This window comes from Adiantum capillus-veneris, chromosome 18 (assembly GCF_014529385.1).
Source record: "Adiantum capillus-veneris isolate H3 chromosome 18, ASM1452938v2, whole genome shotgun sequence".
NCBI lineage: Eukaryota > Viridiplantae > Streptophyta > Polypodiopsida > Polypodiales > Pteridaceae > Adiantum > Adiantum capillus-veneris.
The window spans coordinates 145,608,921-145,745,177 of record NC_140948.1 but is presented as its reverse complement, the minus strand read 5'-3'; the positions used below and the strand labels follow the sequence as shown (position 1 = coordinate 145,745,177).

Below are 136,257 nucleotides of genomic sequence, written 5' to 3'. Positions count from 1 at the left end.
GGTGTTTCTGATATTGTTGCCTATATCCTTGCCTCAAGACATATAGAACTTTTTTGAGCTTACACACAAGCTCTGACTTAACAAACTCTTCAAGCTATTGCATGTACATATCCTCTTGGAGATCACCATGAAGAAACACCATCTTCACATCCATTTGGACTAATTCCAAGTCCTCAATAATGATTAGTCCAAGCACCATGGTCATCTTGACCACAGGTGAGAAGCTTGATTCATGATCTTTTGATTATTGGAGAAGGATAGGAAGCAAATCAAAACAAACAAGATAAAGCAGTGGAAGTAGCACTAGCTATGGTACATGTTGTAAAGGCTATTTTTGATGGGTATGATGCAAAAGGACTTTTTGCATGCCACAGGTGAGAGATGAAATTCAAAGGTGTACAATGTCTAGATTTGAAAATAGAGCAGTCTCTTTCTCACAATGAAGATGGTCTAGCAGAACTAGATAATGGAGTACTAAAGTAGACACCAAGTTATGCAAGTGTTCAAAAATATCTTAGTGGCAAGATAAACAATCAATTCGTGCAAAAAATGAAGACATAGTTGAAGCGGTTTATACTAACTTGGGTATGTCACACTTTTTACCAAAGGGTAATGCTATTTGGGATGTTATATATGCTACAAGTCCATCTGAGGCTAAAATTCAAGGTGATGATTTTTTTTTTGGAGATATTTTGTGCTACAAAAGTTGTTGCTATTCCATGTGATAATGTAGATAAACATGTATTCCCTATAATGACTAATGTACAAGATACCATGCTTATGGATTGTTTGCATTTATGTAATCACTATCTGAACCAACCATTGAATATCAACATGGTGTTGTAGGAAACTGATAAGAAGGTGCATGATGACTTAGATCATGATATGGATATTGTTATAATGCAAAAATCAGGTTTATGTGATGAAATTGATGTTCCTATTTGTGGTGCATGTAACTGTTACCATATACATGTCGTAGTGATGTGTATGAACACACTAGGACTGTCGGGGCATTTTTTCCCTCTTTAGGAGGTTTTTTCCCCCGTGCATTGTATATACGCCCATCACTCTAGGGATATCTATCTTTCCATTGTACACTAAGTAAAACACTCTCTATTGTGTGCCTTGAGCTTCCTTCGTCTTCTCCAAGTTGTGTGCGTTTCTCTGCAACCCTAATTCCAACAATTGGTATCAGAGCAGGTCACGTCCTCCCGGGCTTAGTCGCTAGCTGCTGCAGCACACGCCTGCTCACTTTCTCCGATTTCAGTGAGCTTTGGTGAGTGTTCGCAGGTCGACAAATATTTTGGGTGAACTCGTAGAGCTGGGTCTGCTCAGAATTTTGATTTGGGCTCATTTCTGTCTCCGTTTCCACTATAGGCAGTACTGCACAGGCTATTTCGTCATTTTGTGAAGAATTTTTGTCAGTGTCGTTTTCTGCATAACAGGTGCCTTATAGTCTTCTACGGTTTGTGCTATATAGCACAGGTTGTTCACGCTCCATTTCTCCTATATTCGGGCAGTTTTCACATCAGGTGCAGCATTTACCATGGCTGTAAACAACAGCATAGATGTGTTCAAGATGTTTGCCTGCTGAGGATAGGTTGGATGGGGACAACTACCCTATGTGGGCTTATATGATGCAACATGTTCTTGTGTCAAAGGGTGTCTGGAACATTGTGCAGGGCATTGATGTATGTCCTGGTTCTGAGGATGTAGGCGATGTTGAGGATGTTGCAGGTCTTGCTGCAAGGATTGCAACGGTTAGAGTTGTTTTACCTATTGCAGAACAAGCTCGTTGGGATGTTAAGGATGTGCAGGCTCATGCATTGATTGCGTTGTCTGTGAAGCGCACCATTGTTCCTCACATCTGTTCAGCAAAATCTGCAAAACAGGCTTAGGATATTCTAGCAGGTCTTTATACAAGCCGCAATGAGGCTAAAATTGCTTTGCTGCGTAGAGAGCTGGAGTCGAAGATTATGCATGACGAAGATGATATGGACACTTTCCTTGCTAGTGTCAAGGATATCAATGAGCAACTTATTTTTGCAGGCGAAGTTATTTCAGACAGTTCCCTTGTGCAGACTGTTCTTGATGCCTTACCAGATTCTTACCAGACTTTTGCTAGTACTTGGAGACTTATGACCCAAGGAAATCCAGAAGTTGTCAAGTGTGATGCATTATGCACATTGCTGTTGCAAGAGTCACTTTCCAGAAAAACCAGGACTAGACAGCGTGCAGTTGAACAGGCTTTTATTGCTTCTCAAAGAAAGGGTGGTAACAGCAATGCAGCCACTTCTTATGGTTCTGTTGCGAGTGGCAAAATTTCTGTTCCTAATGCTTCTGCTTGCAGCCATTCGTCTGGAAATTTTGGTGATAAGGGCAAAAAGAAGATGCGTTACCATTATTGTAAAGCCAATGATCACTTGATCAAGTCGTGTCCTAAGTTGAAGGCCAAAGAGGCTAAGAAGAAAGAGGGTGGTTCCACTGCAAATGCTGGTTCCACTACAAATGCATCCATTGTTGAATCTTCTGTGAAAGGAGACTGTGTTGCTGATGTTGATGCAGAATGGGCTTTTAGCGCAGAGTGCACTTACCATCATGATGTCCATGATGCATGCTTGTCAGTTACTGCAGATTCACATGTGTGGTATTTCGATAGTGGTGCTACAAAGCACATTACCTCACATCGTTAATTGTTTACCTCTCTCGAGTCTGTCCCTCATGGGAATTCAGTCACTTGTGCCAACAACGCCTCTTATCCAGTTCAGGGAGTTGGAAAGATTGTGCTCACTGCTGCTAATGGCAGTTCCTTCACACTTGTTGATGCACTTTATGTACCTGGGATCAAGAAGAATCTCTTGTCTGTATCCGCACTTGCTAGACTTGGACTTGTAGTCAAATTTGTGGATGACAGATGTACAGTTCATGATCTCAGTTTTGGTGATGAAATTGTTGTATCTGGCCTTTTGTGCCGTGGGCTGTATAAGCTCACTTTGTATGACAAGTGTGGACAAAATTTTGCAAATGTTGTTGCAGATTCAAGGGCTATTTCAGATGCAAAACTTTGGCATGCATGTTTTGGTCATCTGAATTTTGCCAGTTTGTTGCGTTTACAGAAATTTGATATGGTTGCTTCTTTGCGGCCTCTTGAAGCACTTGTCAAACATGTTTGTGAGGGCTGTATTTTGGGTAAGATGCAGCGTTCTAAATTTCCAAAGGATGGTTCAGTTCGGGCCACATGCAGGTTGCAGCTTGTGCATAGTGATGTTTGTGGGCCCATGCAAACTCCGTCCTTGGGCAATTACCTGTACTTCGTGACTTTCATTGATGATTACTCCAGGCATCCATGGGTATTTCCGCTTAAAGCGAAGTCTGAAGTTTTTATGTGCTTCAAACAATTTCTGGCTATGGCTGAAAATGTCTCGAAATGTACTATGGGCACCCTCCGATCCGAGCGAGGGGGGGAGTATATGTCTCATGAATTTAATGCATTTTTGGCTAGTCGTGGGATAAAACACCAATGTACAGTGCCGTATACACCTCAGCAAAATGGTGTTGCTGAGAGGAAAAACAGGTCACTGACGGAAATGGCACGATGTATGGTCAAAAGTCAAGCTTTGCCGCATTCTTTTTGGCTTGAGGCCATCATATGTGCCACTTATGTACTGAACAGCTGTCCTACGAAAGCTTTACAGTCTATTACTCCATATGAAGCATGGCATGATAGAAAGCCTTCTATTGAGCACATGCGTGTTTTTGGCTGTTTGGCATATGCTTTGGTGCCACAAGTGCAGCGTAGAAAATTGGATGATAAGGCTATCAAATGTATTTTTGTTGGGTATAGTGCTGAAAGCAAAGGTTACAGGTTGTATCATTCGCAAACAAAACATATTCTGGTTTCTTGGGATGTAGTGTTTGTGGAAGATTATGTTCAGCCGTTGTTGTCATGTACTAGAGATAGTAATGTAAGCTCACAGGACATTTATGACACTTTGTTGCCTCTTTTCAGTGGTGGAAATACGAATGTAAGTTCCAATGAGGCAAATGTACAGCCTATGGGGGTTTCTGAAAATGTTCTAGATCAGCCTATCACTGATGCAGATGTACATGATGTACTTGATGAGGAAAGGGCTGAAAATGAGCAGGCTAGAGGTATGTCAAAATGGCTGGTGCACACTTTTCTTGACAGTAAATTGGATGCAACTTTTTCTAGTCGTACTCGTTCAGGCTCTCGCCATGCATCCTATGCATCAGATTGTTATGCTTTGGCTGTGTCTAGCTTACATGATGTTGAGGAGCCTCTGTCTTTTGATGAAGCACAGAATTCAGAAAATTGGATGGCTGCCATGCAATCAGAATATGATGCACTCATAGAAAATGACACATGGACTTTATGTGATTTGCCTCCTGGCAAAAAGGCCATTGGTACGAAGTGGGTTTACAAGTTGAAACGCAAGCCGGATGGTGAGATTGATCGCCATAAGGCTCGACTTGTTGCAAAGGGTTATGCACAGCAAAAGGCATAGATTATGAAGAGACTTTTGCTCCCACTTGTCGTATGACTACTGTGCGTTTTCTATGTGCATTGACAGCTCACTTTGGTTGGGATGTACATCAATCAGACATTGTTACTACTTTCTTGAATGGTGACATATTTGAGGAAGTTTATGTAACGCAGCCTCGTGGTTTTGTCGTAAAAGGACAAGAGGACAAAGTGCGCAGATGTAAGAAGGCTTTGTATGGGTTAAAGCAATCTCCTTGTGCTTGGTATGAGAAAGCTGACATTCATTTGGTTAAACAATGCTTTCATAACAGTCCAACAGAAAGCATATTGTATGTAAAGCGTGAGGGTGATGTACTTCTAATTGTGGTTCTTTATGTTGATGATTTGGTGATCATTGGACCAAATGAGAGACATATTGTTGAATTTAAGGCTGATTTGAATGCTACTTTCAAGATGAAAGATTTGGGGCTGTTGCATCATTACTTGGGTATACAATTTAAGCAGTGTGATGGTGGTATTGCCTTGTGTCAGAAAAGTTACATAGAGACATTGCTATGTAAGTTTGGACTTGAGGATTGCAAACCTATTGCCACTCCCATGGAAACAGGTTTGAAGTTGAGTCTACATGATGCTGGCGATCCTGCTGATGTCACTCTTTAACAAACTGCTGTTGGCTGCCTCATTTATGTATGCAACACGAGGCCAGATATTCAGTTTGCAGTCTCACAGGTCAGCAGATTTATGCATAGCCCAGGGTCTAAGCATTGGCAGGCTGTCAAGAGGATTTTTTGCTACCTTAGTTGCACTTTACATCTTGGCTTGTTTTATCCCCAGGGGGGATCATTGCCGCCAGACTTACATGCTTTTTCGGACTCAGAGTGGGCTGGTTGTTTTGACACACGAGTGTCCACAAGTGGTTTTTTTTTCATGCTTGGCAGTTCATGTATATCATGGTTGAGCAAGAAGCAACCTACTGTGGCCACTTCGAGTTGTCAGGCTGAGTACATGGCAATCTTCACAGCTACGGTTGAGTGTGTATGGCTCAGACGCCTTATGGCTGATTTGGGTGTTGGACAGGACATTGCCAACACTATCTACACTGACAGTCAGAGCGCATTGGCAGTTGCGAGGAACCCAATTTTTCATGCTCGCACAAAGCACATTGAGCTGCATTACCACTAGGTCAGGGAGAAGCTCTCAACAGGAGAGATAGGCTTGGCTTATGTGCCAACACACGACGACCTGTGTTGGAGTATGTGCCAACACAGGACAACCTTGTAGATCTTTTCACAAAGGCATTGTCTCGTGAGAAGCTTGAAGCTTTCCGCAAAGCTTTGGGCTTACTCCCCTTTGTGGACTGATCATGTCCTCAGGGCATGGCACTTCCCTTTACTCATGTGCTAGCTCTCGTTCATCGCATCACTCCAATGGGGATTTGTTACCATATACATGTGGTAGTGATGTGTGTGAACACACTAGGACCGCCGGGGCATTTTTTCCCTCTTTAGGAGGTTTTTTCCCCCGTGCACTGTATATACGCCCATCACTCTAGGGCTATCTATCTTTCCATTGCACACTAAGTAAAACACTCTCTATTGTGTGCCTTGAGCTTCCTTCGTCTTCTCCAAGCTGTGTGCGTTTCTCTGCAACCCTAATTGCAACAGTAACTTGGTATCGGGGGATATTTCTAGGCGAGCACTTTTTGGCGAGCGCTTTTTAGGAATCAGGTGAGCAGATTCCTAAAAAGATTCTCTCTTCCTCTTTGTGGACTATCTCTATCTCTCTCTTTGAGAGAGAGAGAGAGAGAGAGAGAGAGAGAGAGAGAGAGAGAGAGAGAGAGAGAGAGAGAGTTGAGACACAGTCAAAGATATGGAAGCTAGACAAATTGTTTCAAAAACAATATAGACAAGGGTACTTAAAACAAGAACTCCCATTAATAATAAAAAAGTTACATTTTATTAAACTTGCATTACATAAACAAGAAGTGTTCATCTTCTGGAAGGCCCGGTTTTAGTAGTTGATGTGCTCCCTTCGATTGGCATATTAAGATTCACCACGTTGCTTAGCTGCTGCCTCATTTGCTCCTCATCCTCCTCTGTGATGAGCCCAATCTTCCTCCAGCAAGAGAAAGCTAATTGTCCCGTCTCGTTCAAATTGATTAAGCTCCGCATATTGAGTTCCTTGCGGCATTGATAGAGGCGATACACGTTGATAGTTGCCTTGAGAGCCTGACAAAACCAGTTGGCTCCATACAATGCCTCTCCGTTTGGAATGGCTTCCATGGCATCCCACGCAAACTTTATTTTGCTCTCAAGATCGTCGGACATCGTGAAAGAAGGAGAGGCTTTCTAGGAAGCTAGTGGACGCTTTCACAAAAATAACTCAAGCTATGGCAATTTATAGCCACTGTGGTAATATTATATTATTTTATACACGATTTGACACATAAACAACCAGTACTCAAATATGAAAAAAAGTTGCAAATGAATGTATCCAAATGTGACCATCCTAAGATAAAATTAGAAAGTAGTACAATTGTTCAGGTAAAGCATACTAAGAAAAAGTGAGCATTGTCAAATGCTATGCATTCATGCCTGGATAAGTCTGGCTTCGACTCAGTGCCCTGAAGATATCAACATCTGCCAGGATTGGTTGATGGATAAACATGTTCTCATTTTGGCTTAGCCCTAGCACACGCAGATAAATAAGATACAAATGTTTACATGCAAGATATGGTTTTTGCTTTGACACTCGTTCCATGAAGTCTAGGCATTTTCACGATGGCTGGTTGCTAATACAAACTTTGTACATCCCGACATGACTATCTTCACTTTTCATCTCTAGTTTGAAGACCTCACTAACACCATCTGCTGCACATATCTCTTCTATGACCTTGGCTCTCAGGGCTAGTGCTAGACTGATCTTGCGAGCAGCATCCTCGAAAATGGAAGTCCGATACCGTACACGCACACCATCTCGCACTGTGGCTCTTGCACTGCCTTCAGGAGTGGATGTATCTTTTGACTTGAAAGGAGAGTTTGTCATATTTTGTTCTTGAGCAACTGGCGCTACATTAGATACTCCTTCTTTGCTTAGCTCCACTTGATACCCCCCTTCATGCAATATTTGCACCTCATCCTCCGATAGGTTGGTGCCCACATGCACGGGCCAAGTGTGTGGTGGATGCAGAGGCTGCGGCTCAATGTTCTGGTCTACTATATGACAATGCAAGACATGATCCGGACAAAACCAAAACCATTGCGCACCACACCATTTGGATGTTTTCAATATCCCTCAAACGATGGGGCTGGTATACCAAGGCTAGAACCTGCTATACTGCATCCACACTTGCATCCGCCTCTTGGTGTGCTGCTACATGTGACCCTACTACCTTGTGGAGTTCGACGTATGGCCCACATTGCCTCATTGACCTTGCGCTCAACTACATATTGCCCACCAAAACCTATACTTCGTTTTGGGGTTTGTGATATCCCCTCTTCTACAAAGTTGATCTTACGTGGTCTTCCACACTTCTTGCGATCTTTGGTGACCGAGTTGTACTCAGGCCTATGTGATGCATCATATTCCACGTTGATAACCTCATTTGGCTTCCGTTTTTGCCTTGATGTCTCCTTATCTCCTGTTAATGGAGTTGGTTGTTTATACATTGGAGTGCCCTCAGTAGCCGCATTCACTGCTCTTATCACTTGGCTAGGACGTTTTTCATGGCGTTCCGTAAGCTTTTGTATTGATGGACCCTTCCCAATGTGTTTTCCATGGCTGTATGAAACGGCCTTTGTGCTCTGTAAGATGGAATTTGCAAGGTCGGTTGTACATGCATCATATAATGATATGCGTTTACGGAAACCCTCCCCTGCTAGCCAGCTGCCATGCTTGCTCTCCGCAAGGTTAGTACGTGGAGTGTTTGGTCCATCAGAGCTACTTTCTACGCATGTCATAATGCCACCCCAATGTGCAATACGAATTTCCCACCAACTAAGCCATGAATCCATATATGGAATGTTACGGTCTATGCAATGACCGTTACGCCACAGAAAAGCCTCTGCTGCTGCTGCCTCTTTTGTTGGTGCTTGCCTCCACTTCTCACACATTTCTTTGTGTGTGTGTTGAGAAGCTTGCACCACATACTTCATTGTGTGTTATTCAAGCTTTGCTTCCAATGGAAAAGACAAGAACGCTCTCGGCCGCTCATTGTATTGGTCTTGTCACTGAAGGGGTTCGGAGAGCACCATAGACGGAGAGTGAGAGAGAGAAGGAGACACACGACACACAGATATGGGTGGGGAGACTCAAAGAGTGAGCAGCCCCCTATACACTTATGCTATGTATAAGGTATACAAGTCAGTGGGCGCCCAGACTCTGGGCGGTCGGGCAAGGCACAGGCACCTATACCCCAACAACCTCCCACTTAAAGGCGATTGTGCCTTTAAGCAAGGGAACCTAGTCTAAAGACTACAAAAGGTGAGAGAAAACCACTCTCAACCGATGCCCACTGGCTGGCTGTGATCGTGTGCATTCGGCTGTCCTGCTCCCGTGTAAGTCCATACACCACCAGACGTACCGCACACGTACTGCAAGTATGTACGCAATACCTGCATATCTCCCTCGTGCACTATGCCATCATCAGTCAACAAACGACTGACAATCCCAACCGCAAATGCTCCAACTGCAGCTGCGATATCCGGTCTCAAGATCAGCATCTCATACATGAGACCACCGAATGCCGATGCAATGCTAGCGGGCCCTGCTAGCTCTACGGAGCATGCATCAACATATATATCCCTGGGAATAGGCATCTCTGATTGGCAAGGTGTGTCAGCCACATGCATCTCCTGACTGTCCGCAAAAGACGCATCAACCTGTCGTGGAACCTCAGAGCAAACCAGCTGCTCTAGGTGTCTGTTGGAAGACATATCTTGCACAACTATATCCCCATGCTCACTGTCGAGCATAGAAAGGAATGACTACATAATCGCTGACATCTCAGCCTCCTCTGCAATCATCCACTGCAAACATGACCACTCAATCTGCTGTGACTCACTAGAGCTCTCATGCTCTAACTCCGTATGCATAGACTCTTGCACAACGTCCTCCTGTCGTGACTCACTAGAGCAAGACCTCTCTACCTGTCTATCCTGCATAGAAGTATCTCGCACAACTAACTCTCTGCTTTGCTCAGTCACCAGCAAAGCATGCATGTCTGACTCTGTCACCTCTCTGTGTGACTGCTCAAGTCCTGCCCCAACAGTGTGTACAACGAGCTCACTACTCTGCACTCCATGCAAAGTACCCTGCAACCCGTGAGCAAAAGAGACTGTCCGGGTCTCTCACTCTCTGCATGGCTGTAACAAGATCTCGACCATCTCGCACCAGTACTACTTGCAATGGGTACCATGTGCCAACTCTAGCACCTCTCGCAATCACTAGCGACCCCAAATGCAACGCAAAAGATCTCTCAAGCAACGATACTCGACATCCACTATCCCGTAACTGTCTGATTGAGATCAAATCCCGTCTCAAATCTGGCACATAACGCACATGACGCAGGGTAAATCTCATACCACTGGGCAAGGACAAACATACGTCTCATGCACCCTCAATGTCATACACAACACCATCAACCATGTGCACACAACCAAGTCTCCCACTAGAAAACGTGCTAAACCACTCACGATGTGACGTGACATGGAAAGTAGCATCTGAATCTAGTAACCAATGTGAAGACAATGTGTAATCCGATATGCAATCCGTAGACATAAGATCGTCTGAAGACAAGCTAGATGTAAATGTGACATCGCCGTCACAAGCATACTCAGTAACCACCGTACTGATCTCACTAGCATCTGTCATGCCCAAATTTGCATCACGCATTTGTCGCCTCCGTTGTCTTAAACGCCTAAAACATCGACGCCTAATGTGCCCTCTATGTTCACAATGCCAACATGTCAAGTCTCTATGCCATCGAGACTTAGTCTCTATGCCGTCGAGACTTGCGTGTGGGACCAATCTCTCCCATGGACATAGAAGTGGGACTAGACTCCCCTGTAGACATGGATGTCGCGTAACTCTGCCATAAAGCATGAGTTGTAGTCTCCCTCGAGACCTGCCAGTAAACAGACTCAACCAGATGCAAACGAATCGTAGACATGGTTGCCAATCATCATCACACATAGACTTGGGCTTCGCCAATAAACCACGCAAGCGTTTATCCTGTCCCAAATCCACCAATGCAACAAGCATATGCTCCTTCCAAGCAACAAAATCTACACCATCAAACTGTGTCAGACCATAACGCTGGAACTCAAATGAAAAATCAACCATAATGCTTGCAAAAGAGCAACCAACAATGAGTAGCAAATGTCAACCAAATCAGCCCTAAACTGGCTCGAATCGCATCAACAAAAGTCTGCAAATATGGCTCAAAACCTGATGCAAAATTGCACCAATAACCGTGCAAAACCTTGCACAAAATCACAAGTCAATATGACTCGAATCCGGCTACCTAGCTCGTAGCCACACAAGCATACATCACAATATTCACTCCTGTGAGTGTGCCAAGATAACTGTACGCCTGTCAAACCATGAGCTAATCACGAAGCCCACATTGTGCGTATCGATGCATACACATGCACAAATCTCCCACCTACAGAGAACACCGCACGTAATCACTGAGTGCAATCGCAATTACAACCTGGATCGCATCAACTTATGCGCATAAAACTTCTGGGAAAATTTCGCCAGAGTTTCGACCCACAATGGCTATCAACACAAAGTAACCATTGTCCTGCAAGCTCAATACAATGAGCAATCAATGCGCATCAAACTACACTCAACATACATGCATAAGCTCTGCAAGCCTGTGTCCAACAAATGCTCACAAAGAGTACCACAGGTGACCATACATGTCATCGACAACCAACCTCTGCACTTGCTCACAAGATCTACTGCTCACCACATAAGCATACATAGAGCATTACCCGCTCAAAGACCATGTATGCAAGCCACAACAATGCAGAAGAACCACTCAATTGCAACTGGCAACACCTATGGGAGTACTAGACTCAACCTGTACCTGGGAGTCAAACCCGATCTTGTAACACCTCATATGTGCCTGCTACCTGCAACGTGCACGGGTAAGCTGTCTGCAACAAAGAAAACAACAGAGCCCAAAAAATGTCGTGAAAAACAGTCTTTGTGTTTTTAATTTCAGACCCACCTGCACTCCGAATCAGAAAACAATTCCTTCTACAAAGTCGTAGAGCTTGAAGCCAACTCCATTTTGAACCAAAAAGTTTTGGAATCGGAGCTTTGTAGCTCAAGTTATGAGCAAAATAGTAGACTGCTTTCAAACTGCCAAAAACTGAACGACTTTCTTCTGTGCTTCTTTGAGCTGATAGAAACGCTCAAACTCACTTCTCAACTCGATGTGTGAGCTGAATGTATCAATCTCACAATGCTTCCATGTCTATAGAAGCTCCAAGCTCCAATCTGTCGCCGATGTAGCCGTTGCAAAGCTTGCAGAGAAGAGGGAAAATGTTGTACACAGTGGGCTGATCTATAGAGGAACTGTGGACTGATCTGTGAGCACTAGGAAGCTCCTGAGAGCTCTCCTGCAAGCCTCTGTATGGCTGTCCACAAGCCTCCTCTATTTCTTTGCTCAGATCTGTGACCACTCCGTCATAGCCGACGAGTTCATCGCGAAGCCGTCCGTCTACGCTCTCACACTTGTCGCTCTAATACCAATCGAAGGGGATCGGAGTGTTAAGTATGGAGCCTGATTTACCTTGTAATCTTCTCTGGTAAAAGTGCACATTTGTAAGGCCCCCATTATGAGGAGAAGCCATCGTGTGTGAAGGAAAATCACTCGTCGGAAACCAAAATTTTCGTGACCAAAAATCACGGGCAACTTTAGGGGCCTCGGGGGCGGAAGCCCCCGAGACCTTTTTTCCCCTCGCCGGAATATGATGGCCGGACGGCAGCCGAAAAGTGGTCGGAAAACAACTGGTCGGTTGGCCGGTGGCCGGTGGTCGGAAGTCAATGGCCGGTGGCCGAATTCAAAAGCGGACTTGTCTTCTCAAGGGCGGCCACACATGGGCGGATTGAAGGGTCCGATTTGGACTTATCTATACAAGGGCGGCTATGCATGGCTGCCTCTCATGAGAGAGAACAGCCCTTTTGGCCTATAAAAGGAGGCCATTTCTACACACATTTGATAGCATGAAGTTGATGCAACAAGGTGAGTGTGAGGTAGTGAGAGTGAAGCAAGGCGGGAGCTCCATTAAGGGTATAATCCCTTTGGAAACTACTTCTTGTTTTGAAGTACTAAAGCCATTGAGTGACTGCTTTCCCGTGGACGTAGCCCACATTGGGTGAACCACGTATATCGTGTGTACTCTCTCTCATTCTCTACTCTACAATCTCGTGTATGTTAATTTGTCTCTCTCCATTAAGGAATCTACTCAATTATCTATTTAGCTACGTCTTATTTCCTAACAACTGGTATCAGAGCAAGGTTTGCTCGTAGCTAAATTATCTCAAGGAAAGGATTCCTTGAATTGAGTGGGAGTTATGGAGGAGGAAGGGAAGCTCAAGATTGAGAAGTTCAGCGGCAAAAACTACCAACATTGGAAGATGCAGATTGAAGACTATCTCTACTAGAAGGACCTCTATTTTCCACTAGGCGGTCTTGCAAAGAAGCCCGCAACGATGGCAGATGAAGCATGGATTGTCCTTGATCGAAAGGCACTGGGAACAACCCGGTTAAGCTTAGCGTCAACGGTGGCCTTCAATGTTTCGGAGATGAAGACCACGAAGGACTTGATGAAGTCACTTGACGACTTCTACGAGAAACCATCGGCATCCAATAAGGTATTTCTTATGAAGCGCGTATTCAATCTAAAGATGACAGAGAATGGTTCAGTTGCAGAACACCTAAATGACTTTAACACGAACATAAGTCAACTTCGATCGGTGAAAACAATTTCGATGACGAAGTGCGAGCTCTCCTTATACTATCATCTCTACCGGATAGTTGGGACAGCCTTGTGATGGCTGTAAGTAATTCTATTCCTGGCACAAATACTCTTAAGTTTGATGATGTTGTGGGTGTTCTCCTAAGCGAGGAAATACGAAGGAGAAGCACAGGAGAATCATCAAGTGCTGCACTGTCAGTAGAAACAAGGAAGGCCTAAGGAGAGGTTCAAAAACCAAAAGGGTCGTGATCGCTCAAGGCGGAGCAAGTCACGCACAAATTCAGTTCTTGAATGTTGGAACTGCGGCAAGAAGGGCCACGTCAAGAAGGATTGCTGGTCCAAGAAGAAGAAGGAGACAGAGTCTCAAGACAACAAGCCAACATTGGAGGCCAATGTGGCAGGTAAAGTAGAGCAAGATGCTCTAATTCTCTCATTAGACAATGTGTCTAATTCTTGGATAGTAGATTCCAGGGATTCATTCCATGCGACACCACACAAGCAACATTTCCAAGACTACACCAAAGGTAATTTTGGGTATGTATACTTGGGAGATGATGAAGCTTGTGAGATTGTCGGCAAAGGTACAATTTCTGTCAAAACTGCTAACGGAAATGAATGGAAGCTTAAAGATGTTAGGCATGTTCCTTCTCTTCGCAAAAATTTGATCTCTACAGGACAATTGGACGATGAAGGTCACAACATTGTATTTGGAAACAAACGGTGGAAGATCTCAAAGGGATCTTTGGTGGTTGATAAAGGAGAAAAGGTCGATACACTTTAATTGTGTACTGTTAGCACGTAACCTTTAGCTTGTGCAGCAACTATAGAAGTTGACAGTGCGGTGTGGCACTACTGGCTTGGGCATATGAGTGCCAAAGGAATGCAAATCCTTCAAACAAAGAAGCTTCTACCAGGTTTGAAAGAAGTGGACTTAGAGTTCTGTGAAAATTGTGTTTATGGTAAACAAAAGAGGGTAAATTTTCAAAAATCAAGAAATGAAAGAAAAAATAAAAAACTTGAGTTGGTTCATTCTGATGTTTGGGGTCCTGCAAGTACACCATCACTTGGTGGCTCATTGTACTATGTAACATTCATAGACGATGAGACTAGAAAAACATGGGTTTATGTCATGAAGAATAAATCCGATGTATTTTCCATATTTCAAAGGTGGATTGCCTTTGTGAAGAATGAAATAGGTACCAAGGTTAAATGCCTCAGATCCGACAATGGAGGCGAATATTGCAGCCAAGCTTTTGAAAGCTTTTGTGCTAGCAATGGAATTCGGAGGCAAAGGACAACCCCAAGGACACCTCAACAAAATGGGATTTCGGAAAGGATGAACAGGACAATCATGGAGCGAGCACGAAGCATGCGGCTACATGCAGGCTTACCGCTTGAGCTTTGGGCGGAAGCTGTAAGTACGTTTGTGTACTTAATCAATCGGTCACCCTCAACGGCATTGGATGGGGGAGTTCCAGAAGAGGCATGGACAGGTAAACCGGTGAATTATGCATTTCTCAAAGTGTTTGGGTGTGAGGCTTTCATGCACATAGATAGAAGCCTAAGATCAAAGCTAGATGCAAAGTCCAAAAAGTGTTTCTTCATTGGCTATGGAGAAGGTGACTTTGGGTATCGCCTATGGAATCCTGAAGATGGTAAAATCTTAAGGAGTAGGGATGTAATTTTTAACGAACAAAATATGTACAAAGATTACTTGGAAAGAAAACAAACAAAAGAAACAGGTGATGAGTACATGGAGCTTGAGGACGGTGAAGACTCAAGGACTGCAAACGGTGACAATGTGCAACAACGTCAACCAAATGAGGAGCCTCAACCTATTCCCCGAAGATCTACAAGAGCAAGTAGACCTCCAGAAAGGTTTGTTCCTTCCTTCAACCATCTCTTGATCTCAGATTCTGGAGAGCCGGAATCATACGAAGAAGCTATGCAACATGAATCCAAAGAAGAATGGACGAAGAGCATGCAAGTGGAGATGGACTCACTACATCGCAACCAAACATGGGAGTTGGTTGAGTTGCCTAAAAGTAAGCGGGCACTTTAAAACAAATGGGTGTACAAGGTGAAGGAAGAAGAAGGTGGGAAGAAAAGGTACAATTCTAGGCTTGTGGTAAAAGGGTTTTTTCAAAAGAAAGGTATTGACTTCAATGAAATATTTTCTCCTGTTGTAAAAATGAACTCAATTAGGCTTGTCTTAAGCCTTGTGGCTTCTCATGATCTAAATCTCGAGCAAATGGATGTAAATACGGCATTCCCTCACGGTGACTTAGAGGAGGAAATCTACATGCTTCAACCAAAGGGATATGAAGTAAAAGGTAAGGAGAAAATGGTTTGGAGATTAAAGAAGAGCTTGTATGGTTTAAAGCAAGCATAAAGACAATTGTACTTGAAGTTTGATCGATGGATGTTGGATCATGGATTCACAAGATGCAACTCGGATCACTGCGTCTACATGAAGAATTTGGGAGATGGAAAATTCATCATCCTAATGTTATATGTTGATGACATGTTGATTGCAAGTGCTAACATGCAGGACATCAAATACTTAAAAGAGGAGTTGTCTAAATCTTTTTCAATGAAAGATTTAGGTGCTGCAAAGAGGATACTTGGTATGAAAATATCAAGGGACAGGACGAAGAAGACAATAAAGCTATCTCAAGAAGATTACATCAAGAAGGTACTAGAAAGGTTTGCAATGCAAAATGCAAAACCAGTTTCTACACCTTTGGCTGGTCACTTTAAACTAACGAAGGATATGTGTCCAAAGACACAAGAGGAGATAGCCTATATGTCTAAAGGTCCATATGCTGTAGCGGTAGGTTCTCTAATGTATGCTATGGTCTGGACAAGGCCAGACATTGCACATGCAGTGGGAGTTGTGAGTAGGTTCATGGACAACCCAGGTAAAGAGCATTGGCAAGCTGTGAAGTGGATACTTAGGTATCTAAAAGGGACAACAAAAAATGCTTTGTATTTTGGAGGAACTGATATTTTTCTAGAAGGGTATGCTGATGCAGATATGGCAGGTGACAAAGATACTGGAAGGAGCACTACTGGCTATGTGTTCGCGGTTGGAGGCACATTAGTAAGCTGGGCTTCAAAGCTGCAGAAAGTGGTTTCACTTTCTACCACGGAAGCAGAGTATGTAGCAATGACGGAGGCAAGCAAAGAAATTATGTGGCTTCACAGATTCTTAGAAGAGCTTGGATTCAAACAAGACAATTGTGTCTTGTACAGTGATAGCCAAAGTGCTATCCATCTTGCGAAGAACTCAGCCTTTCATTCAAGGACAAAGCACATTCAGGTGAGATATCACTTCATACGCACTCTTTTGGAAGAGGGACAGCTAAAGCTAGGAAAGGTGCATACAAGTGAAAATCCTGCAGACATGTTTACAAAGGTGGTCAACAAGGAGAAGTTGAGCTTTTTGTCATCTTCAATCGGCATTCAAAGATAAGAAGCCAGGATGGAAAGCAGTCACAGGTTTGGTTTTGAGATCAGTCTCCAAGTGGGAGATTGTTAAGTATGGAGCCTGATTTACCTTGTAATCTTCTGTGGTAAAAGTGCACATTTATAAGGCCCCCATTATAAGGAGAAGCCATCGTGCGTGAAGGAAAATCACTCGCCGGAAACCAAAATTTTCGTGGCAAAAAATCAAGGGCAACTTTAGGGGCCTTGGGGACGGAAGTCCCCGAGACTTTTTTCCCCTCGTCGGAATATTCCTTTTTGCCGGAATATTATGGCCGGACAGCGGCTAGAAAGTGGTCGGAAAACAACCGGTCGGTTGGCCGGTGGTCGGAAGTCAATGGCCGGTGGGTGGCCGAATTCAAAGGTCGGTGTCCGAATTCAAAAGCGGACTTGTGTTCTCAAGGGCGGCCACACATGGGCGGATTGAAGGGTCCGATTTGGACTTATCTACACAAGGGCGGCTACGCATGACTGCCTCTCATGATAGAGGGCAGCCCTTTTGGCCTATAAAAGGAGGCCATTTCTACACACATTTGATAGTGTGAAGTTGATGCAACAAGGTGAGTGTGAGGTAGTGAGAGTGAAGCAAGGTGGGAGCTCCATTAAGGGTATAATCCCTTTGTAAACTACTTCTTGTTTTGAAGTACTAAAGTCATTGAGTGGTTGCTTTCCCGTGGACGTAGCCCACATTGGGTGAACCACGTATATCGTGTGTACTCTCTCTCTTTCTCTACTCTACAATCTCGTGTATGTTAATTTGTCTCTCTCCATTAAGGAATCTACTCAATTATCTATTTAGCTACGTCTTATTTCCTAACACGGAGAGCACCATAGACGGAGAGTGAGAGAGAGAAGGAGACACACGACACACAGATATGGGTGGGGAGACTTAAAGAGTGAGCAGCCCCCTATACACTTATGCTATGTATAAGGTATACAAGTAGTGGGCGCCCAGACTCTGGGCGGCTGGGCAAGGCACAGGTGCCTATACCCCAACAGTCACCACCATTGAAAACAATTCGAACTGCATTCCAATTTGCTTGAGCTTCATCAGCCATGTAGCCAAATAAATTTGCTTTGTCACACCCGCATGATATCATTACATCATTAAGGCACTCCCAAAATAAACATTGCGTTTCCATGTCTTCCTGTTTCATTTCACAAGTTGCAATAGTCAAAAGGTCCTGCATGCTGCAAACAAATTGTTTTAGAAAGAGTAAATGGAAAGCCACAAAGCTCTTAAGGTGCGCCATGTACCTTGGATCATAGACATGACAGGCCATAGTCACCCAATCGTTAACACGTCTGGTGTGATCAAACTGGATCCACGCACGTCGAAGATCACCATCCCGATCTTGTCTCATTCAGTTGACTAGGTCCACACCGGATGCTGGACCAATTGTGGACATTTTGAAGACATAACATTTCTCCCCCTCCATACCTTGACCAGGAAACCGGCTTCCATGGAAAAACTCATGTGTGCAGTCTCGCTTCAGTTTTAGGAGTGCATCAATGCCAAAAGATTCTTTGTCAACCCCTCTACGTAAAATAGATACTGACCTCCGAAACCTGTCAATGTTAAAAGTGTTTAGATAAAAAAATAATTTAGCATAGAGTTTTGCATTGAAATAAGAATCTAGGAAATGCTCATACCAGTTATCTTGCACCAATGGCCCCAACTCCTCAACGATTGCAAATAGCTGTTGCTCGCCTAAAATACCTTCGTTGGTGTTGTTGCAAAGAATCTTTTGCCAAACACATTTGAACCTTCCTGGCTCCTGCATGTGGGTCAACAGCCAAAATCCTTTGCACCATCAGCTTGGTGTTGTCCGTTAGTGTTTTGGATGTGCCGCTGCGCACATCGTGTCGATGTGTGCCACGATGAATCATGACTCTAGTGGCAGTCTCATCGGATGGCATGACATAGTATACTACACAATCACATGTTGCAATACAGAAAGCAATTGCCTTACAAAAATGGCATGTAAGGCTCTTATCTCCAATCTTACAATATTCCCCAGGTCCAGTTGCCTTTTGTATGTACCCGTTGAAAAGACTAGTATTGGGAATATGGTAATTAACCAAGCGGACACATTGTTCATTCGTGCACTTGAGAGATCCTATGCAATGACTAAGACGCACTACACCTGCAAATACAATATTGGATGTAGTAGGCTTTGACCACAAATGAGGATCATACTTATGCTCCATCACATCCATATAGTGCAACTTTCCCATGATAGGTGGAAATTCTAGAACGAGATCTCCATTGTAAGACCTTGGAATCTCTGTAACTTGTTCCACTACTTTTATTTGCATTAACATCTTTGTCAATTTGCCCTTCTTCTCGGCCTGTAAGAGTTTTCGTCTCGTACTCCTTTTGAAGCTGTTTGAGGGAAAAACTCGAGGGGGGGTACATAGATCTATTAACTCCTTTGGACCGAATTGCATCTTTGACGGACTATCCACAATGGAAATGGGAATCATGCTAAGTGAGCCGGCATATTGTGTTTGATGAGATACGTTGACTTTGTATTTACGTGAAAGCTGCTCATCCAATACATAGATGAATTCACCCAAATTGTTGAGAGTCCTCTCAAGAGGCAAATTCATTTCAATATCACCTACTTCGATAACAGCATCTAAAGTTGTAAATTGCATTGGAGAAATTAATTCTAAAAGAAATGATTCAGATATTATGAATTTACCATTGTAAAAAGGATAAGAAAACTCTTTACCCAAGAAAAATAAAGAGCAAGCCATAATAATATGCTAAGCAAATAATTAAGCACAGGATCACATTGTATAAGCTAAAACAAAATGATTATATACTCACGTCTAATAAGTAGCCCTTTTAAATTTAAAATTAATATTATTTTATTAATTTAAAAATTAATGTTAAAAAATATGAAATATTTTTTTTTAAAAATTGTTACAAAATATTTGTTTGTGACTGTGTGTGTGATCACGTGAATTTAGTCATTTTAAATTTTTTTTTAAATGTTTGTGTAAAAGAGATGTGTGAATAATCGAATGTATTAAGGATAGAGAAACGCTATCTAGAGGGAGAGGGGGACAAGGGGCACCAATGCGAGCGGTTGGACCGGGCTGGAGCGTTTTGCATGGACGGAAGCAAGGCACTAACGCAAGGGGGGCGGAGCGGGAGAGACCAGGGCAATGGGTGGCCGGGTTTTGCGTGCAGGGCCGCCGGTAGGGGCGGAGGCGGAGGTTGGGTGGGGGCGGAGGTTTGGGGGGGGGGGGGGGGGGAAGGGGGCGCAGGAGCGGACGGGGCAAGGGGCAAGGGGACAACAGAGGCGGGGGCAGGCGGGCGGGGCAAGGGGCAAGAGGCAATGGGGGCGTAGGAGCAGAGGCGGAGGTTGTGTGGGGGCGGAGGTTTGCCGGGGGGGGGGGGGGGCAAGGCGGCGCAGGAGCGGGCGGGGCAAGGGGACAGCGGAGGCGGGGGCAGGCGGGCGGGGCAAGGCGGCGCATGAAGGGCAAGGGGGGCATAGGAGCGGAGCGAAGGCGGGGGCGGGCGGGCGGGCGGACGGAGGAGGGGGAGGAGCGGAGCGGGATGGGCGGGCACACGCTCCACACGGGAGCGGGCACACGTGTGCCCGCCCATGGCCAACGCGCTAGCCATGGGCGCGTGGGCGCCTGTGTGTACTCTGCCTCTGGCCACGCGTTGGCCAGAGGCAGACACACGCCCGCCTCTGGCCAACGTGTGGCCAGAGGCAGAGTGCGCCCACGCGTCCACAGCAGTCCACGTGGACACGGCGACGCGTGTCCACGTGGACTGGCCACGTGTATCATCGCTCGACGACAGTACACGTGGCCGGCCACGTGTCCTTTTGCACTGCCACACAAGCAGTGTCATGGCCACGTGGCCTGCCAAGTGTACTGCCGCTGGGCGACAGTACACGTGGCACGACACGTGGCGCCAAAAATGGCACCAAGCACAGTGCCACGTGTACTATCGCCCAACGATAGTACACGTGGTAGGACACGTGGCCAGCTCCCTGCCTGCGTGGCAGTGCGCGTGGCCACGTGGCCGCCCACGTGTATTGTCGGTTGGCGAAAGTACACGTGGCATGTCCACGTCGACACGCGACGGGCACCTACGCCAGCGTGTCCACGTGGCTTGCCACGTGTGTGTCCACACACACACACACACACACACGCAAAAAGCGTGCGTGTGTGTGTGAACACACACAAAAACACAAACGCACACACACACGGGCGTGTGTGTGTGTGTACACACACACACGTTGGCGTGTGTGTGTGCACCACACACACGCGCGTCCGTGCAGCGTGTGTGTGTGTGTGTGTGCACACACACACACACACAAACGGCATCGTGTGTGCGCACACACACACACACATACACATGCACGTGCACGCGCACACACACACGGACGCGTACGCGTCCACACACACACGCCACCACACACACACACACACACACACTCCTTTCTCTCTCACACACACAGTCACCAAAAAAAAAAAAAAAAGCTTTATAAAGTGACCTTCTCTTCTTCATTTTCTTCTTCTCTATTCTCTTTTGCTACACAAATCTCTCTCTTTCTCTCTGTCAAGTTTCTTTTTGTTCACATCTCAAACTCCAACCTACAAATTCTCATAAATCATCCTATATCTATTTCTTATAAATTATCCTTCTTTATCGCAAGCATGAGAACAAGAAACCAAACAAAAAATAATGGTGCAGTTGATGAGGTTGATGTTACTACCTCACAAGAAGTACCTCTGTTAGGCACACAGGATACCCAACAATCTCAGGCGTTGAGTTCTTTGGTTCGCATTGTATCCATTGTAACTGGAGTGGCTGGAACATCACAATCAAGCACCGGACCCAATCATCGTGTGGAAACACGTACCGCTATTGAGGATGTCAAAGACAAAGCATTTGGAAACGTTGTCGACAAACACATTTCTTTGGGTTGGGTGGATTCTCATAGAGTACCATACGATGGGAAACTTCCGTGATTGCCTCTATGTCGACTTCTCTCAAACCCCGCCATCCGCACGCATGATGACCATGTGGCCGATTTGCAACTCTCTATTGCAAACAAAAGCTACCAACCAACCATGGCAAGATTTATTGTTAGTGAACGAATTCCTGGGGAGGATCACAAACAATTCACTCGTCGTGGTCATGCTGCGAGGGATCTTGCAATGTCATATGATATGGATGAAGAGCTTCGCCAAATCCTCGAGCTTAGTCACATGGTCGAGAGGTACTTTGTGGTTTGGGATGGTAATCACCGATTGTAGGCATGGATGCGGTGGATGAACGAGAATGACATTCCAATTGAGAAAGCGCCAAAGGTGGAGTGCGTTCTAGTTGACTTTTAGTCCCATGAGGCAGCTGAGTTTCTATTGGTTTTGGGTATGATCAATAGGTGAGCCCTTTTTTTTTTTGCTAATGTAAATGCATCTTATTTGTAAACTATATAAATTACAATCGATTGTTAAACAGGGCCACGAGGGTTTCCGTGCCTCACACAACTGCTCATGATATTTTCATGATGAGAAAGCTAGGGTTGGCAGACCCTACATCACTTTTGCAAAAATTCCCCGAAAGAGCGCGTTTGGCAGCAGAAAGGGCTTTGAATTTTAGAGGTCCAAATAAGTCAAAGTGTCTAAAATTGCCAATGGTTGTCCTTGCGCAACTACTTTGGAAGGTATGCTTCAAACCAATTGTATATGAGAATATGTTTTGATTACGAAATCTTATTATGTGTATTTTGATCGAGTCTTTGGAAAATGATAGGAAGAGTTCGATCATATGTTTAGTAGTAAAACGGAAGGGCTGCCATCAAAAGATAGTTTTGACTACGAGTTGGCACCTGACACATACGAGGAAAGCATCAATCTAGCGCTATCTCAAATGGAGCAATACTTTACCTGCAAAGGGCTTGAGATAGCCACCATTGCAAATCCAAAGAATGGCAGTGATTTTTTCCAAAAATGTATTTCATTTACAGGTTCGGGCGAGAAGACCACGAAAATGACACCCTCGAGAGTGGTAGAGGTTGCACGTGCACGCATTAGCCCAACAGAGTAAGTAATAGTCGTTTAAATCATTGGATATATTTCTCTTTTTATTATGTAGCAATAAAAAATAAGTCTCGCTTTTCCTTTGATAGGAAGTGCCGATTGCTTGATTTGCTCCAAGGCGGTGATGCATCCTTGAAGGAGAAGGGCACCGGTTTGACGGAGAAGGCCTGGATCCAGTGGCTTCGATATCATGTGTACTGGTGGTAGTTGGAAAGGTTAGATTTAGTGAACATTTGCACCAGCTAGCAATTTGTTATGTAACTTGTGACTTATTATTTGCTGCTGCAGGAGAGTGCTTGAGATGGCCGAGAAAATGGCGGCCGAGAATCATGATGTTGCTATCCAACATGAGAAGGCTGAAGGTAGGCATGGTTGCACACTTTCCCACACGTTATTGACATACAGACGCAAGCACTTTGAGAAGGCCTTCAAGAAGTGTAGTGCTAGGATCAAGTCCACACATGAACCCGAAGAGCAACCCCATTTTGCTTGTACGGCACGACGCTTGTTGTACAGGTTTGACATCTTTAATTGACAAATTAAGAATGTAGTAGGATACACTAATCTTGTTCTATGCAAATGAAAACATTGTGGTCTGTCTTGTAGATGGTGGAGAGATGCTCTTGTCTGTCCCATTCCCGAGCACCCCAGTGATGCATGGTGCAGGTCGGAGAGAGAGGAGACGAGCTTATATCCTGACGAGTGGATAGATGACTTGCGGCCAAAGGGAGTGTGGCTCAAGTGTCCTTGGTGGCTGGACTACCTGGACAAGGAGTACCCACCCGAAGAGAAAGAGCTATACATATATATGCCTCTATATAGTTTTTACCTTTGCCATGAAGCAATAGAATATGGGCTCAATAACTCTTCTTCTTTTAGTTAATAGCGGAGCATAGTGCGTCACGGAAGAAAGCAGTTGTGATAGAGGATTCTCTATTTCCAAACACATCAAAGAAACCAGAGAAGAAGAAACATACCTCAAGGAAAGACTCGCAAGCACAACCGGCTGACAAGCAATGTGGGAAGAGAAAGAAGAGGGCTGTAGTTTCCAGCAACGGTGAGAGCGAGCATGTGGTTGCGGAGTATTTTGTAGAAGTCAGCGATAGTGCTCATAGCCTTGGTGCTATGAGTCACACTGTACCGACGCTATCCTTCACTCCCAGACTAGTGGGGGGCATCCAGGAGTCCCCTCCATGTTCACCATCACATGGTAGGGCTGCAGAGGACCTATCAGACATGGCCAGAGTTGTGGGAGATAACCATCCAGGTACGTGAAAATGCTTAATGTTGTGTTGTTCTCTTTAGCATTGCTTGAAAGATATATTTGATCTTATGTTGCTACATACAGATATGCATGTAGAGCCACGCCACCTTGTAGTGCATGCTAGTGCCAAAGAGTTTGCAAATGCTATTCCAAATGTGTTGTGCAATGATAGGTAAGCCACGCTTATCTACAATCATAGTTATGTGCACACTTATAGTGCTAACAAAGTTTGCATGCAGTTCTATGCAGTCACTACGTAGATTCTTGGGCTCTCTATCAGGAATAGGGCAGATGAACCCCAGTTTGAGATTGGGTGGCGTACGTTTGGTGTACATGGCCTTTCCCTTACACACTAAGCCACATGCAGCTACCACGGGTGGGGTTCCTTTATGGAACCAATGGGATAGTGACCTTGTGGATGTTGCATTCCTTCTGGCATCCGAGTTTCTTTTGGTGGATGGCATGATTGTGGCGACATGTCGTGCAGAACATCTTTCCATCGTCACTTCGAAGGCAAAGGGAGCTGGTTTCCAGCTGTTGAGGATATTGTACATACGGCTACCGGAGGCTAGTTGTACGACTGTTCAAGACTATTTAGAGGGGGTATGTTATTTTTTTGCTTTGATAATGAATAGTAACTTCGATGTTCGCGGGTCAAAAAATAATGTTTTACTTGCTCCCCGTAGGTTGGTACTTTGTTGCTAGCCATTTTTTCACCCCCTAGAACTGGTGGGTGTCGGCTTCCGAGGTACGATCGAGCGGATGGAGAGATTGCAGCAAATGTATGTGGCTTCTCTGCATATGACGACATGTTGTGGGAGAAGCCACCAAGATCAGACGCTTGATCGTATGGGCCGGCCTTATCGTAGAGGTGTTGAGAGGAGTCCAGCGTTTGCCAGGTGGTAGAATTTTTTTGGTAGTTTTTTTTATTGTTCCTATAAATTTATAGGTATAATAAATCTAAAGGTAACTTTTTTTTTGTAGATGGCTACTAGGTACCTTCATAGACATGGGAGATGCTGTGTTGGATTGTTTTGCAGGAGTTGGGACATTGGCAGCACAATGTTTACTACTACGTAGACATTGCATCAGTTGTGAGAAGGATTGGGCAGTTTTCAGTTCTTGTTTGGAGCCAACTCAACGCCTACCTTCCGATTTAGGCTCGACATTGATGTTTCATAGGAGTGTCAGAGCTCAGGCAACTGAGCAACTGCAGCAGGTGTCCGAGCAGCTTCATCCGCTTGACCCACCATTCCTGACACCACTCAGCAGTCAGGGCGGGGCAGTAGCAACACCATATCCCACTTTCACAGCCCCATTTTTGGCATGGCGTGCAACTGGACCGTCTCCCAGTGCATTCATTGCCTCCACATCTGAGGCCCCGCCCGAGGTTGATCCATTGCCCCTTTCACTACCTGCAGCCCCCCCCACATATAGTTCAGGCCCGTTGCCATTTGGAGTAGTTCCCCCACCATTTGGTGCACTGCCCTCGTTGGCATGACCTTTGTTTCCTCCCAGAGGATATGGCCCCCCACCGCCCTTCTTTCCTCCACGTCACCCATGATGTATCACCCCCCATATGTATTTACTTTGGATGCAATGAAACTCATAGATTTGGGTTTTGCTATTTGAAATAGACCGTAATTGTGTGTAAGGAACTTCTATTTCTCTTATTAATAGTGTATTGAATGATTCGCCGGTGTTTTTTGTTTGAATGTAAGTTGGTCGTGAAATGAAAATCAAATTTTACTTGGAGAGAGAGAGAGAGAGAGAGAGAGAGAGAGCAAGAGAGAGGGAGGGGGAGAGAGAGAGAGAGAGAGAGAGAGAGAGAGAGAGAGAGAGAGAGAGAGAGAGAGAGAGATGGGTAGATTGTCCCTTCTTTTGAGAATCCGCTCGCCCGATTCTTAAAAAGCGCTCGCCAGAAACTGCTCGCCCAAAAATCGCGTCCCTTGGTATCGGGGGATATTTCTAGTGAGAAAGCACCTATTTAGAGTGGTTGATGGATGATGTGGATTGAGACATAGATCTTATGGCTCTACAAAATAATAGTTTGGAAGGGTTTCATGTTCCATATGACAAGGGTAACCCACAACATGATGTGAAGTGTTCTCTCTAGCAATGAGGTGATGATAATGATATAGAGCTTATCTAAATGCTAGATAATGTGTTGGGGTTAAGGCCTATGTGCCTTGACCGGTCGCCCAAGTCATGGGCGCCCGCCCACTGTTACCCTATACTTAGAGTGAGTATACTGTATAGGGGGAGCTGCCACTCTTTGAGTCTCCCCATCCATATCTGCGTGTCGTGTGTCTCCTTATCTCACTCTCACTCTCCGTCTGTGGTGCTTCCCGATCCCCTTCAATTGGTATCAGAGCTATGGTGACCGCGGAGAGCACGACGGCTTTGAGAGCTTCGAGGCGATAGCTCGCTCGCTCTCGACGGTAGAGAGATTAAGAAATCTTGGAAGCTTTGTGAGAATGCAATGGGAGCTTGTGAGCTCAGTTGAGAGTGATGTATGCTCTTGTGGAAGCTTAGAAAGGAGTGTGGAAGACTGTGTGTAAGTGAAGGTGTTGCCCTAAAAACTGTGTGCGCAGCAGCACTGTTTTCAGATTCGTTTTTCTCCTTGTAGAATGCAGATCTGAGAATTCTATCCCCCTATCCTATGCATTTCGACGTGGTCTACAACTTTGCAGAAGAAACTTTTTGCAAATTCCTCACCGTTTTGTTGATATTCAGCTCAAACTGACTGTATACAGAAATTCCAGATTTTCTGTTGTCGCATTGTGTGCGAGTTTGATGCACTTTTGGAAGCACGAGAGATGCTTGAAGTTGAGTGCATAAATTCTGAGCTGAAGATGCAATTGCAGCTTGTGTTAAGCTTGTGGTTTGAGGGGTTTTTGGTAGACTTGGGCAACGAAGTACGGAGGCGTTTACACACCATCGAGGCGGTCTCTTGAGAGATGCAGTTTTTTTGGAGCACATAGGTGGAGCTTTCTTTCACTGGTTTTCACAGGATACTTTGGCAGTGATTTTGTGCTTGGATTCATGGTCTTTGCGGATGGTTTGCATATGGTTATGGCGCATGGTTGATGCCCATTATACATGCATTTTGGCGAGCACTTTCAAGTGCCGGTGAGCTCTCTTGAGAGCATTGTTTTCGCATTGATCAAGTTCTCGGATTGCAAATCTTTTGGTGCTTGCTTATGCGCGGTCACTCCGTTTATGTACGTTGAGTGCGGATTGTCATTGTATGTGAAAATGTGGAGCCATTTTGGCATTTCTACTCATTGGCATTGAGTAGTGTTATGGTTTATGGTAGAGATTGTACTTGAGTTTTTTGCTCAGTTTTCAAGGGAAATTCTGTCGGATTTTCCCCAGATTCTCGCCATAGTTTGTGATCGAGTGTTTACTCTCACTTTGACAGGTTTTGTCAGTTTGGACACAGTTTTGTGTTTTTGTATCCACTCTTGCAAGAGTGAGGAGTTGTGTATCTTTCTTTGCTTGAGACAGTGGTTTGCTCTCGGGTGATGCGCATTGATTGCTCATTGTATTGAGCTTGCAGGACAATGGTTATTTTGTGTTGATAGCCATTGTGCGTCGAAAATTTGGCAAAATTTTCCCAGGAGTTTTATGCGTATCATTTATGCGATCTAGGTAGAGATTGCGGGTTGCACTCAGCATTTGCGTGTGGTGTTCTCTGCAGGTGGGAGATTTGTGCAAGTGTATGCATCGATACCGCATAGTGTGGTCTTGGTGATTAGCTCACAGATTGCAGTGTGATACTAGAGCAGGCGAGGCTTGTATTGACATTGCGGGAGCTCTCTTTTGGAGTGTGTCTCACAGGTTTTACATTGTGTTTCTGGCCATATTTGTAGACAGTTTCCAGGTGTTGTTGGTGAAGTGGTTTTGTTTTCTAGTTTGCTACATTGTGCTCATGGCAGAGACAGGTGATCGCTCAGATTATGATCTCTCCAAAATGTGCATGTTTGATGGGTCAGACTTTGCAGCATGGAGAGAGTGTATGCTTGATGCATTGACACAGCGAGGGTTGCATCGACCATTGAGTGGTGATGCAGGTAGACCTTCAAACATGTCTGACAATCAGTGGATGGAGCTAGAGGACATGGCACTATCTACACTCTCTTTGCACCTTGCGGAATCTGTATATGCTCTTGTTATGTATGAGACTACTTCGAGAGCACTTTGGCGCAGATTACATGATATGTATGATAGATCTGAGTCATCAAGGACTCATGTGAGACATGTACATTCACGAGTACGCCGACAGGTGATATGTTGGTATTGTGGTCATTCTGGACACTTTAGACGGCGCTGTTTTCGTCGTATGCGACATCGTAGGAGACATGGCAGTCTCAGAGATGTCTGTAGTGATGCCATGGACTCAGTTGCTTTGACAGTTGAGGCAGATGTAGTGTCGGAGTATACTAGTGACGGGGATGTCACTTTTACCTCGAGCTATGCACGAGATGCTATACATGTGCATAGTGCACTCCCTTCGCAGTGGTTGCTAGACGCAGATGCTATGTTTCATGTCACGCCGCATCGTGAATGGTTTTGTAGCTATTCTAGCAAGATGCTTGGCAGTGTACGTTTGACCGATGGATTGGTGCATGCCATAGCAGGTGTAGGAGATGTGAGACTGTCATTACCGAGTGGTGCATCTTACTTGTTACGACATGTGCTCTATGTACTAGATTTGATAGTGAGTTTGATCTCGATTGGTCAGCTTAGAGATTGTGGATGTCAGATTTCGCTACGAGAGCGAGATTTTGTGATGCATTTGTGTTCGCTAGTGATTGCGAGAGGTGCCAGGAGTGGTACAGGTTACCCATTGCATGTGGATCACGGGAGAGACGGTGTTGTCTCTGTGATCATGCAGCCAGGTAGAGAGAGAGAGAGAGAGAGAGAGAGAGAGAGAGAGAGAGAGAGAGAGAGAGAGAGAGAGAGAGAGAGAGAGAGAGAGAGAGAGAGAGAGAGAGAGAGAGCAGGCGAGTCTCTTTTGCTTGTGGGTTGTAGGATGCTTTGCATGGAGTGCAGAGTAGTGACCTTGTTTTATAGGTTGCGTCTACGGATGCACAGGTAGAGCGGGACAGCTCTAGTGAGTCACAGTAGGATGAGTCATCAGAGGTGATGACAGAGATGACTCACATGGATGCTGAGATGTCAGCTATTGTGGAGTCATTTCTTGATATGCTTATGCCAGAGCTTGATGCAGATTCAGGAGAGATGGATACTCTTGGTACACATGTGATATGCGGTGGGCACGAGGAGTCACTCCAGAGCTCGGAGTCAGAGTGCCATGGTCTCTATGACAGGGGACAGGATTGCCATGAGTTAAGTTCTAAGTTGGAGGTGGCAGAGGTTGCCAGGGTTGCATCAACGTTCGGTGTGCTCATGTACGAGATGCTGATCTCGAGGCCCAACATAGCAGCTGTAGTGGGAGCATTTGCAGCAGGGTTGATTAGTTGTTCGATGATTGATCTCGGCATAGAGCATAGGGGAGGTTTGCAGGTATTTGATCGATACTTGCAGGAGTGCATGAGCTCTTGTAGACTATTTGCAGAGCTTGGAGCTAGCTCTGTGTGGCTTCCGCAGCGGGATGTTTGTCTATCAATAGAGCCGGATGCACTAGCTCATCGAGAGTCAGTGGGCATAGGTTGAGAGAATATCTCACATTCTATTAGTTGTACACTAGTAGATCTTGCTTAAAGGCACATTGGCCTTTAAGTGGGAGGTTGTTGGGGTTAAGGCCTATGTGCCTTGACCGGTCGCCCAGGTCATGGGCACCCGCCCACTGTTACCCTATACTTATAGTGAGTATACTGTATAGGGGGAGCTGCCACTCTTTGAGTCTCCCCACCCATATCTATGTGTCGTGTGTCTCCTTCTCTCGCTCTCACTCTCTGTCTGTGGTGCTCCCTGATCCCCTTCATAATGTTTTAGGTGATTTCATGCCTACCATGGACGATATACATGCAGACATAGTGTTCTAGGTACCAAATGAAGTAATAGATGCTATGGAACTCTCTAATCCATTCATTAAGGGTATTGATACTAGAGAGGATGATGCCAATTCCCCATTGTCTTTAGCTCCAAGGGGGACTTTCAAGCTTATAATCTACAAGGAGCTGCAGACTGTCATAACTTGCTTTAGGAGGTCCTGTGTTAACTTTACCATTTAATCCTGGTGGTTCTATAGATTTCTTGGACTAAGCAAAAACCCATGTTGATAGTCTACTACTAAGACTCTCTCTCATGTCGCATGATCCAAGTGGATGCTATGATGCTTATTATCTTTGGCAGTTGATCTCTATGCCACTTGATCCAAGAGGATTATGCATACAGTTTATGGTAGTACAACAATATGATTTATGAAGCAGGGCATTTATTGATTATTAGATGTTTATGCTATGTTGATAGAAAAATTGTGAGCTTTCCATATGATCCTCGAGAATTTGTTGTTTATGTGAAGACAAAGTGTGAGTATTTACTGATAACATGGACATAATGTTACCATGATCCAATGTTCAAATATTACATGTATGCATATTTCAATGGATGATGTTGGCAAATGCCTTAGGTTCAAAGGGGGTGAATGTCGAGTTACTTTGTAGGCATGGTGAGAAAATAAAAAACTGGATGACATTTGTGCAATTTTGTAGAGATGGTATGGTTTAGTCCTTAACATGTGTGCTAGATATGGATACAATGTGTGGGTTGGAAGTTTTTTTGTGTGGGAAGTAGTGCCAAATAGATGGAATTTAATTTTTATATCAAGACGAATTTTAATGGGCTCCAATTGGGTTCGGAATGGGGCTAATATGGCCATATTAGCTCCAGTTATTGAGGTTCTATAGGTTTCAAGAAACTAAGGATGAAAAATAGATTTATATAATTATTGGATCAAATTGGTGTTTAAATGATGGACAATGGATTCAAGGGCGAGTTGAGCTCTACTGCTTCCAATATGGGTTGGAAATGATCCACTTATGGGAAAAATACCCTTTGAGGGTCACTATGTTGAAGGCATTTGGAGGGTTAGAAGGGGGGTATATATATACTAAAGTGAGAGAAATCCATGGGATAGTGTAGAATCCCACATGGTATTCTATGAGACATTTTGGAGGGGTATATATATATATATATACACTGAAGCATTGCCCCCTAAAAGGGTGTCACTTGAGAGGAAACTCCTCCATCACATTGGCTATGGTGGTTGAAGCTTCATCCTCGCACATAATTCCTACAATCGAAGACTTGGGTTGTGATGCCGACATTAGGTGCGATAGTTTTGGAGTCAAGCTCGATGCAACCAAGATTTATGGGTACCTACTCAATCAGTGCATGAAAGATAGCATGAATGCCCAAATAGCTCATTCAACGGTTTGCTCAGAGCACTTGCTACAACAACATATGCACAGTCCAAAATTGTTTTTTCTCGGTTAAGTGTCATGAAGTCAAAAATTTGTACAAGGTTATAGACACTACCACAAATAAAAGTGGTAAGACCACCCTTTTGTTGTTTGGTCGAGTTCTGGTTTGTCTCACACTAAGAGTTGTTTGAGGGAAGTGCACACACACAGCTATGTTATTGTCAAGGGGGGGACTTCTACTCATGGTTTCAGGTGATTGGACTCTGTCATGGTCTGTCTTGAGTCCATTGTCAATGGTTTGGGCTTGAGGGGGGGGGGGGGGGGGGGGGGGGGGTGTTGTTGGGTATGCAAGCCCAATTGTGGTCTAGTTTGTCTAGTGTCTATAGCCTGTGGGAATCGCCTCATAAGGCATGCAATTAAGAGAAGTAGTTTGCATGGCATGGGCACTTTTATATTAAGCTTTTGTAAACAAAAAATAGATTGTCAGTCAAGCAAACCGTGTGTTGCTTTGTTTTTCTTTAGTGTCGTATATGCTCTCTCTCTCTCTCTCTCTCTCTCTCTCTCTCTCTCTCTCTCGTTCTGCTGTTCTCTAAGACATGGCACCCCACCGGCTTCACGCCCCATAGCCCTTCAACCTATCAAGAGGTATGCCAAAATGATTGGTGCATACTTTGCATGAAAGTAAATTGGATGCACCTATGCCTAGTTGTACTTGTTCAGGTTCTCGCCATGCATCTTATGCATTAGATTGTTATGCTTTGGCTATTTTTAGTTTATGTGATGAGGAAGAACCTCTTTCTTTTTATGAAGCACAGAATTCAAAAAATTGGATGGCTAAAATGCAATAGAATATTATGCACTTATAGAAAATGACACATGGACTTTATGCGATTTGCCTCCTTGCAAAAAGGCCATTGGTACAAAGTGGGTTTACAAGTTGAAATGTAAGTCGGATGTTGAGATTGATCGCTACAAGGCTAGACTTGTTGCAAAAGGTTATGCACAACAAAAAGGCATTGATTATGAAGAGACCTTTGCTCCCACTTGTTGTATGACTACTGTTCATTTTTTATGTGCATTGGTAGCTCATTTTGGGTGGAATGTATATCAATCAGACATTATTACTTCTTTCTTGAATGGTGATATATTTGAGGAAGTTTATGTAACACAGCCTCGTAGTTTTGTCAAGAAAGGACAAGAAAATAAAGTGTGCAAATGTAAGAAAGCTTTGTATGGGTCAAAGCAGTCTACTTGTGCTTGGTATGAAAACACTGACACTCGTTTGGTTAAAGAAGGCTTTCATAACAATCCAACTGAAATCACATTGTATGTCAAGCGTGAGGGTGATGTATTTCTCGTCTCATTCTATATGTAGATAATTGGCTTATTTACTGGTATGAATGAGACACACATTACTAAATTCAAGGCTGATTTGAATGCTACTTTCAAGATGAAAGACTTGGGGATTTTGCATCATTACTTGGGCATACAGTTTAAGCAGTGTGATGGAGGTATTGCCTTATGTCAAACAAGCTACATAGAGACATTACTATGTAAGTTTGGCCTTCAGGGCTGCAAATCTATTGCTACTCCAATGGAACAGGTTTGAAATTAAGTCTTCATGATGCTAGTGATCTTGCTGGTAACCTTTATCAGACTGCTATTGGATGCCTTATTTATGTATGCAATACGAGGCCATATATTCAGTTTATAGTCTCATAGGTTAGTAGAATTATGCATAGCGGAGGGTCTAAGCATTTACAAGTTGTTCACAGGATCTTTTGCTACTTGAGTGGCACTTTACCTCTTGGAATGTTTTATCCCAAGGGGGGATAATTTTTGCCAGATTTGTATGGTCTTTTGGACTAAGATTGGGCTGGTTTTTATGACAAGTGAGTGTCCACAAGTGGTTTTTGTTTCATGCTCGACAATTCATGCATATCATGGTTGAGCAAGAAGCAACCTATTATGGCCACTTCTAGTTGTGAACCTGAGTATAGGGCAGTCTTCATAGCTACGGTTGAGTGTATATGGCTTAGATGCCTTATGGTTGACTTGGATGTTGGATAGGACACTGCCAACATCATCTACATTGGCAATTGTGAGGAGCCTAGTTTTTCATGCTTGCATAAATCACATTGAGGTGCATTATCACTATGTTAGAGAGAGACTCTCAGTAGGACAAATCAACTTAACTTATGTGCCGACACATGGAAACCTTGCAGATTTGATCACAAAGGCATTGCCTCGTGAGAAGTTTGAAGCTTTCTACAAAGCTTTGGGCTTGCTTCCTTTGTGAATTGATCATGTCCTCAAGGCATGGCACTTCTCTATACACTATGTGCCAACACTCATTCACCACATCACTCCTAGGGGGGATTTGCTACCATATATGTGGTAGTGATGTGTGTGAACACCATCGGGGGGTTTGCACTAGGAGTTTTTTTCCCCATGCATTGTATATATGCCCATCATTCTAGGGCTAACTTATCTTTCTATTGTGCACTAATCAATATAATCTATGTTGTGTGCCGAGTGTGTGCCTCGAGCTTCTTCATCTTCTCCAAGTTGTGTGTGCATCCTTGCAACCCTAATTCCAACACTTTTTTCCTTCGGGTTGCGGCACTTTTATTTTTACTTCCATTTCCTTTGTATTCTCACTAGTGTTCACTGTTGTTTGAGAAAGCAAGCCTACACCTAAAATGCTCTTAAGGTCTCAAACTTTGAAATAATGTTACCAATTCAGACTAGTAGTTAAGTACATGCATTAATCTAAAGTCACAGCCTACTAACCTCAAGCCTCATTGATAAGATTAAACTCTAGGTCAATTAACTAAATCGAGGACAAGTTTATACATATTTAATGATAGATAACAACACATAATTAAATGCACTCAATCAAACCATGAAAAACCACCATCAACAAATCGAAATGTCCACAAATAGGAAGCTTAAAAGTAGTACACCTATAGGTATGTGATGTGTCTCCTCGGTAGCTGTGGAAATAAACATGCAATGTTAAAGCTCAATATGTCCATATTGTTTGAATTTTCAAGCCCACCTACACCGCAAAATCATTAGACAAAGCATGATTGACTGGAAAAGTGTGTCAACATAGAAGTGAGAGTTCCATTACCAAAATACAAATAAAAAGAAATCATATACTAAGGTCAAATTTGGATGTCTAGAGCAAAAGCTGGAAGAGAAATCTTGCTTGGATTTGGTACTTCACTCACATGTATTTCCCATGGTACTAGAGTCCTAGAGGATCCCTATGTGGACCTTTTTCTTTGAGAAGCAAAAAGGCCCGGGCATACAAAATAAGCACACACATCAAATGATAATGAAATAAAAATGAGAAAAAAAAAAGAGAAAAAGAAAAGGCAAGAAAAATGAAATAAAAGATTTCCATCAAGCTTCAAGAGAAACATTCGAGAGTTAGTTACTTAGCTAATCCACGTTGAAAGACACAAGTAGGAAATCTTGCATTCAGATAATCTTCCTAATTTAGCTAGCACTAACTGATAGATTCATTCATAAGCTTAAAAGCCTTGATTAATTAATTTTGGCAAGTGCCTTGTTCTTATGCATCCTCTATGCATCATTGCTATATTATTGAGTTTGCTACCTCATCGACTTCTTTCTTTTGCAGGCACATCCTTCCTTGAGCATTTATCACGACATAGATTTGTCACCACTAATCCCCTTCATTAGTTCTTCCTATTATAGCTGATCTCTCATGATTTCCTCACTCTTTCCCAACTCATAGCTGTCACACACTCAACCATGTGTGATGCTTCCATGCCCTAGCCGGGTCACTACCATCTTCAGATTGACATTTTTGTTGATTCATTGGAGCTATGCTACAAGGGAGCCAACAGGATCCTTTGGGACAATGCATATTTAATTTTTTTAATTGATTTATCTATTTTAAGAGTTTAAGGAGTCTCTTCCTCTATAATTTGCATAGTGAAACGAATACATTTTTAGAGTCCATAGACAAGGTTTTGCAAGAATGGTCATCATGAATAATTGGAGTTGCTCCAAATTATCATAACATACAGTGTGTGTATGTTGTCTATTGAGCAAGCCTCTCTGTGGATAAGGTCTTGTGATCATTGAGTTGGCATGGAATTTTGTATGGTTTGAAATCCTTAAAAAAGTAAACATTTGTAATGGCACGTTGCCTTTTCAATAAATATCAAGTTATTCCTTGCTCAAAAAGTCTCTATGAAAAATGCTTTGAGTTTTGTCGCCTTTGAAAAAGGGGAAAAGTTATTGTCCATAGACATTCCTATAACCTAGTCCTTGTTTATGAGTTTTCATGAATCTTTATTTTCCAGCATTTATTCTCTCTCTCTCTCTCTCTCTCTCTCTCTCTCTCTCTCTCTCTCTCTCTCTCTCTCACACACACACACACACACACACACACACACACACACACACACACACAAACACGCACATCTAGGCTAAATTAAATCCAAACTTATTACCACTCCTCTCCCTCTATGCTTCATGATGCAGTGTCATTTATTAGTTCACTCTTGTTGTGTGTGTCTCTCTTATTAACCCCATTAACTCTCCATATCTCTTCGCGACACGTTTGCCAAAGAAATCATTATGTATGTTAGTATATTTGAGAGTTATTTCATCTGTGGAGAGATGATGGACATCATCACTTAGAAAAATATCAAAAATGTATAATCCGAGCCCTTCTTTGTTTAATGTGTCAGCTCATGATTTCTCCTATGCCCTATGCTATCAACTTGCTACATCTCATAAAATAGTGTATATCTGGCTCAATAGTATTTTTTACGAGTTGTAGGTAGTGCATTTTAGGTTGTAATACTATGTTATGATTTGTAGCTTCATATTTTCTTCTTTAGTGCTGATTTGCTAGCTGTGCCCTGCTATTCTAAAGAAGATATAGAGTTGCTAGGCCTTCATAACTGCATAACTATCCTTGGGTGTTCTCTTCTAAACTGTACATAGAACAATTGACTCTGTGATGGACTATTATTACTTTTTCTCCTATTATCTTGCAAGCTTGTTTCCTGAATTTCTTGAATCTTATTTTGAACATTTTGATTAAATGTGCAAAAAGATGTTTTGGTGAATGAGAGATTTTGTAGATGTCTGTGAGACCAATAAGCCTTATGAGTGGACTATTTTCCATGCTCCATCTAACATCGTTAAGCTCTCAACTGAGGCTATTTTTGGGGTTCCACGTGTTTCACCCTCCAAGATTCTTAGTCCTAGGTCAAAGCCAAGTCAAAGCTAGAAAAGAACTCACCTAACAATCCTATCAAGAAAGCACTCTCTTTTATTAGAGGTAATCTTTGGATGATTTTTTTTAACTTCATTGTTTGGGTTTGTTTCCAATAGACTCTTGCATGTACGTCAAGTGGCCATTGGTGTTTTTGGCAAAGTAAGAAAAAATCTTAAGCATGAAGCTCATTTGGTTAGCAAGGCCGTGGAGGTTTTTGTGAAGGCAAATGCTTTTGTTGACAATTTTAGCTCTCAACTTGCTTTAGTGAAAGCATTGCCGTCTCTTTTTATATGTGAACTTTTTGATGCTATCCATTCTTGATTTGCCTTCAAGGGAAAGGTCTTGGCCAAGCATGGGACATACAAGGTCAAGAATGCCTCATATAATAGATTTTTGAAGGTTGACTTGATTGATAAGTCCTCTAATCATACTATCACCTTTGTTCAATGAGAGATATATTTCACAATTTGTTGAGTGCTTTGAAGTCAATGATTTCCTACACATAGAGGGTGCATCAATTGGGAGAAGAAATGCTAACAATGGTGGAACCTATCCTTTGTTCTTGATGATGATGCTAATACATCAATTTTGAAAGGAAAATGGTTTGATTGTGTGATGTCTCTATTTCTTGAGCATAAAATCAAAGAATTAGTGGACCCTAGTTCATTTTTGGGTGATATTGTACCCACTATTGCAGTTACTATCGAGCAAATTAAGAATCTTGCAAAGTTAATGGTACAAGCTCGTCACTCTCGGTTATAGGTGAAGGTCCCTCCTTTGCTGATAGAGCAAGTGCGAGTATCATTTTCGCTATATGTTTTTGAGATCTCAATTGATTTTCTCCTAATTTTTATGTTTGTATCTTGTGTTTGTCACATCTAGGAGGCTTGATTACCATCACACGGTTAAAGAGCATGTCTTCTATGTGTGTGGCGCGAATGCGTTGCATGTGCAGAGAGTGAGAAGGGGGGGGGGGGGGGGGGAGAGAGAGAGAGAGAGAGAGAGAGAGAGAGAGAGAGAGAGAGAGAGAGGGAGAGAGAGGGAGAGAGAGAGAGAGAACACAGGATGTGGTGGAGCAACTCAACACTATGTATGTGTGAGAGAGCCCCTTATTCCTAACTAGTAAAGAATAAGGTGTGTACAAGTAATGGGCGGTTGGACATCTCTGACATGTTCGACCGAGGTAAGAGGCACAACGCCTTTACCCCAACAATCTCCCACTTAAAGGCGAATGTGTCGATAAGTGGTACTACTATAGGACCTAGTAGTATGTACAGTAGGTAAGGGAGGAAACTCATCTCAACCTATGCCCACTGGCTCTCTTGAAGCTAATGCATGCCGTTGGGTAGACTCTAGCGGTGTGCAGAAGCGTATATCCCTGCTAGAATCAACATGCATACCCTAAAAGTATCCTGTAATGATGCATCATGCTAATGTCAGTCATTACACGACTAACAACCCCAACTACAAATGGTCCCACTACAGCTTCCATGTCGGGTTGTAAGAACTAGGAACTAGACTCTAGGATCCTCCTCCCAACCTCCCTTTATATAGGCGGGCTCCTAGCCCCTTGCCCTAGACGGATCCCCTGTCCACACTGCCTAGCCCGACCCTTGGCCGTAGTCCATGACTATCCTAGTTCTTAGGGTACAAGACCCTTGTCCTGACATTACTCCCCCCTTAAAGAAGAGTTTTCGTCCTCGAAAACAAAAGTGGGAAACTTCTTCTTGAGAACACTAATGTTTTCCCAAGTGGCACCTTCTTCAGGTCGGTCTTTCCACTTGATTAAGGCTTGTTGTCGTGCATGATGGCGTGTACGCAACTCATGATAATCCATAACACGTTCAGGTTCATGCGGTAACGTAGGAGGTTCAATGTAATCGACCAAAACCTGTTGATCAATGACGTTGTCGTCCCCATGTAACCGCTTTCGTAGACGGCTTACATGAAACACCGGATGAATGGAAGAGTGTGATGGTAGTAGTAGTTTGTAGGCACAATCACAAACTTTCTTGAGTATTTTGAAAGGCCCACAATATCAGGGAGATAATTTAGGTGTCAGTCCAGTTTTCAGACTTTCTGAATGTTCTGGCACACATAAAAATACTTCCTCCCCTTCTTTGAAGGTAACTTGCCGACGTTTCTCATCAGCGTATTTCTTATACCGATCCTGTGCATGTCGGACGTTCTGACGAGCAAGTTTCAGCATATTCGTGTGGTCTTGGAGAAAATCCTTAACCTGTTGGAGTTTTTCGGTTGCCAACCCCACCGTAACTGGTGACCTAGGTTGAAACCCGTACATGAGCATGAAAGGAATGAAGCCTGTTGTGACATGCTTAGAATTGTTGTAGGAAAACTCGAGAATAGGTAAGTATTCTTCCCAGTCTGTCTGTTTTTTGCTGACGTATGCTCGAGCATATCCTCTAGCACCTGGTTAACCCGTTCCGTTTGACCATCTATTTCTGGATGGTCAGCTATACTGAGGTTGAGTTGTGTACCCAATCGTTTAAATATAGCTCTCCAGAAGTGGCTGTTAAACTTTGGGTCACGGTCACTAACAATATTGCTTGGCAACCCATACAATTTGTATAGATTGTCCACAAATAATCTTGCTAGTTCTGGTGTCTTAATCGTTGATTTGGTCAGAATAAACTTACATAGTTTAGTCAACCTGTCTACGACCACCCATACTGAGTCATGACCTCTTATGGTGGTTGGTAAACCTACTATAAAATCCATGGAGATACTTTCCCATTTTCCATTGGGAATTTCCAAAGGATGTAAGAGTCCTCCTGCTTTCAGGCGCTCTGCTTTGTTAACTTGACATTTTTGGCAATGCAAGACATAAGCTTGAACAAAGCCATGTAGACCTGGCCAGTAAAACTGTCGTCGTACGAGAGAATAAGTTTTTCTAATCCCCGGGTGCCCTACACTTGGACTATCATGACATTCATAAAGAATTTGGCACCGAATGTCTGTGTCCGTCGGTACACAAACTCTCCCCTTGTGGAGTAGGTACCCATTGTCGATGGTAAATTGCTTCCATCGCTGTAGTTCATCACTTGATAAAGGAGATCTAGGTGTGGAGGTTAATTGTACACTACCTACATTGGAGTGAGAAGGATCCCTCTTTTGAACATGGCTCCACACTTTGGAATATGTTTCATCTTGCTCATATTTGCCCTTGAGAGATGCTAAAAATTCACTACGAAGTTCCGTGAACAAGAGCGAATTGATCTCTGGCATTCGACTGAGAGCGTCTGCCACTATATTGTATCGGCCTTTGCGATACCTTAACTTGGCGTCATATTCCTGAAGGATCTTGGCCCACCTGGCTTTTCGACCCTTTAAATCTGTTTGTTGGGTAAACCATTTGATGCTTTCATGGTCAAACACAATCTCGAACTGAGCACCATACTAATAGTGACGCCATGTCTTTAAGGCAGACACTATTGCATAGAGTTCACGTTCGTAAGCACAATAATTCTGCTGAGCTGCATCCAGCTTCTTACTTTCAAATGCAATTGGTCGTCCGTCTTGTAACACGACTGCTCCAATAGCACGGTCACTGGAATCCGTTTCCAAAACGAATGGTTTCAAAGGATATACAATAGCTAGTATAGGAGTTGTAGCTAATGCATCTTTGAGTGTTTCAAAACTCTGCTGTTGAGCAGAACCCCACTGAAAAGCCTTACCTTTGCCTTTTAGTTGGTCCGTCATAGGTACAGCAAGGTGAGCATAGTTTTTAACGAACCTTCGGTAAAAACCTGCGAAGCCTAAAAAGATTGTAATTCTTCCAGATTTTTAGGAGGTGGCCATTTCCGGATGGTATCCACTTTGGATTGATCCATGTATAGGCCATTAGCTGAAATGACATGCCCTAAATAATGAATTTCTTCCTTGAGAAAATCACATTTAGATTCCTTGGCATATAGCTTGTTTGCACGTAACAACTTAAACACCTGCCTGAGATGTTGTAAGTGCTCTTCTTCAGAAGCACTATAAACTAGAATGTCATCGAGGAACACAATGACAAATTTGCCCAAATATGGTTTCAAGACACTATCCATAAGTGTCATGAATGTCGCGGGCGCATTGGTTAACCCAAAGGGCATCACCAAAAACTCGTAATGTCCAAACCGTGTTCGGAATGCAGTCTTAGGTATATCAGTAAGCCGAATACAGACTTGGTGATATCCTGACCTCAAGTCAATTTTTGAAAAAATTCGTTTATGAGTTAGCTTATCAAATAACTCATTGACCCTTGGCAATGGGTATTTGTTCTTAACTATAACTGCATTTAAGCCTCGGTAGTCTACGCACATGCGCATACTGTCGTCCTTTTTCTTCACCAAAAGTATAGGCGAAGCCCATGGTGAAGAACTGGGTTGTATAAACCCTCTGCTAAGGTAGTCATCAAGCTGACGTTCCACCTCAGCAGCCTCTGAGTAACTCATAGGTAAGGTGGTTTATTAACAGATTTACAGCCTGTAGCCACATCAATGCCATGTTGCACTGAGCGTGTCGGTGGTAAACCTGATGGCAAATCATCAGGAAAAACATCTTGAAATTCCTTTAACAATTTTTGTAACTGATTAGCAACGTTTACTTGTGTAGAATTAGAAATTGGTGGAATAGAGGATGCGGCATTGAGGAATGTTCAACAGACTCAATGTTAGAAAGAAAACGAGACCGTGAGTACCACAAGAAAACCTGTTCTATTTCATTATCAAAAACGAGCTGCACAAGCTCGACAGTACAAATCAGTGGTGATGATGGTATATCCTTTTTTCCTAACAACAACACATGTGTGCCATGGGAATCGAACATCAAAGTGTTGTGCTCATAGCTACGCTTCAGTGATGGCCTAGGCTATGCAACCACTCCCTACCAAGAACCACATCAGCCCTTTCCATGTTCATAACTTGAAAATCCAGACAAGTAGAGTACCCTTGTACTTCCAATGGAACAGCTCGGCATTGAGTATCCCATACTTCACTATCATGTCCATTCATCATTGCTACCTTGTAGCGGTGGGTACTCGGAGTTTGAGGCAGTTTGAGCTTTTTCACCAATCCATAATTGATGAAATTGTGCGTAGCACCTTCATCTACCAAGATGCGGACCTTGTGCCCTTGCAGATATTCGTGCATATGTACTAACTCATGTGGTCCAAAGGTTTGTTGCCACATGGAAGCTGTGAGACAACATTCATGCACCACCTCAGTGTGCGTTACTTCCACTGTAGAGAACTTTGAGGAAGACTCGAGAGGCAGTAGTTGCACCGTGTGCACTGCTTTCTCCTTCCCCTAGGCAACAGATTTCCCCTTGGGACAATCCTATTTGCCATGGCCTCTTCCTAAGCATTGAAAACATAGCTTCTCTTTCTTGGCCTTATCAAAATCCTCAGGGGAGAGAGGACCCCTGGACCCCTTGGGTTTTTTAGATGCATCTGAATTAGCAACTATAAATTTTCTTTTATTGTGCCCGTACTGAGTGCGTGTGTTACTATGTGTCCTAGCAAGCATGTTACTGTTATGTGTTTTCTTATCATCAGGGTCATCATGAATATGTGCTTTCACTATGGCTTCCTCAAGTGTTTTAGGGTCCTGGGATTTGACATACTTCTTAAGTTATGGAGTCAGACCTCGTATGAACCCTCGTACTTGTTGAAAGGTATCCAATCCTTCCAACTTGAGGATGACGTCCCTATAGTGAGAGATATATTCAAGGAGTGATGGAAATTGGCGCATGGAACACGTGTACCAAGCGGTCCAATTATGATCGGCCTCGTTTGTAGGCAAAAATTCCTTGCTAAACATTGATTCAAAGGCTTTCCAACTCTGTGGTATGATGTTCTTGTCCTTGAGAGACATCCACCATTTGTAGGCCTTGCCTTCCAGAGTTAAGCTCGTTTGCAGAGCTCTTACTGCATCCGGAGTTCGCCGCAAGGCGTGAATTCCATCCCATTTACTGAGAAAGATGTTCACTGCATCCTTATTGCGATCCTGGTCTTCGCCTTTGAAAACTGGTGGTTTGAAATTCTTCAACAAATCATCTACCTCTTTGGCAGTGAGAGTATGCAGTGTTTCATTAATTGGGCCTTGCCCTTCTGTTGCAACGTGCTCATGCATGTGGGTGTCAGCCGGACTCTTAGTCTGTTGTTGCATCAATTGAATGACTAAAGTGGAAAGTTTAGTAACATTTTCATTTAAAGCCTTAAAATTTTCATCCATGACTGTCATGCGTGTCTAAAGTGCACGAAATTCCTGAATGTCGAGCAATTCATAAGTATCTTCTCCTGCCGTAGCGTCGTGGGTACTCTCCTTGAGAGTATCCAGCCGCGAGCTGTCATTGGCAGGGTCGGGAGTACTTTGCTCAAAATCGAATGTCATGTTGATATCCGAATCCATGGCTACCCAGTGCAGTGTAAGAAGTACTCACAAAAAATACCTGATGTTGGTAGCACTTGCAAAGTATAGCGAACTCTGCGTCATAGCAGTGAATCGTCTCAGCACTTAATCGAACTCATAGCAGATTGCTATAATTAACTGCGTAATTATGTCTTCAACTGAACTGAACGCCGAATTTGAAGTCGGATTGTAAATCCCAAGCCACCGCAAAATCAGCAATTGATTTGCAACCGAGGATGCATTTGCAAACGCAGATCAATTCATAGTAGTCGATAATTGGATTTGCATCTCATGCAAACGATAAATCGGTTGGATACCAATATAAGACCTAGGGTAACTGAACATAGGATCCTCCTCCCTACCGCCCCTTATATAGGCCTAGCTCCTAGCACTTGCCCTAAGCGGATCCCCAGTTACCACTGGTCCAGTCCAAGCCCTTGGCCTAGGTCCCTGACCCCCTAGGTTGGGCCTTGCCCCGTAGGACCCTTGTCCTGACATTATTCCCCCCTTAAGGAAGAGTTTTCGTCTTCGAAAACACAAGTAGTAATAGCTTCTTAAGAATACTGAGGTTTTCTTTTTTGACGTCCCAGTTGTCTGTATCACCGATAATTGGTGTAGTGAGGAGGTTCAATGAAACCAAGAGCAACATCTTGATTTTCAGCATCGTTGTCCGTTTGCAACCACTTGGGTCTAAATGGTAACTCCATTTATAACTCACTTGAGTGTTGTAAAGGAGTAACCACAACTAAGAGTCACTTGGGTCTAAATGGTAACTCCATTTATAACTCACTTGAGTACTGTAAAGGAGTAACCACAACTAAGAGTTGTCCAAAGGCATAACCAATTTTCAGATCTTCTGAAGGTACTGGAATAATGTAAGGAAACCTTGGCGTAACTTTCCATGCAGTTGTGAGCCAGATTTCCTACTCGCCTAAGTATCTTGAAAAGTTCGTAGATAGGGAGTGTCCTCGTTTTAGAATTTTGAATAGTTTGGAACACAAAGAACTATATGTTCATCCCTAATGAAGGTTACTTGCCAACATACCTTGTCAGCACACCTGGTAAGTCCTTGACGTATGAAAGTATTGAACAATCTCCAACCCCACCACAATAGGTGTTCAAAGTCGAAAACCATACTTAAGCAAATTCTAGAATAGGGAGAAAATCATATATTCAGAAATGTGTTGTGCTAACGTATGCTCTTAGCAGATCCTTTAGCACAAGATTACTCTTTGTAATCAGCCTATCCTTTTCACTCCAATGCAGGTAGTGTACAGTTAACCTCCACACCTAGTTCTCCTTTATATAGGTGGGCTCCTAGCCCCTTGCCCTAGACGGATCCCCTGTCCACACTGCCTAGCCCGACCCTTGGCCGTAGTCCATGACTATCCTAGTTCTTAGGGTACAGGACCCTTGTCCTGACACGGGTCTTGATACTAAGAGGTCGTACACGAGAGTCCCAAAGGCTGATGAACATCACATAATCTCTACCAATATATCCATGCCAATTGCATCAATGCCATGAGGAGTGACCTCTGCTAATTTATCTGTAGTAGGCATCTCAACTCTCACTGCATCACCACCAGAACTAGTCGCATATGGACGCATCAATCCTGACTCCAGGGTAGTCATCACTCGCTCATCATCCATAGGGATTGTATCCTCATGTACTGGCATCAACATATCAGCCTCTAGCATGAGCGAAACTAGATGATCAAACACCTGCCACCAAATCTATGGCAAACATCACATAAAGCGCATAACCCTCTGCCAAAAACAAGATCCAATCATGCATAGTAGTGATCATATTCAATGAGAGTGCAAGTGAAATGACCATCCACATAGGCGCAAGCCAAAACTTGGCTCAAACAACTCTCCAGCACCTGTCACAAAACGCATAAAACCTGGCAAAACTCAGCAGAGTCTCCTCTGTAACTGGAGTAAAATCTCAATGCAAATCTCAACCATAAAACCGCATCCAAGATGCTAAAGTGGGAGAATCTGTCTACCACAATAAATTGACAAAATCTGTCAACAAAAAGTATGGAAAAGTGGAAGTAAACCTCGACCACTATAGTCTCCAAAAGAGAACTATAAACCATAAACCATAACACTACTCAATGCCAATGAGTAGAAACAGCAAAATGGCTCCACACTCTCACATACAATGTCAATCCTCACTCAACGTACACCACGAAGTGATTGCGCATGAACAAGCGCCAAAAGAGTTGTAATTTGGAAACCTGATCAATGCGAAAACAATGCTCTCAAGAGAGCTCACCGGCACTTGAAAGTGCTCGCCAAAATGCATATAAATTGGGCATCAACCATGCGCCATAACCATATGCAAATCCATCCACAAAGACCATGAATCCAAGTACAAAATCACTGCTAAACGCCTCCGTACTTCATTAACCAAACCTACCAAAAACCCTCAAACCACAAGCTCTGCACAAAGCTAAAATTGCATTTTCAGGTCAAAATTTATGCACCCAACTTTGAGCACGTTCCGTGCTTCCAAAAGTGCATCAAACTCGCACACTATGCGAAAACAAAAAACTTGCAATTTCTGTATACAGTCAATCTGAGCTAAATATCAGCAAAACGGTGAGTAATTTGCAAAAAATTTCCTTTACAAAGTTATAGACCACGTCTAAAAAGAGTGTTGCTGCGCACATCATTTCTAGGACAGCACCTTCACTTACACACAATCTTCCACACTCTTTCTGAGCTTCCACAAAAGCATACATCACTCTCAACAGAGCTCTCAAGCTCCCATTGCATTCTCACAAAGCTTCCAAGCTTTCTTGATCTCTCCACTGTCGAGAGAAAGTGAGCTATAGCCTCGAATCTCTTGAAGTCGTCATGCTGTCCGCGATCTCCATGCGCTCTGATACCAATTGTAGGTACGACGTGTGATGAGTGCAAGAGAGGGAAGGAGAGAAAGGGGAAGGTTACGAGCATACACAGTATCTTGGTGGAGCTATAGAGAGTCCCTTATTCTTCTAATTAGTAAAGAATAAGGTGTGTACAAGTAATGGGTGGTCAAAGGTCTTTGACATTTTTGATCGAGGTAAGAGGCACAACGTCTTTACCCCAACACTATGTATGTGTTAGTCATAACGTAAATGCCTTCAAGAAATTTTCCAACACGCTATCAATTGTGGATTATAGTATTTTGTGCCCTCATGAGGATTTGAAGCCACTCTTCAAAGGCATACATGCTAAACAACTTTCACTCTTGGGTTTTGGCAACAAGGTGAGCACAACCTTATAGCCCTTATGTGCTTATGATTGTGTTTGGGCAATGTGTAGGTCTTTGGCACTCGAGATGGTGAATGTGAATAGCTTGGTCTTGAATGTATTTGAGTTTGTGCAAGAGCAATCAAGTTCGTCGTCAAAGATCCAATCCATATTGTTTTTCTTGTGATAAAGTGACTCAAATAATCGAATTCCTGCGCTCGAGCTTGTGAGAACTATCATGAGGAAAAGACAATTTCTGTTGTGCTACATGGTAAAGTTGTCAATCAGGTGCTTTGTCTCCCACGTAGTTTCTTGCAACTATATGAGAGCAACCTATTGAATTGAAGTGAGAAAGTTCGTACATTAACGAGGTTATGTGACTAGCTACAAACCCGAGATGTAGAAATTGACAACTCTCTTGTTCTACTTCCTATCTTGTAAAATTCTATCTCTTTTGCCCCCCCCATCTCTTATTAAAGCCTAATATGGGTTATAGCAAACTATCGTAACTGATGATCTGCATCATTTTACATCATTTTGTACCTCTTTTTAGGAGACCATGATCTTTAATTTAAAGTCTTGTTTTGAAGTAAATGATGCTTATCTTCAAATTGATCCTCTTTTTCTAAAGCCAAAATCAAGATGTGTTGTGTGCCCTTTTGCTGATGTTTGGTCATGATTAGTCATTGAATATGTTGCAAGAATCTATTTTTCAACTTATTGTGTAAGATATTGAGAGGCATAACGAAGAAGTTTGGGATAAAGACTACGTAATTCAATCTCGAGATGAAGGTGCATTTATATCCATTTTGCAGGTCAAGATTCAAACTCAGGCAGAAGTACAAGAGTGTGTATATGTTGTAAGCAAAGCTTCCGTTCCTAAAAAACTCCACATTTTTTCATGCATGGTTCCTTAGAGTCTAATAAACGCTTCATATCACTTTGTATTGCTTTTGCCCATACGAGAGCTTAATCACGAAGGCCAATTTGGTTTGAGTGGGAGTGTTGTGAATGTTATGGCCGATTTATCTGGGGTTCAAGAAATTAAGCCATGCTTCACCATGAACATATAACCATCCTTGTTGAAATGAAACAAAAATTAATGTTCAACCATGCATATCTTAGTGGAGCAGCCCGTCCATTCCTTGTGCTTTGAGCTTTGACATCTTTGATTCAAACTATATCGTGAGTACAATGTCTTCATAAATGACTCTTGGGATTCCACTTTCCAAATAGTACCCGATGTTGTGTTCCAAGAAGAAGAAGAAGAGGTTGAGGAAGCCACAATTGATCAATCCGATACACTTGTACATGGAATCTACTCTTCAACAAAATTTGTTGATCATAGTGTGCATGAGCATAGTGTTGCACCATGGGAAGGTTTGAGCCCACTTAGCTTGTTTGATGATGATGCATGTGAAGAGTTATCATTCCCAAGTTTGTTTTTTGGAAAGAAAAGAAGTTATGCTATCTTACCAAGTCTAAATATGAAAAGGTTGCTCGATGGGAGCTTAAAAACAAAGACAAACACTTTGCATTGGACATTGAGAACATTTTCTTCAAAGTTATGAAAATTATCCTCAAAAAGGTCTAGGGCTCCATATGGGTTCATCTTTGAAAAGGAAAATTACAAGGAAATGAGTTGTATGCAAGTGATGTCCTAGGGAATACTAATATCGAGCAAATGCTCCAATTACAACTTGGTTATGATGATTTTGTAACCTTGTAGGCATCATGTGATTACAAGGCTAAGCTTAAACGTAATGTCTTTGCAAGGATTCAACGAGTAAGACAACCCACCTTCTTCATCACCATATTGTGTGCAAAGCAAAGGTGGAAACCTCTGCACAATTGCCTCACACTACTTAATCCACATATCAAGACAAATGACATCCACACTAGTGCCGCTTTCATTCATGCATCGATCCTATCTATCACGATTGCTCACTATTACATCCACAAGTTCAAAGCTTGGAAAAAGGAGATCCCAAGGGGTGTATCTTTTTCCTATATGAATGGGGGTATAGCCCTTGCCTTATATCCCGCAATCTAACCAATAACCACCCATGGCCTTTGACATGTGGCTCTTCCCCCTTCTCTCTCTAGCATCTCTCTCTCCCTTACTTTGCAACTCAATAAAGGAGATGGTAGTAGGTGCTTGGAGGAGCTGACAAGGAAAGACCTAGCCTCGCATTAAGATATCCCAGATTTGCTGTGGCAAGTCGACCAATGTTGCAAAGTCTTCCATGTGCATTTGAGATGCAAAGTTTGTAAATTTTGGATAATTTTGATGAAGTAATTAATGGGTTCCCGGTCCCAAAGTGTTATTAGGATGTACTTGGGACTACATTGTGAACACGTGCCAAGTGTTAAAGGGTAGACACGAGTGTTTAACAAGCAATTTACCCATAGTAGCTGTTTGTTTATACAAGTTTAAAGGATCGACACAAGTGTACAAACAAATTACCCATAGGCCTAGTCTTTGCATCGATGAGGGCCCCTCCACGGTCGAACACTCGACGTGATTGTCGTCTGTCTGTTTTCTGTGATGTCGAGCTTGCTGGGAGAGGTCCATTTTGAGGAGCTGCTAGACAAGCCGGGCAGAGTGCGATGCGTGGAGACAGGCCACGAGCTGCTCGCTGCCGAGAAGGAGGGCTATGGCCGCAGCAAGAAGTGCCGCAGGGCCCTTTTCGATCTCTGCCTTGCCCAACGAAAGCCGCCCCTCAATGTGTTCGAGCAGAGCCCCGCCTTCAGGTAATCGTATGTCTTTTCGCTTGTAGTTCTCAATCAAACCAGCCCATCTGCTAAGAAGTGATACTTAGTTGCAGAATTCTGCCGATGAAATTTTGTTTGGCTTCTTGAAAGCAATTTGTATTCCAGCCAAGTCGCCTGAGTACATCCATTGCCATCACTTATTTAAAGCACCAGTTGCTTAAGCAGTTTATTTTTGTATGCTTGTGTTGAAGAATTTATGCTTAATATGCAGTTGGAAACCATTATGGGTATTAACTCAGTGAAAATGATTAAATTGACGATCCTTGCTGGGGTTTCTTTCTGGTAGGGACAAGGTTGTATGTAAGCTCACGGGAGACTTATTGAACAAATCTGAGGATGCCATTTGGAAGCATATGAATGGCAAAAAGTTTTTACGCAAGCTTGGTGAGCATCTATGATACCTTTTGTCCATAGTTGTTTGAGGGAATTTTGCAATTTTGACTCTATCAATTATTTCATGTTCATTTTGATGTGTGAAAGTTTCAAGGAATCAAATAAAGACATTGAGTTTTGGAGGTTCGTAGTTATGTGTGCGCATAGTTGTAGTCAAACTCATTTGAAAAAATCAAAAGATGGTTGAAACATTTGATGAATTTGATGTCCGGCTTGGCCAATTGTTATTAAAAGGTTTTTAAACCTTAAGTAAGAACCAATATTAGAGAGTCAGTTTTTGGCCAATCTTGAACACTTACCCGTTTAGATACCCTTTAGATCGAGTGTGTGTGCTCATGTCGTGTTATATATACTCTGTCCAGACGACCATTTTTCACGGGTAGTTTGAAAAGAATAAATAATGTCTTTCTGAAATCTAGGGGCACCATCTTATTCATGTGCTTATTCTGATGGGTTCTGCATAGCATCTGGCTATTGTTCTACTTATTGTACCACCCACTCATTGGTAAATCGCACCGGAAAAAGTTATCAAATTAATTGGTGCTAATAAATTCATAGTAATTTTGAGTACACAAAAGTCAGTTTTATTCATTTATAGTGTTCGCCAAAATTGTTACAACTCTACTCCTTTGTCACAGATTACCCACAAGTGAATAGAGTCAACCAATTTCTCTTTGAGATTTTGGGGCGCTAACAGGTTGAGAATACTCTGGTAAGTGATTTTATGATCTGTGCATAAAAGATGACTATAATCTTTGGATTGTGGTCATAGAAACATGGGACGGGGAACGAGAATGGAAAACGGGGTCAAAGCCGGGGTCAGGACGACAAAAGTTAGGGAAGGGAGTTGGTGCTTGGAAAAGCAAAAATAAAAATAAAATTTTTGTTTTTGAGCTATACGTATGTCTTATAGAGCTAACAACACTTTGAGCAATTGCACAAAAGAGATAATAGAGAGGGAGCTTGAGCGAGGAGAGGGTGCTTGAGCAATAAGAGTGGAGATGGAGCTTGAGGGTTGAGCATTGAGAGACACTAGATAAGAGAGGGCACCAAGCACTTGAGGCTTGAGAGCCTAGAGGCTCCTAGGCTTTGGCACTTGAGTCTTGCAAGTTGAAGGCTCGAATCTTGAGGCTTGAGCAATGAGGAGGCCAAGCCCTCCCTTTTGCAGTTTAAGGAGGCCCCAGTGTGCCCCTAAAATCATGGTGAAAATAGTTCCCAAATGGCTAAATTCAAAACTGTCGTAAAAGTGACTGTTTAAGACTGTCTTGTGGTCGTTGGCCGTTCCCTACCTGTTCTTGACAACCTTGCCGTTCTGAATGTCGCTTCAGTGACGTGCGGCTGCGACCCCACCGAAACTGGCCCTGCTATCCACAACCCTTAATGTTAGGTGCAGCGGAATGAATGTTGTTCTTTCTGAAGATGAGTGTTCCATAATGTGCTCAAGGTTCCTTTTTGTTCTTATGGAAGGGAGAGCCTTCCGCCTTTAATGAGAGAGTGCAATGATCACAAACAAAGTGACTGGACACTGTGCGTGCACATGTATGAGTCTGAGAGATAGAGAGAGAAGAGAATACGACACCCGAGATTGTTGTAAAACCCTCCTCCGAAGGCCCCACTCTCGTCGGCGAGAGTGGTCTACTATTGATTGCACAAACTAGTACAATGATGATGCATGTGACTGATGCAAGTCTATGCTATGTCGGTGATGACGACGGGGATGGCGAAACCGATCTAAGGGCTGAAATCTGCAAGTGTGTATTTGCTGTCCAAAAACGCTCAAGGCTGAAATCTGCTGTGATTCAAACGCTGAATTCGGGGCTGATTTTATGCTGCTGAGATAACGCTGATTTGGGCTAATGAAAATGCTGATTTCCTGCTGTGTTTGGGTGCTGAAAACGCTGACTTTTTTCTGTGGGTTGGTGCTGAAAACGCCAAGGGACAGTGGGCGATGATGGGCTCTGGAAACGCTAGATGCAAGAGGCCATGGCGATCTTGTGTCTGCTGAAAAACTGAAAACACTGGTTCTAGGGCTGAATCTGTCGCGAAGATTTGCAAAAACGCCGAGGTTGATTTGCAAACGAAAAACGCTAGGGCTGAAAATTGACCTTGCGGGGAAATTTGCTAACGCTAGGAAATCTGTTGTGTTGCTGTGTGAATCTGCTAATGCTAGGGCTGATCTGCTGTCTACTGTCGTCGGGAATCTGCAAGTGCAAAAATGCTAGGCCTTTTGTTGAGAGAAAACGCCAGAGTTGTCGTGGGGGTTGGTCTTGCTAAGAAGTTGCCCGTTGAGCAAGGTGCTCCTGCTGCCTCTTATGCCAGAAAGTGCTAGCTCTGGTTTGCTTATATACAAACTTAGCAAAATTGCCCTACCTACTTTCCAACAAAAGTCACTTAAAAATAATAAGTGAAAAATGTCAAAAATAGGGAAAATAGGCTAAATGCACTGGAAAATTCTTATGATCACGCTGTGTGCAACCAGAGGATATGCATCTACACTAAGTGTCTGGGCATGCACGGTCTGCGAACAGACTCACAAAAGTGCCAGATCACTTCTAATTCTAGATTGACTTGACTGACTGAATCCTTGTCGTGCTGTAGCTTGTCCACGGACACATAGGGTTGGATGTGTCACGTGACATCCCCTCCTATTCAAAGTGAGGTACTACACTAATTGGCCGAAGAGGCAGCAGGAGCTCCATCACTCAACAGGCAACTTCTTAGCAAGAACCCCCTTGGTGATTTCCCTCAAGCAGACTCCCTAGCGTTTTTCATCCTTGTCGCCTAGTTTCCCTCAACTTGGCGTTTTCAGCAGATCATCACCGCCGGGCCATCCCAAAACCTAGCGTTTGCAGCAGAACAGCCATTGCCAGGCTTCATACAGCCTAGCGTTTTTCATCCAGGTATTGTCTGCTGCAGATTTCAGCATTTGGAGATTTTCAGCAGGTGATTTTCAGCCCCTTTCCATAGCCAATTCAGCCCCAGAGTAGCAGCAGATTTTCAGCCATAAAGAACAGCAAAATCAGCGTTTTCCACAGCGTTTTCAGCAGTAGCAGAATTCAGCCAGCAGCGTTTTTTGGACAGCAGGTAAAGAGTAGCAGATTTCAGCCATAGCGTCGGTCTCGTCATCTCCGTCGTCGACATCGACCTAGCCTAGACTTGCATTAGTCATGTGCATCCTCATTGTACCAGTTTGTGCAATCAATAGTAGACCACTCTAGCCGACGAGAGTGGGGCCTTCGGAGGAGGGTTTTACAACGTCTTTGGTGTCGTATTCTCTTCTCTCTCTATCTCTCAGTCTCATACACTTGCACGCACATTGGCCATTCACTTTGTTATGATCATTGCACTCTCTCATTAAGAACGGAAGGCTCTCCCTTCCATAAGAACAAAAGGAACCTTGAGCACAGTTCAGAGCACTTATCTTGAGCAAAGTTCAAACATTCGTTCCGCTGCACCTTACATTGGTATCAGAGCTTTGACAGTGTTCTGTATCACTCAAGGAAAGAACCACAAGAATCACAAGAATTTTTTTTGCTTGTTGAGGTCGCCGAACCCAAGTTTGCTTCGGCGTGTCGATTCCTAATCGTGTTTTTGAAGAGTGACAGGAATCCCAGGAAAGAAGGGCTTGTCCAGCCTCCCCTTGTGCCTCTTTTCACTCATTGAGAGCGGACCGTGCACTTAGCGGCCGGCCAATCGACGTGAGGTGGGAAAAAGCAACCTTGGTGTGAGCGCAAGGCGGCCAAGGGGTGCGCCCGCGGAAAAGACTAGAACTTGGGTGAAGAGAAGATCCTTCTCGAACACAGATTGCAAGCAAAAGAAGACCCTCAAGAACCTCAAGACCTCAAGACCCTCAAGAACCCAAGAACCACAAGAACCCAAGTTCCTCGTGAACTTAAGTCTTAAGAACCCAAGATCACAGTGCATGGTCATCACCCGAACCGGAATGGATACTTCGCATACAGGTGATGAGCATGGGAGTGGCGAAGAAGAGTTTTCCCCACCAGGAGTTTTTCCCGATCCTCCCCCTTCCCCATCTACGCCACTAGTTGTACCAAATCCTATGGAGGTGATGGTCAAGTCGATGATGGAGATGATGGCACAAGTAGAAAGAAAAGCAGAATGATAGGAAGACAAGGATCGCGAGCGCGAAGAAAGAAACGAAAGAATTGCCATACAACAAGAAGCGACTTGCATTGCTTTGGAACATAGTAACAGGGAATGGCCGTTTTCAGGTCTCCGTTCCCCGTTCCCATTCCAAGTTCCCGTTCCGAATCCCCGTTCCGTGTTTCAAACGTGAGTACCCGTAACTGGGAATGGCATTTTGTTCCGTGTTCCCGTTCCGCATTCCCGTTCTGGTTTCCCGTTCCTGGTAACTATGCTTTGGAACGCGAGTGCGACGAACGAAAAGAATGAAAAGCACAAAGAAAGGAGGAAGCCGAGGCAAGACGAGCGGCCTTGGAGGCCGATCAGGAGACTCAAAGAGTGGCCTTGGAGGCCGAGCGTGAGGCTCAAAGAGAACTCCGCACTCAAGAATTGGTTCGACAAGTACTTGCCTCGAAGTCCGAACCAGCCAAAGATCGTGGAAGTTCCTCAAGTGGCGCAAGCCACGATGCGGATTCCAACAATCCAATCACAGAAAAGTTGACTTTCAGTAAGTATGATGGTAAGATGGATGCTACGGTTATTCATTCTTGGTTGCATCAATTTAATGCTTATTTTGCGACAACTAAGAAGACGGGAAATAGCAAAGTTTTGACGGCAGCCATGTATCTTGCCGGTGATGCCATCAATTGGTACCACGCATGGCAAGAGGCACAGTTAGCCGCGCACCTAGAGGAAGCCGATGAACTCACGCCCCTTTCCTGCAATTGGGTTGATTTCCAAGACAAGCTCAAGGCGTAGTTTATGCCACCTCAATACCTCGCACGATTGAAGGACGATTGGCGTGCTCTCAAGCAAAATGGTATGCCAGTTATGTCTTTTTCTAATTGTGTTTTGTAGCTAGGTACCCAATTACGCAAGTCGGATGATGAACACAAAGAGGCATTCCTTTATGGATTGGACGAGTATATCAAGTACGATGTCGAGGTGCTCGATCCAATCGATCTCAACAAGGCGGTAGCGATCACTCTCGCACAGGAGATCAAGCACAACAATGGAAAGCCTAAGGAGAACAAGACTTCCACAAGTACCTCGCAGCCTTCTCAGAACCCTCAGAACGGTAACTCTTCTAACCAATCTTCCAATAGTCTCTCAGAAAAGAATTCTTCCAATGAACCTAAGGGTAAGGCTAACACAATTGCTAAACCTAAGCTCACTCCAGATGAAAAGGTAGCACAAGGAATTTTAGGAGGATAGATCACGTCGGAAGAGCAAAGCACTTAAGGAAGGTCGTTGTTTTCATTGTCACATTAAGGGTCACATAAAAAGAACATGTCCTAAGCTTGAATCGAATGAATCTAAAGAATCCACAGAAACCACTTTCTCTGTCAATGCAATTAATGACAACACGAGTGTGCCCCAAGTTTCTCCTGACCCTCCCATTGATGAGTCTCTCATTAAATGTTATGGTCATATGATGGGGCAGCGTTTTGTCATATTGTTTGACCCAGGTAGTATGCATGATGTGACAGTCCCTCTCTTGTTGAGAAAGCCTGCCTAGAGGTTAGTCAGAAATCTCCTCTCGAGGTCTCTGGCTTCACTTCCGGTATGGACTCTCTCATCACGAAAGAGTGCCTTGGTGTGTTGTTTACAATTCAACAAGCTGCGTTCCGTAGAAGATTTTTTGTCTCTCCTCTCTCAGGATGTGATATGATTTTGGGCATTCGATGGTTTCGTGAGTATAACCCTCTCATTGATTGGGTGGAAAATACGTTCACTTTGAATGCCAAAAGGGACTCTCCCATTGTCATTCGTGGCGAGGAAGTTGTTCATTCTCCCTCTCTCATTGCAAATGTGCAGGCGAAGAGTGAACGGATTCAGGAGAAGGAGACTCTCTCAGTCTCTTCTTCTCCAAACCATGACACATGATTTGCATGATGATGATTTGAATGATGATGATTTGAATGACAATGATAAGCATGCTGATTTGGATGTTAATGATGAGCATGATGATTTGCATGATCAAGATGTGATTTCTCACAAGCATGATGATTTTCATGAAGATGATGTGATTGTTTACAAGGATGATGTGTTACTTGATGCTTTTGCCAGCGAAGCTAACCCGGTTGCAGATTCGATCAATCACGAAGGATCGATCTTGGCTCTCGAGCCTAGGTCCAAAGAACCCTTACAGGAAGTATTATGTGTTCGCATGATTAGTCAGCACGCATTGTACGAGTGTTTCATTTGTGATCGTTTCCTGTATTTTAGTCAACGTCTCTATGTGATCTCTTTTCCTAGGCATGACCTATTGTACGTTGAGCACGTTTCACTCATGAATGAGCACGAATGTATGCAGATTGTTCATGAAAAGCCGAAAAGTATGCATTCAAGGACGACACATTCCATGTCTCTTCCTTGGCATGACACATTTGTAGAAAGAGAACATGAAAGTATGAGCACCAAGCATGGGCATTTCCGTTGTGAATTGTCGCAGTTGATTGATTTAGATCACCAAGATAAGATTCGATCTCATTGTTTGCGTGTATGTGGTGAACGGTTTGGCACTCCGTCTATTTGTTCATCTACATTGCATGCACAGTCTTTTAGGAACACAAGATTGTTTTCCACTCACTTTACATGGAGTAGGTATGTTGTTGGTTTGTTGGAAATGGTTTCAGGAATTTCAGCCATGGAGATTTTTGAAGAAGAAAGAAGCATGACTCTCGACGAAGTTGAAGCATTGAAGGAGCTACAGAGGACTCTGTCGCTTTTGGCGCGGCCCAAAGAAGGAAGCGTTGCAGACCTTTATGAAGTTCAAGTATCGCACAACCCACACATCAGAGTGGGCCGGCGAAGAGTCCCTTCCAGGATTCCGGATGCTATTGGCGATCTCCCTCGACGCCATACAGTTCGGTACCAGTACCTCACTTTGAAAAGGAGGGGATGTCATGTGACACATCCAACCCTATGTGTCCGTGGACAAGCTACAGCACGACAAGGGTTCAGTCAGTCCAGATTTGGAGGTGATCTCGCACTTTTGTGAGTCTGTTCGCAGACCGTGCATGCCCAGTCACTTAGTGTAGATGCATATCCTTTGGTTGCACTTAACATGATCATAAGCATACCCATCAGAATCCATCAAAATCCTTCAGGCGAATTTTCCAGTGCATTTAGCCTATTTTTTCTATTTTGACATTTTTCACTTATGATTTTTAAGTGACTTTTGTTGGAAAGTAGGTAGGGCAAATTGAGTAAGTTTGTATATAAGCAAACCTAGACTAGCACTAATTGGCAAAAGAGGCAGCAGGAGCTCCATCGCTCAACATGCAACTTCTCAGCAAGAACCCCCTTGGCGATTTCCCTCAAGCAGACTCCCTAGCGTTTTTCATCCTCATCGCCTAGTTTCCCTCAACTTGGCGTTTTTGGCAGATCATCACGGTCGGGCCATCCCAAAACCTAGCGTTTTCAGCAGAACAGCCATCGCCAGGCTTCATATAGCCTTGCGTTTTTATTGTCTGCTGGCAGATTTCAGCATTTGGAGATTTTCAGCAGGTGATTTTCAGCTCCTTTTCATAGCCAATTCAGCCCCACAGTAGCAGCAGATTTTCAGCCATAAAAAACAGCAAAATCAGTGTTTTCCACAGCGTTTCAGCCAGAAGCGTTCTTTGGACAGCAGGTAAAGAGTAGCAGATTTCAGCCATAGCGTCGGTCTCGTCATCTCTGTCGTCGACATCGACCTAGCCTAGACTTGCATCAGTCATATGCATCCTCACGAGAGTGGGGCCTTTGGAGGAGGGTTTTACGTCTCTGGTGTCGTGTTCTCTTCTCTCTCTATCTCTAAGTCTCATACACTTGCACGCATAGTGTCCATTCACTTTGTTATGATCATTGCACTCTCTCATTAAAAACGGAAGGCTCTCCCTTCCATAAGAACAAAAGGAACCTTGAGCACAGTTCGGAGCACTCATCTTAGCAAAGTTCAAACATTCATTCAGCTGCACCTTACAGATCGACACTAGCCCGGCGGAGTTCCGTGCCTAGAGTTATTGGCCCCAAAGACTGGCGCCCCTTTCGGTATTTCTTTTTGTATTAATCTGAGTTCAAAGTACAAGAGTGCGGACAGGCGCTCACACTCAGACTCTGCGTCCAGATGCTCTGAGTTGTGAGAGGCATGCTCACATACTTATATATTACAAGGGATGCTAAAAGCAAAGCCCAAAAGCTGAAAATCAAAAGCTTGTAAAAATAAAGCCTTCTGGAAATAAAGCATCAAGGCTCTCTCTCTCTCTCTCTCTCTCTCTCTCTCTCTCTCTCTCTCTCTCTAAGAGTTCTCTTGCGTGGATAAAGCAAGTTCCAAAGGCTTGTCCTAAAAGCTTTAAACAAAAACTGCCGCTCGTTGCTTTTCCTAGCTTCCGCAATTTCCGCCGTAATTCGTGGGCTGCCACATCAGCAGACTGTACGGACGTGCCACGTCAGCAGACCTTCCGTACGGTGCCACGTCAGCATTTCAAGCAGCAGCCACGTTAGTAGTTTCCCGGATTTTCATGCTGGACTGTCCATGCCAAAAAGAGTGTGTGTGTGTACTGGATAGCAGTCCCGTCACCAGTTTGTGACACGCTCTCCAAGGCTAACCGTCTTTCTTTACGCTCACGATCCAATTCTACCTTTCTTTCTTCGCGTTGGCGATCCAAGATTGCCTTTCTTTCCTTGGCCACCAAGCGCGCTTGCTCACGCTCGCGATCCAAGGCTTCGCGTTGCGCTTCTTGTTGTAACATCATGTCCATCTTGTCTTGACCAAAGCCTCCATAGGATTTGGTGCAAACCGTGGCGTAGATGGGGAAGGGGCAGGGTCGGAAAAACCTCCTGGTGGGGAAAATTCTTCGTCGCCACCTCCATGCTCATCACCTTCATGCGAAGTATCCATTCCGCTTCGGGTGATGACCATACACTGAGTTCTTGGTACTTACGTTCACGAGGAACTTGGGTTCTTGTGGTTCTTGGGTTCTTGAGGTTCTTTAGTCCTTAAGGGTCTTGTGTCATGCCAAGGGCAATGCCCGGTGGTCAAGGGCCAGGCCCAAGGGGCCGGCTGCAAGTGTGGATAGAGAATGAGACCCAAGGGGCTATTTAGTGGGAGGTTCATTCCTAGGCAATCCCACCAGGGCCTTTCACTAGTATCAGAGCTCCAGTCTATTCTAGGCAAAGTGGGTCGTGGACCTCCACTCTATGCATGCTCATGCAACCTAAGGTGAGTTTTGCAGGGAGTTGGAGGCGGGCATGGCCGTTTAGCAGAGAACGGGGTCGAAGACGAAGCAAGGCTAACCCGTGTGCAGGTGTCCTTGAGCCGAGGAGGGGAAAAAGCTCGGCCCTTGCCAAAGCGGGTGCAAAGGAGTGCAAGAAGATCGCGAGGCTGAGGGGAGCACAACTCGACCCTGGCGTGCTGCAAGACGAGCACCACACAGCCCGTGGGCGGCCTCTTTCTCTCTCGCGCTGCTCTCTGTGCGCCATGGTCGACTTGGAATTCCTTTATTTTCACACATAGGCACCCAAAGGCCTTTGGCCTTAGGGCAAGACTCTTTTCAAACTAGGGCAGGTGCCCACGGCTTGCCACCTTGCATCCTCGACGGGTACGGAAAGCTTTCGCAAGGGTTTCGGCAAAGCACATTGCCAGCAAGCGGATTTACTGTAGTGCAGAATTTTGCCTTCCTTTATCAAAAGCTTCAAACGTTGCTACTTGGCAAGGGTTCTACGAGAAGCCTGTCGGAACACATGTGGATTATAACAACCTGCTAGCGGAACAACCACGGATCCAAGGTTCGAGCAAGCATGGCTTGACTACGAAGCACTGCTTGACTACGAAGGCAACTTTCTACCTTTTAATTACGGTTACGAACCTAATTAGCAAGGCTTTTAATTACGGCTACGAAATTTCTCCCTCTTTGCTCGAAACACACAGAGTTGTCATGGATACCTCGTTTGATTTTTTGGATACAGAACTTTCCGAGAATCATCTTTTTGATTTTGAACTTCCATCAACCGCATCTAGTACTCCTCCTCAAAGTGTGCTTGAACTTTTGGAGGATACTAGCAATCTCATCGATGAAAAAGAGTATGTTACACGACATAAATTTCAAACATTTGAAGAACGATTTCGCAAATTGGCGGTTGGCGTCCAATTGCTTGCTACACAGGTGGATCACCTTACGGAATTGCTTATCTCGTGCATCCCACAAGCTACCGTATCTAGTATCGGCACTTGTGACGGTTGTCGAATGCGTCCCCGCCAAGGTGGAAAAGAGAATACTTTCTACAGTAGACTTTCAGAAAGCCAAATTCCAGAAATTATGTTTCAATTGTGTGGGACAGCATCAACTGTTAGGTGTAGCGGAATGATTGTTTGCGCTTTGCTCAAGATGAGTGCTCCGAATTGTGCTCAAGGTTCCTTTTGTTCTTATGGAAGGGAGAGCCTTCCGTTCTTAATGGAAAATGCTATGATCACAACAAAGTGAATGGACATTGTGCGTGCAAGTGTATGAGACTGAGAGATAGAGAGAGAAGAGAGATACGACACCAAAGACGTAAAACCCTCCTCCGAAGGCCCCACTCTCGTCGGCGAGAGAGTGATCTACTATTGATTGCACAAAGTGGTAAAATGTAACAAACTGCTGACGTGTCAAAGCCTAAAGTATGGAGCCAACTTACAGATGATGTGGCTGTCCGAGAGCAAAAACCCTAACCCTAATTTTTGTCAAAAACCCTAACTGTTGAAACCCTAACCCTAAAACCTGCAAACCCTAATTCTAGAAACCCTAAGAAGAAGAAGCAACAGAAGAAGTCCTACCCACTTAAAAGGACCCCGTCCGATGGGGCCCCAAGTGACATAAAGGCATTAAAAATAAAGCAGAACACACTCAAAAGACTTTACACATCAAAATATGATGATGTGGCACCTGTATGGACGTCCCAGAATTTGCGGCGGATTTTTAGAGAAATCCCTAAATTTTAGGAAAGTGATTTTTTGGAGTCAGCTTTTCATATTTGATGCTTTTAGGCTTTGGGCCTTTAAATATGAGGCTTGGGGGCCCCTCTCTGGCACTTTTAGCGCGCAGATTGCAGAGCAGTTGCTCCTCGGCTGTTGTACTTTGTGAATCGGCAGTAATATAAAGAAATACCGAAAGGGGCGTCAAGGTTTGGGGCCAATACTCCCTGGGGTGGAATTCCGCCACTCGTGTCGCGTGTCGTCTCTCTCTCTCTCTCTCTTTCAGTTCAGTTGTTATTGAAGTGCTAAAAGTTTGTTCAGTCTGTTCTTTTCTATTGGCACGTGGTGCCCGTCTTGTGACAGTGGTATCAGAGCATCAGGCGTGTGCTTTTCTGAAAGCATACCGGTCCTACAAAAGAGCAGACAGAGCTATTGGAATTGAATTATATTTGAGGTATCAGCCACTCCCACCCTTATTTCATCGCGCATCAGGCGTGCTCTCGTCTTCACCGCACATGTCTTACAGGGCATAAGCCAATTAAGATCCCTTGCAAGAGAAGGATCCAGATTTGTTTCAAGTCACTGTTTTTCTCAGAAGCAGTGCCATGCAGATGTTGATGTCTACAGCTACCAAGCAGCATACTCCAAGTACTTGGCAAGCTTTCAAGAAATTTTTTTGCCCGAAGTGATATGGTTTCTGACATCTTCCTTCGGAGTGCAACTTCTGGCAGAGTGGGGTATCCTGAAATGCTTGCCATGGAAACCCTAGCAGATCATAACTTGAAATTTCTTGACATCTCTCAGTAGATGTCTCTTCACAAGCAGATGACCTTGGAGATTTGGTACGATTGCTATCTTGGGACTACCATTGCCGCCAAAGAAACACTGTCTGTCCAAGAGCTGATGGACCATCCTGTGCTCAGCTACGGCCTTACGGAATGAACCTAACCCTAATTTTTGGTGCAGGTTCCATGATGGAAAGTCCGTCGACTTTTCGAGCTCGACTGATGTCGAGATTGCTTTTTTAAGTTTGAAATCTGTTTGAGAACTTGTTTGGTGATCCTGTTTGGAATTTGTTTGAAATGGATGGTATCTGTTTTGAACCTGTCTTGGTGCCGATGTGAATTGTATCACTCTGGTTTTAATACTGGTTTCAATGATTGGTGATTTTACTCCCGGGTGGAGTAGCGAGAAATTATGTTTGAGAATGCTTGTTCATACTCATGGCCCGGACCCTTGTGGTTATTTGCGGGGGGAGTATTGAATGATTGAAAAGTGTTGTTGTTACTCATGGCCCGGACCCTTGTGGTTATTTGCGGGGGGAGTATTGAATGATTGAAAAGTGTTGTTGTTACTCATGGCCCGGACCCTTGTGGTTATTTACGGGGGGAGTATTGTTGTTGTTACTCATGGCCTGGACTTGGATGGTTATGCGGGAGGAGTATTAAGAAGTCTGAGCAGTGGTTACTCTCAGCACCTCCAAACGACGCAGGCTGCGGTCTGGGGGGTGTTTGGTTGTAAAAGGCCTCTATATCTCATGGCCCGAACCTTTTTAGGTTATTTGCGGGAGGAGTGATGAGGGAGTCGTTGAACAACTCATGGCCCGGACCTGGATGGTTATTTGCGAGGGGAGTGTTCATCGGCGGCTTTATGTTTCTATGTCTTGTAATATGCATATGTAAGCATTTGTGTTGCATTGTGATGTGCCAACTACTGAATATTCCTAATTGGATGAGATTGCCTCGGTGTGTAATTTTAGTGCATCAAGACACCCGTGGAAGATCAGTACGGTCTGGGTGTGATGGCTAATTTTACTACGCCGGAATATCAAGAGTTCCGATCTGGACGAAAGGAGAAGCTAACTCCTTGATCAAAACAGACAATAGGAGCAGCTAACTCCTTGATCAAAAGAGCAGAAAGGAGAAGCTAACTCCTTAATAAAACGACCAAACTGATTGTCCCTCGGAATGTCCCTCGGAATGACCCTCGGCAATTTTTGAGCTAACTTGAGTTGTTTTGCAGATATGCTGTAATCACGGACGATTACTCTCTTTCAAGAAGGGGAGATGTAACAAACTGCTGACGTGTCAAAGCCTAAAGAATGGAGCCAACTTACAGATGATGTGGCTGCTCGAGAGCAAAAACCCTAACCCTAATTTTTGTCAAAAACCCTAGCTTCTGAAACCCTAATTTTGGAAACTCTAACCCTAAAACCTGCAAACCCTAATTCTAGAAACCCTAAGAAGAAGAAGCAACAGAAGAAGAAGTCCTACCCACTTAAAAGGACCCTGTCCGATGGGGCCCCAAGTGACATGAAGGCATTAAAAATAAAGCAGAACACACTCAAAAGACTTTACACATCAAAATATGATGATGTGGCACCTGTACGGACGTCCCAGAGTTCGCGGCGGATTTTTAGGGAAATCCCTAAATTTTAGGAAAGTGATTTTTTGGAGTCAGCTTTTCATATTTGATGCTTTTAGGCTTTGGGCCTATAAATATGAGGCTTGGGGGCCCTCTCTGGCACTTTTAGCGCGCAGATTGTAGAGCAGGTGCTCCTCGGCTGTTGTACTTTGTGAATCGGCAGTAATATAAAGAAATACCGAAAGGGGCGCCAAGGTTTGGGGCCAATACTCCCTTGGGTGGAATTCCGCCACTCGTGTCGCGTGTCGTCTCTCTCTCTCTCTCTCTTTCAGTTCAGTTGTTATTGAAGTGCTAAAAGTTTGTTCAGTCTGTTCTTTTCTATTGGCACGTGGTGCCCGTCTTGTGACATACAATTACGATGCAATGGACTGATGCAACCTGGGACTATGTCGGTGACGACGACGGGGATGACGACGACGACTTAAGGGCTGAAATCTGCGACCGTCTATCTGCTGAATTTCGGGGCTGATTCGGACTGCTAAAAACCGCTGGTTTGCTGCGTTTTTGGGAGGCTGAAAATGGGGGTATTTGCAGGTGCTTAGGGCTGAATCTGCTGCTGTTCTTAAGGCTGAAAACGCTGCTGCAAGTGCTTCAAATCAGGCTGAAAATGAAAACGTTGGCAGCATGGGGTAGCATTAGCAAAAACACTAGGCAAATCTGGTACTGCTGGTAGCGTAAGTGAAAAACGCCAGGCTAGGGAGTTTGTTGGCGAGGATCTGGGCTGAAATCGCCAAGGCTAGGGGGAGATGGTGATGGAGACCAAAAACGCTAGGGCTTGGAGAGGGAGATCGCCAAGCTTGGGGGTACTGCTGGGTTCCTGCTGAGAAGACGCCTGTTGAGCAGGAAGCTCCTGCTTCTTCTTCTGCCATTTAGTGCTAACTTGGGTTTACTTATATATTTTCTTAGCAAAATTGCCCTACCTACTTTTGTTGGGAAGTCACTTAAATTAATAAGTGAAAAATGTCAAAAATAGGGAAAATAAGCTAAAATTATTGGAAAAATCCCCTAACTGATTCTAATGGATTCTGATGGGAATACTGATGATCATGCTGTGTGCAACTAGAGGATATGCATCTATACTAAGTGACTAGGCATGCACGGTCTACGAATAGACTCACAAAAGTGTCAGATCACTTCTAATCTAGACTGACTGGACTGACTGAACCCTGATCATGCTGTAGCTTGTCCACGGACACATAGGGTTGGATATGTCACGTGACATCAACGGAAACATTGTCCCCAGGTATTGGATTCTCTGGTCTCTTGATGGATTTTGCAGCTAAGTAGTCAATCAATTTCTTGCCTGCTCTTTAGAGGTTATCTTCCCTTTCAGATAACCCTTTGGGTTAGTTGCATATGATACAATACCTTGCTTAGTATAGCATATTTAGTCAAGATATAATACATACGGCTTTCTTTCTATAAGTAACTTCGACACGGTCGATTACTCTACACATGGACACACGTGTGTCAACGGGAGCATATATTAACTATGAGCACAAGCACTACATGAGCATTAACGAGAAGCACGGCTTCTTTTACGACATTTGGGATCATGGATTCCACAGGTTTAGAATATGTTAATAGCAGGTTTTTGCATCACAAGAGATTGTATATGATACACGCGACAAGTCTCTCTTGTGTAGCAGAATTGGCTAGGAGCCAGATTCGAACGAGTTTTCTTCGGAATTTCCAGGCAACGGGCTACATCCGAATGACCAGGTTAGACAATTTTTAGTTTTTCTTGTGTGCAACGCAAAATGCTTTGAGAGTTTTCAACGAAGCAAGGCTTCTCCCTTGTGCTAAGATACTGCCCATTGACTTGGAATCACAGGCTTTGGCACGTAAACTTGGGACACTGATAAAATAGGGATATCTCCTCACATTGTATGAGTAACAACATCCAGTTATAATGTGTCCCTACCCATACAGATTGTGCAAGGCACTTCTGGCTTTAGCTCTCACGTTTGAGCCGTGACTCTCGCCAAGGGCTTACCACTCTACATGCAAGGCATGCTAGCAAAGTGGAATGAATTTCACCACATTTTGGTTTACGCTTCCGCTATAACCCCACCCTCTATCAAGGACAATATGCGTTAAAGATTGTTTCACATGATTTTCATTTATGTTTCTTTGGTTGTTGTTACTACACAACAACACTGAAAGGCACCTAAAACGCGGCCTTGCTTCACAGGCAAAATGTCCTATTCAAGTCATCCTCATACAGTCACGACTCCATACACGGTAGATGAGTCAAGATGTGACTTGTGTTTTCTGTTACCTCTCTCGATGATAGCGTTACACCGGCAGACTGTTGCATGCTTATAGGATAAGTTGCACGCTAAGCATAAGATGCAAAAGAGCATGGGAACAGGCTATACAGTCATAGTAGTTTAAGGAAACTTCCTCAGCCTAGCATGCTCTCTCTTTCTTTCTATCTTTTCTAAATTCTTTAAGGGAATAATACAAACCTACTAAATAAGATTTTGATATATGTTTTGGGCTGTGAGTCGTCTGAGCCAAGATGCTCTAACTCTCAACCAAAAAGTAGCAAAAACGCCACCAAAGGTTACATTGAACACTAAGAGGCATAAGCAGAGTTACTGGGGAACGCCCCCCTAGCCCCCGTTCCGGCGTTCCGGGGGGCAGTTCCCTTCCCGACGTTCCGAAACGTCTCGGAACGTCAAAGTCTCGGAACGTCTGACGTTTCGGGTGGCCAGTGCAAACGAGAACGGCCGTTCCGGAACGTTCTGCAATGCCCCTGGAACGGCCAACGGCTACAAACAAATTTGGTAAAAATTGAAAAAATTGAAGTAAATGTTTGGGCTTCTTTTTGAAGTGTGCAAGGCCTCAAGGACTCATAAAATGCACCCCCCTCCCCCTTTCTCTCCACAAGCTAATCCTCAAGGCTCAAGCTCTCTCCCTCTCACACTCTCAAGATCTCTCTCTCTCTCAAGACTCACTCTCTCAAGGCTCAAAGCTTCAAGCCTTCAAGCTCTCTTTCTCTCCCTCCCACTCTCTCAAATCTCTCCCTCTCCCTCTCACTCTCTCGAGTCTCTCTCCCTCTCTCTCTCTCTCTCTCTCATCATCTAGTCATAGCAAGGTTGAATGGTCTTCAAAACGAGTTTTTGTGAGTATTAGAGTCAAAGCACTCTAATACTCCTTGTATTTAAACACAAGGAGCTAAAAAATGCACTATTTGGGTGTTTTTTATACCTCCCGTTCTGCGCCGTTTCCGTTCCGGACCCCTAGCCGTTCCCCGTCACGCGGGGATCTCGTCGCCGTCCCCGTTCCGCGTTCCGGGTAACTATGGGCATAAGGGCTATGAGCCACAATGGCTAAGAGCCATCTGTTTTTTCAGCGGGGTAAGACTCAACTATTTGCATTCTTTGGGTGATTGTTCTCTAGCTTGAACACATTTACCCAGGGGAGTACCCATCGCTATTAATGGACAAGCCAGAGTCTTGCCATTAATAATGTTTTGGGTGCGACACTCGAGTTGAGTGTCCGATCCTTACACTTAACTCAGCTAATCTATACCACGGAGTATAGATGCAACAAACATTTCAAACAACATGGCTGTCCGTAAGATTTAGGAGTCCTACTCTGCGTGGATCTCTCGCTCTCTCTATAGCGCTACGAGTGTCTATGGAAGCACAGTTTTGGGGTAAGACCCAGCGGGTGATTACTAAATCACTCCATAGGCATCGAGGATCACAGTTTGATCTATCTCAGTTATACTTTCAAGGAAAGACGTTTGCAATTTATCACGGGATAGTGGACAAATTTAACTTTTCAAGTCGATCCCAAGTATTTTGTACACGGTCGACTATGTTGGTTACTGTTAGCAATTTCTATAAAGGGTCTCAACAAGGGGTTTGACTACGTAGATTCTCATCCAAGGGTTTGGATTGCGAAGGCAACACCCAGGGTTCCCATTGCAACGTTGCTTGTTTTTCACTAATTTTTTTATTAGTGCTCTTGTGCATTTGACTACGGGTAAGTGAACCTTACGTTCAATCCCTAGATAAGCCTCTACTGATTGAATGTTTCAGAGACATGCCAAGGGCATGTTAGAACAAAGTATTTTGGGCCGTAGCGTCCAACATACATTTTTTGCACTATGCAGTTATAGACCCCCTTGTAGGGTTTATTTGGCACATGTTGTCACATGGGGATGCAACATGGTCTAGGAACTCACGGAGTTCGGTTTAGCGAGTGTGGAGCAAGGCTAATGAGGGTCCCTCTCACTTCTATCGTAGAGTGTTTGCAGTTACCTCCACGCACAAGTACATCTTATACTTGAAGGATGTTTTTTTTCAGACACCCTTACATGAGACATATTCCACATGTGGAGAATATGAGTCTCTGAATTGACACTGGCGCCCACTATTTCAAGTATGTGTCACGACAAAGTCCCTAGGTGCTGGTCATATCTGTTATCTAGACCATTTTCAGTACGACGTATCAGGAGCAATTTCGGTGGCCAGAAATTGTCGGATACTTAGAATGACTTGTTACGGTACAAGTGCAGCGTAACAGCATTACAGATGGTTGTTTATGCATATAGCAAGGCTATGAGTTGTTAATGAAAAGATTTCATTGTTTGTACCTAGAAGTGATTACTGTTTCACCTTCTACTATGGTTCAGACGTTTCAGTAAGGCTTGAAAATGATTGCAACTGAAAGTATTTAGTTTCTTTCAGAACTATTTACATTCCTCTTTAATGTGTGCTACGCACATCACATTCGCCATAAGTAGGATGATCATGGATATATAGGTTCGGATCTGTTTTTTGCTTAATGCATGCACACTAGGTGTTATGGGCCCTAGTGTTTTAGCAAAGGCTGATTTGGAACAGCATGCATATTCCTCACATTAGTTGCTTATGAAGCATTTTGCACTCTATGTGCAGTATGTCTATGCGATTACTTTTGGGGTCTACCACTCACCCATAGAGGTCATGGCTCGGTTTGGGTGCTTGTGGGCCTTTCAAGTTAACCACGATGGTTATTCAGGACATTGCTGATTGCAATGTTGTACAATATAGTGATCCCCGTTTGCTAGCCATCTGGGACGATTGTCTGTAAACCGTGGGGGAAACACACCTCAGTACTGTCAGTTATCCAAGGGGATAGACAGATTACAAAGTGTAATCTTGTGCTAAAGGATATGCAAAGCACGTACATTAGCACCAAGCAATCCAATTCATAAGCATTTAGTGCTCTACCTAGAGTTTGCTTACCACTAGGCAAAGCATGTTTGCGACTACGCTTAGTCTTTTCATGTATAAATCAGATTCTCAACCTTGAACACTAACTATGGTGGGGTTGTTTACTGATGAAATTTGAGAACAAGTCAAGGACTTAAACTTGGCCGATGAGTTACGTCAGCAAGTTACTTTGAAAGTGAAAAGAGGTACTCTTTGGGTATATCTTAGTTATGATAACTCATTTCACTACTCAAGTGAGTTCTACATGGAGTTTACACGCTATATTATCTATGCGATGGTTACACCAAGACGGTTGCCACAGGACAACAATATGGAAAATCAAGAGGTTACTCTTGGTTTCATTGAACCTCCTACTGAACCGTGTTTTGGTCAAGTAAACAGTTGCATCCCTGCAGGATGCCACTTGCAGGGATGCCACTCCGAAAAGCATTAGTGCATCATCACTCTTGTTTTCGAGGACGAAAACGCTTCTCCAAGGGGGGAGTAATGTCATGCCAAGGGCAATGCTCGGTGGTCAAGGACCAAGCCCAAGGGGCCGGCTACAAGTGTGTGTCACGATTGTGACTATGTTAACATCAATACATCTACTCCTAGTTGTAGATACGTGAAGTGCCATGCCAAGGAGGACCTCTGCGCTTGGATGGTCACACCCCTTCGCCCAAGAGACGTGCCTCTTCGCCAGAAGCCACACTCCTTCGACGACTGGTCACACCCCTTCGCTCTACGGGTGCGACTCTTCGCCCAATGGTTGCAGCTCTTCGCCGAAAGGATGTGTCTTTACGTCTAAAGTCATGTCTCTTCACCAAGAGACGTGTCTTTTCATCTCCTATATAAGGAGCCCTTGTATCACACATTCAATCAATCAAACACAGAGTCTTCTAAGTCTTGTTTTTGAGTTCAGTTCAAGTTTCTCAAGTCTTAATCACGAGTTTAAGTACTTAATTGAGGATTAGTACCTAGAATCCTTACAGTGGTATCAGAGCAAATTTTTTCCCGGGACCCGAAGGTTGTGAGCCTCTCACCCTCGCCGCTACCCTCTCCCCCCCCCCTTTTCCCGGAGTTGCATGGAAGCAGAAGAAAGGTGGTACACATGTGCATACGAGCATGAGGTAACTTGAAATTTTTTCTGTTCCATTCTATAAGTAAAGGCAGAAGAGAGAAGTGTATATTGTGCGGATTCTTTTCTATCTTTTGTGGTGCGTATGCCCTATCAACTACCTCTTTTGTGCTAATTTTTTCGATTTCATGCTTCTTTTAGTGCTAGGCTTCATTATGGCTGAGTCTGCTACCTCATTTGTGCTAATTTTTTCAATTTCATGCTTCTTTTAGTGCTAGGCTTCATTATGGCTGTGTCTGCCCTTGATCTCCGGAGTCATGACAGAAACTCAGTACGCTGAACTTTGTGTTGTTGTATGCTCATGTGTGTGTGCGTGTGGTGTGTGTTGTGTGTTGTGTTGGGGAGCATATGTTAGTACCTAGTTCTACACCCACTATTGGGCACTGACGACGTTAGTGGGGATGTCGTGGTATTTAGTCAATACTATGCATGATTGAGCTGATGGTTATATCGTCTTGACCATGGGTCTATACCTTGCACTTTCCTTCAAGGGTGAATTTGGGCTTATCCTGGATTCATCTAGGTATATAAAGTGTATATGTGTGGTGTACCCGGAGAACCTGCGATGTACCCCATGTGAAAACACCCAAATTTTTAAAGCCAATGTGAATTCAATTATAACTTAAAAAAAAACCTCCCATGAGCTTACGTTAAAAAAAAAAGAAAAACGTACGCTGCCTCTCCCTTCCTCTCCTCTGTGCGCACCTTCTCTATGCAAGACATTTTGCACACATGGCAGACCAGAACCAGTAAATGAAATTCCTCGATGAAATTTTGCGGGTGAATTTCTCTGCTCAGAGCCGGAAGTGATAATTATTCCCGATTCCCCGACTACAGAGCGCGAACTTATTCTAGAGGCATTTTCCGCTCACGCAGCACCGGTCCCCGAACCTGTTACCGACCCAGAACTTGCACCTGTTCGAGTTCTTTTTGAGGCGTAACCATGCCAAATTCTCAAGATGGAGGTGGTCAATTTGACGATGCCCTTACTCTTATCAAGGAGCAGATGGTCACACTTTCCATAAGCCTCGTATCACTTCACACTCGCTTGGATGAAATGCAGACGCAAAACACTTCTCGAAGCCGTCTTGTTGTTTCTCGGACTACTAATGTAGCATCTTCAACACATTCTTCTGAAGCTTCAGTGGACGAACCAAACGAACCAGATCCAACTGAAGAGGTAGATAATCGCGAACTTTTTTAATGTTGCACAAAAGAAGAAGCTTGATGTTAAACTGTCGGAACCATACACTGGTCGCCGCGACAAGCGCGTGCTGGACCAATGGCTGTTCAAAATGGAGATTTACTTATCGAACACGGACTTGGTAGAGTAAAAAACTTGCACTTGCTAGTTCTCTGCTCAAGTACACAACATTTCTTTGGTGGCAACGACGGGTTGCTGATGGTAAACACACACCTTCTTGGGATAAATTTCGGCGTGCTATTGGCAAGGCGTTCGAACTTGCCAATGCGGATTTTCATGCCCGGTCCTCTCTTCGCCGCCTGAGCCAGACATGTTCCTTGGCTGCGTATATCACAGAGTTCCAAAGGCTAACTCTGGAGATAGAGACCCTTAGTCCCTCTGATAAACTTCACAGCTTTATCGACGGACTCGAACCCAATCTGAAGGACGATGTGCACAAATACAACCCTACCATGGATGGTGCAATTGCATATGCGGAGCGTCTTGGCGATAATTGGCGCCCTACACGGAATTTTCTCCTTGATGACAGATCTTCACACAACGCTCGCTTTTCACAGTGCGATCGCAGAGACAACTATAGCCACAGTCAGCAACATCAATCTCAATTCAGACAGCAAGCAACGCAACCTTATTCAACTTCAAGGTTCTATTCTCAAGATCGATAATCTGAAAGCAGATCTTCTTCACATGTTCCTCCACTTGATCGTGGTAAAGGACGTGATTTTTCTCAAGATCGGCATTCCAATACTCAGCAAGGCTCTTTGTCAAAGAAGGAAGGATTATGTACAATTTGCGGTGGTGACCATAGATGATATCAATGTCCAAAGAAACCAAATCCGTCTAATTCAAAAAGAAATTCCAACGCGGAAACATCATCGAATTTTAAACAACCAGATTCTGCTAAGGATAAAGGAAAATCTGTGGTCAATACGATTCGTGTCTCAGAGGATACGACTATTCTTATGAAGCATGCTTAGTGCAATTCTTCAGTTTTGGAGCCTCCCTCAAAGCAAGTTTTGAGCCTTCTTGGAACACTCAATGGTCGCTCCATCAATGTTTTGGTGGACAGCGGATGTTCTAATAATTTCGTCAGCACTTAGATAGTTCAACAGCTTGGCTTACCAACTCAGAAGACATCCCACTTATATGATGTGGAATTAGCTGATGGATCAATTTTGACTTGTGATCAGACAGTTCGACAGTTGCAGTTCGAGATTCAAACTTATGCAGATCAATTGGACTTTGAAGTCATGCCTTTATCTTATTACGACATGATTCTTGGTTAGCATTGGTTATTCCAATATGATCCAGCAATTAGCTTTCGAGGATATTATATCAATTTGTTCAAAGATGGACATGAATTGACTTTACACGGGCTTTATCATGCGGAATGAGTGATTCAAGCCTCACGTGTACTAGTCAAACAACATGATACAATGGATTATGAAGAGAATATGATTTCCGATGCGGATGCAGATATTATTATTGATGAATTTTTGAATTCATTAACTTCTCCTGAATCAATTGCTGAAGACAAAGTGATACTTCGTTACCAGACAAAGATAAAGAGATAGTTGCAAATTCTGAGTCTGAACATGACTATGCTTTCTTTAATTCTTTGATGGATGATGATATGACATTTGCAAGTCATGAAGTGACAGTTCTTGAAGATGATTATGAAGAATTTTGGGATTTATTATTGGAAGATGATTACAGTCTCAAGCCAAAATCCTCTCCAGTGATTCATAAAGATGAAGTTACCCCATCTGAAGAGTACCTTGAGAAGATTTCCTCTTTCCCAAATATTTCACAGGTACTGGAAGATTTTGAACCAGAAGTCTTACATCGCATGAAGAATTTTGAAGATCAATCTCTTGTTGCAGTCAACCTGATTATGCCAGATTCCTCTAAAAAGTCTTTGAATAATGCAATGACATGGGATTTAGCAATCAAAGCAAAACGGTTTCGCAAGAAGCAAAGGTTAAAGAAATAGGTTTCAGATAACTCAAAGATTGAAGATTTTCGAAGATTCAATGCTTTTCCAGAGTTCTATCAACATCAGAAGTCATTTCTTTGACACGGACTCTCATTTTAAATGGGAGGGAATGTCACGATTGTGACTATGTTAACAGCAATACATCTACTCCTAGTTGCAGGTAAGGAGTGCCATGCCAAGGAGGACCCCTGCGCTTGGATGGTCACACCCCTTCGCCCATGAGACGTGCCTCTTCGCCAAAAGCCACACTCCTTCGACGATTGGTCACACCCCTTCGCTCTACGGGTGCGACTCTTCGCCCAATGGTTGCAGCTCTTCGCCGAAAGGATGTGTCTTTACGTCTAAAGTCATCTCTCTTCACCAAGAAACGTGTCTTTTCATTTGTGTCTTTTCGTCTCCTATATAAGGAGCCCTTGTATCACACATTCAATCAATCAAACACAAAGCCTTCTAGTCTTGTTTCTAAGTTCAATTCATGTTTCTTAAGTCTTAATCATGAGTTTAAGTACTTAATTATGGATTAGTACCTAGAATCCTTACAGTGTGGATAGAGAATGAGTCCCAAGGGGCTATTTAATGGGAGGTTGGGAGGTTCATTCCTAGGCAGTCCCACAAGGGGCCTTTCACCTTGAGTTCTTGAGGTTCTTCTTTAGCTTGCAATTTGTGTTAGAGGAGGATCTTCTCTTACCCGAGCTCTACTCTTCCCTGCGGGCGCACCACTTGGTGGCCTTGCGGTTGCTTTTTCCCACCTCACGTCGATTGGCCGGCCGCTAAGTGCACGGTCCATTCTCAATGAGTGAAAAGAGGAACAAGGGGAGGCCGGACAAGCCCTTCTTTCTTGGGTTTCTTGTCACTCTTCAAAAATAGATTAGGAATCGACACGCCCAAGCGGACTTGGGTTACGTGCGACCACAACAAGCAAAAAACAATTCTTGTGGTTCTTTCCTTGAGTGATACAGAACACTGCCAAAGCTCTGATACCAATGTAAGGTGCAGCGGAAGTGAATGTTGAACTTTGCTCAAGATGAGTGCTCCGAACTATGCTCAAGGGTTCCTTTTACTTACGGAAGGGAGAGCCTTTCGTTCCTTTAGTGAGAGAGTGCAAATGATCACAAACAAAGTGAATGACACTGTGAATGAAGGTGTTGAGATTGAGAGAGAGAAGAGAATATGACACCAGAATGTTGTCAAATCCTCCTCCAAGGGCCCCACTCTCTATGGCGAGAGAGGTCTATGCTATTGATTGCACAAATCTCGTACAATGGTCTAAATGCAATGGACTTACCGACGATGTCGACGACGACGAGATGGGCTGAAATCTGACAACGCTAAGGGCTGAAATCTGCAAATCTTCTATTTGCTGAATTTTGACTCTATATTGGTGATGACAGCGATGACGACGACGCGACGACGATGCGCTGGAAACGCAGATGCTGAAATCTACGAATAGTGGGCTGAATCTGCAAATGCTAGCTGATCTGACTGTGCGGCAAGGATCTGCTGCGCGAAGGTGAGATCTGCGAGGTTTGGGGGCTGCTGTGCGGAGTCGAACTGCTGAAAACTGAAAACGCTGATGCAATGGAGGTGCTTGTCGCCGGGAATTTGCAAAATGCTAGAGATATCTGCAACTTGCAAAAACGCTTGGCTGATCTGCTGGAAACTGCTAATGCCAGGCTGATTTGCAATCCGCAAAACGTTGGGGCTGATCTGCAATTGTAGGCTTGACTCAATGGCTGAAAACGCTAGAGATTTTGCTGGTCTTGCCGAAGGTGCCTGTGAGTTGGACTCTTGCTGCCTCTTCTGCCAAAAAGTGCTAGCGCTAGCTTTTCTTATATATTGACTTGCCAAAATTGCCCTACCTAGTTGCCCAACAAAGTCACTTAATAATAATAAGTGAAAAATGGCCAAAATAGGGAAAATAGGTTCTATGCACTATAAAATGCTCCTGATGGCTATTGACTATAATGCTGATGATCATGCTGTGTGCAACCAGAGGATATGCAAGTACTCTTAAGTGCCTGGACATGCACGGCCTGCGAACAGACCCACAAAGGTGCCAGAACACTTCCTAAGCTAAACTGAACCCTAGACATGAAGTAGCTTGTCCACCTGCACATAGGGTTATATGTGCACGTGACGGACCATGATTCCTGGCAACGTATTTAGCAATCGCATCTAGATCCGCACCTCACTGATGTCGGATTAACTAATCCCATATTGCGATTATGTCCATTGATTTCATTCTGATCTAGGACCATGATTCTTGGCAATGTATTTAGCAATCGCATCTAGATCCATCCCAAATCTCTCTGATATCGGATTAGCTAATTCCATATTGCGATCATGTCCATAGATTTCTTGGGATTGAAATGCTGCATTCCATCTACAGGCGAACACTGTCATGTGTGAGTAATCATTTCCGGGGATCCCAATCCATGAGTCAAACACTGAGTTCATACTGAACAGAGTGTTTCAATCATTTAGTTCTAGCTGTGTGGCCATCTCATCTTATGGGAACTCTTGATGCGCTTATGACAATTCCATTCCATCATTCATCATGATTCCAAATTCATGATTCTTTTCGTTATCAGGTTCATTCTGGAGCTATCATTGCTCCAAAATCATCATCATCTCATTCTCGATTCTCACCTGTTATCTACACACAACTAGCAAGTTCTTCCAGAAAACATTAATTTCATACCTAAATCAAATTCATCTCGGGGAATTTCCATGCAGTCCACAAATCACACAATTAGTTCATACTGAACACTATGTTTCAATCATCTAGTCATTTCATCCGTCCAAAAGTCTTGATGCACCTAGATCCCTGTGTAGCCATCTCATCCCGTAGGAACTCTTGATACGCTCACCACAGTATCCAGTCATCTCATTCATATGGAATCTTGATACACTAGAATCATTCATCATTATTCAACATCCCTCATGCATCATCGTCCATTCATTCAAATTTCAAAACATATTCATCATTCTTTTCTTGAATCGACGTATTCATTCTTGAGCTACTGTTGCTCCCGATTGCTTTCAGATGCAAATTCCTTGCCATGTCATCTTCGATTTTACTTGCAAAACAAGCAAAATTTCAAGCAAATGGTTCACCTCATTGCAAAAGAGTCGATGTCCGGCTCCATGCTTTTAAATGCGTTCATATGCATGTTCCTCGCTCCTAGTAGTTATCTGCACATAGATAACAAGACCTTTCAAAAACATTAATTCCACACATATTGAAGTTATGAAAAAAACCCTAATTTTCCAAAGTTGTTGGATATAAGATCTGTTCGTGTCAATGCGTAGAGCTTGTTGAGAGGATCAACTTTGCTCTCTGTCACATATCCAAATTCTCAACTGTTGAAGAGATTTTTTAAAGGTCTACTGGCGAACTTTCTGGTCGAAAATTTGTTCCTTCATTCTTTTCTTCAGTTCCGACACCAGATTGCAACTTTTCTTTGCCTGCCCACCGAGAGGCGTATCTCTGTCAGATTCTCCACTGGAACCCATGTGTAATCTAGGATTCTTTATGGCATATGTCTTGTAAGATAGAGCAATGAAGACGGGAGCGTGCTCGATGCGCGATGAAGTAAGGGTGGGAGTGCCTAATAAGTCCGAGGTAGGGGCTCGAAGATTCTTCAATAACAATTTCCCAAAGTGTCTGAGTGCTCTGTCTCCTCTTTGGTAGGACCGATATGATCTGAGAAAAGCACACGTCTGAAGCTCTGATACCACTGTTACAGGCTTGGGCACCCCAAGTCGGGAATCCGACACGACACACGAGAGAATCACTTAAAATACTTCACAACTTTATCACACTTCAATAAATGGGGTCGACACGGCCCGGCGTAGTTCTGTGCCCAAAGGAAGTCCGTACTATCCGCTACGTCAGCATGTCAGTGTAGGTTCCGGGATTCTGCCACATCAACCTCCTTTGTCCGCGGGTGGTCATGCCACGTCATCATTTTGTGATAGAACCCATGTGTGGTCTTGGGTTCTCTATGGCTTATGCCCCTTAAGACAAAGCGATGAAGATGGGAGCGCACCCGATGTGCGATGGACTAAGGGTGGGAGTGACTAATAAGTCCGGCACAGGGACCCGAAGATTCTTCGCAAATAAAATCTTGACCGCTCTATCAAATTCTCCTTGAGAACGTGCATGTGCTGTAGAAGGGATCGGATTCCTCGTAGAAGAAGAATTTTTCTGAGCTCTGATACCACTGTCATAGGCTTGGACACTCCAAGCGAGCAATCAATAGCAACACACGAACAGAAACTGAAAAATATTTAACTTTGAGAGAGAGAGAGAGAGAGAGAGAGAGAGAGAGAGAGAGAGAGAGAGAGAGAGAGGCGACCTGCGCGTACCTGCGACCTGCGCCCTGCTTGCTGCCTTCGCGTACCTGCGTCGTGCCTGCTGCCGCACGCTCTTAGCCTACTGCCTGCGCGTACTCTGCTGCCTGCGCGTACTCTGCAGCCTGCGTGTACTTACTATTGTCGCGCGACACCCTAATTCCATGAAACCCTAGCAGCCCGAATTCACGAAACTCTAATTCCATGAAACCCTAATAGTCCGAAAACCCTAACTGTCCCAAACCCTAACTGTGCGCCTCTTTCTACCGCCTGCAAGAGAAAGAGAGAAAGAGTCCAAGCTTCAATTCGGGTCGTGCTTTTCCAGTTTGCCAGTTTCGCCCAATCTTCATGGTGGCTTTGCCGGTCTCGAGTGCTACACATGGCGCTCCATCACCACTTGCCTGTCGCGTGGACTGTACTGGCGACCTGTTGACACGCATTGACTCCAAAGTACAACACTTGGCACAGCATGCCTTGGTTGGCCGGATGATTGGACAGTCTCTACCTCGATCTTCTATACGTGATTGGTGTCAGACTGCATTGGGCACTACTCAGGGACGGATCTCGGAGCTTACATTCCTTGGTAGGGGCATATTCATGGTACATCTTTCAGATGCCGCCACTGCTTCAGCTCTCCTGGCTCGCTCTCCGATACTCTCTAATCGCAGGATGATATACTTGACGAGGTGGTATCCCGAGTTTACTACTGAGGAGTTTGACAATCGACACCTTATTCCCAAATTCCCTCTGACGCTCTCCTTCCCGGATATGCCTCTCCATTTTATTGATGAGCATCTCCTTCATATGATTGCTGCTCACTTTGGCACAGTAGTTCCAGGATCCTGCATCTTCTCATCTGGTCCACCTCGCATTCAGGTCTTGGTGTTTGGGGATACTTCATTACCAGATTCAGTTACTGTGGCTGTGCGCGATCGAGACTACTCTTGCCGAATGGTAGTCACTGGCCGTCCAGGACAGTGCTTACGCTGTCACGAGATGGGACACTTGGCGCGAGAATGCCCCACACTGTCACGCCATCGGCGGCAACAACAGCCGGCTCGTGGCACTCATGCTCAGCCACGTGGTCAGCGTCAACAAGCGGTTCCTCCTACTACTACTCGCGGAACTCCTCAGCCTGCAGGTGCTCCTAGAGCTTCGACCCTCCATGTTCCTCCATCTGCTTCAGCTCCTATTGAGGCAGCATGGCAGACAGTGGGTCGTAACCATTCCTTCCGTCCTCGTCCGCAACCTACAACGCATGCAGCCCCTAGTGTTACCTCTCCTGCTCCCTCTCAAGTTTCCACTACCCTCTTACCCCCTGCTTCTCCTCACCAATCTTCTTCCTCAGCACAGGATCACTTACCTCTGCTACCAGCTCCTCCTTCACCTGCCGTTCCTCCGCCTGCTCCTTCCCCTCTTCCCGAGGTCCCTATTCCCATGCAGATGGATCATTCATCGCTACTACCTCTCCCTTTTCCTCCTCTTCCTCTCGCCCTTACTCCCCCTCCCTCCACCTTCTGGTCCTCCCCCTCCCTCAGCCGCCCATACTTACGTCCCACGCAGTTTTCTCAGCTCTTGTCCTCTTTCCTGGGGCACTCATCGGGCTGAAATGTGCGGTGATGGCAATCTTATGCTCCTGTACTAGTAATATATCCACAATGCCCACTACATGAGCGTGTAAATCTCTGCGAAGTAAAAGCTTACGGGAACCTCTTACCCGAGAAGTCTGTAAACCATTAGCATTCCAAGAAACTACATGTAAATCCATATTCTGCATGAAAGAATTTGTAGAGCATCTGACTAACTGCGCATCTTCTTGGAGGCAGCTGGGCCATCCAAGGTGTGAGCTTCGGGCGGCAAGAAAGCAACCCGCAAGCCCTCTCTAAAATATGGTGTCTCATTGCACCAACTGCGGACCTCAACTTGTTTACATTGCATTACCGATGCTGCAGCTTTGACACCCCAAATGCGCATAGACATAGGAAGCACCACATATGAGGATACATGAATGACCATAGGCAAGGAATAGCAAGCATAAACATCACTCCACTCCATAGCACCAATACATGAAGGGAAGTGTGGAGACAATACATCCCGAGCGGAAGTAGACAACCATAAATGAAGCTGAGCCATAGTTTGTGCATGCACAAAATGTAGAACCTGATCCTCGGACACAGATCCAACTCTTATGCTTACCTCGACTGGTTATCGGCGAGGGACTTTGGCTATGTTACCACAGATTGCTTGGCAGGGGGATCCTCAGACACGTGATGAAGTTTTTCTAGTAATCACTAGCATTACACTATGGAATGTTTGGAGAGCTCGTTGTCTTCACATTCTCACTGCGGCTCCACAACTCCTTCAGGATACCCTCATTGCCATTTGGCTGGACATCATTCACACCCTGATTTGGCAGTGGGATTCTTCCTCAGGAACATCTCGAGCAGCTGAGGCTCGTCGCTTTGCCTTCCTTCGGCGTTGGGCCCGATCCCCACTCTTCTTCACACTTACAGGTGGCCAGATTACATGGCATTATGCCCCCCCTCGGTGGTTTCTCCTCCACTCATCACACAGACAACCATGAGATTGTTCTAGTCGAGTTGTCACTATAGTGCCTCTCACCCTTACATTCAGCTTGTACACCCCACGTGATAGGCTATTTTGGCATCCGCTAGGGATTATATTGTGCTCAGTAATATACAGCCCTGACTTTTCCCAAAAAAAAGAGAGAGAGAGAGAGAGAGAGAGAGAGAGAGAGAGAGAGAGAGAGAGAGAGAGAGAGAGAGAGAGAGAGAGAGAGAGAGAGAGAGAAATGAAATGAAATGTTATATTAACGTCTTCAAAAGGCCAGAATGACCTATGAGACCAAACTAATGACCTATGAGACCAAACTGATACAAAAGTGGTGAATTTGTTACAATGTCTGGGTACCTTAATACTAAAGTAATAAGTGTGAAAGTGTGAAAATAAATGTGAAAAACTAAATACAAAGTATTAAATAAACTTCTTAGGAGCATTCTGGGTGTCTGCCTTTGTTGTAGTCTCCTCCGGTGAAGTGTGCTTCTGCATCTCGGTCGTGGTCGTCTCGATTTCCTAAGCTCAATCGCCCTGTCAATGAGGGTGCCTTTGGTATGAATGTGGGTACTCCTTTGTGCTAGCTGCTGGCCTCTTGCTTCTCCTTCCCTTCCTGCTTCTCTCTATCCGAAGAAATCTGTAATCTACCTCTGAGGTTGTAGTGCTCTTTGTCTTCTCATTAGATTATCCCTGTGCCGATGTAGTTCCAGTAGGTACAAGCCTAAGCATCTTTGATCTTGGTATTGCATGACTCTATCTAGAGGTCCAAAGCCTTCTTTAAATAGGCAATGGAAACGCCCACGTATCTCATAGTATATGGTGCAATGGCATATGTAGTGTAATTCTGTCTCTGGCTCTTTTCCGCATAACTTGCAAATTCTGCTCTCAGGTGGGATTCCCCTAAATCTGCCAAATTCAATTTCCAGCTGGTGTGAGGATGTACGAATCTGACCAATAGCACATCTTAAACCATGAGACAGGTGGGTATCCATGTAGCTCGGGCGAATCACAAGTCCATCTTCAGATAGCTGTAGGAAGTTTTCTTTGTAGTCGGCCATCTTCGTGCCCAATTCTTGTGTAGGGTCTACCCATGTCCTCTTAGTATCCAACTGTATAAGATCCTAACGGATGATTTTATTAATCTCCGTTCGTGTAATTGCCAGTGATGGAGCCTCAAGAGAGTATTGGAAGTGGGGTAATCTTTCCATACTGAACCCGTGTCTCTGAAACCACGAGGACAGTTGCGCATACCAGCATGATGTATCCCCTTTCATTGCTAATTGTCGAGAGGATTCGAGGGTAGTCTAGTATATCGGCAATTATTTGTATCCCACAAACCATGTATAAAGGACACTGATCTGGTAAGAGCTTCAATTTCTATCGGAGGGGCAGCTAGTTCCGCTCGGGTAATCGCGTGTGGTACGGAGGCCTTGGCTCTAATCATTCGGGAAATCATAGATACCAAAGGTCTCTCCATTGACTTCCAATTATCCTGATCCACAGATGGTCCCCAAATCTGGACCCCATAAAGCATAGCCGAAGCCACCACAGTATCAAAGAGCCAAAGTTTTGTTCGTGGTTCCTGAAACTGCACTAGTGAACACATTCTCTCCAACCCTCCCAAGGCCGCAGAGACTCTCGACAATCTAGCATCCGCTGCTTTCTTAAGAGTAAACTTCGGTCCTGTAAATACCACACCAAGGTATGTGTATGCATCTGTGTACTCTACTGTATCCTGGCCATATGCAAATGTAGGTGCCGATTTCCTAACCCACTGCGGTGTGGTGTTAAACACCATAACTTTGGTTTTACCCAAGTTTACCGACAGTCCAATGTCCTCCGCGAATTTATGTAATGCATCTTGCTGCCTTTGCATTCCATCTGGTGAGTCTGCTATCAATACAATATCATCTGCATACAACAACAAAGGGATCCATGACCCTGCAAGTTGAGCACCTCTGTCACCCTCTCTATCAATGTAATCTGATACCTCATCTATGTCCATACCAAATAAAGTAGGGGACAGTGGGCATCCCTGCTTTACTCCAACGGTGGAAAGAACAATGTTGGAATCCCCTTCTGGAGTACGTACATAACCAGTTACTGAACCGTATAAGGCCATGATCCCCCAAATAATCTCTTTGGGGACCCCTAACTCTTGCATCCTGTGCATCAATCTGGCCTTTGATACTGTATGAAAAGCTTTCCAAAAATCCACAAAGCAACAATACATCCTTCTCCCGCTTGCTCTTCCTTCCTCAATAATGGCTCTGAGCGTAAGAATATTATCTAAAGTGGAATAACCCCTCCTGAATCCAGCTTGTCCAGTTGCTCTTATGCCCTCATTCTCTGCCCATCTACTCAATTTTTGTTCAAGAATGGATGCGTACAGTCGGGTCAATGTGTGACCTACCATAATGGTACGGTAGTTCCCGTGTATCATAGGATCCCCTGACTTGAAAATAGGTATGATAGTAGATAATTTCCAAGATTCAGGTAATCCTTCACACATGACCTGATTAAACAGACGAGCAAGGACTTCTGAAAGTAGATCCCTAGCATGGATCAGATGTTCTGCTACTAAACCATCATGATCATATGCTCTTCTTGTCTTCATCTTATCAATGGCTTTTTTCACCATTTCCGTAGTAAAGAAAGTACTAGTAGCAGGGCATGGCTCTAGCGGATCTGGTAATGGAGGCTGTCCAGATACCATATATAATGATGTTACATATTGACCCCAAATCTCAGGAGAAGTAATTGTCGGAGGCGTTGAGTGCTCGTGAAATAAACGCCAGGCCTCATGTGAGTCCTAACTCAAGAAGAGCTGATATAAATCCTTCTCCAGTTTGGCTAAAAATGCCCTTTTCTTGTGACGTACTATACGCCGAAGAGCAATCCGAGACTGCTTATATGTGATAATCCCAAGTGTAAGCTCTTTCTGGACTTGGGTTCTCGTCCCTCTGCATTCCTCGTCATACCAACTGTTTTGAGGCATGTTCCCAGATCCTCTCTTCTGATCAGGTTGAGTATGTGGGTATGCCTCTTGTGCTGCTCCATGTAGTATCTTTGTTAACTGAGAAGTAATCTCCTCTACAGTATATACTGGCTCGGCTGCCCACATCCTATTATAGATCTTTTCCACATAGACTGAATCAGTCTTTGGCGTGAAAGTATATCTTGTGTGTGCCTTCTTCCTTTGTACTTGAGAGGCATTGTAGTGGAAGGAGATTGATAAGGTCAAGAGAGCATGATCCATTGCAATCCCAACCGGTCTGGGTCCCACCTTAAAGTCCTCGATACTAGAAATAAAGCTTGGGGAAGACATGACATAATCCTTTGTACTGGCCCCATGCCTGTGCGGGAAGCATGTGAATCCCCCAGATAAAGGGAAATTCTCTAGACCATTAAGTATGGCCAAACCATGTATAGTTGCCATCTCCATGAGATGTCTCCCATATTCAGTGTGTTCTTTATCCTGTGAGTTTCTACTAAACCCCCTCTGTGATAAATCCACTTCTCTGAGCATTTCCTCAGAAGTATCATAGAATATTGCTTGAGAGTTGGTCGTTCTGGCATTAAAGTCTCCTAAGAGAACGATGTCTCCATCTCTAGAGAACTCCCATATGTCATTATTCAATATGGAGAAAGGGGACTGTCCTTTAGGTGAGGAGTAGACTGATGTACTTGGAGGGAAGTAGCATATAGTGATATATAGAAATCTACCTGTCTCGGCTCTCATTCTCACCCACATATACCTTGCTTGCTCACCCACATATACCTTGCTTGCTCATCTTTCCTGATAATCTGTAGTAGTGGTTTCAGCTCCTCTTTAAATAAGATTGCTACTCCTCCTGAACCCCGGCTACCCCGTAGAGATCTCTTATCTGGTTGACGAGCTGTTTCCCATAAATAACCCTTCACATGTGGCATAAGCTGTCCCGGTATCTGGTGTGTCTGTGAGTAGAAAACTATGTCTCTGTCCCTAAAGCTGTCTTCAAAGGCACCTACATCCTATATGATCCATTACAATTCCACGCCGCTATCCGGAGCGTCGCCCCATAGGTCCTGCACCGTCATGAGAGAGAGAGAGAGAGAGAGAGAGAGAGAGAGAGAGAGAGAGAGAGAGAGAGAGAGAGAGAGAGAGAGAGAGAGAGAGAGAGAGAGAGAGAGAGAGAGAGAGAGAGAGAGAGAGGCCGACACGGCACGACGGAGTCCCGCGCCTAGAAGCACTGGCCCCAAAGACTCGCCCCTTACGGTATTTTTTTATTATTGCTCACTACAGAGTACAACTCTTGAGGATCCTCTGCTCTCAGACTCTGCGTCGAGGTGCTCTGCAGAGTGAGGCCCCATGGGCTCTTATAAACAGTACAAGGGATGCCCAAAAGCAAAGCCCCAAAAGCAACTCTCTCGAAAGCACTAAACCCCAAAAGCATCTGCTTCCAAAAGCTAGCGTTGGAGACTCCAAAAGCAACCAACGAAATTTGCGGATATTTGTACAGCCAGCCGGCTACGCGACATCGATAAGGCAAAACATGGAAAATCCATACTGTCCTGCCACGGCATTGTCCGTACAGATTGCCATGTCATTGTCCATACTTATTGCCACATCATCATCTGTACGGACTACCATGTCAGCATATCAGTGCATTTTACAAAAATCAGCCTGAGACCCGAAGCTTGGGGTTTGTCGGGTTGTAGGCCCCACGGATGGTGCTAAGAAGTTCTATAAGTTGGTTGGTTTGGTTTCTCTTGTCCACTCGGCCGTTTCTCTTTCAGCTGGTCATGCCACGTCACCACTTCAGACAGGTGCTGGCGACGTTGGTGACTGTGCTCAGGAGGACGCAACCTGCTCTAATACCAATTGTTGGAATTAGGGTTGTGGGGATGCGCACACAGCTTGGAGAAGATGAAGAAGCTCAAGGCACACAAGATAGAGTGTATTGCTTAGTGCACAATAGAAAGATAAGTTAGCCCTAGAATGTGGGCGTATATACAATGCACGGGGGAAAAACCTCCTAGTAAGGGAAAAATGCCCGGCGGTCCTAAGTGTGTTCACACACATCACTACCACATATATGGTAACACAAGCCGAATGCTGTCGGGAGAGATGATGCAGCCCAAATAGCACACAGTAGTTAGAAGAAATTGGGACTTCTTTGTTGCAATAAAGACGGTTAGTATCCAATCGAGCCAAAACTTTCTCCACATCAATAGCATGTTGCTCCCACAAAGAGAAGAAAATGAGAATGTCATTCAGAAAAATAAGCATGCACTTACTAACCAATGAAGATACACATCATCATACGATTAAATGTACCCAGTGCACCCGTCAGACCAAACGGCATAACAATGAACTCAGAATTTCCGCGCTCGGTTCTAAAGGCGGTCTCGTATATGTCTCGTCTTGCGATTCTTAGTAGGTGGTAGCCACTCTTCAATAAGCACGATTGCTTAATGAGACGTTCCAAACTGTACTCGATGCGAGGTATAGGAAACTTGTTCTTGACCGTCATCTTAGTGAGGGCCTTGTAATCCACGCATAACCGCGATGAGCCATCTTTCTTATGAACAAAAAGAATTGGAGCAGTAAAAGGACTTACACTGGGACGTATAAAACCCCTATCCAACAACTCACCTAGTTGGGCTCTAGCTCCTTTTTATTAGCCTTGTTCAAACGCTATGGAAACTTACTTGCAGGTTGTGCTCTGTCCACTAGGTCGATGACATGATCCTCAGGTCGCTCGGGAGGGAGTGTAGGGGGAAGATCATCCTGGAGAAACAAGTGATCGAACTTTTCAAACAACTCACTATATCTGTCAGGAATACCCATTTCCTTGATGTGGGGTTCACATAGACGACCGCCGCTTGGGCTCCTCGGCTGGGCTCTCTTTTAGCTTGGAATGAGAGATGAGAGGGAATGCCGCTCTCCCCTCGGACGAGGACTGGCTGCGACACATTATCATTGATGAGAAGCATAAACTTCTCCGAATCGATAATGGGCTTAAATATGCGAAATCACTTAATGCCCAAAATGATGTAAGGTGCAGCGGAAATGAATGTCGAACTTTGCTCAAGATGAGTGCTCCGAACTGTGCTCAAGGTTCCTTTTACTTAGGGAAGGGAGAGCCTTCCGTTTTTAATGAGAAAGTGCAATGGACACAAACAAAGTGAATGGAAGTGCATGAGATTGAGAGATAGAGAGAGAAGAATACGACACTAGAATGTTGTCAAAACCCTCCTCCGAAGGCCCCACTCTCTATGGCGAGAGCGGTCTACTATTGATTGCACAAATCTCTACAATGCCTGGACTTGCCGACAATGTCGACGACGACGAGACGGGCTGAAATCTGAAACTGCTAATGGCTAAAATCTGCAAATCTTTATTTGCTGAATTCTGACTCTATGTCGGTGACGATGTTGATGACGACAGTACGACGACGACGCGCTGAAAACGCAGATGCTGAAACCTGCGTTTCCGGGCTGAATCTGCAAACTACGCGACATCTGACCGTGCGGCGAGGATCTGCTGCGGGAAGGTGAGATCTGCGAGGTTTGGGGGTTCTACTGCGGAGTTTGATTGCTGAAAACTGAAAACGCTGGTGCTACTGTTGCTTCTGTCGCGAAGATCTGCAAAAACGCTAGGTCTCTGGCTGATCCAAAAACGCTAGGCTGATTTGGGGTTCTGCGGTGGGAATCTGCTAACGCTAGGGCTGATCTGCTTTCTATTGTCGCCGTGAATCTGCAAGTGCAAAAACGCTGGCTGATCTGATGCAAAAACGCTAGGCCTTTTGCAATGCTGAAAGCGTTAGAGTTCTCGCGGGTCGGTCTTGCTGAGAAGTTGCCTGTTGAGCAAGGTGCTCCTGCTGCCTCTTTTGCTAGAAAGTGCTAGCTTTGGTTTGCTTATATATTATCTTAGCAAAATTGCCTACCTACTTTCCAACAAAAGTCACTTAATAAATAAGTGAAAAATGTCAAAAATAGGGAAAATAGGTCTAATGCATTGGAAAATTCCCCTGATGGATTCTGATGGGAATGCTGATGATCATGCTGTGTGCAACCGGAGGACTGGTCATGCACGATCTGCGAATAGACTCACAAAAGTGCTAGATCACTTCCTATTCTAGACTGATTTGACTGAACTGAACCCTGGTCATGCTGTAGCTTGTCCACGGACTCAAAGGGTTGGATGTGTCACGTGACAAATGATATCACATCCTGCAAGTTTAGAGACTACAAAACGATGAGTAAATTGAGTTTGTTGAATGAACAATCTGACATCATTACATTCTTGAGAGATCGAAGCATCCATGCCTTCAGAGAATCCCTGCACCGGGAGGGTGGGAATAGAAGTCTGAAAACGTGCACATTTCACAAGAGATTCTCTTATGAGAACTTACAGAATCAAACAACAAAACAACTCTTTGACCATTCACATGTCCATAACATTTTATGAGTTCATCCTCTTCGAAAGTCCCCTCCTGCTTAGCTTCTTTCTCTACCACACTCATAGCATTCACTTAAGGGGTAGAGTCAGAAATTGACGCAGTAGAGGTTTCCTTTTTAGATTCTTTCTTAGGACACTCCTTTTTCATGTGACCTACTATGTGACAATGGAAGCACAACCATAACTTCTTCTACATGAATGATCGCACCATTAAAGATATGCATTGGAAACATGAAGATGTTGATTGCGAGTATCAGGATTTGTTAGCCGCCTATGACGACAAAGAAAGGCGCCATCTAGATCAGCCTATTAGCGTTGGAGTCTTGGCATTGTTTGAACAATCATCTCTCCCATCTGCGTGGAGAATTCCATTGCATCGTCATCGATCTATACACATCTTTGGTAGCACGTCGAGTCCACACCATCTGCATCTTCTTGGCAATTAATAGCCATCCATCTGGAGCCAAAGGGTTCCAATCCAAGGCAACCACTGCGGGAGTTCGCAGGCATCGTGAGCCTACATTTGTGGCCACATCTCTTGCAAAGACGAGGATTCATCTAGAGCTTCCATCATACGCCAATGTAGTTGAACCCCCAAGAGGAGCCTCTATCTTTGAGGAGTTACTTGGCGGTTTCATGCGACATCATACAGAGGACTTGCCATGGTTCGTTGACATTCCAAAGGACATATCCATCGTCATCTCCCATTCGGCGTTGCTCTCGCCAATCTTTCCGTGTAGGGGCAGCATAGGCTGGCCGTAAACCTTCGTGGACATTGGTGTCTGCATATCCCGCCGTTTGGTTGATGAGCATCCATCCGGTTTGCAATTTGGTACACACCATCCGAGTTGGGCCAGCAAAGGTTATTGTTTGCCGATAATCAACAAGGACAGTCCATTGCTTGCGAGTAGATGGATCATCACCATCCTTGTGTTTTGGACATTTCCGCATCACCCGGGGAGCACCTCTCTCAAAAGTCGCCGTGGAGGACAGCATCTAGAAGGAACTTTATCCAAGATCATGAGCACACACAACTGTTGTAATAGAGGGAGTTCATCAATTAAAAAGGGGAAGGCCGCAGGGGTGCCTAGTTGAGGGGCCAATGCTTTTGAGCACCATTGTGTCTCCTGTGTAACCACACCCTTCCGTTGCACTTTGACAAAAACTTCTATCTCAAAGTCAATGAATTGTTATCTTGTCTTTATGTGGCCCCTCCTTAGGCTGAGTGCAAAATACGTTTCTGTCAACATCCTTTCCAGGTGGTAGAACTCTTGGTGCCCCTTTTGTCTTTCGCTCACATTTGGTGGAGAATGAATCTTTGAGAAAGGTATCGACACAGTTCATAAGCGCTTCGTGCATTATACATCTAATATACTCTGGCTGTTTTTGTTTGACTGACTTCTAAGCTAGATACATATTTTAACTTAGTCTGGTGACGTTGGAATTGGAGGTTTTTTATCTGTTGATTGCTTAATGCTGTCACAATAAGAGTTGTAGAGAATCTCAAAAAATCTTTTGCTCGTGTTCCTTTCATTTTGAAAAAGTTTTGTATGTTTTAGCTTCATTACTTGTTGAAAATGCTGACAGCCGAAAAAGAGGAGGAGAAGAAAGCACATGTAGAACAAGGGGCAGAAGATTTTATGGATGTCTCAAGGCAAACAGGTGACGCAGAGCACCTTGGTGATGATGCGACAGAAGGAAATTATGTCTGCAGTGTAGAAGGAGATGAAGATGAAAATATGGATACAGAGGAACCTATGTTCTGGGTTCCACTCACAAATGACGATGAGGACAATGGTTCCAGTGAAGACGTGGCTGCACCAAGTATGTTTAAGCAATAATTTCAGCAAAGGCACACTAATGTTCCTGGCATACAAACACAACCACGGATAAGTTTCTATGCGAGCTTGTTTCAACAAGTACTTGTGAATGCACGTGCTCATCTAACGCATACACATTGTGGTAATACCTGCATAAATAATTCCTACGTAAGTATGCACTCAAGACATGTTCAGGACTTCTTACAGTGCAGGTGCATAATATACACCATCAGTATACATACATCTCTGTACCTAATGTTTAGACGTTTTATAATGTATTATCCGGCTAGAATACTTGCAGACAGATGACACATGTTATGACAGTTGCAGATCAAAGTTACAGAAGCGAATGTCGGAGGGAAGAGCGTGCCACATTGACAGGGTATTAATCTGGGACCATACTTTTTCTGCTTTGCCATTGGTTAAAATGTTTCTTATTTTGATGCTGCGTGCAATTGCACAAGTGGTTGCTATTTTCTAGGCAAAGTTAGATTAAAAATCAAATAAAGTAGTTGGTTTTTCTTATTTTGAGCAATGAAGAATGCCAGTGTAGATTTTCCAGTAAGGAGTTAGAAAGAAAAATGTTCTTGTGGGTCTTTTGATTGTTGACTAGTGCATGTATTTTAACGCTGGTAGTCTGTAATCTCACACTTTTCTTACCTTATGAAGGTGTATGGACTTCTAAGTGATGCGTCGCGTCTTGCTTGTGCTGATTGAACCTGCTGTGTGGTGGTCTTTGAAGGACGTTGGGAGTGAGGGGTTGCATTAATGAGTGTGGTGTTAAATTTGAATCGATTCAAGTTATACCCTAGCTCTCTCTGTCCAAACGTGCAAACCCTAGCCCTCCCTGAGCCAACTCGGCGCTCACCCCCGCCTGGGTTGCGCCGGTTTGTAGCATGCTGTGCTGTACAGAAAGCTGCATGCAGCCAGCATTGTTGTGTTCACAGCCTGCTTCATATAGACATATTTGACCTTCACTCACCATTTACCTGCTGATGGGAAAAACTGACTGCAAGCCTTGAGTTTGGTGGTCTCGCAGACTACTTCGGGGAGAGCATCCAACAATCTGACGCATTTTGGATTGCATAGTGATGGTATTGGTGGTGGCTGGGAGAGTTTGTGAGGTGTGAGGGGCCAGGTGTGGGGTCCTCTCTCTCTCTCTCTCTCTCTCTCTCTCTTTTGAGGATTGTACACCCTGCTCATCTTGTACCAACCTTTGTATCAGCTCTTACCCATTATATCCACACACACACACACACATACACACACACACACACACACACACACACACACACACACACACACACACACACACACACACACACACACACACACACACACACACACACACACACACACACACACACACACACACACATCGTGTGTTATATTAGCCCTCATTCACTACTTTCAAACCCCCCCCCCCCCCCCCCCCCCCCCCCCCCCCAACACTCATATCCTACACAGTTCCATTTTCAGTACCTTTTCTTTTTTATTTTTGGTACTCAGACATTGTATCAGATTCACCACGTTGTAACTTTTTGGTCTCATAGGTCATTTTGGCCTTTTGAAGACGTTAATATAACATTTCATTTCTCTCTGAGCTTAGTAGTATGCATTGTGTCTATATTTCGTTATGCAGACCGAATATCTTTGTCTGAAAATTTCTATCTTTGTTTGAAAATGTCTGAATATCGTTGTCTCTGGCTTTCCTGGGAGGAGTGTTCATGTTTGTTGTAAACCTCTGAACCACGCAAATTGGGTGTTTGGGGAGCGTTTAGTTGTATGCTGGAAACCTCTGAACGACGTAGACTGGGTGTATGGGGAGCGTTTAGTTGTATGTTAGGAGCCTCCAAGCGACACAGGCTGCGGTCTGGAGAGCGTTTGGTTGTGTCAGCCATCTAAGCTCATGGCCGGACCTTTTTAGGTTATTTGCGGGAGGGAGTGCAGAGGTAGTCATTGTGTAGCTTCATGCCTAAGACCGTTTGTTTCGGAGGAGGGCTCAACGGTGTGGTTTGTTGTGTCTTGTAACATGCATATATAAGCATTTGTGTTGCATTGTGACGTGCCACTTGAGTGAGATTGCTTGGGTATGTAATTTTAGTGCATCAAGACACCCGTTACAGATTATCGCGGTTTGGGTGTGATGGCTAATTTTGCTACGCCGGAATATCAAGAACTCCATTATAAAAAACTGAATGACCCTCGGATATTTTTGAGCTAACTTGAGTTGTTTTGCAGAAGTAATTGCAGATGATAACTCTTTTTACAAGAAGAGGGGATCTCACAAACTGTTGATGTGTCAAGCCATTGAAGACCAAGAGGGTTGGGCACCCTAGCCCTAACCCTAGCCAACCTATAGATCGCGGCGGAGGGGCCTTAATTCTAGCAGAAGCAGAAGAAGCTGGAGGACTTGTTGAAACAAACACGCGGAGTGAATCTCCCGGCTACACGGACCGCCTACAGACACGCGTCGGACGAACCACACGACCATAGACCCCATCCGGTAGCTCCCCGTGCTGGGCAGCGTTCGAGGACATAGGCGTGCACCTGTAAGACCGAGCGTCCCATACCACCCGGCCTCACCTCCTCGAGGTGATCTCGCGCACTCCTAGCAGGCTAACCACTGGCACTCTGCCAATGGGGGTCGACAAGTGCAAATGAGGCCTTGGCCTCCCTTTTATAATAATGGCGCCACATTGGCCGGGTTCACACTACGTCTGCCCGGACATTGGACGCCCATCCCGACGACGTCTAGTCTAGATCCCCTCTCTTGTGAGCGGGACATAACATACTTCCCCCCTTAAGAACCATTGATGTCCTCATCAATGAAGTGGGGATATTAAGTTTTCAAAGGTCTAACTGATTCCCAAGTAGCAAACCTTTCAGATTGACCCTTCCATTTGATTAAGTACTCGTCATAAGCTTTTTTGGCGCGGATGACGGGTACGATGATCTAAAACAGCCTCTGGTTCTCGAGGAATATACTCAGTTTGCATATCTTTCCATACATTTTCCTCGATAGGCACAACAACGTCAGCTTCGCCTAATTTTTCTTTAAGGCGGCTGGCATGAAACAGTGGATGTACACTAACATCCGAAGGAAGAGCCAGTTTATAGGCAACTTGGCCAATTTTCCTTGCGATCAAGAAGGGACCACAATATATAGTTGAAAGCTTATAATTCTTTTCTGTTTGCATAGTCTTGGAATCCTTGGGTATCTTCAGATAGACCCATTGTCCCACCTCTAGAGTCCTTGGAGATCTCTTTTGATTAGCATAAGTAATGACTCGATCAGGAGCCATTCTTATCCTATCCTTAGCGAATTCGAGCATTTCTTGCATGTCATACAAGAAATCACGCTTGGCGTTCCTTGACTTTCTCTAAGCCAATAGCAATCGGGGATATAGGCTCGAATCCATACATCACCACGATTGGCTAAATCTAGTAGCAGAATGCTTGCTACGATTGTAGGCAAACTCCAATTGTGGAAGATACCTTTCCCAATCAGACTGCCTTTGAGAGACATAAGCTCTCAACATGTCCGCTAACGTGTGATTCATCCTCTTAGTTTGTCTGTCGGACTCAGGATGGTCAGAAGACGACATACTCCACTTCGTCTGAAGATGAGCAAACACATCTTGCCAAAATCGCCCAGTGAACTTAGTATCTTATCACTGACGATATCCTTTGGCAGACCATACAGCTTGTAAAGCTGATCGACAAATAAAACTGCCAACCCATGGCTTTTTACTGTTGACTTCGTTGAAATAAACTTCGCCATTTTTGTGAGTCTATCGACTACAACCCAAATGGTGTCATTGCTTGGCTAGTATTTAGCAAACCAACAATGAAGTCCATGAATACTCTGCTACTTGGCATCTGGGATTTCCAATGGATGTAGGAGGCTAGCTTTCTTAAGGCGCTCTGCCTTATTGACCTGACACTGAGTGCATCTCTTCACATAGCTCTCTTTGTAAGAGTGCATCCTTGACCAATAGAAATATCGCTTGACCAAAGCCAAATTTCTTTGGATGCCTAGGTGCCCTGCGCTAGGAACATCGTGGCATTCGAACAAAATCCTTTATCGAACCTCATCGATTTTCGGCACACAGACCTTTCCATTTTTGAACAATAGTCCACCTCTAATGGAATATTATCGATGCCTCGTCTTTCCAGCACGACTCACTTTGGTCTCCGGACCGCCCAAGCCTATACACGAGTCGTGCCTCGCTTCGACCTCGTTCCATATCTTGCCAAAATAGTATCAGAACGACATAGCCCTCGGAGAGAGAGATACAAACCGTCGAGATTTCAGCCATAGACAAGGCATTTACTTCAGGAATCTGGCTGAGTGCATCAACAACTCGATTGCTGGATTCTTTTCTGTAACGGATCTCAAAGTCAAACTCTAGCATAAGTTCAACCCATCTAGCCTTCCGGCCTCTTAGATCACCCTGATCACAGACATAGCGCAATGAGTGATGATTTGTCCATGCAGAGCCATACAAGTAGTGCCGCCATTTCCTCAAGGCGTGGACTATGGCATAAAGCTCCTTCTCATACGTTGGATAACGCATCTTAGCATCAGAAAGCTTCTTACTTTCAAACGCAACAAGATGTCAGTCCTGGTATAACGTTGTACCAATGGTTTCAACCACAAACGGTTTGCTAGGATCCACAATGTGCAATATTGGCGCAATAGTCACTAAGTGCTTTAATGTCCAAAAGCTCTCGTCGAGACGCTCATTCTAGACAATAGGGGGGCTGTCTTTACTGTGAGGACCCAAAGTCTACGGTCCTTTCAGCCCCCCTTTTAGAAGTTGCGTAAGCGGAGTAACAACTTTGGAGTAATCCTTGATAAATTTCTGTAAAGCCTAAAAAGGACTTTACTTTGGCGTACATTCTTTAGAATGCGCTAATTTCGCACTTTATCCAATTTTTCAGGGTCGACGCGAATTCCATCGCGAGTAATAATATGACCCAAATACAAAAGCTCTTTCTTGATAAAGCCTCTTAGTTCTCAGTACTTCGAGAACAATGCATATATGCGCTATGCGCTAAATGCTCAGAAAAACTTCGGTTGTAGATTAAGATGTCATCGAGAAATACAATAACGAAGTTGCCTAGAAACGGTCTTAGCAGATCATTCATCATTTGCTGAAACGTAGCTGGAGCGTTGGTCAAACCAAAAGGGCCTGATCGCAGGTCTATCTTCTAAAATACAATGCCCCATGGAGCCAATCTATCAAATCGTCCATACGCGGGAGCGGATACGTATTCTTGAGAGTGAGCTTATTTAACCCCTTGTAATCCACGCAAAAGCGCATGGTGTTATCCTTCTTTTGAGAAAGTAACACTGGCGCTCCCCATGGGGATTACTTGGCCGAACAAAGCGCCTGTCGAGATAATCTTTCAGCTGTCGCTGAATCTCGTCCTCATCTGTTTTACTAAACCGATACGGTTGCTTTGAGAAGGGCTGACTATCAGCCACCAACTCAATGGCATGATCTACTCCTCTCGAAGGTGGCAAGCCAAGAGGTAGATCATCAGAAAAAACATCCTTGAAATCAGTCATGATTTCTCGAATTAGGTTGGATTCGTCGGAATCCGGAAGTTCAACAGAAGAACATGAAACATTTTTATGAAACTCAGTGACAGAAGTACCAAGCACTAATGAATCAAACCAAGCAAATAGTACACATCGATAAAAGTCAACATCAGAAGACTTCGTATCTTTATACATTTCTAAAGCAGTAACACTTGGTATTTCAAAACCATTACAAAGTGAACAGATACATGAGGCATGTCCTGTTTAACAAAAACAAGAGAGTGATGTACGTAGTCTATATACAATGAGTTTTGTTTATCATAAAACCATGGAATTCCTAAAATAACATTTGCTTTGTCCAGGCGTATGATGTGGAAATCCAGGTTCTCTTTGTAACCAGCTAGCTCGAGCGACAAATCCGGAACCATTTGATCCCATACATCTGTATCCTCGCCACGAGCCATCTTCACACGATACTCATGGTCACTGTCCCGCGTCTACAGGCGCAGTTTTGCACCAATTTTGCATCCACAAAATTGTGTGTTCCATTATCAAGGAGTACGGTCACGTCGTGACCATTGATCTTCTTGGGGAAACGAAGAAGATCATGCTTATCAAACACTTTGGTACTGAAAGTACAATTAGTGCATGAACTGTGTGCTAACTTGAATAACATCAGAGTTACCTGAAATCTTGTGAATTTGAACTAAAGGACGACCTTGCGGTTTCTTGGTCTTCTTCTTGGGGCAATCTTTGATTTGGTGACCTGTTTGGCCATATCTGAAGCAAGCTCCCTTCTTCAGTGCATCAGCAACTGAAGCATTTTTGGATTTCTTCTTCTCTTGAGAAGGTCTCGACGGTGATTTGGGCCTTTGCTAGAATCAAGTGGCTTCCTTGAAGTGCCCTCGTTGGATTGATGATCTGAACTTCTTTTCTTCTCAAATTCCGGTCCATTTGTTAAATGGAACGTCCTGGCCTTTGCAACTGCATCCTCGACGTCAGTCGGCGGGCTTTGTCTTTAATTAAGGCCCAACGGTAATCCTCATGTAATCCTAGCAGGTACATGTGCACAACATGAGTAGAGTCCACCTTGTAGAAGGTGAGCGCTTTCTTGAAAGCTGTCGTTTACTTATCAAAAGATAGAGTCTTCATCGAAAGACTCTGCAATTTTGCATATGCTTTCAAAGGATCCATTTTGGCGAAGTCTTTCTTGAACTTCACACCAAAATCAGCCCACGTCGTAGGCTTCTCTGTCATGTCGCGCCACCAGGTAAGCGTCTTACTGCATAGATAAAGAGGTATCGTTTGAATCCTCTGTTTGTCATACTCGCCATGGAGATCAAAATATGTGGTCCACTGATAAAGTCAATTATTTATGGCTAGTTTCGTACATTCTTTCTCTTCTCCTGAGAAATTAGTGGTTTTGTAGGGAATCGTGGTAGTAGGACCACCTTGTAAACACCCAAAAGCAACAACTTGCGTCCGCAGTTGCTGGAGATGGGTTTCGCCCTCGAAAATATGCGCAGTCGTCGATTGAGCTGAATTTTCTAGAGCGTAAGCCGGGCGTTAAACCCGTGCACGGCCCCTTCGAGAGAGGTCAAGTGAATGTTTGTCTGAACGTTCGCATTTTCTAGAGCGAAAATATGCTGGTCGAAGCTCTGGAAAGTACCTGTAATCCATGTGCAGAGAGCATGTGTGAACAGAATTAGAATGTTACTTGGCGCGTCGTGCCTTGTCCGAGTTGGAGGAATCCATGGCAAAATCCAGTAAAACCTGGAAATCCACGCAAAAACGCTCCACTTTTTGGTCGCAAAAGTTGATCTTTAAGGAGCTCTACGCATTGGCATGAGCGTCCGAAGGCGGGAGCGCGAGCAGGTGAGAGAGAAGAACGGTGGGAGAGAAGCCAGGGGGGTTGAAGAATGAGTTTCTTTGAAGTCTGTAGTGTAAAAGAAAATCGAACGCAAGGAAGCAATTTGCAACTGTGTGGAGAGGACGCGTGGAAAGAGAAACTTGTGCGTGGGTGTGTGGATGCTTGTGCCCAACACACGCCGTAGGCTCCAGCTAGGAGCCAACACTGCAAATTTTCCCTCCACGCTGGAAGAGGCCAAGACACGTTCTCTTCTCCCTATCGCTTCTTTGCAGAGCAGAGTTAAGCAAGCAACTCTCTCTCTCTCTCTCTCTCTCTCTCTCTCTCTCTCTCTCTCTCTCTCTCTCTCTCTCTCTCTCTTTGCACAGAGGAAGACGAGGTTACGGAGAGATTATAAAAGTTATTTTTATGCTGAATTTAGTCTAAAGTCAGCGAATTAACAAGTAATTCTCGATGAAAATCAGTAAAATTCATAAAAAAGCTTTCAATTTTCAGCACTCCCATCTGTTAATTGATGTTCTTATTAAAAATCAGCAAAAGAAAGCTAATCTTCACCTGCAAACATGCTCACGAGAAGAAAAATAAACAATTTCAGCAATTAGTCATTAAAAATTGCGTGAAGTTGAGGTTATCCGACTCAACCGGATCCGTAGGTGTGCACGTGGTCCTTCTTGCAGCCAAGCCGGCTTTGATACCATGAAACAAACATGCGGAGTGGATCTCCCGCCTACATGGATCGCCTACAAACACGCGTTGGACGAACTACCCGACCATAGCCACCATCCGGTAGCTCCCTCGTGCTGGGCTAGCATCCGAGGACGTAGGCGCTCACTTGTAAGAGCGAACGTCCCATACCACTTGGCCTTACCTCCTCGAGGTGACCTCGCGCACTCCTAGCCTACCACTGGCCCTCTGCCAGTGGGGATTGATAACTGTAAATGAGACCTTGGCTTCCCTTTTATAATAATGGTTGGCCACATTGGCCAGGTTCACACTACGTCTGCCTAGACATTGGACGCCCATCTCAATGGCGTTTAGGCTAGATCCCCTCTCCTGTCAGCGGGACATAACACTTACCCAACTTACAAAGTCTTGTCGAGTGGCCCAATTATTAAAGTAGGGTTAGGATTAAATTATGGTACCCCCGTCCGATGGGGCCTAAAGCAAAGCAGACACACACACAAGTAACTTGCGTAGAGGATGTTGACGTGGCAGGCTGTAAATCACACTGACATGCTGACAAGGTGGGAGCTGTATAGACGCCCATGTTTTGCATTGTTGACGTAGCAGTTGTACGGAATTCCACGAATTTGCATTGGTGGCTTTGGGCGCCAGCTTTTGGTACGAGATGCTTTTGGACATGATTCTTTTTGGATATGATTCTTTTCATGGAAATCGCTTTCGGTAGGCCAAAGGCCTTTAAATATGTGCTAAGAGCACACTTTTTTGGCATGCTTCCATGTGGAGATGCAGAGTAGTGTTGCAGGCGTAGTACTGAGTTAAAGCAATATAAAGAAATGTTGAAAGGGGCGCCACAGTTTGTGGGGCCATTGCTTTCTTGGGGTGGAACTCTTTCACTTCGTGTCTTGTGTGCAGTGTATCTCTTTGAGTTCAGTTGTTTTGAAGTGTCTAAAGTCTGTCCAGTCTGCTCTTTTCAGTTCAGTTTTTGAAGTGTCTAAAGTTTGTTCAGTCTGCTCTTTTCCATTGGCACGTGGTGCCCTCCCGTTACAGCTTCCACTGATCCTTTTAACTAAGGAAAATATATTTGCAGGAGATGAGTTCATTTGAGATTTGGACACTGCCTATAGGCAAGTCAAGAGAGAATTTTATGATCTCAGGAAAAACATAAGAAAGTTGCAGACAAGCACAAAAGGAATTTAGACTTGTTTTACTTGAGTTTGAGAAGGCGAGACTGAAGAAATAAGCGACTCATAAGGGGAAGGTGGTTAAACTTTCCAAATTGTTACTATGTGGCTGTTAACCACGTGAATGATGTTACATTCCGATTAGAGCTACCGCCTAATTGGATGTCACAAATTGGTGACGTGGCAGAGCCACCCGGACAAATACACACACACACACACACACACGTGTTGACGTGGCATCACCACCCGGAGAGGTGCTGATGTGGCAGATGTGTTATCAGTACGGCGGCTGACGCGGTAGGCAGTCCGACATTCCGCGATTTGCGCTACAGGTGATGATGTGCCAGCCTGTACGGATGTCCACAAATTGCGTTGATGCTTTTTCTGCCAGCTGTTGTGACCAATAGCTTTTGGAACGGTTTGCTTTCGAGTTTAACTGCTTTTGGGGCTTTGCTTTTGGGCATCCCTTGTAAGAATAAAAGAGCCCTTAGTGCCTCACTCTTCAGAGCATCTGGACGCAGAGTCTAAGAGTAGAGGACCCAGCGGGAGACTTGGGGTGCCCAAGTTTGTTACATTGGAGGATTCATAATCCTTTCCATGTTAGTTTATTTCGGCCACATATAGGATTGCCTCGGAGTCGGCCTATTGTTGAGGAACCCCTCGAGGTTGAGGAAAGAGAAGAGATACTCCAATTGGAGCAGATCATTCATCATTAGGGGCGGTCACTTAAGTTTGAAAAGATTACACGGAAGTATCTGGTAAAGACTCCACTTTGGATGCTCAATGGATGACTGAGCATGAATTAGCACCTTATGCTGAGATTTTGGAAGGATATGTACAAGCACTATAGTCGAGGACAATTGTTTAGAAGCCAAGAGGGATGTTACTAAATTGACTATTTAGAAGCCAAGAGGGATGTTGCTAAATTGACTATTTTCAGGGTAATTTCTATTTAATGAAATCAAGATATTTAAATGTGTGCACTTGAGAGCTGTTAAGTTTGGAATGTAGGTCTACAAGAATTGAGAAAGCCGTCAAGAATGGACATCTCTGATGCGTCATTCTGTATTGCATATGTGCATGAGATTGCATCTAGGGATGCCTTGGGTGTGTTTGTGTAAGCATTGTTTTCAGCTCATAAGTTTTTATCGAGTTTTGAACAGGTCATTTTAAAAAATTTCCAGCCTAAAATTAGCAGCAAAAACTGGGCGCCCCACTCCTTGGCCAAATCTGGCAGCAAATCGATTCCTCTCTTCCCCTCTGCTTGGCGTGCACTCCAAGACAGCTCCCTTACTTCCTAGGTGCCGCCTCCACCTGGCCAAAATTAACAGGAACAACCCCTCTCTTTTCCTTTCTTGGCGTACATTCCAAGGCAGCCAGCAGCTCCCTATTTTCAGCCCCCCGCTCTCTATTCCTGCCATCTCCAGGAGGCTATAAACTCAGCCTAGTGCCCCCACTTCAGCCATCTGCAATCCTAGACACAAGGCACCTTGGTTGGAGAAGACACCGAGGAGATTGTACTACGACAATGTTGCAAGATCACACGATGAGTTTGTGACCGGAGGTTGCTTTCTGTGCCCAGGAGCAACACGTGATGATTTGCATATGATTTTTACCAATGTTTGCTATGTTTTGCGGGTCCTCTACCTTTGAGAACGAAGCAAGGAGGCTTCGGCCTATGCTTGAGGGGTTCCGGAAACGAAATCCGAGAGAGCTCCCTTGCTTTGAGAGCAAATCGGAAGGTAATGGAGCGATATGAAATGAAATGTTATATTAACGTCGGCCAAAATGAACTATGAGACCAATCTGATACAAAATAGTGAATCTGATACCATGCCTAGGTACAAAAAGACTAGAACAAAATAACTACTACTACTACTACTACTACTACTACTACTACTACTACTACTACTACTAGAATCCATCCTCATCTGTACTCTGGATGTCGAGAGAGTATGGCTCGAATCCTCTGCTGTAGTCTCCGTCGATGCTGTGTAGCCCCTTTCCTCAATCGTGGTCGTCTGGATCTCCATAGCTTCAGTGCTCGGTCGATGAGAGTGCCGGTAGTGGTCGAATGAGTGGGGGACTGAGCTTTTTAGTGATGGCCGCTCCTCTGGCTGTCCCATATCTAGTGAAAAGAAATCTGTAATCTGTCTCTCTAGCTCTCCCCAGTAAAGTGTCTCTATATTTGTGTAACTCAAGTAGATATAGCCCAAGACATCCCCGATCCTCATAACTCACGACCTTAGAGAAAGGACCGAAACCCTCGTTGAATAAGCAGTGGAAACGGTCCCGAATCTCATAGTACACTGTGCAATGACATGTGTAATGTAGCTCTGTCTCTAGCTCTAGCTGGCATAAGCGGCATATCCCGCTGTCTGTTGGTATCCCTCTGAATCTACCAGTCTCAATCTCTAGCTGATGTGAGGATGTGCGTATCTGACCAATGGCACACCGCAAACCATGAGACATATGTGTGTCCATGTAGCTGGGTCGAATCACAAACTCATCTCCTGTGAGGTGGAGAAGATGCTCTCTATAGAAAGTCATCTTCGTCCCCAAATTTTGTGGCGGCTCTATCCATGTCCTCCCGGTATCTAGCTGGATCAGGTCCTGACGAATGAGTCTAGTAATCTCCACCCGTGTAAGAGACATCGAGGGTGCCTGAAGAGAGTATTGGAAAGCCATGCGTCTGAAACCAGGATGTCAACTCTGCATACCAGCATGAAGTGTCCCCCTCAAGAGCTAACTGTCTGGAAGACTCAAGGGCCAGTCTAGCATATCTGTCTCTAGTAGTATCCCACAAGCTGTGCACAAAGGAGACTGATCTGGTAAGCGCCTCAATCTCCTAGGAGGGGCAGCTAGCTCTGCTCGAATGATAGCGTGGGGTACGGAGGCTTTGGCTCTGATCAGTCGAGAGATCATAGATACCAAGGGCCTCTCCATACGTCTCCAACCATCCTGGCCTACAGAAGGTACCCATATCTGTACCCCATACAACATAGCTGAGGCTACTAAAGTATCAAAGAGCCATAACTTTGTCCGAGGTTCCTGGAACTGAACCTGCAAACGCATCCTCTCCAAGCCTCCCAAGGCCGCATAACCTCTAGTCAGTCTAGTCTCTGTTGCTCTCCTCAAAGAAAACCTCGGCCCAGTGAAGGCAACCCCAAGGTAAGTGTATGCATCTGTATATTCTACAATTTCCTGATCATATGTGAAGGTCGGTGCTGATCTCCCGATCCACTGTGGTGAGGCTTTAAACACCATAACCTTGGTTTTACCAATGTTTACAGACAATCCACTATCCTCTGCAAACCTGTGTAATGCAGCCAACTGTCGCTGCATACCCTTTGGTGAGTCAGAGATCAACACAATATCATCAGCATATAGCAACAATGGGATGCACGTTCCTGCAAGCTGGGCACCTCTTTCACCCTCTCTGTCAAAGTAATCAGACACCTCATTAACATACATACCAAATAGAGTAGGAGACAATGGGCAACCTTGTTTCACCCCAATGGTGGAGTGAACTAAATCAGATATCCCCTCCGGGGTGCGTACATGTCCCATCATTGATCTGTATAGAGCCATAATCTCCTAAATCAACACTATGGGCACCACCATCTCTTGCAGTCTGCACATCAATTGAGCTCTCAGTACCATGTCAAATGCTTTGCGGAAATCCACAAAGCTACAATAAATCCGTCTCCCATGTGACTTGCCCTCCTCAATGATGGCTCTGAGTGTCAGAAGATGATCAAGAGTGGAGAAACCCCACCTAAAACCGGCTTGGCCCTTTGCCCGTACACCCTCACCCTCTGCCCAATTACTCAATTGCTGCTCAAGAATGGATGCATACAACCGTGCCAATGTGTGCCCAACCATAATATTGCGGTAATTCCTAGGCTTTGTAGGATCACCTGCCTTGAAGATAGGCACAATAGTAGACAACCTCCAAGTCTCAGGTAACCCCTCACACATGGCACGATTGAACATCACTGCAAGAATCTCTATCAGCATATCTCTAGCATGTATAAAGTGCTCTGCTACTAGACCATCATGATCATATGCCCTACGGGTCCTCATCCTGTCAATGGCTCTCTTTACCATCTCAGTGGTAAAGGAGGTGCTGGTACAGCTCGGTAGGTGGGCATGGCTCTGTAGGATCTGGAAGGGGGTCCTGTCCAGGAACTGTATATAACGATGTCGCATACTGGCCCCACACATCAGGAGAAGTAATCACTGTGGGAGGGGAGTGCTCATGAAAGAATCGCCATGCCTCTCGTGAGTCTCTACTCAAGAACAACTCATGTAAGTCTCGCTTCATCCTGACAAAGTAAGCTCGTTTCTTCCGTCGCACAAGGCATCGAGAAGCAATCTGAGACTGTTTGTAAGTGACGACCCCTAAAAGAAGATCTCTCTGGAGCTGGGCTCTCATCTCTCTGCACTCCTCATCATACCAACTATTTTGTGGCATGCTCCCACAATCTCGTCTCTGACCTGACTGAGTGTGTGGGTATGCCTCTAATGCTGCATCATGCAGTGTCTCAGTCATTAAAGTGGTGCACTCTTCCATTGAGAGGCCAAGACTAGCTGTGCATAGACGGCTATAGATCTCCTCTGTATAAACCGAGTCAGTCTCTGGTGTAAATGTATAATGGGTATGTGACCTGCCTCCTGATGTCTGGGCTGTACTATACTGAAATGAAACGGACAATGTCAAAAGAGCATGATCCATTGCTACGCCCACTGGTCTGGCTCCCACTATGAAATCCTGAATACAAGGAATAAAGCTCGGCTGTGCCATAACATAGTCCACTGTACTGGCCTCGTGTCTGTGTGGAAAGCATGTGAAACTGACTGCTCCAGGAAATCGCTGTAAGCCGTTAAGTATGGCTAACCCATTTGTGGTTGTCATCTCCGTGAGGTATCTCCCATACTCCGTTTGCTCTCTATCATGTGAGCATCTGTCAAGCCCCAAGTCACCCACATCCAGCTCTCTAAGCATCTCATGTGAAGTGTTGTAGAAGACTGTCTGAGAGTTGCCCGTTATGGCATTGAAGTCCCCTAGGAGGATAATATCCATATATCATCATTAGTATAGAGAAAGGCGACTGTCCTCTGGGTGCAGCATATACTGACGTATTGGGGGGGAAGTAACATATGGCAATGTATAGAAATCGGCCTGTGTCAGCTCTGAGCCTCACCCACATGTATCTAGCATGATCATCTCTCCGTACAATATGTAGTAGTGGTTGTAACTCCTTTCTAAACAACACTGCTACTCCTCCTAAACCTCTACTCCCATGCTCAGGTCTCGCAACTGTCCTGTGGGCTGTCTCCCATCTGTATCCCACCACATGTGGCATAAGCTGTCCAGGGGCCTGATGAGTCTTTGAGAAGAAAACAATGTCCCTGTCTCTGAAACTGACCTCAAAGGCACCAACGTCCAACCTCATAGATCCATTACAATTCCAAGTAGCCATCTTCAGTGTGGTTCCATAGGTCTCACACCGTTATGTAGAGTGCCGCTCTACAATCACCACCCGACCATCTCTGTAAAAGGCCGTTCTCCCTTGCGGCCGTAATCTCTGGCATTACCTCTCTCATATGCGCAAGCTGTGAGAGAGTGAGATCATTATCGAGGAAAATACCCGTCTTCTTGAGAGTAGGCCTCTTTTTGAGGAATTTCTTCTTCTCTTCCAAGGAGGGGAAGCGTAGTATGAGAGCTCTCTCTTTTGAAGATTCTCCCCGGCCATCACTCTTCTTGCCCGCTCTCCATGCCTTTGTGTATGAAGGCTTGTCCACCCCCACCATGGATGTGAGGATTGTGACCTCTTTTTCCACATTGTTTATGTCCTTGAGGCTGGTTACCCTCACATGTAGAGCCCGCATCCTCTTCTTTTGTTCCTCTTCGAGGGTCATGTTAATAAGAGTGGGTGTACAAGGAGCTTCCTTACCTTTTCCTTTCTTGGTGACCTCAATCCATTTTTCGGCCTCCTCTACTTTCTTTTGTGTCGCGGAAATGACCGCGGCCCATGACTTCTTCTCCTCATCTTCCTTGATAACTTGTATTTCTTCTCTCATGGTATTCAATTCTTCCATCATGGATGGCTGAATTTCGCCTTCTTCGAGCCGCCCACTTTTTCCTGCAAGAAGTTCACCTTGGAGAGTTCAGATTGTGGCTTCTTGTGAAGCCGCTTGCTCTTCGACGCGAGAAATCCTTTCGCATAGGTGGTTCTCCTCCTCTTTCCATCCCTCCATCTTTTGAAGAAAGGTTGCCTCCATCTCTTTTTTCTACTCCTTCACTTCAACTTCAAGTGTTGATATCTGCTTGTTGGTGATCGAGAACTTCATGTTGAGAGGGAAACGGGCTATAGCTAGTGGGGAGGCCATGTGAAAGGGGGTCAATGGGTAGCCCAATGGATGTGGAGAGAGAGAGAGAGAGAGAGAGAGAGAGAGAGAGAGAGAGAGAGAGTGAGAGACTAAAACAACCAAAAAAATACAAGAAACTCTAAAAACAGCAAGAAACGCTTGTAAAACCCTAAAAAGCAGAGAAAATCAGCTTCGAAACTTTAAAAAACAGCAAAATGCATATTTGAAACCCTAATAAACAGCAGGAAAACAGTGGCAAAACCCTTAAAAACGATAAAAACAGTTTCAAAACCCTAAAAAAACAGCAAGAACATAGTGACGAAACCCTAAAAAACAGCAAAACCCAGTGACAAAATCCTAAAAAACAGAAAAAAACAGTTTCGGAACCCTATAAACAGCAAAAAAACAATGACAAAATTCTAAAAACAGCAAAAAACAGGTGACGAAACCGTGAAAACAGTGAGAGAGTCCAACCCATGGAAGGAAGGAAGAGAGAGAGAGAGAGAGAGAGAGAGAGAGAGAGAGAGATGCCGATGCCTGGCCCCCATCTTTTCTACGAGGGCTCAAACACAGATCCAGCCTTTATGCTTACCTCGGCTGGTTATCGGCGAGGGACTTGGCAGGGGGATTCTCAGACACGTGATGAAGTTTTTTCAGTCATCACTAGTATTACACTATGGAATGTTTGGAGAGCTCATTGTCTCCACATTCTAAGTGCGGCTCCACAGCTCCTTCAGGATACCCTCACTACCAATTGGCTGGACATCATTCACACCCTGATTTGGCAGTGGGATTCTTCCTCAGGTACATCTCGAGCAGCCGAGGCTCGTTGATTTGCCTTCCTTTGGCGTTGGGCCCGATCCCCACTCTTCTTCACACTTACAGGTGGCCAGATTACGTGGCATTATGCCCCTCCTCGGTGGTTTCTCCTCCACTCATCACACCGACCACCATGAGATTGTTCTAGTCGAGTTGTCACTATAGTGGCTCTCCTCCTTACATTCAGCTTGTACACCCCACGTGATAGGCTATTTTGGCATCCGCTGGGGATTATATTGTACTCAGTAATATACAGCCCTGACTTTTTCCAAAAAAAAAAGAGAGAGAGAAATGAAATGAAATGTTATATTAACGTCTTCAAAAGGCCAAAATGACCTATGAGAGAGAGAGAGAGAGAGAGAGAGAGAGAGAGAGAGAGAGAGAGAGAGGGTACTCATGCGAGACTAGAGTTAGTTGCCTTTCTGTTTGAGGATTCCTACTTCTTGGCTGGGTGGGACCCTATTCATGTGGTAGGCTCATCCGACAGACATAGAGTAGTGGACCCCGTGTTCTCACCTATTGATGTCTACTCGTGATGGTTATGGATTTTGAAGAGCAAGCCTCTTTCACGGTTATCATGGACCTTGGAGAGTGGTGCTGGCCCTAAGCTGCAGATCAACGTCAGACAATCTCCTTTTTTGAGTATTCTGCTAGCATCAGTCGGCATATTCTATTGTGGTAGCAGACTTTGGAATGTTGGCTACACGATTGGAGTCTTGGCTGGATGTTGGCCTATCTGACGCCTTCATGTCTAGATTTTGGTCCTTCCTCTGGGCTTTGCGGATCAGTCTCTATTTCACGTGGTTGATGGTTCATGCTGGTTTTGCAGTGGGAAAATGGGTTGGCAATGTTGGCTATGGTGGGACTTGTTCGTGCTGCACTTTACATGTAGATGAGACGATTATGGTTTAGCCATTGCCTTTGGGTTTGCCCACGTGAGCACATGGTTTGGCATGCAGTTTGTGCCCTGTTGTATCGGGTGGGTGTTTGCACATGTTTTGTCTCTTGGGGTTCAGTTTGCTGGCTGTTTCGGTTCCCGGACTCTCACCTTCCTTTTGAGGGGGATCCCATCTTCCTGCTGACGGATCTCGGCTACAGACAGGACACATTGGGTAAGATACTATACATGCTTTCACTCTTACTTTCGTGAGTTGATTCACTGCTGTAGTTGCAGCCGATTTGTGGACGAGTTGGAAGGCTAGGTGCTTGCATGTTATTGGTGGTCAGCCTTCCACTTCCGAGGATACACTTAGTGCTATCTGGAGTGAGTCTATTCACACTCTTCGTAGTTAGTGGGATACTTCAGCCGGCTCCTTGGAGGAGCGTTGCCACACTTTCTTGAGACAACTGGCACGCACTCTATGATTCCTACAAACTGTTGTGGGCTTGGAGTCCTACGTATGTTTTGATTTGTATGGCTCCTTGATGATAGGCTGACTTGGGGTCCCGAGCATCCTCAAGGACTCTTAGTACTCAGTAATACAAACTTGTCTCGCAAATGTAAAGTGCAGTGGAAATGAATGTTGAACTTTGCTCAAGATGAGTGCTCCGAACTGTGCTCAAGGTTCCTTTTACTTACGGAAGGGAGAGCCTTCCGTTCCTTTAGTGAGAGAGTGCAATGATCACAAACAAAGTGGAAAACACTCTGAATGAAGGTATTGAGACTGAGAGATAGAGAGAGAAGAATACGACACCAAAATGTTGTCAAACCCTCCTCCGAAGGCCCCACTCTCTATGGCGAGAGTTGTCTACTTATGATTGCACAAATCTCTACAATGCTTGGACTTGCCGACGATGTCGATGACGAGACGAGCTGAAATCTGAGAATGCTAATGGCTGAAATCTGCAAATCTTTATCTGCTGAATTCTAACTCTATGTCGCGGACGATGTCGATGGCGACGATGCGACGACGACATGCTGAAAACGCAGATGCTGAAATCTGCGTTTTCCGGGCTGAAACTGCAAACTTTGCTGAATCTGACCGTGCGGCGAAAATCTGCTGCGGGAAAGTGAGATCTGCGAGGCTTGGGACTTCTTCTGCAGGTACTAACTGCTGAAAACTGAAAACGCTGGTGTTCTTGATGTCCTTGTCGCGAAGGTCTGCAAAAACGCTGCGGTTGATCTGCAAACCAAAAATGCTAGGGGCTGAAATTTGTCCTTGCTGATGGAACTGCTAACGCTAGGGCTGATTTGCCGTTTCGGGGAAATCTGCTAACGCTAGGGCTGATCTGCTGTCTACTGTCTCCGTGAATCTGCAAGTGCAAAAACGCTAGGCTTCTTGATTGGTCTTGCTGCTGTTGGGGCTGATCTGCTGCTGTGCACAAAACGCCACGCTGCGTGTGGATGAAAATGCTAGGTCCTTGCAGATGCAAAAACGCTAGCCTTGCTGAGGTGGGGTGTCTTGCTGAGAAGTTGCCTGTTGAGCAAGGTGGTCGTGCTGCCTCTTCTGCTAGAAAGTGCTAGCGCTAGGTTTTCTTATATACAACTTAGCAAAATTGCCCTACCTACTTTCCAACAAAAGTCACTTAAAAATAATAAGTGAAAAATGTCAAAAATAGGAAAAATTGGTCTAATGCACTGGAAAATTCCCCTGATGGATTCTCATGGGAATGCTTATGATCATGCTGTGTGCAACCGGAGGATAGGCATCTAATCTAAGTGAGTGGTCATGCACGGTCTGCGAACAGACTCACAAAAGTGCCAGATCACTTCCTATTCTAGACTTACTTGATGGAACTGAACCCTGGTCATGCTGTAGCTTGTCCACGGACACATAGGGTTGGATGTGTCACGTGACATCCCCTCCTTTTCAAAGTGAGGTACTGATACCGAAGTGTATGGCGTCGAGGGAGATCGCCAACAACACCCGGAATCTTGGAAAGGACTCTTCGCCGGCCCACTGTGATGCGAGGGTCGTGCGATACTTGAACTTCATAAAGGTCTGCAACGCTTGCTTCTTTGGGCCGTGCCGAAAGCAACACAAGGTCTTCTGTGGCTCCTTTGATGCTTCATCTTCGTCTAGAGTCATGCGTCTTACCTTCTTCAAGAATCTCTGAGGCTGAAAATTCTTGAAACCACTTTTAACACAAAAACATGAACATACCTATTCCATGTAAGGTGACTGGAAAAAACCTTGTCTTCCTCAAAGACTCTGCATGCAATGTAGATGAACAAAGAGACGTAGTGCCAAACCGTTCACCATACACATGCAAACAATGAGATCGAATCTTGTCGTGCTGATCTAAATCAATCAACTGTAGCAAAACACAATGGAAATGCCCATTCTTGGTGCTCATACTTTCTTGTGCTCTTTCTACAACTGTGTCGTGCCAAGGAACAGACATGGAATGTGACTTTCGTGAATGCATACTTTTCATCATGAATAATCCTATACATCCATGGTCATTCATGAGTGAAACGTGCTCAACGTACAATATGTCATGCCTAGGAAAAGGGATCACATAAAGACATCGACTAAAATACAGGAAACGATCACGAATGAAATAGTCGAACAATGCGTGCTGACTAATCATGCGAACACATAGTACTTCCTGTGAGGGTTCTTTGGATCTAGGCTCGAGAGCCAAGATCGGTTCTTCCTGTTTGATCGAATCTTCCTGTGGGGGTTCTGTGGACCTCGACTTGAGAGCCAAGATCGGTTCTTCGTGATTGATTGAATCTGCAATGAGGTTAGCTTCACTAGAGAAAGTATCAACTAACACATCATCCTTGTGAACAATCACATCATCTTCATGCAAATCATCATGCTTGTGAGAAATCACATCTTGGTCCTCGTGCAAATCATCATGCTTGTGAGAAATCACATAGTGATCATCATGCAAATCATCATGCTTGTCATTCAAATCATCATGCAAATCCTGTGTGTCATGCTTGGGAGAAGAAGAGACTAAGAGAGTCTCCTTTTCTTGAATCTCTTCAATCTTTGCCTGCACATAGAAATGAGAGAGAAGGAATGAACAACGTTCTTGCGATCCAAATCTGTATTTCTTTCTGCGTACTTGCGATCAAATTCTTTGGCCTCCAAGCGTAATTGCTCGCGCTCACGCTCGCGCTCCATGGTTGCTATTCTTGCTTCGTGCCACGTTGTCATCATGTCCATCATCGTCTTGCACCAAGCCTCCATAGGATCTGGTGCAATCCTTGGCGTAGATGGGGAAGGGGGAGGGTCAGAAAAACCTCCTGGTGGGGAAAATTTTTCTTCGTCTCTCTCATGCTCATCACCTCCAAGCGAAGTCTCCATTCCGCTTCGAGTGATGACCATCCACTGAAGTCGTGGGTTCGTGGTTCTTGTGGTCGTGGGTTCTTAAGTTCACAAGGAACTTGGGTTCTTGGGGGTCTTGGTTCTTGGGGTTCTTGAGTTCTTGAGGTTCTTGCGGGTCTTCTTTAGCTTGCAATCTGTGTTAGAGAAGGATCTTCTCTTCACCTGAGTTCTGCTCTTTTCTGCGGGCGCACCCCTTGGCCGCCTTGCGCTCACACCAAGGTTGCTTTTTCCCACCTCGCGTCGATTGGCCGGCCGCCAGGTGCACGGTCCGCTCTCAATGAGTGAAAAGGGGCACAAGGGGAGTTTGGAGTCTGGACAAGCCCTTCTTTCTTGGGTTTCCTGTCACTCTTCAAAAACACGATTAGGAATCGACACGCCCAAGAAGTCTTGGGTTTGTGCGACCGCAACAAGCAAAAAAAATTCCTGTGGTTCTTGAGGTTCTTTCCTTGAGTGATATAGAACACTGCCAAAGCTCTGATACCAATGTAAGGTGCACGGAAATGAATGTTGAACTTTGCTCAAGATGAGTGCTCAGAACTGTGCTCAAGGTTCCTTTTACTTACGGAAGGGAGAGCCTTCCGTTCCTTTAGTGAGAGAGTGCAATGATCACAAACAAAGTGGAAAACACTATGAATGAAGGTACTGAGACTGAGAGATAGAGAGAGAAGAATACGACACCAGAATGTTGTTAAACCCTCCTCCGAAGGCCCCACTCTCTATGGCGAGAGCGGTCTACTTATGATTGCACAAATCTCTACAATGCTTGGACTTGCCGACGATGTCGACGACGACGAGACGGGCTGAAATCTGAGAATGCTAATGGCTGAAATCTGCAAATCTTTATCTGCTGAATTCCTACTCTATGTCGGGGACGATGTCGATGGCGACGATGCGATGACGACGCGCTGAAAACGCAGATGCTGAAATCTGCGTTTTCCGGGCTGAAACTGCAAACTTCGCTGAATCTGACCGTGCGGCGAGGATCTGCTGCGGGAAGGTGAGATCTACGAGGTTTGGGACTTCTTCTGCGGGTACTAACTGCTGAAAACTGAAAACGCTGGTGTTCTTGATGTCCTTGTCGCGAAGGTCTGCAAAAACGCTGCGGTTGATCTGCAAACCAAAAACGCTAGAGGCTGAAATTTGCCCTTGCTGATGGAACTGCTAACGCTAGGGCTGATTTGCTGTTTCGGGGAAATCTGCTAATGCTAGGGCTGATCTGCTGTCTACTGTCGCCATGAATCTGCAAGTGCAAAAACGCTAGGCTTCTTGATTGGTCTTGCTGCTGCTGGGGCTGATCTGCTATGCACAAAACGCCACGTTGCGTGTGGATGAAAATGCTAGGTCCTTGCAGATGCAAAAACGCTAGCCTTGCTGAGGTGGGGTGTCTTGCTGAGAAGTTGCCTGTTGAGCAAGGTGCTCGTGCTGCCTCTTCTGCCGGAAAGTGCTAGCGCTAGGTTTTCTTATATACAACGTAGCAAAATTGTCCTACCTACTTTCCAACAAAAGTCACTTAAAAATAATAAGTGAAAAATGTCAAAAATAGGGAAAATTGGTCTAATGCACTGGAAAATTCCCACGATGGATTCTGATGGGAATGCTTATGATCATGCTGTGTGCAACCGGAGGATATGCATCTAATCTAAGTGACTGGTCATGCACGGTCTGCGAACAAACTCACAAAAGTGCCAGATCACTTCCTATTCTAGACTGACTTGACGGAACTGAACCCTGGTCATGCTGTAGCTTGTCCACAGACATTTAGGGTTGGATGTGTCAGTGACAGCAGAGGTTCCATTATCGTTCTCAAAGGTCAAATATGACCTATAGGACCACAAAAAACATATCATGGTGTGTGGAGCTGATAAGTGACTCATGCTCAAGAATCGTGGAAACGGGCATTGCAATTGAGAGTCCACATCGTGGTTGGGAGAACAATGTGTAGAGAGTGCACATGGCTGAAAATATGGGGAAAGCAAGCTCTGATGGGATCAAAAGCTGAGCACTCAAGTAGGGCGTGATACTCTCACGCACGGACTTGCTGGGTGCATAAACTGCATAGTCAATGAGACTCCTTGCTGGTGCTTTAAGGCCTTGTCTTGCATTGTAAAGAATTACAGGTGAGCCGGATGGAGGCGATAATTACACTCAAGGAGATGGGCTTGATCATGTAAGGGTGGGTGTTGTTCCCTTGTTTGGAGAAGAAGTTGGCTTTGTAGTTGGAAGCAACCTATCCATGAAGGTGTGATACATTGGCGCTCTAAAAAAGCCTCATTCACTATGGAGTCTATCAAGGCATCATGAAGCAAGTGTAATGCATCAGAATCTTCCAAACCACTTATTGATGCCTTTTATCCAATCCTAACTTAATATTTTGCTTTTGTGCGGCTTTTAGACTTTGCTTGCTTCCCATGCAACTCGAGGAAATCCGTGTGAAGGGTTCTTTCTGCATCTTAAGCATGCACTCCACGACTCTCTCCATACCCATAACATCAATGAGAAGCTATCTGGACTCCAGAAGTAAGAGCATGTATGGTGTTCATGGCTTGACTTAAGAGACAGAGAAAGAGAGAGGAGAGCCAGAGCCATCGACGCAAAGATTTTCGCGAAAACTCTTGCCCTACCTCGTGTGTGTGCTCGCTGGATCATATTCTAATGCAGGCAGATACGCAGCGGCCTCGAAACATCCCCCCCCCCCAAAAAAAAAAAAAAAAAAAAACACCACCAGCCCACCAAAGGTTTTCCTTTTCTTTATTTTTCTATTCGTAGGTCTTTCTTTGTTTACATATTTGCTGTGCATGGTGCATGTTTTACTATGTGTGGCTTTTTTCTTTGTCTATTTGCCTGTGGCTGCTTGGTATGCATGTGAGGTATGTGTGTGTGTGTGTGCACGCACACACGCACACATGTGTGTGTGCCTGGTTGTGTGCTTTTGCATGTTTTGCTGTTTCTTACCCTTGTTTGATGGATGAAGGAGATAGGCAAGGTTTGTTGGAGGTTTCGGGGTGTGTGGGGCAGAATGGTTGCAGCCTCGTCTCCAACTTGTTTTGTGCAGGTGGAAGAGTGTTGATGACTACCACGGATGGCTAGAGGCTCTCTCTCTCCCGGATATTTGGTGTAGAGTATTTTTGTAGTGGTGATGTTCCCTCTGATGGGATGCGCCGTTAGCTATGGCCTTTGAGGGTTGGAGTTGGCTCTTGGAGATGGAGTCTTCGGTTTCCTCGACTTGGGTGGCCTGTTTCTGCATCAGCTCTCTACTACCTTCTTCCCTTATTCCCCTGCTCCTACCCATCTTTTGTAGCTCTGTATCACTGGTAGTTTTCCCCTTAGGTTTGTGGTTGTTGAATAGGTCAGGGGTTTTTCCACTATCAGATTCGTCATATTGTGTGTGCCTATGGGCTGATGTAATGCCTTCGGGCAGGGTATCAAGTCCCCATTCTTTTTTGATTGAGAGAGAGAGAGAGAGAGAGAGAGAGAGAGATTGATTTTGTACTGCAGAATCAAACGTAAGACCAAGGAAGGGCCTAAACGACCTGGAGGCCTAGAGAAGAAATTACGATCAGATGGCTTGGCTCAAAAGTTCAACAAGGGGCACGAGGACTACCATGGCTAGAACCTTTGTAAGCCTTTTAGGAGGCTTAAAAACTGTGTCCTTGTGCAGTGTAGAGATGCCTTCTCCTGAAAGAGCTAAAACTTGAAATTGGGAGTTTACAGAACGATTCATGTGGAAATGTAATTCAAGGTTGGGTCAGGTTTTCTGTGAATGGTTAAGAAAGCTCTACTATGGTTTTTCTTAATGTTTGCCTTTTGTACCAGTCTCACAACTCTACGCATGCATATTTGTCTGAAGTGTAGTTCTTAGCGGAAGTGAGCTTTTAAACATATTTGGATTTTCTTTGAGCATTTAAACAAGTTGGGAAGGATGAGAACCTCGGCTGTTCAATGAATGATTTTTTGGGTCTCTCTCTCTCTCTCTCTCTCTCTCTCTCTCGTACCAGTTTGAACTATTTTGTCTTTTCCGATAGACAAAGGACATACACACATGTATACTTGATTTGTCTCATAGGCTGACTAACAAGTCTTGAGTTCAACTCTCGTCGGATAGATCTTTGAGGTCTCTTGGGATAGTTCCTCTCTCCATGTGCACATATTTTCTCTGGTTGTTGTGGGGTGTGTAATGCCTCTCTACATGATATATATTTCAAAGAAATCACGACTGAAAAATGCACAGAAACTGAGCAGTGACTGTATTAGGGTTATTATCATGGGTTCCGGGGGCTTGTCTCTTGTGATGCTATTTTATAGCTGATATTGTACATCAGATCAAATACTATGCTGTGCTGGTCTTGTTTCATCATTTCTCACTATTATGGTTGGCCTCTGCTTACTCCTATGTGTGTGGATAAGTATGTTTTTACTTCAGGATAATAAACCTAGGGAGAAACCTTGGCACCACATGGTAACTCTTTTGTGAGTATGGTCCTTTATGCTGCATAATTTGGTGAGGGTTCCTTGTACCCGTCCCCCTCCAGAGCTTGGTGCTATCTTGCTTTGATAAGCTGCTGTCATTGAAGTTCCTCAGATGGACTATATGCCTAATGGGGGTTCCTTTTTTCGAGTGTGACACTTTCTGTCTTGTACCATTTTATGAAATGTTCTTTTGAACTGTTGTAGCCCTTTCTTCTGATAAAATGATTTGAACATTCTATCAAATGTTCTTTTGAACTGTTGTAGCCCTGTATGGTTTGGATGATTTGACTTTCCTTAATTCTGGATGTTTGTCCAATTCAGACCTCTAACATCAGGAGTTGATCCATTCAGGTTTTAATTGAAGTATGTGGTTTTCCGTGCGTTTTTTTTGTAGTATCTTGACGCGGTTACTCGTTTTTGGCTTGATGGTCCCTGTTGAGGCAAGACCCAACTTCATAAAGGGCTCCAAGGATGATAGGAGGGTTATTGTCATTGGGTTTCTATCCATGGGCTATTGAAACATATGCTGGAGGATCTCTTGGCTACTTGGATTGACTATGACGTGTTGGATAGACCACTGAATAGTTGTCACCATCCGACAACCCCTAGTGTCCGAGGATGTAGGTGTTTGTGGTCTCACAAGACAGTGCATCCTATTCCATCTTTCTTACCTCATGGTAATGTTGGACAAGCTTAGCCTCACAAGTTCGCACAAATGAGGGCTGGCCTATTATTACATGCGATTGTTTGTACTGATATGTTCGCACTGATGTTCGTTTCGACGCTGGACACCCATCTTGACTCTGTAGTGTTCTAGATTGTCGCTTATGCCAAGCCCAATTCAGATCTCTAACATCAGGAGTTGATCCAATCAGGTTTTAATTGAAGCATGTGGTTTTCCGTGTGTTTTTTCGTAGTATCTTGACACGGTTCTCGTTTTTGGCTTGATGGTCCCTGTTGAGGCAAGACCCAACTTCATAAAGGGCTCCAAGGATGAAAGGAGGGTTATTGTCATCGGGTTTCTATCCATGGGCTATTGAAACATATGCTGGAGAATCTCTTGGCTACTTGGATTGACTATGACGTGTTGGATAGACCACTGAATAGTCGTCACCATCCGACAACCCCTTGGTCTCACAAGACAGTGCATCCTATTAAATCTTTCTTACCTCATGGTAATGTTGGACAAGCTTAGCCTCACAAGTTCTCACAAATGAGGGCTGGCCTATTATTAAATGCGATTGTTTGGTACTGATATGTTGGCACTGATGTTCGTTTCGGCATTGGACATCCATCTTGACTCTGTAGTGTTCTAGATTGTCGCTTATGCCAAGGACAGACATTGTTTTGCCCTTTACAATCATTGATGTTCTCATCCATGAACCTTAGCTTTAGTTCGTGGATTGTTTAACTACTAAGACTATCCTTAAGCTCTTCTAGATTCAAGGAGCGAGTCTTTTAGATTTATCTTTATGTATGATGAAGCACTCATCATAGGCACCATTCCGGGTTGAGAGGTGCATTGATCTTTGGCTCGCGAGGACTTTACCCAATGTTCTTTCAGATGGACGACATGAAAGACGCCCAATTTTCTTTGAGATGGACAATGAGATGTGGAGAAACAGCTCGCTAATAGGCAACCATGCAAATCTAACAGGTGATCAAGGGAGGAGCACAAAATCTCTTTTGAAGCTTATGATGCTTGCTTGCTCACCTAGTCTTGGAGTCTTTGGGCATCTTTATATAAATATAGTCTAACATCAAAGGTTCTTGAAGGCTTTTTTTCATTAGCATAAGTGGTAGCTTGATCACTAGGTGTCCTTACCTATAAGATGACAGTATGAGATTCAGGCTCAAACCGATATATAAAGATGAATGACTTAAGTAAGTAGGACTAGTGGAATACATGCTAGTATCATAGGAAATCTCCAATCGGGGAAGGTAACTTTGGATTGTAGATGTGAGACATACGCTTTCGACATATTTAAAGTGTTTGCACTTGTCCATAGGATTGTTGATGATCTGATTAGGGCATGCTTAATTTTGTTTGAAGATGAACAAATTACATCTTGCTTGATTTATCTAAGTGTCTGATCACTCATAATATAAAGCAAGCTACATAGCTTTTCAAATTAATTCATAAACAAAACAACCAACTCATGGCTTCTTTTTTTTGGTCCACTTCGTTGGTATAAATTTGCCATTTTTGATAGTTATCCAAATGGAATCAATGACAACCAGTAATTGAAATGCATGACATTCCAAGGGATCTAGTAAAATTCGTTTTGTTTTTGTTAACATGACATTGGTTGCATGTCTTCACTTCGCTCTTAAAACATGACATTGGTGTCTCCTTGGCCCATAAAACATGTTTTTACCAATGCCCAAATTATTTGGATGCATATGCGTTGAGCAGTAGAAACATCATGACACTCATATAAAATTTCATTGATTTCTAGCCGTGTACTTCTACATTTCTCAAAATTCCAGGAATATTGTCTTTGTCATATCTCTTAAACATAACAAGGGGTCTCTAGATCACCCAAGATTATGTGCAAGCCATGCCGCAACGAGAGAGAGAGAGAGAGAGAGAGAGAGAGAGAGACTTCATCACATCACCTTGAGATATAATTTGGCAAAGCCGCTCAAAATTTTAGAGAGATGAGGACATAATTTTTTAGAGAATATAGACTAAACAAGAAGGAGGTGGATGGCAAGGAACATGGAGAGGTGGAGAGTGAGGAGCATTATGCATGTGATTGCATGGAGAGGTGGAGAGTGAGGAGCATTATGCATGTGATTGCATGGAGAGGTGGAGAGTGAGGAGCATTATGTACGCGACTGCAGGCAGAGGGTTCGACTCCGCTCCCAGCATATTCTTCAAGGAGTTTTTGACACCCCCTTCATTGATGTACACCATACTACACCCCCACTATAGTAGCTAGATTGCAAATCATTTTTGTATGCCCTATCAATATAGTCTTGCATTAAGAGCCCCTAGGAATTTTCCATCTATCATGATCATCATTAGCACCTCCTTTAGATTTAAGTCCTACCATTTGCTTATTAATTAACAATAGTTTTTCATTTTTTGTTTAGCTTTTCCTTTTTTGGGATGAAAAAAGATATACCACATGTGTACATAGGTCGAGATTCTCCTTCTGAAGAATCTCTCTCTCTCTCTCTCTCTCTCTCTCTCTCTCTCTAGCCAATCGCTACCCTAAAACCATGAGAACCAATGTGTGACCTAGGTGTACCATGATGCTTTGTCCCCTTTGTTGGCTAGTTGTCTAGAAGCTTTGAAAGCTGTGTATGATAATCGAATAGGTGACATCTCTTTGAATCTGTCTAGAAGGAATATGGTATGAAATATGGCCTCCGTTATCATCCATGGGTGGTGCAAAAAACTCGGTGTGAACAATATCATGAGGTACTGAGGGTATGCTGCTGATCATCCGGGCTCTTGTGAGTACCAGCGGTCGCTCTATCGGCATCCACCAGTGGGCTGCTAGGCCTGTCACCCATACCACGAGTCCTTACATAAGTGCTGGTGTGACTAGTGTATTTCGTTGGGAAGTGACCACGTCCACTTGACCTCTGGTTGAGTGACTGCAACAAAGTCATCTAATTCATGCAAGTGCTGCTGTGAGCTTCTGGATATCATCAGCATATAGAGCATAATATGGTCTAGAGTACGTGCTGTCAATTCCATCTCCACCGCCACCTGTAATAAAGTCCACTACCTCAGGGGAGACCGGGTATTCTTGCTTCACACAGCAATGGTCGGTGATGTACCTCCTGGGCATCGAAATATCCTAAATACATGCTCATACAAAGCATAGATATCCCATGCCATGTCCAATGGGATGCTCATACAAAGCATAGATACCCCATATCAGGTCCAATGGGACACTGATCCTGGAAACAACTCTCTCGATGCATTGGGCTTTGTGGAAGTCCACAAGCAGCAATATAGCTGTCTCTTCCTCACACTCTAGCTTGATCAATCAAACATCTCAAATTGAATACATGATCAATGGTAGAGAAAGGTCTCATGAGACCCACGTGTCTTGATGCACAAATCCCTCATGCTCTGCATAAGAACTCAACTCTTGCTCAAGCACTGCTCCATAAAGTTTGGAACATCTTGGCCTTTGTCACAGTATTTGCAATGTCAGCCAAAGACTTATCCTTTGTCAATGCAATCCAATAGTTCTCATGCACGTTGAGAACATACATGTGGATGGCTTATGTAGGGTCCACCTTGGCAAAAGCCGACGGCCTCCTTGCAGTAGTAAACGTACATTGCAAGGGATCCATAAGCTAGCTACCTAGCTAGAGAAAGTAGGTAGGTATCACTAGCGAATTTGCTAGCTACAAAGCTAGCTAACTCGCTAATTGATTTAGATCCACTCTACTTGGTTGTTAACATTTGAATTTCAATTATCTACCTAGCCATCTTATATTCTGGCCATTGAGTATTGGTTATGGTTTCACTCAACCAGCTAGGTTATATACCCATTTACTAGATAAATGACTAAGATAGCTAGGTTAACACTAGTTTGGTAACCTACCAAGACATTAAAATATCCTTTTAGGGTTTTGGGAAAAAATTACTTAGTATATGTGTGAATATCCAAACATCCTTATATGAGCTTCAAGCTACGAACCCATTCCAATTTTGAAAAATAAAACATGCCTATTTCTTGATTTCTTGGTCATGACAAGCTTCCAAAGCCAAGGTAGTGCTGCATCTCAAAGTGAATACATGATCAATGGTAGAGAAAGGTCTCATGAGACCCACGTGTCTTGATGCACATAATCCCTCATACTCTGCATAAGAACTCAACTCTTGCTCAAGCACCGCTCCATAAAGTTTGAAACATCTTGGTCTTTGTCACAATATTTGCATTGTTAGCCAAAGACTTATCCTTTGTTAATGCAATCCAATAGTTCTTGTGCACGTCGAGGACATACATGTGGAAGTCGTATGTAGGGTCCACCTTGGCAAAAGCCGACGGCCTCCTTGCAGTAGTAAATGTACATTGCAAGGGATCCATAAGCTAGCTACCTAGCTAGATAAAGTAGGTAGGTATCAGTAGCTAATTTGGTAGCTACAAAGCTAGCTAACTTGCTAATTGATTTAGATCCACTCTACTTGGTTGTTAACGTTTGAATTTTAATTATCTACCTAGCCATCTTATATTCTGTCCATTGAGATTGGTTATGGTTTCACTTAACCAGCTAGGTTATATACCCATTTACTAGATAAATGACTAAAGTAGCTAGGTTAACACTAGTTTGGTAACCTACCAAGACATAAAAATGTCCTTTTAGGGTTTTGGGAAGAAATTACTCAGTATATGTGTGAATTTTCAAACATCCTTATATGAGCTTCAAGCTAAGAACCCATTCCAATTTTGAAAAATAAAACATGCCTATTTCTTGATAACTTGGTCATGACAAGCTTCCAAAGCCAAGGTAGTGTTGCATTGTACCAAAAACAACATACTTTGATGATTACCCCCATGGTACACCATATATAAAATTGTTCATGCTACAAACCTATTTTTCCCATGAACTTCAATGGGGTCCTAGTCTTAGTATATGGCTGCTATAACCTCAAAAATTCTTAAACTATGCGTAGAATTAGATACAAGAAAGTGGCAATATGTGTTGCATTTTGCTAACCTATTCTCCATGTTTTCTTTCCCACACCCATATTCAGCACTATATAACCTATCTATTAATATAGCTTGGTACTTCACCCTCATATTGACACCCAAAAACTATCAAATCCTTCACTTTGAATCCAAGGCAAGGGAAAAGCATCAAGCTTGGAATATGTTAGAAAAGATAATGCCCTGCTTTATATATATCTAGGCATAATTGTGGATTGTTTTTTTCAAGATTCTCAACCCTCACACGTTAGTGCTATGTGCGATGCCATTAATAGAAGATTGCTCATAGAAATTTAAAAGGACATATTTGGAGCCTTATTTGAGGAAAACACAAAAAAACCTTTGTGAAAGAGGGAACGTTCGTTAGGTCAGCTCCACAATGTCACCTTTTAAGGGAAATGCTACTTCCAAAGAGCCCACCACACCTTGTTGTACTTACCAAACATGTATCTATTATTGTGCTACTTTTAGACTAAGTAGAATAAACTATTATCATTTTTTAAATTACAAAACTCATAATTATGAGTAGATTATATTCAAATAGTAGAACAAATACAAGTTCTTGTCATGCTCTTGTCGAACCATTATAGCTCCACACGGTCATCAGTACATCGGCTGATAGGGGAGCCACCCCATGGCAAGAGAAGAGCTCGTGCATTTACCCTAGAAAGTTAGTCACAGGGCTACTTAAGGATTTGTTCCATTCATCTAAGTCCAAATGTTTCCCGATGGAAATTTTCTTTGTGAATTTGGGTGTTTCCAATGTGCTCTCAAAAATACGACTGTTCTTAGCCTTCCAAACGTGATGGAAATAGCAATATCTCACAATTTGTGTGGTGATGAGTAGTGCTTGACTCTCGAAAACCTTTCTTGAAAGCCTTCCCTCCCAAAAAAAGGTCATTCTTGCAAAATCCTATTTTCCAGGTTTTTTAGATCCATTTGAAGATTTTACTAGCTAGGCCACAAATCACCGGGCACTTCTTGAAAAGGCGAGAAAGGTCTTCACTAGCCTCCTTGCATTGTGGACATTTGTTCGGGCCAATTCCCCTAGCGGACACCTTCACCCCAGTTGGTATGGCTCCCCATAGAACCTTCCATACGAATACCTTCGTCTTATGTGGCCATGGTGGGCTCCAAATATTCATCGTAGCTATCTCCCACCTTGGCTTTGGCCAATGAACACTCCACTACTTATTAAGCGAAGAGAATCATATCTTTGAATAGATTAGTGTAAAGTACACATCCTTGGTTCGGGGTTTAAAGAAGTGTCTATTCTGAGGCCATCAAGATTTCCACTTTAGATTCACAGTCTGGTAAACACACCTTCTTTACCTGATCTAGACCTCTGCTGATCAACACCCTTTCTATCCCATTCAAGTTAAGTTGGAGAGCCAATTGGTCCGTTCCTTTTCAATCACAATTGCTATAATCCCAGAGTTGTCCCGGATGTTTAATACCTTTGTTATTCATTTTCCTAGCCACCTCTCTCCAAAAAGGGGTAAGCTGGATGCTTCCAACATTGGAGAGCCAAGGGGACCAATGAACTATGGAATGGTGAAAGTACTTGAGCACCTCTCCCCATTCCAAGGACTCCGTTGCCTTGTTGCATTTTCGAGCGAGTTCGCGTGCCATACCCCCAAGTTTAAGGGTGGCCCAAGGAGGGGCCCAAAGGGCTTGTCGTGCACTTCAAGCCCTTAGCCATAATAGCCCATGCTTGGTACAGTTTAGCAAGTGCCACCACAAGCTTGGCGTATTGGGCTTCTGCTTGGCGTATTGGGCTTCTGCATGAATGCCAGGATTAAGAATCCCGAGATCGCCTTGCTCCACAGGTCTAACAACCTTGCTCCACAGGTCTAGCAATGATCTCCCACTTAGCCCACTATCAGGGCGTTGAGTCTTTTGTGTTGTTCTTCCGTAGGAACCTCTTGAATCGTTTCAAGAACTCTTTCTAGTTGCATTTGGCTAGCTTAAATAATGGCCCAATGAAGGCTAAATAAGGGAGTAGGAAGGAATTAATGACCTTTATTATGCTCGGGAAGGAAAGAGCACAAACTCCCACCTTTGCATCTTGTTCTTCACTTTCTCCATCACCCATAGGAATCTTTGTTTGTGGGTTACATCTACCTCCAAAGGGCTCCCAGGTGCCAAAGATGATCCCTCTAGTAACAATCTCCCTTGTCCACATGGATGGATCGAGAGAGTCATTGTCGGAGAATCAACTAATATCATAATCAAAGGTTACAAGAAAAACAAGGAAAATGAAGAAGATGATGAAGTTTAGCAATGAGATTTGCCTAATGAAGTCATTCTTAGAGTTGAGTAGAGTTATAAAAAAAAAGTGTTTTGTTCTTGAAAGAGATAAGAAGCCTCTCATCCATGTAACTAGTTAGTTTTTTTTTTTGCAAAACTCACAATTGTGAGTGATTGTATTAGAATGTCGAAGAGAGAATTACAGAAAAACCTCAAGCTCATGCTGAGCCTTGGGGTTTTGAGATTACATCGGATTCAGGCGGATAACTACTATCAAGATCAAATGGCACGGGTTGCCCTAAGCCAGTCATCCGAGCTGTGACTTTTACCTATCACATATATAAGCTCCTTAGTTTCTTGTACAATCATTGAGAAGCTAGCCACAGAAAGGTCATTATCAAAGACGCGGCAGCTCCTAACCTTCCAGATATTAAAAAAGAAGCAAAATCTAATAATTTGGGTACACACAAGAAGGGTGGGACTTAGAAATTGCTTCCCCCCTAAACATAGATCATTCTTGAAGAAGCCTATCTTCCATGTTATTTGTATCCACTTGCACACCTTCCCCGCCATTTCTCTAATAGTCAGACAGTCCATAAAAAGATGTGCGAGGTCTTCGCTAGCCCGTCGGCAACCTGAGCAACTATCGGATCCTATGCCTCATGCATGAATCTTGACACTGTTCGGCAAGGCCCCCTATAGCACCTTCCACAGAAACACATTAACACAATGGGGCCAATATGGCCTCCAAATGTTCATCGTGACCATAGGCCAACGGGCTTCTGACCATTGTTTTTTCCACTGCTTGTTCAAGGGGGCGAACCAATCATCCTTGTTCATGAGCTCTTGATAGATGTTCTTGGTGTGAAGTTTGAAGAACAGGCTGCTCTTGGGCCATTTCCAAGCTTTCCACTCAAAAGTGGATTTTCGAACCGGCATTAAACCGTTGTCCAGGCCTTCAACCGTTCTGCATACAAGCACCTTTTCCATGACATTCAGTTGAAACTGGTCAGCTAGAAAGTCAGAAGATTTCCCCAAGATTTCCAACGCTTACAGTTTTCATCCCAAAGATGGATCAGTCGCGATCGGCCGCTAGAGTCCTTTAATGTTCAACCTTCTAGCAATTTCCCTCAAGTAAGAGTTCAGGCTAACTTCAGCTGCTTTTGTCAACCAAAGGGACCAATGTGAGGTGGAGTTTTAAAAATACGTGATTACATCCCCCATTCTAGAACCCATGTCTCTCTATTGCACTTTCTCACCAGCTCCCCTGTTGTGCTACCTATTTTCAGACTAGACCACCTCCGGGATAATAGCTTGTCGTGCACCTCAATCTCTTTCCATTGACCACCTTCAGAGAAAATATTTGACTTGTTAATCATGTCCTTAGCCATGACAGCCCAAGCATGTTCTTGTTTAGCTATAGATACCACAAACTTGGCACAAAGAGCCTTGACATGGACATTAGGGTTGAGGATTTCGAGGCCACCTTGGGCAACTGGACAAGCTATCGGTTTCCACTTTGCTTAGTGCCATGGTGACGAGGCTTTAATGTTGTTCTTCCATATGAATCTTTTAACAGGTTTCAAAACCTCCTTCCAATTACACTTGGCAATTTTGAGGAGAGGGCTGGTGAAGGCAATGTAAGGGAGCATAAAAGAGTTAATCACTTCAATCCGACTCGGAACTTGTATTCTCAAAGTAAGATTGAAGGATAATAGGAAAATACCAAATTCATTTGGCGCAACAAGAAATGACCAATCTCCGTCACTCTCAAAGTCCACATGGTTCTCATAAACTCCACATACTAACACTTTTAATCTTTTATTTTTTTTGCGAGGTGATTGGTATGTCGCTATCACTATGTAGGAACCCACATACCTTTTGTCTACACCTGAATATACCACCCCTCTCTCTAGAAATACCCTTATTCTCTTATATAAGAACAAAGTGAAAGTTCACCAAAGGCTATGGAGAAGAATTTTTTGTAGCAAATCACATTAATCCTGTGCGAGACAACACAAGCGTCCATGAGCGCTATCAAGGTCACTTGGTCGCACTCGAACCCATGACCCGGGTCACGACGTTCGCAAAAACATAAAGGCTATTGAGAGGAATTTTTTTGTAGCGATCGAAGAATTTTAAGAGGCTTCTTTGTGAGAGCAAAAACATAAAAGTGGTACCAATACTTTAAAACACTTGTTATCACATTAAAATATTATGTTTTCCAAAATTAATAATAGTAATGAACTATCTAAACTATAATATATTCCAAAAGCATAAAAAATAATGACTTAAAAAACACTTGGAAGAACTATAATAAATTAGGAGAAAAAAAAGGTGGAGGCACAAAGGCCCACTAAGTTAAGGGGGGAATGAGATTTATGGAAACTAAGCTTTATTAAGTGCCTACAATCACATTTAATGTTAGTTGCATTTTAATATAAAATTATATTATCCATTATACCTATATAATCACAAATGGTATATATATTAGGAAATGCTCCACTTAAATAATAAGGTGAAAGATATACATTGTACATTATCATTTGATAACAAAATAAAATAAAAAAGAATAAAAAAACATTATATTATTCATTATACATACAGTATGCATACATAAGCTAGATTCACAAAAGCCGGCTGCAAAAACCTCGCATTCTTTTTGTCATCTCTCCCTTCATACACAAGGGACGAAGGTAGCTCTATAAAATATGTTCTGCACAATTTTGACGTCCAACGAGCTGTAGTATCATGGTAGTGTTGTTGAACACGTAGCCATTGAATTCAGTTCAATCATGCCAATCCACATTTCGTAATGAAAAGTGAGACGATAGAATTGTTCTTTCGAGGGAGGGAAGGCTCACTAATTTTTTGTGGGTCCAGAGAAGTGCAATTTCCTTTTGTGTCAATGGACAACCTCCGTGGTGGAGACACGCTCCTTTTTAAATGTCTTTCGTAGACTATTGTGAACCCAACCATAATCATGAACGGTTTATATATTAGAAAAGGCTCCCCTTAAATAATAAATTGAAAGGTGCATATTACACATTATTATTTAAAAACAAAATAAAATTGGAAAAAAATTAATATAAAATCAATAAAAATAAATAAATATTATAAAACATTAAAAAAAGAATATACTATTGTTCCTATAAAAATAAATAAATTTAATAAGCTTAGAGAATAATAAAATAATTTCACAATTTAATAAAATGAATCTTTGTAAAGTCCTGAAATAAATGGACTTTTTACATGTGAGAACATTAGAGGAAATTATTGAACCAATACTTCACATCATGGATCATACTCCTATGAATACTCTTTAGTCCTTTGTTCTCTCTAGTCTTTTTTATCAGCATGAATGGACTTTTTACATGTGAGAACATTAGAGGAAATTATTGAACCAATACTTCACATCATGGAGCATACTCCTATGAATACTCTTTAGTCCTTTGTTCTCTAAAGTCTTTTTGGCCTGCTAAGGAAAGGCCTTAGTGTTGGGCTAGCTTGGGTGTTCTTTCACGGATGACATCCACATGGACGGCCAGCACTTTTCGAGGTGAGAAGGCATGCGAAATTTTGCTTAGAGCTGTCTGTAGGAACGCAGAGGACGGACTGGGGCTTATCAGAGCTTAACATCTAAGCATGTGCGCCATCCCTCACCTTGTTTTTCACGTGTGGTGTTGCTCATTGCAAGGAAGTCAAATCTGCCTGCAGTAGCACATGCGAGCTTGACGTGTCCTCAAGAGTTCCATCACCTCAGTTTTGTGCAAGCTGTCCAGATGTCCCCTTGAGGCTCCTGCGCTTCACTAAATGTAGCCATACTCCTGCAGACCCTCGATTACCTGAGAGAGAGAGAGAGAGAGAGAGAGAGAGAGAGAGAGAGAGAGAGAGAGAGAGAGAGAGCGCATTTGTTCAGGAAGCATGGTCAATTGTGCGTATGGCACTTGTAATACAACATCGGCCCTTTTCTGCTACTAGTAGTGTTGTGAAAGTGGAGTGTTTGCCCCACAAAATTCGCTGATGTGACCCTACATTTTTCCACAACAAGTGCCGAGGTGCTGCTGGAGTGCAAGGATAGCCATGGGAAGGTAACCCTGTTAAAGGCGGCAGACACAAGCATGATAGGAACATATGCCATCAAACTGGATGGCTCACAAAAGCTGGATGGTTGCTTTGTGAGGCTTGCAGGTAGTAGTCCGAAAAGCACTTGTGCTGGTGCGGGTGTTGCAGCCCGCCCTCTTGAGCTTTCCTGGAAGCTCTTTGGAACGGCCATGTACACTGCAGAAGGTCGCTTCTACAAGCCCTCCAAACCCATGTCCTTTTGCCCAAATGCGAAAAAGACTACCCCCAGCCCCAAGGTCTCTTTGCCTCCTCTCCCTTTCGCAAAGCTCTCGGCATGCACTGCACAGCGAGTACAATTGGGACATTTTTTTATTTGCAATCTATTTAGGTTTGAATCATTATCTGCTTATGTTACATTGGTACATTTGGTTTATTACAATTTCCTAACAGTAAATACAATCAGAACATTTGTTATTGCAAATTACTTCCAAGGTTTGAGTCTTGTCTTCATGTGAATGCTACTATTGGAACATTTTATATTGCAATTTTTTAAGGGTTTGAATCATTTTTTGCCCATGCATGTTCAACTCTGTGTGGATCTTGGAATGAATGGTAGGTTAATCAATGGTAATGCAAATACCTTTGAACTTAGTAAAGTCTAGCTTAGGTAGGAGTTGAAGTAGATTTACAATGTGTGCAAGATGCTAGTCCATCAGGAAGCAAATGAAATCAACTAGGTAGTCTCCCTTCGATGTGCATTGCGTGCATTGGTGAACCAGATTGATACCATTGAGCAAGAAATTGAAAATTTAGATTCATCAAGGTAGCTGATTGGTGATATAGTAATGTTATCGATGCTTGCATACCAAGGGCTCTGCATGAGTTGGTTGACAGGTGTTTTAATAAGCTTGAAGCTCGATGGCTAAGGGCTCTCTTATGCCAAGTGCATGCATGCCGTAGTGTTCTCTTGAACTATTTGGCGGCTTATCTGAACCAGCCAAGTTTTTATGGGGGTTTTCCCGCTTGGGATGCTGATTGATGTCTATGAAGCTTCCTCTACAATGTCTTGATCTGAGAGAGATGCTTGCCACAATTATGCTTGGATAGAACCTTGCCACTGGTTTTTGCTTAGGTTAAGATGATTTCTAGTTGAAATGCAAGGTCCTTTGGTGATCACATAGTCTGCTACCTCTGTGGCACAACTCTCTGTTGATAAACTGCTTTTGGTCGAAGCACATTGGAAGTAACCTCAGACATCTTTTGCAGGGACTGGTTGAACCCTCAATACAAATGCTATTGGAGAGTGTGGTCACCAAAGACTAAGGTTGGAATGTGGTATGGGCCAGCGGCGACCAAAAAGTTTGGGTCCACCCTTAACCTTGAGCAAGGGCTGCGGGGATCGGGTGAAATTAACCGTGTGCTGCTTCGGGAAAGCATTGCTGCTACTTTCAATGCTTTCAACAGTCTGCCCTTCTACTATAATGCTATTGAGGTGAGCACGGATGTAGTGAATTAGATGGTATTTAATGGATGCAGAGTAGAGGGCAAGGAAAATAGCATGATGTATAGGTTTTATCTAAGGAAAAGAAAGTGTATATTTGTATGTGATATGTTGTTCATCATGGCATAGTATTAGGGAACATATTTTAAATAGTCAAATTGTGTGTGTGTGTGTGTGTGTGTATACAGTATGTTGGAAGACTCTTTTTAAGGCATCTAGTGAGACACACTATGAGTTATTGATCAATTCATGTGTTGCACAGGTGAACTATCATTTCAACGAGGCTCTCGCAGGCTCGAACACAGAGGTTCTTAAGTGGGCCTTGAATTTCAAGCGAGCAAACTCTGGCTACCATGGCAAAGCCAAGTGCCTCCTCACTCCTTGCAAATGAATTATTGATGAGCCATCTTAATTTCTTCAATAGGTGACGTCCCGATCTGAGGCTCATATGTTGCTTATCATTAAGGCCACTATCATGATTGTTTAAGCTAACCATAATCCTTACATTCATATCTTTATATATATTCATATATATATATATATATATATATATATATATATATATATATATACTATACATATAAACTTAATTCCATCACCATATCTACAATGCACTTAAACAATTGATGATGCCTTGAATCCTGATGTATAAGCTGTGGCTCTGCCTGTTAGAGCTCGTAATCGCAATCCATGTTGTATCATCACGGAATTTTTTTTGATGCAAAGGATCTAGAAACTTTGTTTGAGCAAGGAAATTTGATATCGCGTCTGCTGTATCAACGTGGAAAACTTGAATGAGCTTGGACAGTTTTTGTTCATCTGCTCAGACTATTGAGACTTAATAGCAAGTGAGATTGTAGTAAATGCTAACTGAGCCATACTTGTATGTTCATAAACCATACCCGCATGAAGAATTCCTTACTCGTGAAAAATGATATCCAATATTTGGGAGAAATATTTAAGATAATTAGGTTGATGTGGACATGTAAGTAGGTTGATGTGGGCATTAATGAAAATCTAAATTCATCAATGGGAACACTAAAGTGAAGATGTGAAATTTGGTATTTTGTATTTTCACCCAAAGTAGAAACCAACTTTTAGCCCTATCGCTCAAGAAATGGTATTTGAGCTATCACCTCTTGAGGGAACGTGTGACAACAAAACATCGTAGATTTGGATCTAAGAAGTTAAAACAAGTGGTTAACTTTCCTTGAGTTTGCCCTTGAATTCTCTTTTCGTTGAGTTTGCCAAGAAAATTTTTTAGAAAATTTCATTGGCAAGCCCTCGTGATCCCTCCTCACCTTGTTTAGCATGGCAAAAAAAAAACGAAAGCAGTCAAGGGAAATAGCATTTGAATGGAAATGCTTTTTTTTCTCTTCAAACTTTTAAAGGGACACATGTCAAGCATTTAGAATTGAAGCATTTAGAATTGAACGACCTTGAACCATACTAAGACCTTTAGAAGGCCAAAAACACACTTTCGTGTATGGTACCTTTGCTTGGTGTAATGTCCGCAAATGGTCTTTAGTTTTCTCCAAGATTGTTTACATAAATTTGGTGTATATGTGTAAGAGCTACTCTTTTGACACACTTCAATACAACTGGAAATATTCCATATTTGCATGATATAGATGATTTTGATATGGCTTATGCAGATCACTTGTTGTATGCATAGGAGAACAAGACAATGTGATAGTTTGCATCTGTATAGATGCTTCATTTGTTGGAAGTAATCATAAGGAAATTCATCCCAAATAACACTATTCTCGAGAAAACACACCATTGACTACACTCAAACAATGCACACGACCTCGTAACGATCAAAATTCACACATGACCCTTGATGCTTCAATATTACACCCCACAATACACAAATCCTCGCTCTTGCACACTCAAATGGTTCAGTGATCACACACACATGCATTGGCACCAACTCACACAGAGGAAGGGAAGAGAAAGAGAGAGGGGGGAAAGAGATAACACAATGGGAGTTATAGAGCTTTGAATTACTTCTGAAAAATATTAAAGATACACAATACTTCTCTGCTATGGCTTCACTCCCTCACCTATGAGCACAAAAGCTGTGATAATCTGCAAAAAAAAGGCCCTTTATGGGGCGTGTGTGACATTTTTAGCAACCTACTCTTCACCGAACACATGTCCAAGTTCACCTCAAATATTTATTGCATGGATGGTTGCATGGAACATCCGCCTTAGGAAGCCAACCACATGCACCAATCCCAAATTAGAAGGTTGGGCTCTCCTCGTAGAAAAGGGGGAGACCCCATGGATCGCCACGGTGTAAACACGCGACAAACTGGGCATTGATAGTCCAGCAAAGAATTCCAATGGGTGGTAACATACACCACTGACACCACAACATAGCCAACCACCACCGACAGACACCAACAACACCACCAGAGCAACGCTTGCCTGCTCGCACCGGGGGGGGGAGCCATGGAGCTCTTTCTCCCTTAAGACACTTTAACAGTAGGTCACATTCCAGTATATATAGCCTCCATTCTTCCCATGTGTGCATGTATGTGGGTTCTTCAACACGCCACGTGGAGGGTCCAGATCTATTGACCCCTAAGGGGTTTGAAAACCCTCACAATTTTTTTCCCCAAAAAAACATTTTTTTCATGCCACTTGAGGAGTCCATAGCTTCTGGCTCGGGAATCCGATCTCCTTCTTGTAAAGCTCGGGTCAAAACCCAACATTGGTGGCTCCAAACCCCAATGCCTGTTCTACATTTTGACTTTTCCATGCCCTTGAACGACAAGCCCAAAAAGAGAAAAAATCATATGATTCCCTCCCCCTATGCGGTGGTTACCCACCAACTTCAATTGAGCATATCTCCACGCTCACAACTCCAATTGATGTCTTGTAACTTCTAGATAGCTCCATATGTTGCATACCATCTCTGTAAACCTTAGAAAGCTTAAAAAAATCTCTGACGACATAGCTATCGAGGCGATCAAACTAGTACATAACTGACCTCCCACAAAAATTGACTACTCATAACTTGGCTATTCAGACTTTGATTGTCCATTCGGAAAGATCGACATGCTCCATGGATCAAGCACTTTAAACCTATCAACACACCCAATCCCTAACCATCCACGTGCACCTACTCAATGTGGTGGGGATTCCTCCACCTTCAAGCTACCATATCTTGCACCCTATAGCTCTGATTGAGGAGCGGTCTGGACCAGCTTAGAGAACACTTTGAGGGCCACCTTTGTAAATTTTATTTTTTCACTTTGGACACTTTGACCAACCACCTCTGATAGGCCCTATGGTAGAGCACCTTGGCCAAAAAACCATATAAAGCATACACCACTGTAATCACTTGCTTGCCCATGACCTTCATACCTGCTTTACCTCTTTGGCATGCACTAGTAGACACACATAGCTTTGCTTTTCCCTCTTCATAGCATCGACCAAATTTTGTTGCACCATCATTGTCCACCTCTCTAGTTGAGCATTTATGCTCAACCATAGTATTATTTAGATATGATAAGAATATATATAATCTGTATGGTAAGAAGGTATACAAAGAAAATGGGGTATAATAGATGCTTAGTATAGAGAGATATGGAGAGAAGATATCATCACCTTCAAAACTTCCCTAGGGTTGAATGGAACCACAAAGGATGCTTATTGTACATGTAATTGCAAAACTAGAGAACACTTTGATGTAACTACAAAATAAACCACTATCATATGTATAGAGTTTTATTCTTGTTTTCCATTTCATGTGTTTAGGTGGGTTGCCCACCCCCTTCAAGTTTCAACTATTACTTGATGCACAATAGGCACCAACTGTTGGGGTGTTGGCCAGGTGGTCGTGTGAAATCACCTTTACTTACCTTTTTGCCCTTTAATCAATATAGGGAAAGAAAGTGAGACAGTTGACTTCACTCTGTCAGTTTCCTCTCCACTACTAATCTGCTGTGCTGTGCTTCATCCCTTCCCCCTTCTCCTTCCATGTCTTGCACACTCCACACACGTGCACTCCGACCACATCAATTGGTATCAGAGCGGATCATGGCTACCCCGTGCATGCAGCCCTCCCTAGCGGCAAGGAATCCAAGGAAGTTTTGGAATCTGCAGCAAGCAGTCGGGCAGTTTGGAGTTCTGTAGAGAAAGAGAGCTTGGTAGCTCTGCAGGGAATCGACAGAGCAGAGTCGACAAGCTAGAGCATCGAGTTGCAAGGGCACCAGTGAATCGAGTAGCAACACAGAAAATTGAGAAGCTAAGCAAGGTCCGTGTCAGCTATGCATCAGAGAAAATAGAAGGCTTTGAAGGAGCATAGCAAAGCTTTGGTGAGCTTGTAAGGGAATCGACTTGGAGCAGATTTGTAGAGCAATCAAGCTTGAGCAAATCGAGATTTAGCAAGTCGGCAATAAGAAAGCTAAGTGGGAGCAGAATTTAAAGTATTGAAGCAAGCCGGCCTGCAAAGCAACAACGTTACATACAGTAGCAAAATCGGGCTGTAGCGGGCAGGAGAGAACCGAGCTCTTTTGCAGCAGGTCATGAGCCGATCCAACAGAAGGGAAAGCCGGACAAGAGGGCACAACTCTGCAGCATAATGGAGTCGAGCAATTCCACACACACACGCGTGCTGGAATGGAGAAGCAGGGGCCATAAGCAAGGCATCCACACACACACACACACACACACACACACACACACACACACTTTCTGTTTTCGACAGTCCTCAGAACCATCAGCATCTCGTCAGTCTGCAAAATTTCGTCAAAGAGCAGAATTTGATATTTTTTTCTTATTTTGCCTTATCACACCCTTCGTGTGCAAGGGGTTGCTCCCACCACCACAAAATCCTCGACCGACCCCGGCTCTCTCGACTCCAAGTCCCGAGCTTGAGTAGAGAGTGAGAGACCGCATTTTGAGAGACAACACTTGAGAGAGAGAGAGAGAGAGAGAGCAACAGAAAGAAATTAGAGACCGATTGTTTTTTGGCGTGCGCTACACACACCGACATGTGCAGGTGCCGACGAGTAAGCACGGACATCACCCGGCATCGGCCCGACTTCATCGACCCTCTTGGCGATTTTCTCCTTCTTCTCGGCTTCAATTTTTTTGCGACTCGGCATCGGTTTTCGACACCGATCCAACTCGGCCTCTACAACTCGACACTGGCTTCGAACATAGGCGTCTATGACTGTTTGGCTAGCCACTCCCGTCCGACAGTTGGAGACAACATTGACACTTTTCGGCACCGGCTTGACATTCTTACACATTGCGACGGATTCCTAGATATCTGACCTGACACCGGTTTCACGCGGACGACTTTTTCCCACGATTGACAACTGTGCTTGTCCAAGCACGGGTGAGGTGCCTCTACCATAGAGGAATGACACCCAACATCGGCACCGAGCTCACACATCGTGCTGTACGGAACGGTTTTTCGATTACGACACCTTTGGCGGCTATTCAACTAGTGCATTTTTGCACGACGGTAGAAATTGGCACATAGCGAGACCGACACACAATTTACAAGTTACGAGGGGTTTTTCAGAATGTTCACATACAAATTTTCTAGGTTTCCAGACATAGTACTTTCACATGCGATTTGGCTGTCATTTCGACAGCAGATTCTCTGCCGACAGATGCATTGACAAATGCATTTTGCTGTGAGCACACCTAGCACTGCTGAGCTCTTTTGAGAGCAGATATCCCCGGAGGGATCACTTTTACTCTATGCAGCAGTGCTTGGTGCTTGTTTGAGCGCGGTTCACTCATGTACGTTAAGTTGTGGACACTACCCACTGTACTACGTGTGGAGCCATTTTTGGCTATTTTGATAGTTTTTCCCGGTCGTTTTTGAGACTCGGACCGGAAGAGCCCTTTCTGAGACTGTGGCTAGTCCATTTGTGTCTGCATTAGCCTTTGGAGGGTCGATAGCGTGAGATTTTCTTTGAGATGGGGTGTGCTCGAATGTTGAGACACCTTTGGTGTTACAGGTAGTTGGAGTTTCCCTTTTACAGTACCCTTGCCATAGGAAATGTGTTCGGATGGTTTCATATGCTTTTGACGCCAAGTTGGCGGTCACACAACAACGGTTTTGTGCAGTAGATGCCTAGTTCGTGTAGTTGCTGTCACATTTATGCGTATTTTGAGTTGAGTTTTGACTCCTCATACAAAGCAGACTCTGCCCAAATTTTTGCAGCTTCTCACCATAGTTTGGCACCTCTCAAACCCTTTTGTCAGCGATGGCTTCTTCTTCAGAAAAGGAGGAGTATTGCATTTGCAAATTCGATGGCAACAACTTCACCATGTGGAAAGAGCGCATGAAAGATGTTTTGATAAACAAAGGCCTATCGGAACCGTTGAAAGAGCATGCAGAGGATGATGAATATACACAAACTCAGTGGGAGCTTTTGGATGCAAGAGCCATGGCTACGATACGTCTACATCTAGCCGAGTCAGTGTTCTTCATTATCATAGGGAAGACAATAACCAAGGAACTTTGGGATAGCTTATGTTCAACATGGGAGAGCAAAAGTGCATCCAACAAAGTTTTTCTCATGAAAAAGCTAATGAAGCTCAACATGAAAGAAGGTAGCATAGTTTTTGGTCACTTAAATGAGTTCAACTCCTTGTTCAGTCAGCTGACATCTCAGGGCTTTAAGGAGTTTGACGACAAACTCAAGTCTATATTCTTGTTATGCTCCCTACCCAGTTTATGGGACATCTTTTGCACAGCCATTAGCAATTTGACTCCGAATGGCAAGTTAGTGTTCAATGCTATCACAGATGCGTTGCTCACTGAAGAGATTCACCGTAAATATCTCAGTTCAACGAAGGAAAGAGATCGTGATAGGAACAAATACAAAAGCAAAAGTAGAGAGCGAAATCCTCGTAGTCCTAGCAGACACATGAACTCAATTAGAGACCGTATTGCCAGAAATGTCGAGTGTTACTATTTCTATAAGAAGAGCTGTTACAAAAAGGATTATCGGAGTTTCCTGAGTGATCAGAAAAACATGCAAAAAGATAATTCTAGCAAAAGCAAAAGTACGGTAAAGATTGAGGAGCTCAATATGGTTGAGTCTCCCATACCTACTACTGCAGTAGAGGATGCTCCTCCTCCAACGATGATCATTATGCCAGCAGAGATTCATGCAGAGGTGACAACAAATCCCTCAGAACTTTTGTGTTGCAGAATGCTAGACATGTGCCCAAGCTTATAAAGAGCTTGCTTTCTATAGGGCAATTGGATGATCTTGACTACACTACAGTTTTTGATATCGCTCTTGGATGATCCGCAAGAAAAACCTTAGCATGATGAAAGGTCGTAAAAATGGATCACTCTACTCTATGCTTGTTTTGAGTGTCGACGAACACTCTATCTATGTTGCCGAGCTGCCGTCTATTGAGTTGTGGCATAGCCGGCTAGGGCATATTAGCCAAAAGGGAATGAAAACACTTCAGCATTTTTGCTACTTACTTGTGTTAGATTACACGGACTTTCAATTATGTGAGCATTGTCTATACAGGAAACATACTAAGTTGACACCTTCGCCATTGAACAAGAAACTAGGCAAACCCCTAGGCTTAGTGCACAGTGATTTGTGTGGTCCAATGCCACATAAAACTCTAGGGGGGGCAAACTACTTTCTCACGCTCATAGATGATTCTACCAGAAAGGTGTGGGTGTATCTCCTTAAGTGTAAGGAAGAGGTCTTTTCAACATTCCAAAAATTCCTCGCCATGGTTGAGAACCAATCATGAAAAAAACTCAAAGCTTTTCGCACGGACAATGGTGGAGATATGTCTCCAAGGAGTTCAAAGATTTTTGCAATCAAAGAAGAATTCATCGGCAGTTTACTGCTCCATACAAACCTGCACAAAATGGGGTAGCTAAAAGAATGAATCGCACGATGCAAGAGCGAGTTATCTATATGATGTCTATGGTGAATCTTACTCCAGAGTTTTGGGGGAATGCTGTTTTGACAGCAGTGCACATCATCAACAGGTCACCTAGTTCTCCTTTAAATTCCAAAATTCCAGAGGAATTATGGACTGGGATAGCACCAAGCTATGAGCATTTACATGTATTTGGATGTGAGGTATACGCACATGTGCCCAAAGAACTTCGTCGCAAATTAGATCCCAGGTCACACAAATACATTTTTATAGGCTATGGTGCAAATGGAGAGATGGGCTATTGTCTCTGGCACCTTTTAAAGAATTTGAGTATATATGCGTTCGTTTTGAGGATGTAGCCTCCGAACCAACTCAGTTCAGTAGTGTCACACCTAATCGTCAAGTGCAAGATACTACTATTTCTTTGGAGAGAGCAGAGTCCAGTAGTTAGGCATTGAGACGCTTTGTAAGAGTATCACGTGCACCAGAGCAATTTGAGCCGGATATACACCACATTTTGGTCACTGACAGTGGAGAGCCAACCTGCAACAAAGAAGCTATACAAATGGACAATAG

At 43.9% G+C, this 136,257-nt stretch overlaps 2 protein-coding genes across 3 annotated transcripts; both read left to right on the top strand.

The window, feature by feature from the left end:
• Positions 1 to 49,099: 49,099 nt before the first annotated feature.
• On the top strand, positions 49,100 to 113,615 carry LOC147436578 (uncharacterized). 2 transcript variants are annotated; one of them, XM_086489449.1, is made up of 5 exons: positions 49,100 to 49,395; positions 49,703 to 49,800; positions 88,829 to 89,065; positions 89,392 to 89,443; positions 113,317 to 113,615. In XM_086489449.1, the coding sequence occupies exons 1-5, from the start codon at positions 49,190 to 49,192 to the stop codon at positions 113,429 to 113,431; spliced, it is 708 nt and encodes a 235-aa protein (XP_086345575.1). In that variant the 5' UTR covers positions 49,100 to 49,189; the 3' UTR covers positions 113,432 to 113,615. The 2 variants fall into 2 exon arrangements, with proteins under 2 accessions (XP_086345575.1, XP_086345574.1); XM_086489448.1 differs by having other exon boundaries at positions 49,102 to 49,395; positions 89,386 to 89,443.
• A 12,140-nt stretch (positions 113,616 to 125,755) lies between these two features.
• On the top strand, positions 125,756 to 128,291 carry LOC147436577 (uncharacterized). The gene is made up of 4 exons (XM_086487875.1): positions 125,756 to 125,778; positions 126,271 to 126,630; positions 127,551 to 127,776; positions 128,048 to 128,291. The coding sequence occupies exons 1-4, from the start codon at positions 125,756 to 125,758 to the stop codon at positions 128,174 to 128,176; spliced, it is 738 nt and encodes a 245-aa protein (XP_086344001.1). The 3' UTR covers positions 128,177 to 128,291.
• The last annotated feature ends 7,966 nt before the right edge of the window (positions 128,292 to 136,257 follow it).

Coding starts and splice junctions, on each gene's coding strand:
- LOC147436577 (XM_086487875.1), top strand. CDS start 125,756: ATGGACGGCCAGCACTTTTCGAG. Junction 126,631..127,550: donor CTCTCGGCATGCACTGCACA/GCGAGTACAATT, acceptor CATCTTTTGCAG/GGACTGGTTGAACCCTCAAT. Junction 127,777..128,047: donor TCTACTATAATGCTATTGAG/GTGAGCACGGAT, acceptor TGTGTTGCACAG/GTGAACTATCATTTCAACGA.
- LOC147436578 (XM_086489448.1), top strand. CDS start 49,190: ATGTCGAGCTTGCTGGGAGAGGTCCATTTTGAGGAGCTGCTAGACAAG. Junction 49,801..88,828: donor AAAGTTTTTACGCAAGCTTG/GTGAGCATCTAT, acceptor AAATGCTGACAG/CCGAAAAAGAGGAGGAGAAG. Junction 89,444..113,316: donor GAGCGTGCCACATTGACAGG/GTATTAATCTGG, acceptor TTTGTACTGCAG/AATCAAACGTAAGACCAAGG.